This window comes from Limanda limanda, chromosome 17 (assembly GCF_963576545.1).
Source record: "Limanda limanda chromosome 17, fLimLim1.1, whole genome shotgun sequence".
Lineage (NCBI taxonomy): Eukaryota > Metazoa > Chordata > Actinopteri > Pleuronectiformes > Pleuronectidae > Limanda > Limanda limanda.
Window position 1 is genome coordinate 19,736,568 of NC_083652.1, and position 140,000 is coordinate 19,876,567.

Genomic DNA, 140,000 nt, shown 5'->3' on the forward strand with positions numbered 1-140,000 from the left:
GTTTGGGCCAGATCTCCAAATCTATACAGTAAAAATGTTTGATATTCATGTATGTAGGTAGTCAGAGAGCTCCTGAACACAGGCATATCATTCTCTCTCTGGAATTATTGAGCAAAGGGTTTTTATAGAACTTTGAAATATCCAAAAATTAACTGATTTGATTGTGCACATGTTGGAATTTACTTTGAAAAATCTCCAAAACTATACAGTAAAAATTTTTGATATTCAGTAAGTCTGTAGTCAGAGAGGTCCTGAACACAGGCAGACCAGTTTCTCTCTGAACTTATTGAGCAAAGTGTTTTTACAGTACTTTGAAATATCCAGAAATGATATATTCCACAGTTGAAATGTTGGACTTTACTTTGAAAAATCTCCAAATCTATGCAGTAAAAATGTTTGATCTTCAGTATGTAGTCGGAGAGGTCCTGAACACAGGCATATCAGTCTCTCTCTGAACTTATTGAGCAAAGTGTATTAATAGAACTTTGAAATATCCAAATATGAACTGATTTGATTGTACACATGTTGGACTTTACTTTTGAAAATCTCCAAATCTATACAGTAAAAATGTTTGATATTCATGTATGTAGGTAGTCAGAGAGGTCCTGAACTCAGGCATATTAGTCTCTCTCTGAACTTATTGAGCAAAGTGTTTTTACAGTACTTTGAAGTATCCTACAGTGACAAAACTGAAATGATCTATTCCACAGTGAAAATGTTGGACTTTACTTTGAAAAATCTCCAAATCTATACAGTAAAAATGTTTGATCTTCAGTATGCAGGTAGTCAGAGAGGTCCTGAACACAGGCATATCAGTCTCTCTCTGAACTTATTGAGCAAAGTGACTTTATTTAGTAAAACCTCTAAATTGATACAGTCAAAATGCTATTCATAAAAATGACTCGTGAGACGATATATACTTCTTGTGAATATAATCCAATCCATTTCCTTTTCAGTTATACATTTTATATATGCTCCATGTCAACAGTTAAACAAAAAAACGCTTTGGATGCGTTTACCATAAATGTGAACTTATTGAGCAGAGTGGTTTTACAGTAATTTGAAATATCCAGAAATTATATGTTCCACAGTTGAAATGTTGGACTTTACTTTTAAAAATCTCTTAATCTATATAGTAAAAATGTTTGATATTCAGCATGTAGGTTGTCAGAGAGCTCCTGAACACAGGCATATCAGTCTCTCTCTGGAATTATTGAGCAAAGTGTTTTTATAGAACTTTGAAATATCCAAAAATTAACTGATTTGATTGTGCACATGTTGGACTTTACTTTGAAAAATCTTGTAATCGATACAGTACAAATGTTTGATATTCAGCATGTAGGTAGTCAGAGAGATCCTGAACACAGTCATATCAGTCTCTCTCTGAACTTATTGGGCAAAGTGTTTTTATAGAACTTTGAAATATCCAGAAATTAGCTAGTTGAAGCTAAAAATGTGTGACTTTTATTTAGTAAAACCTATAAATTATTACAGTCAAAATGCTATTAATAAAAATGACTCAATGAGACGATATATACTTCTTGTGAATATAATCCAATCAATTTCCTTTCCAGTTATACATTTTGTATATGCTCCATGTCAACAGTTTATTTAAAAAAAAACGCTTTGGATGCGTTTACCATAAAAGTGAACTTATTGAGCAAAGTGGTTTTACAGTAATTTGAAATATCCAGAAATTATATATTCCACAGTTGAAATGTTGGACTTTACTTTGAAAAATCTCTTAATCTATACAGTAAAAATGTTTGATAGTCAGCGTGTAGGTAGTCAGAGAGGTCCTGAACACAGGCATATTAGTCTCTCTCTGAACTTATTGAGCAAAGTGGTTTTATAGAACTTTGAAATATCCAAATATGAACTGATTTGACTGTACACATGTAGGACTTTACTTTACTTTTAATAGAACTTTGAAATGTCCAGAAATTAGCTATTTGAAGCAAAAAATGTGTGACTTTTATTTAGTCAAACCTTTAAATTGATAGAGTCAAAATGCTATTCATAAAAATGACTCGTGAGACGATATATACTTCTTGTGAATATAATCCAATCCATTTCCTTTCCAGTTATACATTTTGTATATGCTCCATGTCGACAGTTTATTTAAAACAAAACGCTTTGGATGCGTTTACCATAAATGTGAACTTATTGAGCAAAGTGGTTTTACAGTAATTTGAAATATCCAGAAATTATATGTTCCACAGTTGAAATGTTGGACTTTACTTTGAAAAATCTCTTAATCTATATAGTAAAAATGTTTGATATTCAGCATGTAGGTAGTCAGAGAGGTCCTGAACACAGGCATATCAGTCTCACTCTGAACTTATGAGCAAAGTGTTTTTACAGTACTTTGAAGTATCCTACAGTGACAAAACTGAAATGATCTATTCCACAGTAAAAATGTTGGAATTTACTTTGAAAAATCTCCAAATCTATACAGTAAAAATGTTTGATCTTCAGTATGTAGGTAGTCAGAGAGGTCCTGCAGGCATATCAGTCTCTCTCTGAACTTATTGAGCAAAGTGACTTTTATTTAGTAAAACCTTTAAATGAATACAGTCAAAATGCTATTCATAAAAATGACTCGTGAGACGATATATACTTCTTGTGAATATAATCCAATCCATTTCCTTTTTCAGTTACTCATTTTGTATATGCTCCATGTCAACAGTTTATTTAAAAAAACGCTTTGGATGCGTTTACCATAAATGTCAGTATATCCGCGCAGTAGACTTTCTGTGTCGGCTCCCGGGGACACTGTCTCTTTAAAGCGCAGGAGGAGGCGTGTAGGGACGTCGAGCGGCGACGCGCATCGACGACGCGCGTCCTCCTCCTGTATCTTATGAATGGTCGCTGCCGTCCCAGGTCGTTTGACATTGTGGAGACACCTCGGCACCAAAGTGACTCTACGGGACGACGCAGTGCACGGAGAGGACGGGTCTTTACGCACCGGCACCGGGTCTTTACGCACGGCGCGCACCGGCACCGGGTCTTTACTCACGGCGCGGTCCTTGTCCCCTGTCCCCTGTCCCCTGTCCCCTGTCCCATGCTCCGTGGTGACTCCGGCTGACCTGCAGAGGAGAGAGAGGGGCTGACACCTCTCACATCCACTCTCCAGCTCCGAGGAATGAGTGGATGAAACCTGAAGTGCCAAACTCTCAAAGCTCCACAGGGGACCGTTCCTGCGCAGGATGTACACGATCACCAGAGGTCCCAGCAAACTGGCCACCCAGCGACGCACAGGTCAGAGGGCTGGACTTCTTAATGCCACATTTATGACATTTTGCAACAATGGATCTGGTTGGGGAAACCTAACGCTCACTTTGTCTCTATTCCCCAGGACCCACGCAGCAGCTGGAGAACAAAATAAACGACTTCAAGCACAAGCAAACCTCGTGGAACCTGCCCGAGTAAGTGAAGTGACTTTAAAAAGAAAGTAGAAGACATGGAATGAAGAATCCTATTCATGCTCCAAGTTGTGTGTCTGTGATGCTTTGTCATGTGGAGATCTCACTGGGTTTTGGGATGTCCACATGTTTTGCCCGGCTTTGCATTAGGTGCGTTTGGAAGGGAGGGGGGTGGAGTGTGTGTTACTGAATAATGACAGTGTCCATGTACGTCATCAGCTGGAGACAGGCAGGGTTACACCTCCACACTGTGGCCTCCCCCAGGGCTCGGCCTGGTTTCATGCCGTTGACCCCGGCCAGGCTCTGGGAGTGCGTGACCTTCAGGGGAGGCCGAGGTGGCACATGGCCGTTCATTCAGCTGTTGCACTCTCTCACTCCTACACAACCAACCTTGCTTGACTTTTAAACCCAGAGGCTGAAACCTCCTGCAGGGAAACTAGTGTGCAACCTCTCCCTCCTCCTCTGGGCGACCTGTAACATTGTCTTCTTTCTTTCTCCTTGCACCCACCAGGCTCCCAGCGCCCAAGATAGTTTTCAACCGCCCGAATGGTAAAAAGTACCACCACCCTGCTCCGGCTCTGCCCGCAGACGACCATCAGGAAGAGACTTCCAGCGCCGCACACGAGGAAAATGTCAAGTTTCTCTATGAGGGTAAGGAAGTAACATGAGATGGTTGGACTGGAAATACGAGAATACGACACCAAACCAGCCTCTTCCTTGTCTCACTGTATCCACCGGCTACTTTGTGAATGACATTGTTTCACTCAGAGTTTACTAGAACTTCTAACCAGCTGCCACCCCCACCCTCCCACTCCCACACCTCACCCACACAGCTGCTCTGATACTGATAGCCATGACAGGCACTGAGCAGAGACATGTTATCACACCAGCGTGTCGAGCTCCAGCGTGATGACCCGCGCTGGCTCACACACAAGTCCTGTGGGAAACTCAGCCTTTTTGTCTGCTTTGAGGAGAGACAACAAAAGCTCCAGACAGGTTTTGTAGTGAGTTACAGGCGACACTACACGCTGACCCAGTTTCTGGAGACTGTGGCCTCCTTTTTTTTTAACGTCCACACGCTCGTTCAGAAGTTCCAGGAGACTTCATTTGGCCTCAGCTCATGTTTTGTGTGTCCCGCGAGTTGTTGGCATTGAGGCTCAGTCACCGTAGCTCTCACACAGCTTTCAGTGACCTTGTCGATGGGCGGACAAGGACACAAAGCAGCCTCCCTCCCCCCACTTCAGCAAGTTTACTATTCAGGGTCGACTCCTTCGCTTCAAACACGTCAGTGTGTGAAATGGAAACGTGTGAGTTTTCTGAAAGTCGTATCCTGAAGGCAGCCAGAAGACAGAAAGTCAATTGTGATCATTAAAGCTCACACATACATGCAACTTCTACTTCTATCAGAGTGAGGACACAATGCATTCCCTGGCCCATGACTGTAAAACCCAATTCTAACTAACATCAAAAAACTGGTTTTAAGTCTCAAAACACACAAACACACACACGTGTCCACATGCTGCACACACACACGTGTCCACATGCTGCATTATTTGAAGCACAAACGTGAGCTCTTTGAACCAGTCGTCCTTGTGCACTTGAAGTGTTTGACTCTGGGTGTGACCCTGTGGTGCAGGAAAAAATAACAAACTTAAACAGATAAGATTGTTTTCTGTTGCCTACTTATTAGGGCAATTACACAATATCAATATATCCAAAGTCCAATATTAATCAGTATAATGTTAATATGTTGTGTGAGCACGGAGAGGAGGCTCAACACATTAATCATCGACTTCAGCTTCGTAAAATGTTTTGCTGTTTATCGAGTGTTTGAAAATAGTTTCAAAATAGTCGTTAAGCTCCTTTTGATTCTCTGACACTTTGTGTATTTGAATGTTGCCATGCAAGATGAACAGATTAACAACAAAATCAAAGTGGTTATTGTCTGAAAGTCTTTTAAGCTAACTGATTGTGTTGTTGTGTTTCCAGCCTGGCAGGAGGTGGAGCAGCAGCAGCAGCAGCACAGGCCCGAGGAAACTCAGGCAGCAGTTCACTTTAAAGAAACCACTGCCAGCCCACACATGGACAGTGAGTACTGCTTCCTTCTCCTCTTCCTCCTCCTCCTCCTCCTCGCTCTGCAGCCTCCTCCACAAGCTGCTCCTGTTCTCAGGTTATAGTTCTGCATCTGTAATAGTTTGATTAATGGTTGAACTACGGCTGCAGAGAGGAGAATTTAAATAAGTATGTGCTCCCCTCAGAATCAAGCATTACTGGTCCGGTGCATAGGAACATGTGGCCCTAAGTTTTTTTGTTCTTGTACCGGTTGTATTCATTTATGACAAACCTGCCAGCCAACTGAGTATTAGTTTGTTGTCTCATTGAGTAAATAACTGTTCCTTCCCCCTTCAGACTTTGTGCCCATCGACCTGGATGAATGGTGGGCCCAGCGCTTCCTAGCCAACATCGACAAGCTGTCCTGACACTGCTCTGGGACCAGCGGATCTTGACCGTCGGTCAGGAGGAGAGACTCCGGCTCCAGGATACGTGGGAGCAGCAGGTGTGAACGGGTCAGTGTCCTGATGGGATTCACATGGACGGACAGCGCTGGGACGCTGCCGTAGAAACCACAGGAACTCGAACTCCAGCCTTTTAACTCCCACCCACCAAACATTCAGTCTGCCACAGACAGATGAAGGAGGAGGTCTTCAGATTTGTCTCACCCTCAACAGAGATGTCATGCTACTTTGAAATGCAGTAAAGTTTTTTCTTTTCCCAAGAATCTCTGACTTGGCATCTTTCCTTCTTTGTCACAAGAATATCTCCATGTTTATTCACTTTCATTTATTATGCAGCCACAGCTTCATAAACACAAACACCGTTTTGTAACTGTTTATATGTATTTTGCAACATTTAGCTTCTTGTAAAACAGCTGAACATAATATTAAATATGAAGATAAAATAGAAAGAAAGACTTCGAAGAGAACAGTTAATCAGCCTGAAGGATGTAACGCATGTATTAATGGCCTGTGGTTTATTAACCCTTCTCTAACTCACACTTTAGGATAAACCCGTCACATTTCAACAGGATTTTGAAATATGATTCAAGAATTCAGAACGTTTTACTTTCACACTTTGGGCTTTTTTAATGCATAACTGTTTTCCTGTTTTTTCTCATTTTGTGGCTGGTTTGCATCCAGAATATTCAGTATGCGCAGGTCACTGACTTAAATCATTTACATAATATGTTCTCACACAAAACGTACACACACTTGGCTCTGGACATTCCCCAGACTTTGCTTTTCACACATTAAGAATGCAGCAGGACACTGTCCAGGTGGGACGAGTTCACAACAGGAAAATGTCTGGACTGTCAGGTGAGGGCTGGCGCCTGGGTAGAGCATGCATGATGCATTAAACATTAATTCTGCTGAGGAGAACACATGTTTTTACGTTTTTAAGCATAACACCGGCGTCTGTGCTTATCACCAAAAACTCTCAGATCGCGTCTTTACAAGTTGGCATCTGCGGCATATTCTTAAATTGTCAGAGTGAATCCTCAGGACAATCTGCTGCTGTATTCTCACATGGACTCACTAGGACATTCTCCGGAGTTTATAGTGGCAGGAAAACTCCGGAGAATGTCCACAACAACCTATTCTCATATACACCCCGTCCGGATAATTTCAGGGAAAAAGTCTGGAGTTCAGTTCCTGTCTAGAAGCATCTTTACTGGAACCTGTCTTGTTTCTACATGGCAGCACATGGGCGGAGTATGAAAGTCACACTGAAAAGACGAGTAGGACAAACTTCATGACCAACTCAGCTCAATCTTTTCAAAGATATTACCAATATTTGAAACGGTGCTGAACAAAGAGCGGAAATGTTTATGGAAAAGCTCTGTAGGACGCTGCTGGCACGTCATCTCTCTCCAGCCTTTATGTGCTCTCCATACGAGGATATGAAGTTCACCAGAGGGGAAAGAGACGTGTCTTCATGGCTCGGTGTGACGCCTGTAGTGCTCTTCAGAAACCGCAGTTCTCCGGCCCTTCAGTGGCTGTAGATGCTTCGGTCACCAAAGCCAAGTCCGTCTGCACCGCTCATGTCTGCATGAGGCGCTCAGTGCTTCTCCAGAGCTTTAGTCAGAAGATCGTTCAGGCGGGAAATCATCGGTCTGGGATCATCGTTCAGGCCTGCTGTGATCATGGCGTTGTCGTAGATCTAAAATAAAATAGAGAGTACAAAGTAAGTAGGAGTTTGACTTTGCATGGGAAGGATGTTTAACTATTAGCAAAGGTTTTTAAAAGATACAAATATCCTCAGAAGGATGATCACAGCTGCCAGAACAGAAACACGGCAGCATCAACCATCAGTGTTTCCCCTAGGTTTACAGCTTTGGGGGGGGGGGGGGGGGGGGACAAACACGGACACAAAAACTTAAAGGAATCATGATGTTAACGTGTTTCTTTTAATGATAATGAACTGTACATTGGACTTCGGCGCTGACAGGGTATTCTGTGATGCTCAGTCGTCATGTGTTTGTCCAGTTTGTCCCTTCTGTAGGACTGGCAGGGAGATTATAAATGGCCGGGTCTGGTTTCCTCTCACAACTGCTTGTTTATGGTGTCTACGTATGCAACATAACATTCTTAAAAACAGTGGTGTATAAAGTACTTAAAAAAGCCATACTTGAGTAAAAGTACAGATATCTTACTTGAAAGTGACTCCGGTTAAAGTAAAAGTCACCCGTCAGAAAATGACTTGAGTTAAAGTCTTAGAGCTGCTCATATTAAATGTACTTAAGTATCAAAAGTACAAACACTATATATATAATGTATAATTTTACAAATTTTGAACCCGAGATGCTGAGGTTAAAAAAGTATTGGACAAGTGCATCTGAACTTCTAGAGACAACAAAGAATCAACACAACAGAATAAACAAGTGCCTCTTGATTCTACCTAAGAACACTAATAGACCAGCCACTAATAGACCAAATTAACCTTTTGTGTCTATTAGCTGTATTTTGCATTTTAACTGCCTGGATGTTTACCTGCCTGTATACCTGTCCGCCAGCTTGTCCACACATCTACATGTAAGCCTGTTTATTTATCATTAGACTATCTTCACTGAATGGGCCCGCGTTTGTGTTTGCATTTGTTTCCAGCAGGGTGACAATACACCTGTAGGGTATCTTGCCTGTAGGGACGACAAAGTGAAGACACAACCCTGCTTGAAGTTGTACACATTAGCCAGTTTGTACAATACATATATAAAGACTCAACAGCTTCTAAGTTGTGTTGAGTCAGCACAAAGGGCGACTAAGGATTGGAATTGGCAATATATAGATAAATAATATCTTTGCAAAAATTATATTGGCATTATAGTGAGTGGAAAACTGGGCCTGATTACCCAGGGTTCCATTTGGCGAGGTCCATTAAAAAAATGAATTGTGTGCGTGAATATGCAGTCGTCCACGAAACAGTGTTAGTTTTTGGTTGTGTTGGCTGAAAGTTGTTTTTGCGTTTGCTTATATAATTGGTTGTGTTGTTTGTAAGTAGACACTGCCAACCAATGATAGTCTATTTGCCAACAGTTTTTGTTTAAACCAACTACTTCCAATATTTTCTTTAAGAAAAGTTAACCACTTGCTGCTTCGAGTTATGTATTTATGTGCAGATGTTGACACGAAGCAGGAAAGGGAAAACAAATGTGAATCCAAAAAGGAATACCTTCAAAAAATTATGTAAAGTCACCTTATAAAAGCCCTCAAAAAGCCAATTCATTTGCCTGAATAATAATCCTTACAATTTCAATAGGGCCTCACGTCTGTCAGTGCTCGGGCCCTAATAATAAAGACTGAACCGAGCTCCTGCAGGAGCGAGAGAGCGAGAGAGAGGTGCGCCGTGCGTAAACTGAGCACGTTCCGCCAACCTCCGCTGCTCAAGTAACGAGCCAGTTTTGAGAATGTAAGATGTAGAAAGTACAGCTATTTGTGCTCAAATGTAGCGAGTAAAAGTAAAAAGTCGTCAGGAAAATAAATACTCAAGTAAAGTACAGATATGTGAAAAATCTACTTATGTACAGTAACAAAGTATTTCTACTTTGTTACTTCCCACCACTGCCTAAAACCAAAAAGAAAACTGAAATAATCCCCTATTCATTCTATATGAACTGTAATTTATCTATCTATCTATCTGGCTATCTATTTATTTATGCATGCATGTATATATGTATGTATGTAATGTATGTATTTACTGACTTCCATAAGTAACCTGGATTGCCGGAATCCGTAAACATTTTTGGATCCGGTACTTATGTTTATCTCGTCTACACGAAGCCCTTTTAGGAAAACACGGAAACGCTGCAGCGGAGTGGTTGAAATCGCTGTAAAGACGTCATGGAGCATGCGCTTAAAGTGAAAGAAGACTAAAGCCGAGATCCTACTAGCAATCTTCCCATCACGACTTCTCTACCACCTGAAATCACTGTTACCATGGCAATCAAACAGGACTAGTTAGAATAGAGCACTTCGCCATAACCCTCGTATGCGTTAAGTTACCGTTTTGAAACTTCCGTCTGTAATACAAATCTTTTCACGTCAGATTTGCCGGTTTTGAACAATGGTCCAATGAAAATAGATTAAACAGTGATAGAAGGAAGTGACGCAGCGGGGTTAATAATGGTTCAGGCTGAGGTTGCGAGGCGAGGTGCGTTCACGGTTAAATACAACAAGCGGAGAAAGCAGAATCGCGGGCTGACCGGCGCTGAGAAATGCGCTTCCCGTGGAAACAGCCAGGCGCCTGTGCGCTGGAGAATTGCGCGGCGCTGCGCTTCGGCGTCCGGTGTAATACTTAAGTTATCAACCAGGGGGAGTATTGCCCCTCTGACAGCCAAGCTGGGTCAGAACCTATCATCCGGTGGTGACTGAACAGATTCTTGTCTGGGGCAGGGCGTGCAACACGTGGGCTCTTCTCTGAACTCGGACCCGGAGCAGGAGAGCTCCTCCGGCTGCTTCTCGCAGGAGAGTGGATGTTACCATCTCCACCTGGGAGCGTTTAAAAAACGTGGATATTTTTAACTGCTTCTCAGGTGGTTGATGCGACATGTTTTCAGATGGATGCTCTCTGTCCGCTGGTGGGAGGTTGCTCACCTGTGTGTGCGCGAACGTGTCAGTGTGTGCGCATCTGGATGGAACTCCGCCGTGCGCGATACAGAGAGCAGAGGAGAACTCTAACCGCGCGAGCATGTCGAGACAGAAATGCAAACTATAGACCTGTTTTATAGGTAATGTAACCTTAAAATGATTTATGTAGAAATCTGGCGCCATATTAAAAAATAAAAAATAAAATAAATAATTAACTTGACCTTCAAGGGGGGGCGGGAGGTGCCGTTGGGGGGGCGCAGCGCCCCCCTAATAGAATGGTAGGGGAAACACTGACCATATCTATGATAAATGTTTCACTTTATTAGTGTTTAATGTGATTAAAAGCAAACATATATTCATGTTTATCCCCATGAAGCAAATGAAAACAGTAGCAGCTCAGACAAGGCAGCTTCTTATTAAAATATGAAAATACATTTTTACCTGCTCCAGTAAGAGTCCGGCCAGGTCTGAGTTTGAGTCTTTCAGGGCGTGCAGCTTCTTGATCAGATCGTGTCTGTAAGACGGTGGAAAATGGAAACGACAGTGAGAGCTGGACAAAAAAACGACTTGATTTAAAGTAATGCCATCGTATTTGTTTATGCCTTAAGTTGACTGAGGTAAAAATCCACCCATGTCTCACCCTGCGTTGATCTCCAGCGTGGGCTGCAGTATCTGAGCTCTTTCCTCGGAGGTGCGGGCCATCTGCTGAGTGCGCAGGAAATGGCGAGCAGCGCCCATCTCCAGCACGGTGATCATCGCTGGGTGGGTGTCCAGACGAGGGGTGAGCTGTGGGACCAGGGAGGAAACGTAGTAAACATGTCTGGGCGAAGTAACAGAGTTAGGATGAAAACAAGCCACATCCTTGCATCACTGTCTACTCGCCTTAACTCTATAAATGAAGCCACAAACTGGCACTTATAAAAGTCCTGAAACAAACTCAGACTGTGTATAAACATGAGGAAGGAATGCACGCAGCTATGAAGAAAGATTTGAATCATCGAAGAAAAGTATCGATCATTATGTGTTGATAATGTAGTGGTGGTTACTAACAGTCAATTGTAGTGGGTCAGAGACGTAAGCTGAGTCAGTGTCAGTGTGTGTGTGTGTGTGTGTGTGTGTGTGTGTGTCTGTGTGTCTGTGTGTCTTAGTGTCAGCACAAGAGAGAGAAGAGAGTGAGCCGAGTCAGGTTGGACTGAATTAATGAATGAATATATTATGGGTTAGGGTTATATATCCCTAACCTATAATATAATGGACATTGTAGTGTCTCTGTAGAGGCAGATCGCAGAGACAATTAAAAACGTTCACGGTCTAATATTGTCATATCGTACACCCTTATTTAAGAGTATGACAACTTGTAAACATACACATACAGCAACCCTGTGAAATTCTGATTCCTGAAAACCCATTCATCTTATATTTACCTTTATGTTGGTGACTCGGGGGCCAAGGGCGTTCTTCATCCAGGCGATCAGGTTGTCCGCCTCCTCCTGTGTCAGACGCTCAGAGGCTGCAGAGGAAAGATGACAGGAAACAAGGATTACAAATTGAGACGAGAGGGGAGGATGAAGGTGTGAACTTGGCGATATGAGAGAGAGAAGCAGACCTGGTTTGCTGTCCTCAAACTTCTCCTCCTTGTAGTGATCCACCACGATGTCCGTCTCGGCAGAGATCAGTTTCTTCTTGTCAAACTCCTTGAGGTGGAGCAGGGTCAGCTCGTCGAACTGCTCGAAGCAGAACAGCACCTGCACAGACACATCACACACGCTTTCACTGGATTTTTCATGGACCGGGTTATTATATTGTATTAATAAGCTTCCAATAAGGTCAATAAACGTTATGGATCCATCCCCATCTGTCACGTCAGCCTCTCACCTCCATATCTTTCTGTTTCATGGCCTCAAAGTAGGGGGAGTGCTCTGCGAGGTGGCGGTTGGGGGCACACAGGTAGTGGATGTTGCGCGTGCCGGCCTTCATTCGAGAGCTGTACTCCATCAGACTGGTCTGCTGACCGGCCGGCAGAGCGGACGACTCAAACCTCAACAGCTTCGCGATGTCCTCCTGTAGGGAGACAGCTGCTGGTGAGACAACATGTTTCTGGACAGTGATGCTTCCTTTTCCAGGCATCTTTATTAACCTTTCCCCTCTAGAAACCACAGAGTGTGTCACCTTGACGTCCTGCTCCTGGGTGGTGATGATGCCCTCCCTCATGAAGAGGCTGTAGTCCTCAAAGAACTTGTTGTACTTCTCCGGCTCCTTCTTGCTTTGGTCCAGCAGGAAGCGGATCACCCGCTGCTGCAGAACGTCACGGAGCTTCCTGAAGTCAGGGGTCAGGGGAAAAGAATTAATCACAGATCAGTTATAAAGAAAATGTATCAATTTGTTCACGGGTCAGCAACCACAGAAAGGGGAGAGATTACATATAAAACAAAGAATACAGTAAGTTGTAAAACTGGTCTTATACCTGATGAGGGCGCTCTCTTGCAAGAGCTCTCTGCTCAGATTCAGAGGGATGTCCTCACTGTCCACCACACCTACACACACACACAAACCCTGTGAGGGACACTCATTGACATAATGCATTGCATTCCTTATCCTCTTAAGGTTCATTTAAAGGTTAGATGCGATTACAGAAACAAACTGAGCCTTCTGTCCACACTCTGTGATAATTTCTTACGTGGAAGAAATGTCAACAATGGCAGAACTTTCAGAGAAGAGGCTTTGTGAGTTGTTAAGAAACTACAGGCGTCTAAATGTCAAAACCTCCTCCACCATTATGTTTGTTGCATTACTTAAACCACTCATGGAAGAATGATTACACAGTTTGTAACTGACAAACCTCTTTTTGTACATAAATGTGTCACAAATTAGCCTAATATTTTTGCCTCTGTACATAGAATCAAGCACATCAAAGCAGGAGGATCCGAACCTTGGAGGAAGCGCAGCCACTTGGGGAGGATGTCACTGGCTTTGGTCTGGATCAAGACCTTCCTGCTGTACAGAGCCACGCTGGAGCCGATCTCCCTGCTCACGTCAAACATGCTGGGCTTCTGTGGGTCAATAAATTATTTTATCAAAACATTGATGAGAATCGAACCTCTAAGAGCATAGAGTATCTCTGTACGCAGATGATTTATTGATGTATGTATCGGACCCTGTTTCAAGCGCCCCCCATGTGATCCATGCTCTGAGGAGATTTGGTGCTTTTTCTGGGTGCAAATTGAACTTTAGTAAAAGTGAATGTTATCCTGTTAATGACTTGGCTCTTCAATAACAGGACAATGCTCTGCCGTTCCGGATGTCTAGAAATGGCTTTAGATATCTGGGCATTAACATTACAAGGGACATGCAGAAGCTTTACCAGGAAAACTTCTGTCTGCTATTTGAGAAAGTCAAATCAGACTTGAAGAAATGGAAAACACTTCACCTATCTTTAGCAGGAAAAGTGAACTGTATAAAAATGAATGTACTCCCCAAATTTGTTTATCTGTTTCAGTGTATTCCACGTTATCTCCCTAAATCTTTCTTCAAATCTATTGATAAGGTCTTCACTTCATTTATATGGGAGGGGAAGAAACCTAGAATACGGCTGGAACTGTTACAGACAATCAAACCTCTAATTTACCCACTGACACTGAAAGAATGTTCTGTGTGGAGAGAGGAGTACTTAATGACTGAATGCATGGGTTTGTTTAACCATGTCCAGGCCTTGAGGTTTTCTGGTTCTATTCCCTAATGTAAGACTCTTATAAATAAAGCAGCAGAGAGAGTAACAAAACGTGTCCCGAGCTCCTCACCGCATCAGGAACGTAGAAGATGCTTCGGATGTTGAGCGGGGCGTCGGCGCGGTAGTGCAGCGTGTAGCGCGGCTTGTCGTAGGCCTGGGCGATGTAGCGGTAGAACTCCTCATGCTGCCAGTCGCTGATCTCCTTCGGCTCCATCATCCACAAAGCCTGCAGGGAGAAGGAGGTCAAACAACAGTTAGCTGAAAAATGACTGAGCATGTTTTTACAATGAAAACTTTCAGCTGAGACGTTGCATAATTTTTGCTGAAGTGAAATCTTCATTGTCAGAGCTTCAACCTTCAATTCTGTCCTCTATAGGGACAATGTGTTCAGTAAAAGAGTCTAATTTTATAATTATTTACTAATATGTTGAGATCAAGTAAACAATACCACAGCCTCAATTCACCCAAAGTCTTGCCTTAACATTAAGCTTTGTCTTTTCCATACATGCTTTGTTCTCTTTATTTTTGAATAGTAAAATGCACAAGATGCACAATCCTGCACAGTTGATTTATTGTATGTAATTTGTAAAAAATAAATGCTGTGGGTTAAGATTGGAAGTTTCCTGTTGTTTGGCTCTAAAGATTAAGATGTCTCAAATGTTTGTGTAGTACTGAATACAGCAGGGATATTTGGGGGATGATGCTGATCTCAATAATAGGGATTAAAAATGTCCAGTATCAATATTTCAACAGTTACATTTATTTATTTCAAAAAAATTGCAATGATCCCTAAAATAACTTTACAAGAATGTTTTTAACAGAACCAGAGCGACTCACCAGCAGAGTGTTGAGCCTCCGTCCATTCAGGAAAATGGGGAAACTGACAAAGTTGCTGTACTTTGTTACGACCTCTGAAAGAGATACAACAGGTTGTCGTCACTGAGAATGATGCATTTAACAAAAGGATCTCTGGAAGTTTTGGTTTCACTGCTGAAGAAGCCTTAGAAGTTTTACCTTTAACTCTGTCCTCAGTGGAAAACTCCTTGCAGTCGTCCTTGAGCTGCAGCACGATCTTTGTTCCCGGAGAAACACCACTGGCTTCAGCAATCTCAAAAACTCCTGAGCTGATGGAGACAATGACAGAGAGCATCTGAGGATCATCAGGACCAGAGCTTTGTTATGCTGTAAAACAGAATCACACCCAGGAACTGAAATAAAACACTTCCTCTTACTGCACTCACCCGTCTGATGACCACTTGTACCCAGGTGCACCGGGCTCAGCAGAGCGCGAGTACACGTCCACCCGGTCAGCCACCATGAAGGAGGAGTAGAACCCGACCCCGAACTGACCAATGATGGAGCTGCTGGCCTCCGCCTGGTTCTGCAGAGCGTCCAAAAAAGCCTGTAATGAATGGAAGAGTTGTTTTGACAGAAAGTGAGAACAGCAAGATACATCATAAACACACGTTTGAACTTCATAATGAATAAATGATGAGTGAAAAAGATGCAAAGAACTACAAACAAGTCACCTTTGAACCGGAGCGAGCGATGGTCCCCAGGTTGGCCACCAGCTCCTCTTGGTTCATCCCCACTCCAGTGTCCTATTGGCACAGAAATTCCTCAGTCATTCAGTCATTGTAAGCTGTAGTACCATTTTTTTCCACCAGGTGGCAAACCTGGTCAAAACCATACTGGGACATAAACTGAAACGTCACAGTTTGTGACTAACACTGGAAACACAAGGGAAATCACGTTGTGCATTGAGTCGTAATAATTCTGATGAGTTTCATTGAAAAGTCCCATGGGAGCTTCTCTGTGGTTTTACTGCACAGTGAAACATTTGTTAAGACGGGGCTGCACCTGGATGGTGAAGGTGCCCTTGGCGGCGTCGGACTGCAGGTGGATCTCCATGGGAGCCGTTTCCCCCCCCGCTGTCATCAGTTTGTGACGCAGTTTTTCTAACGCATCACTACCATTCGAGATCAGCTCCCTGATGAACACCTGGTGGGACGAGAAGACAGCCGTTATATTTAATAAACTCTCATGTTGGTGTAGCTAAGGTTGTTCTCCTATACAACCTATACAACCTCCTATATTCTCCTCTTACTTCTTTTTCGGAGTACAGGGACCTGGCAACAATGTCCAGCAGCTTTTTTGTTTCAGCCTGAAACTCATGTTTGGAGAAGTCGCCTGGAAGAATCAGGGGTGAGACAACATTTTAGATTATCATAAATCTAACAGATGATGGACAAACAATGGATTGGACTCCTGTTGCTCCCGCACCTTGAACAGACTCTGTGTCACTGATGATAGTGTGCAGGCGCTCCTCCTCTGGCTCCTTCTCAGGCTCCTTCTCAGGCTCCTTCTCAGCCTCCTGGGTGCTGTAGTAGGACTGCTGGCAGACTCCGAGACGGGAACGCTGAGCGCTCCACAGTCGGGCCTGACTGCTCCACCTCTGCTGCTGCGGGACCCGCAAGTCTGAGGAAAGGAGGGATAAGACAGTGGGGAGGTTAGATAACATCTCATGGGTGTTCTTTGTCTTTAAGAGGCCGTGCTGAGGGTCTGTTTCTATCAAAGGTCTGATAGTATCTATAAGCTCCTACACCCTGATCACACCTGGTATTATCCTCCGTCCTGTGTGATCCAAACACATAAGGTCGTCGCTAAGTTCAAGTCTGAAAACATCCAAACACGTTCCAAGGTCTGATCACTCGCACCCCATTCGGAGGTGGTGTGGGACACAAGTGGCCACATTCATTTCGTTGTGTGAATGTAAATGCGTCCTGGGGAACATCCTACATATGAGAGTAAGCCACTAAGCTGACGTACTATGACCCACTACAGTTTCACAGTTTGATCTTCTGTACAACACTCCACTCCATATACTGGAACACTTAGTTCACATCATATGTGATATGTGTTAATATAAACCATATTGATATTATATATAATTTTATACAATAATATTGTCTTTTGCACACTCTGTCTACATTTTCTTACACTCATAGTATATTATATTATCTATTGTATAGTCAATACTTATATTTATACCTCTACTATATATCATATATTATATCATACTCTTTGTATATTCTTGTATATACACATATTTATACATGTGTACATATTATTATTATTATTATTATTATTATATTTACTATTATTATTATATATACTGTTGCTGCCATTATTACTATATACTGCTATTATATTGGTATAATTACTATCATATATGAATATATATTAAGTATATATATATACTGAACTATTTTTATATACTGTCTAACAATAACATTACCATCATATCATCAGCACTATAACCATCATCTTGCCACTGCACCTTATCTACCTATTTATCTTGTGTTTCTGTTTTTATTCTTTCTACCTCAATATTTTTTATTTTATTCTATTTTATTTTATTGTTTTCAAATATACCGGCTGCTATGACGACTTAATTTCCCTTCGGGGATGAATAAAGTAATCTCTCTATCAAACACAAATGATGTACATTTGCAAATTTAGAGCTGATCGAATCCCTCCGAGCGGATGTGAATACCAGGTCTGAACAGAGTTTTGGATCTTATTGACACTAGAGAGGAACAAACCATCAGATCCCCACTGACAACAGCAACGAAAACAAAGCAGGGAAAGAAATAAAACAAACTCAGGTCCAATAGTCCGAGACCACTTCCCCATGGACCTCACTGTATGAATATATGAATGATAGCTGATGCAGTTTTATTTTGAGAGGAAAGTGGAATCAGTGAGACGGACCCTGAGGTGACATCACACTTCAGGAACCTTCTTCTGTTATTTAAACACGTGTGTATTTACTCTGGGTGGTAAACTAAATGGGTTCAGTCTGATATGACTAGGTCACTGGATCATGTCGCGAAGAAAGCCCCCACTTTTCCCAAGTCCACAGTATTTGTAAGAGACACAGCGTGCAACACAGAGGCGGTTCTTTTCTTGAGGGCACTCAGCAATTGGCCAGATGTGTACTGTCTCTCAAAGTGCAGTTTTTTGCAAGCACATCATTGTGAGAGAAGGTCCACTCCACCAGGGGTCTCACCGTTGTGCCCTTATCAAACAGGGAGTTTTCCACAGTGGAGAGACCCAGCAGATTAGACTTTAGAGGAGGATTTAATATCTTTTTCTCATAATAATTCATGAAAAAGGTTCTTGCACGTCCTCTCTCCTTCCTGAGAATCCGTGCTCTCATTATCTCAAATCTTAAGATGAATTTACTTCTTACACTTCTCTCCAAGCTGTACTTTGCAGTCAGATTGACACTCAGAATGTTGCACTCTGTGTTTGACCCTGTGCCTGAGTCCAGAAGTTATACATTACTCCAGATGAAAGAAACAGTTGTAATATTGTTAATGCTATAGACTACACAGCTAAAATTGATTCACAGGATATGAATGTAGGTAAAATATATTCATAAGATAGAACACAAAACATAGATATCTCAACATATGACTGTGTAATAACTTTGTATTTTAAGTGTATTTTTGGTTTAAATCCGCCTCCTCATGTCGCCTAGGGTCGGACTGACACACCGGGCTCATAGTGTCGACCTGCCGGCGGGTAAACTCCACATTTCGCCCTGGATCTCTCACCTTGTGGCTCTGCTCAGCTACCGATGCTAACGATGCTAACAAACATTAGCTCACCTGCGGTTCTGCTGCTCAGCCTACGCGTGCACGTCGTGAGGCGCGTGCCCGTGCCCCGGGAGGAACCGAGCACGAACCGAGCCAGCGAGAGACACCGGGACATGAGGCCGGTGGTGGGACAGACGAGAGACACGAAGACACGAAGACAGGTTGACCCGCAGACAGTTTGACCCGGAGAGACACTCACACACACACGCTGAACGAAACGACAGAGTCAGGACCCCGCGCCTCCTGATGACGTCGGTATGGTGCGTCCTCGCGCTGCCTGATGAGAAGTACGCGTCACTCAATCGATTAAAATCCCATTTGGTGGGATAACGAACCTTTTGATTTCAGTAGAATTGATTTTAACCAATGCTTGTTTTGTCTGGGCAAGTTTACTGTTGGTGCTAATCCCATTTATAATTGAATTCGTTCTCATTTGTTTATTCGCCCGTCAAGGTCAAACGGTGATCGTTTTACCTATAGTCCGATTTACAGACGTAAATTATTAAAAATGAGGTGACTAAGTTTGTTATGTTTATGATGAGTGCAGTTTAAAACTTATTGCCGGGCAATCAGTAGAATAGAAACGTCCGCCGGTGGCCCCCTTGTGAAGCCACTTTTAAATTCACTAGATCCAGATTTATCACACAGATGTGTATTCACTAAATGTACCTGAGTTTTTCCATTAAGATCCATAAATAAATCTCAAGTATTAACAAATGTTGAAACACAATCTCACACTGTTTTAGAAGGTGATCTTCCGCTGGATCCAGATCTGCAACTACATTTCCTGGGTTCTTACCGCTTCATTCCATCATGATTTTTGGTAATTCGTCCAGGAATTATTGGATAATCCTGTTTAAAAACAAACTGACAGGGGTGAAATGGCGGAGGTAACAATATGCTACTCTATTGGAAAATCAATCAATAATTTATACCAGTCTTCAAGTTAAATCCAAAGAATTGATGTTCCCATCTTCTCAAAGGGGTAGATTGGGTTTTCTCTCTTTTACTTGATAGTAAACTAAGCTACGCTAATCTAAAGATCTGTTTTATAATGAAAGCAATCAGTAGTTGACTGATAGTGACCCCGACATAGCTTTCTACAAAAGAATAGACTTAGAATTAGTCTGTGGCACACAGGTTTATTTAACAATATGGTATATAAGTACGAAATGAGCCATTTGAACCAGTTTGTACAGTGATTTCATTCTTATTTTCTGCATATTTACAGTACTGTCTAGCTGCATGATTTACATTAGAGAACAGTTCATCAATTCAAGTTTAATGCAAGAGAGACCATGATGCACAAAACTCTCTCTGAATACAAATCAGCAGTCAAACTAATTAATTTCCCACCACAGGCAAAAGAGGTTCAGTATGTAATGAGAATTTCTTTATACTGAAGGAGAGACAAAGCAATTTTTTTTAAACATCTGCAAGACAAATACTGGGCCCGGGCCAGTAAACTGAACATTCTGGCACCTGTGAACATTACAAGCTTCAATGCAAGTTTTTCTTACACCTGCATGTTGTGTTTGGGTGTGTGCAATAGTTCCTAGATCTATACAAATACGTTAATCTCCCATAGACTCTGCAAACAGGAAAGAAATTAAGGCTTTCCCAAAGGCAGTCCTTTTGAAAAATGGCATATTAGAATAAATTAGCCAGGAACAAGAGAAACTGAGCAAGAGGTGAAACCTGGCAAAAAAATTCCCCAGGCAAATAATTTTACAGTCTTCTCAACACAAATACGATATTAATTTGCAAAGGTACAAAATAAAAAAAGAATAATAAATTGAAATATTTTTTGTTTTGAGAAGTTTTGTTAAAAAAGTCAATACCAGAGCATAACAAATGAAAAACAAATTAAAACAACACAAAGACCAGGGCAAATTCTTGCATGGCTGGTCTGGAACCAAAAATATATTCTTTGTGTCTTTGTTGTCTTCTTTTCAACAGCAACTATTAAATCACTCTGTGTAGGAAGAAAAAGCAGTCCCTTGGTGTCAGGAAAGTTCACAGTCCGTAGGCCTCATATGACTCATTAGTTTGTTTTTCTTTTCGCTTTTTACATCAGCAAGTACAAAATTTTCTCAGCTGAAAACAGAACAAGGCCTTCTGTCATGAAATGCTACAATCCTTCAACAAATTTCTCCAACGTGTCTCCCGTCGTGTCACCCACCATACCCATGTCATTACTTAACCCCCCTCGATTTGGTGTGTTAAGCTGCGGCAGCATGGCACTCTGCTCCGGCGTTCCCATGTGTCCCTGGTCCATGGAGCCCGACATGGGGCCTCCGAGGCCGGGGTGAGGAGAGCTGGAGTGGAGGGCGCCGTGCTGGGGCGAAGGCTGCGGCTGTATTCGTGGGGAGGGGCTGGAATGCGGGGGCTGCTGCGAAGGTGGACGGGGCGACTGCACCGGGGCCGGGGAGCGGACTTGGTTTCCTAATGAGTTTGCCATTGCCTGGCCCGGTAGATGAGCTCCTCCCTGGGCCTGGCCTTGGAGCATGTGTGATTGAGGACTCATGGAGTTGCCCTGCACCGGAGAGCCCATCTGCTGCTTCAACATCTGCTGCTGCTGTTGGAGCATGCGCTGCTGGAGGAGATTCTGAGACCCATCCATGCCCATGCCAGGTTGGCCCATTTGGGATGTGGGAGGGAGCTGGCCCATGGGACCCCCACCTCCTTGCATAGCCATTTGCTGCTGCATACGAAGCTGGGAGTAGCTGGCCGGCCCTGGCTGCTGCTGAGGGAACTGACTATGGCTCTGAGGCATTCCTCCCTGCTGCTGCTGTTGCTGCTGCTGCTGCTGCTGCTGCGCCTGCTGCTGCTGCTGCATCTGCTGCATCCGGAGCAGCTGTTGTCTACGGTACAGCTGGGGATTGCCATTTTGAGCAGCGTTCATCATCTGGCCTTGGGGACCCATGGGTGCCATGCCTTGGGGCCCGACTTGCTGAGGAGGCTGCTGCTGGGGTGCCATCCCTGGCCTCTGCACCTGGTTTGCCATGGCTGCCATTGCCTGCATTCCTGCCTGAGACCCCAGCATGGCCTGAGAGTTCGGCTGCATCTGCTGCTGTGGCTGGTTGGCCTGGTACTTCGCTGTCCTCTGTTTAATGAAGGCGGCCATGAGTTGGGGGTTGGACTTGAGGATGTTGAGAACCTGCTGTTGCTGCTGGGGGGAGCTGGGAGATTTGAGGGTTCGCAGCAGGTCCTGTAGGGCACTCGGAGCAATGTTTCCAGGCATCCCGCGGGGCATGTTTTGCTGCTGTGGTGTCATGCCCTGCTGTGAGGGCCCCTGGGGAGGCATGACCCCAGGCATCTGGAGACCCTGTTGCTGAGGCATTATGGGTCTCTGCATGAGCTGGCCCTGTTGGGGCATGGGAGTTCCCTGAGCCTGCTGAGGGGCCATGGGGCCTTGTTGAGGAGGGACCTGTGGCGGATGACCCTGGGGATTCTGCATGGGATTCTGCATTCCTGGACCCCACTGGCCCTGCTGCTGCATAGCCTGCATCACCTGAGGGCCCCGCGGACCCTGCATCATCTGCATCTGGCCCTGCATCTGGCCCTGCATCTGACCCTGCACCATCATTCGTGGGTGGTTCATGGGCATCCCATTCATGGCATAATTCTGCTGCTGCTGCTGCTGATGTTGCTTTGCCTTGGCTTGCATCTCGATCTGTTTGGCCACCTTCAGGGCTGCCAGCAGCGGTTGCTGTTGCTGCTGCTGCTGCTGCTGCTGCTGCTGCTGCTGCGGTGGCAGAGGCTGAGGCTGCTGTTGGTGTTGCATGTTAGGCAGAGGTGACTGCTGCTGATGCAGAGGCGATGACTGAGGTCCTGGTTTGCCCTGTGGGACTGGTGTTGGGGGCTGGCTGATGCGGCCGTTGTTGGGAAATACTTGGGCAATATTGGCAGGGTTTGGTGGCTGATGCTGCTGGGGCTGGTTGGGCATGGGCTGAGGCGTCTGGGGCGTATTAGGCTGCGGAACAGAGTTTGGTGTTTCGGGGGCTGCTGAGGTAGGTGGAGATGGCAGGGGCATACCCCTTCCAGCCATGGTGGCCATTCTGCGGCGCATCATTTGAGCCTGATGGAGCCTATGCTGCAGCTGCTGCTGACGGAGTTTGTGCTTGATGTTGAGACAGAAGGGAACAGGACACTTGTTCTCCTGACAGTGCTTGGCGTGATAACAACATAAAGCGATGAGCTGCTTGCAGACAGGGCAGCCCCCATTCGTCTTGCGCTTGCAGCCCTTGGTGTGTTGAACCACCCTCTTCATCTTCTGGCATGAAGGCAGAGAGCAGTTTGCATTGCGGCACTGACAGGCGTGGACCAGGGACTGGATGCAGCGCTGGATGCTGAGACGCCGGCTCTCCTGCGGGCTCTTGGAGGCCTCTCCACCCTGTGTGTTGCTGTCGTCGTCTAAACCCAAGCCCCACTTCACCATCTGGTGCTCATGGCCCTTAGCGTTGTAGCAGTTAATGCATAGGTCGTAGTCCTGATGAGAAAATAATGAAGAAACATTAAGGTTATGTTAAGATTTAAAATGAATTCAAAACTGATAGATGGTGCAATTTCATTGTTTCCTACCTCGCAGACGGTGCAGTGCCAGCGAGTCTCCACGTGGTGCTTGCATTCATTGCAGGTGTACACAAAGCGGTCCTGGCCCTGGTTATGCAGCTCCACCAACATGCACATTGTACTCCATTTGCATCTCCTCAGAGAGCTGAACTCCCAGTGCTTGTCCCTGGCTAAAGTCAGAAAGGCATCACGGCCATCCATTAGGTCACAGGTCAGCAGAGGGTCGGGGTCCATTATGGGCGGCAGGGTGTTGATGACTGGCCCAGCATGGAGGTGGATGACAAAAAATACCTGGTAGAAGAAAGGAGAGGAAACGAAAGCAGTGAGGACATACAAAGTATCATCAGTATCAGTCAGTCCTTCCTTGGAAATATCAAAAGAGTTTGTAAAATCTGTTTTAGCGGCTTGATTGTTTCCTACCTCCTTGTGTTTCTCCATCGAGGCGTAGAGCTTCTGGGACAGATCATTAGCTACATTCGGCATCCCAGGCTTCTTCTTATTGGCTCGGCTGACGCTGCTCTTGTTTTTGTTGGCTTTCTTGTTGTTCTTCTTTTTGGCATTCTTGCTGTCAGTCGGGGTTCCCTTGAAAAAAGAGCGACAAGAACGTTCAAACAAACAGACGTTGCACAACAGGCAAGATGAGGTTATGCCATTAAGTTGAGTGGTTATACAATGCCTGAGTGGCTACTGAAAGCTTTTATATAATATCAACTTGAGGATAATAAAATCGAGGGTGAGACAGACGGCCTAAGTGCCAGGCTGCTGATTTTGGCATAACAAGAGAATTCCTTTTTGTAAAACCCATTTCTAAACACTCAGAGACAACAATCCAACAAACTCACCTCGGGTGTCTCACAGGAGGCAGTGTTCTCCTCCTTCTTCCTCTCCTCCTCCTCTTGCTCCAGCTCCTTGATGCTCTCCTCAAGAACATTAGGCCAGAAGTCGCCCTCAAAATACGGCAACTCGTAGGCACTGGTCAGTCTGTCGTCTGTTGCCTGTTTGAAAATGTCCTGAACACAGACACACACGACTCACAATCAGGTGACATAGTAACAAGGTTCCTAATGAGGAAGAAGAAAACCAAAAAAACTGCACAAAAAATCAAACTAATTATAAATGTGGCGATAACTATGAATATAAGCCCCAAATATGCATCCATCTATTCTCCAGAATGGTCAGAATAGTAGTTTTTTGGAACCAAATTGTCACTGACTGATACTGAACACAAGGGGGAGCCCCTCTAATTGTGCACACTTAGAAATAACACAGTGGTTCATGATAAATTCACATTTTTCCTGTCAGAAGGGAGACAAAGAGGAAATCTGAGTTTAAAACACAACAAACAGTAAAAATCCCTGTCAATTCAATTTTGTTAAAAAAAAAGGCTTCCTATCTGTTTTCAAGTAAGATCATGTTGAATTTGACTGATTAGGATCCTTGTGAATGCACAGTGAACTAGAATAATAAAGTGAATACAAAGTTAACACCAGTAAATCCTCATTGAGGATAACACCAAATACTTAAAGGTTAAAGTGAAAAGATCCCAAGAACCTACTTTACTGCAATATAACACTTTTTATTTTGAATAGTGGCTTGTACTCACTGCGCAGTAAAACTAGCAGATGACATTTTAAGAGACTGACTCGTCCTGCCATAGTAAAAAGATTTGATTTTGTTGTGAATTTTCTAACCTTGTAATCGTGCAGGATCCTCTCAGCGAACGCCTTGTCCAGCATCTTTCTGTACCACTCTTGAAGCCTCTTGGGTTTAGGGATCTTCTGGTCCAGGGGGTGACAGTGGAAAATGTAGTCATCTCCCTCGCTGGGTGGGCAGGCCCAGATGTGACCCATCACGTACCTGAACGGGACATATATTAAAATCAGCACTTGCAGGAGTGATACATTATTGAATACATTTGTAAGAAATGAAGATGATGTCAAAAATACTGATGTTACTCTTCACCCACCCCAGTCTCTTCACATACTCCAGGTAGCCTATTAAGATCTCATGGTATACTGCAGTCCTTAGCAACCGTGGTTTGAAGAAGTGAATACTGTCAAGGTATGATATGTAAACCCGTCTGGAAGGCAAACAAGAAAAATTGGACTCACGATTAATGCACTCAAAAAACAAAGTCAACTTGGGAGAAATGCACGTGGCGGCATTATCTTCCGCTGTAGTTTTACCTGGTATTTGGGAAGGGGCACTCTGAGCCGTACTCCTGGACGTGCATGCCGAAGAAACAAACGTCCACCCCGTCTATTTCCTCAAATGCAAAAAGTGCTTTGGTTCTGTAAGGGAAAGTCTCCACCATCTCGCCTGAGTCTACAAACCTGGGGAGACAGAGCAGCAGAAGTTAGGTAACAGAGAATTAAGACTTTATCTTTCAACATTTGTAAAGGTTAAATATACACAAGTTTTAAACCTTAGCATAGCACCTTACAGCTATATTCTAGTTGAATGAAAAGAGAAATGGCGTCGTGAGCAGGGAGTTAAGTCACATCTTTTCTGTGTGTGTTGAAATGTGAGCTCCACTGTCCAGTCCGAGCGCACGTTCATCTTTGTACATATGCGTGTGCGTGTGTGTATTTCACTGCATTTGATTCCCTCTCCATGAAACCATTGGTCTTCTGCACGTTAATAAAGCAAATGACTCAGGCTCCTTGGTTCAAACACTGCTCAGCTCGGCTATGCTAATGATGCTAGCCATGCTAACTGGCTACTAGCGGCTGTGCATGCCCGCAGAGAATGGTTTTTAAAATGTCCGACAAACAGGACTGGAGCACAATCCACAGATTATCATTGTAAACTTTACATTTTCACTTTATTTATACAACCGATCTATCTTTGAGGTCATTATTCACCATATTCATATTTCCTGTTTCAGATCTCGCTGGAGACCTGTGTTCCATGTCATCCCTCATCTATACATTAATTTATTCCGAACCATCTTCATTGTGTACATATTCGATTAATTGCACATCACATACACAGTAAATATTAAATTTGAATAATCACAAACTTCTCTTTTTCAGTGAGAAAAGATGTATGTGGTGAAGATTGCAGTTATATGTGGGGAGGGAAAAGCCACATCGACATTTAAAGACAACCCCAATCCAAAGAAGCACACTCTATCAGCTGGTGTGAACCTTACCTAGACTTCATGCCAGGCTTAATCTCCACATTTTTGTCAGAGCTGGCCACCACTCGCACAAACACCTCCCCGGCCTCTGGGTGGTTCTGCCTTTTCAAGTACTTATTAACTCTGTCCTCAATGTAGGTTCCAAGCCTCGTGGACTGCAATCCTTTACCAACACAAACAAATAAAGTGTAAGCATCCAAACTTAGGTGATTAAAACAAATTAGGTTCAATGTCAGTTTAGAGTCGTTTCATTTCGTGTAACTTACTTCTTGCTGCAAACTTGTTTTCCTTTCTTGTTTTATTGGACTTCTTTAGACAGTTGTCACAGATAAAACTAGTGGATGAAAGATTGAAAATCGTGTTTAGTGTCACTGCACATTAACTCCAGCAAATAAAGACATATAGTAGGAAACATGGACTGTGGATGCTCAAATGGCTGAGCAGTCATTCAACAGCAAAACAAAGACTCACCCTGTTGGCCAAATGATGTCATGGTGCAGCACGCAGATCTGATGCATCTTTCGTCCACAGTCTTTACATTCAATGAACCTGCAGCGACAGACAGTTGCTTTATCAGTGTGTTCTTTAAAAAAAAAGTGAAGAAGAAGCATCACTGCCATCAGATTAATAGACAAGGCCAGACGGTACTCACGGCTCAGAGTCCAACATGTCGTTTTTCTTCTTTTCAAACTGATCTTTCAATATCTTGCTGCATGAAAGAGACATAAAGAGAGAACTGAGTTCATGATGGCTCCTTGAAATGAAAGTTCACAGTGAAAACAGACCAATCATCTCACATGATGATCACCATGAGGAGCTCGGCCACCCGGGCCTGGTAACTTACGTCTGTTGCTGTGTCGGGTCGTCTCCAAGGGTCACACTGTTGCCCTGGATCTCATTGAAGCACTTTTCACAGAAGTGATACCTGTCGGCAATAAGGCCAAATTTAGGTGAACTGCAGCCAGCACACACAGTAGTAGCACAGGCAAACAGGTGTACAAGGTGGAAGGATGCAGAGTGAACAGAGCTCATGGAAACAAACAAGGATGGAGCATGGGCAGCGGACAGACAATGGGACACACACACACACACACGCGGGCAGAGGTATGTTAGTCGCAGTTTAAATGGTCATGATCCAATCGCTCTCATTCAAACTGGAAGAGAATGTGGGGAAACATCCTAAAATGTGAAAGACGGTATATGAATGTCAATAACACACAAATAATTGACAACACATTGGAGTAACTGTTTCACTGCATTCATGGATAACATCAACAACATTAGGGCTGTGACGATTCTCAAACCACTCGATTCACGATACGTAAAGATGGAACTCTGACGCAGCCTGTTGCGTGTGTCTAGTGACAATCCTATCCAATCACAACCCCAGGACCACAACCATGTGGAATCTGAACCAACACAGAAGTGACTAGTATCTTCTAGTGTGGAGGTCGTAGAGGATCGTCTCTTGCTGAAGTGTGTTGTAAAGTCTGCGTCTCTGAAGTCAGAGTCAGGAGGAAATCATCTGGTGGATTGCTTATTCCCTATGGAGTTTCCACTGTACTGACAGACTTGACCATCAACGGTACCGTGAGTGCCCTGAACACATTGTATATAGGAACGCTGTTGTTACTGAAGCGACACGGAATCTTCTCCTTCTGTTTAATCATCTGAGTCGTTTGTTTATGACGATCTACGGTAAAACAGATTACTTCTGTTGTATCTGTTTTTCGTTGTTTGAAGTGGATCCAACTGAACTGTGTTGGGCTTGTGGGGGAGAATGAACCAGACTTTGTATATATACGGATTGAACTCTGGACGTTAAGACTGTGTGAGACAGGCACACACATACCCTCTTTCCTATTCTTTGGTTATTTTTGTTTACGTAGATTTATGGGAAGTCAAGTCAAAGTTTAGTGTTCTCGTCTTTACTGATCCAAATGCTGGTGTTTTAATAAAGTCCAGAATTCACTGGAGAAGAGGCTGGACACACAGATACAAATGAGTGAGTTCTTCAGGGAAAGGGACTTGATCCGTTTTATTGAAGAAAATCCTTTTTTTGGTCATACTTTCGACTGTAGGATAACGATTTGAGCAAATGATAAATCCTTGCTAAGAGCTTCCTAGATAAACTGAGGAGCCAATTAAATTATTATTATCACTGATTTCTTTGTGGTTGCTGGTGAACCAAACCACATTTAGTAGCAAGTGTGTGTGATAATTTCACGTTGTTGCATTGGAATTTTTATTGAGGTGCAATGGCAGTTCCTAAACAGCAGGGGGAGCTTTGGTGCTGGTTGTATGGGGACGACACCAAACCCAATCATGCACATTCTGCTCAGCCACAACATACAACTCTCACTGGCGTCTGTGACGGTGTTAAGGAATGATGCTGCTTTTGGGAAAGGTGTATGGGAAGTCAGGTTTTATCTTGACACAACAGCACCCCCTCTCATGATAACCCCTAACCCACATTTGACCTATTTCTCCCCTTTAGCAGACTCAGCATGCACTTTTACCTGTTCTGGTAGCTGAAGTAGGTGCCATCCCTGGAGATGGTACACAACTGTTTGCCATAGCAGCACAGCGTCTGGGGTGAGAACTCGTACTGTGGAGACACATTAGTGAAAACGTGTTATTAGGATTATTAGTGGCTTGGAGAAAAAAACTAAAAACAGCTCTGTTCTTTTTTTCCTGCATTTTTTTTGTGCTCAGTTCGAGCGTTGGCTCACCTTCCTGCCACAGCAGTAGCCCAGGCCCTGCATGACGGGGTCAATCTCGGCCTCAAACACTTCTGCCAGTTTGGTGCAGTACTTGTAAACACGGGATGTCTTACGGTTGTACACCCAGGCATTGTTGAACATGAGCCACACGTCGTCCACATACTGCCAAGGCTCCTGGTACTGACCGGTGTCCAGCTTACGCTTGATAGTGGATAAGTCGATGGGAGTCTTCACAATGTCAAAGTAGTCCTGTAGAGCACGAGGCGGGAATGAGCAAATTATAATTATCAGTGTTTGCTGTCCTTGAAATACAGATATATGTGCATTTGATTATGGACACTCACAGGGATGCCCAGTAGCGTGGGGTCTACAGGTTGTCTGAAGGGCAGCGACTCTGGATCCTGCCTGTAGAGGGCCTCAAGGGTCGGCATTAGGGCTTGTCTCAGCTCCTCTGGCTTGAAAACTGGACAGACAATAATGTTTTTAAAACAACATCAACATTATTCTAGTGTCTGCAAAAAACAAGATTGTAATCTGCATTTAAGGATGCAAATGCAAAGCAACAAGCTCCATCAACCTGTACACTGATTTCAAAAAGTCTGATCACCATTTACTTACTTACAGTCAATCCTCATTGGCACAGGTATTACATTTTACTCCTTTAATGTGATTAAATGGCCACGAATATGTATATTTAGAATTTATTCACTTGATACTATGACCCATTTTTCTATCATTTAATGTATCGTCAATCACTCAATATATACAGAAGAGATCTGCGGCCTTACTTTTTTTGCGGTTCGCAGCGGTGGAGGCGGCTGACGTGCTGTTGGCCCCGCCTTCCTCCTCTTCTTTGGGTTCTGCCTTTATCACCGGCTTCTTCTCCTCAGTCTCCATTGGTTCCTGCTTTGGCTCTGCTGCCTCTGGCTCCTCCTTCTTCACCATTTGGGGTTTGGTTTCATCATCCGGCTACATGAACACAACCGTGGTTAAACAGCTATACGAGGATTCTGCGCCACAAAACTATGCAGGTATTTAATGTGTTAACTTTGTAGCACAACAATTGAGAAGTCACAAGTGCTTTTTGGGAGATGATATGATGCAGCGAAGGTTGTTTTATGGTGAAGAACCTTTGCAACAGTAGCCGGGGGTTCAATAAGAAATGGTTTCTAGTGTCATCTACAGAAGACAAACCTTTGCTTCTTTACATTTCTTGTATCAACAATTATTAGATAACCTTGTACAATCATGTGCATACCTCCATTTTTATACTAGTCTGCTTCTTCCCAGAGGTGTTGTCATCTTCTTCATCTTTTACTTCAGGTTTGGCTTCGGTGCCGCTCTTGTTAGACATGGCCTTCTGGGAGCTCAGCTCAGCCACAGAGCCTGGGGTGGCTACTCGGTTATCTATACTGGCTGATGCCTGTAGAGGGAGAGGACATTCTGATCAGAGCGCTGATCATTTATATATATATAAGGTTGTATTGACTTTACTGAAGATCACTGAAGATCCATAAACAATGAATTGTCAGAGATCCTTTCTGAATGAGGTACAGACACAGATCTCCTGAAAAAGTGAATTCAACAGGAAATGGCCGAGACATAAGTGAAACAAGAGATACAGAGCTTTACTGTTAAACTACTATCTCACCGGTGTACTGGGGCGCTGTGCCTTCACTGAGGTGGGCTGCTGCATTTGGCTTGGGGCTTCAGAATGGGGCTGCAGGGGCGTGAGTGGCTGGGAAGGGTCAGGGGTGCCCATAGCTGAGGGGGGACCAGAGATGCTGGGTATGTGGGTTGGGGTACGGGAGGGCCCACCCGTGGAGGCAGGGGTAGAGGGCTGGGATAGCACCTGGGACTGGTGTTGGTGCAACTGCTGCTGCTGCTTCTGCTGTTGTTGCTGCTGCTGCTGCTGCTGTTGTTGCTGCTGCTGCTGCTGCTGTTGTTGCTGCTGCTGCTGCTGCTGCTGCTGTTGCTGCTGCTGCTGTTGTTGCTGCTGCTGCTGCTGTTGCTGCTGCTGCAGGCCGGCAGAAGGATTATGTGGAGGAGTTGCACCCCTAGTGGGCTGGGCTGCAGGGCCAAGGGAACCCAGTGCATTCAGAGGGAGGTTAGAGTTCTGAGGCTTCTGGAACAAAGAGGGACGCACAGTTAGCACTACAGAACGTACCATTCATACAGCAGCCCACATGCTGAAACTAGCTAGAATATGTTCCGCAGTGCAAAGTCCACTAAACTCGCTAGGAAAATACAAAATGTCAGTGTTTTTCTCAGGACCACAAAGGTCTCCTCACCTGAGTGACAGCAGCCTGTGTTATGGGCTGGCCCAAGCCTGAATTCACATTCATTCCTCCACCTGCAGCTGCAGGAAACTGGCCCTGTGGCAGGAACTGGCTCTGGTTGGCTGGCTGTGCAACCATGTTATTCGCATGACCACCCATCATTCCTTGTGTCTGAGCCATCCTTGATGGGGACATGCCCATCTGGAAAACAGAGAAGAGTTTTAACAGAGGATTCACGGCAACAGGAGGCAACCTCGTATTCAATGCCTGCCGAGTAAAATAAACTAAATGAAGGGAATGTAGAATACATGCATGCTACCACCACAACAGTGTAGCATTTGCCTGTGGTTTCTACAAACAGCGGTATCAATACCTGGCAACAGATCTAAAAACCAGGGAGGAACATTAAATGGCTTTAAGCAAGGCCTTCGTCTCATTTAAGGTTTCCTAGGGCAGCCAGCAGGCTGGTTTGTAAACAGATCACAACCTGTGTCACCTTTGATAGATGTTTTGTGTCAAATAGGTACCAACTGAGTAAGTAATACAAGATGAGGCATATGACAGCGCCAAGAAACGAAAAAAATGAAGGAGAACAAGTTTAAGAAAGAAACCGAAGCGTTGAGCAGAGCTACACATTGACAGAGAGAAAAAAGAAATCGAACCGGGGGGACGGAGCTCATGTTCATCTGCTGAGGATGGTTCATGGGGGAGGGAGCACGTGCTCCCATGGGTGCCTGAGACATCTGCGCATTCTGCATTGCCATTGGGTTAAATTGATTGATTCCTGTGGGAACACACAGACACACAAACAATTATATACCTGTTAACTATCCCTAAGAGTTCTTAATTTAATATTCCTTGCCCTACTGGGCTGGCAGCGGAACTAAAGCAGCTTACTTAAATCAGAGTTCTAAGAAATTGATTTGTTAACTGGTTAAACCATTAGGTGTGTTCACGAAACAGTGTTTAAAATAGAAACTATGAGTTGACTTAAAAATGGGGAATCTCAGCTGGAAAAGGACATATGAATGGTTTCTCACTGAAAACCCTGGCGAGTGAGTGAGAGTGAGCACATACCTTGGGGCACCTGCATTCGATTCATGATCTGATTTGGCATGTTGGGCATAGGCACAGGTCCATCTGCAACAAGACAAGATAGTGCAATGCTCATTTAAAAGTTGCTCTTAGTAGTAGAAAATCCTTTGGAAAGCATCCTATATAAAACATGATTTATTGTAAAAACTGAGAACGTTCAACCAGTGTGAAAGAAGTTAAGCTACTGACTGGGAGGCCGGACCGCCTGTCCTGGTCCCATGGTGTTGGGCTGACCCATCCCGGGCTGCGGAGGCCCACCTGTGCCCGACATGCCGGGCTGCTTCTGGAGCCGCGAGCGCCTCTTCTCCTCCAGCTCCTTCTGGATCTTGTAAATCTTTTCTGCCAGGAAGTGGTAATACTCGTCCTAATGAGAAACAAAAACAAGCAAGATATTTAAAATAGAAATTATTGAAATGTAAAATGTAATAAAAAAGGCCTTGCGCATAATGTTGTGAAGTGTATATTTATATTAGTTACCCTGCTGTTAGCCGACTCATACATGTCCCCCTCAACCTTGCGTGCATACGCCACCAGGTTCTCCATCCGTCGGTCTTTCAGTGCTGCAGGGTCTGGGGTCGGGAATATGGCTTGTACTCTGAAGAGAGACAGCAGGCAAAACACATAACTCAACAACAGCCCTATAGCATCGAGTTCTAGTCTATTTGCATATGCGAGAACTTGAGTATTTATAATACACGGTCTTAGCGGTTGAACTCACAGTTTGTGCACCAGGTGGGTGCGCAGGTCCTGAGTGACATGTTCATGCCAGGCCTTCCTTATCCCAGAAGCAGAGAGAGGGGTGGCAGCGGGCAGGTTTCCCATGCCTCCTACCACTGACCCATCTGGCATCAGCTGACTGCAGGACAGAGAGAAACTATTACTGAAGAACAAAGTAAGCCTTAGGACTCATTATCCTGGCTAATTCCCAGTCTTCAAATGAAAATACAGCAACATTCTATAAGGTCATATCAATATTTGCAAGATGATTGTATATCTATTAGGAAAGGCATTCAAGATAGAGGCTGCATGGGTCTAGCTTTGTGTGTGTGTATATAAGGATGAGACTGCTCACTTGTTGAGTGAAGAGGGCAGAGAGGAGTCGGAGTGCATGCCAGTCTGGTCTGAAGAGGGGACACCCATGCCTCCTGCCATCTGGTTCATCTGATTAGTGCCTGATAAACACACATCGTCAGTTACACGGGTTTACAAGAAAATGGCTTAGCAACAGATTTGGTGCTACTTAAACACAATCTCCTAGAAAAAAAAAAAAAAAGATCCCATCTAGCCCTTACCTAGTGCGTTCATATTTCGCATCTGCTGGTGCTGGGGTCCCTGCGGGTTTTGTTGAGATGGACCCTGTCCCGGGACCTGAGCAGGGGACTGGTTCCCATACGGCAGGCCCAGGGCAGCATAGGCCCTCTGCATGGAGCTGGGGTCAATGTGCGTGGCAGCACTGTTGATGGCTGTGGCGCTGGGCTGGCCAGGTCCAACTGTGCTGATGGCATTCTGCAGGCTAGCTCCAGGTGAATTTAGCATGGCTGAATGAGAGGACAAGATACATAAGGGGGCTTGGAAAATCAAATCGAACATTTAATGATTAATCTATAATAGCAGAGGAGTAACTGCTGCTTCTGGTGTTATAATTTCTTAATATCAAATCATATATAAATAATTAACCCCAAATATGTATCATTAGTAAGTGGTCATGTAAAATAATTCTCTTTAAATAAGTTTTTTAATAGTTGTATAAGTAGCTAAAATAATAAACATGAGTTTATTAAGAAAGAAATGTGTCTTGGAGAGCCACCATCTGAAAACCCTGCGCTGCTCCCTGCTGTGTGCTGTGCACGCTGCCTCTGTGGGGGATTTAAACCCGTCACTGAGCCTTTTAACCAATCAGAGGGCAAGTAGTCCCTAGACCCTGCCCCCACTGATAGCAGAGCCAGAGAGCCCCTCCCCCTGGGTGTCACATTACAAGTCTGGCCTTTTTAGAGGAATCCTCTTGCTGTTCCAGCTCTCACAGCCAGCGAGCCAGCACAGAGCAGGGCCGAGGAAACACAACCTGCAGGTGGCACCACTTCATACATACGCATGCACTGACTGGAGGGCGAGCTGCTCAGTGACAGCTGCCTTGTGTACAGGTTTACAAGGTTTTAATGACTTTTAATTAACAGGACAATGAAGAGGTTTCAAACAGGAATTATAGATAATGGTTTTGTGTTGTCTTTAAAAGGTGCATGTGTGCATTTTTATATGAATTTACAGATGAATAAGAGAAGGGGAGGGAGGCTGCTGGAGTTACTCACGCTGCTGGTTCCTCTTGTCACTTGCGTTTTTCAAAGGAAGGCAGACCGGGCAGTCGTGCTTGGTACAGTTCTTCCAGTGGGAGATGATCTGTCTGGATGATGCACAGTGAGCCACTGGAGGAAAAATAACAGAGAAACAAGACGTTCAGGATGAGAGTGTTAAAAAACAATAAAAACACCATATCACCATTATAAAAATAAATCACCAGGGAACACGTATAAAAAGGATGTTGACACAGAAGAGAAAGATTTGGGCAAGAAAATGGTTTAATAAGTGATTAATCTTTGTTCAAATAAAGGCAATTACTGCCTCATGACTGAAATACTATGGATGTCTAGAAAATACTATATGAATTCTAATGCCCAAAAGCAGCTTATGATAAGTCACGGTGACAATGATGTTTGACTTCCTCTAACCACTTCACCCGTGAGCTCCTGAGACATCATGTTTAAGAGAATGGGACAAACAGACAACACAACATACAAACACAGCTGTTGTTGGCATGAAGCGGAGGCATAAAGAGCCACGGCTGCTGGAGTACAATGTGCAAACAGCAATGTAAAAAAGTAATTAATCTACACTTTGTAAAGCCATAAAGACGGCCGAGGGTTTACTTTTACGAGGAGGTGAGGTTGCAGTCCAGGTGACTTCTGACCTATCAACACCTTTAACTGTGCCATGTAAAGCAATCAGCCCTTTGCCAAAGGCTCTGATTACAGTTACTCCCCACAGGCATGGTGCAGTTATCTAATGAATAAAAATCTTAATGAAGGACAAAATATTTATGTGTGACAACACGGTCACACAGAAGCTCAGATGAGCGTCAATCAAGTTAGCACATTAGTAGATACATTTAACACCTTGTGGACACATATGCACACTGTCACACTGGAGTAAGTGCACACAGAAATGTGGATCCATGCTTGAGTTGACCCAGGACTCGCATTCTCACTCACCCTGGCAGGACTTGCCAGCCTGGCAGTGGGTCATGTGGTTGAGGACGTTCTTCATGGTGCGGCAGTGGGGCAAAGTGCAGGCCCTCACCTCCCCGTTTGCCTGCTCCCGCCGCTGGCACTTGTGTGCGTGGAGCAGCAGGACCAGCTGCTGCTGAATGAGTTTGCGCTTCTCGGGGTCGGCCGTCGGGCCTGCTGACCCTCCGGCCCCGGGGCCCATGCCCACCGACCCTACCTGCTGCATCTGAGACTGCAAGAGAATGCCAATGCACATGTAGGTAAGGCACAGATCAGACAGATCTTCATTGTAAACTTTTAGGTTCAGTGTAAAAACTAACACTGAATAATACAAGGAACATGTTTGTTTTGTTTTGTTCATGGAATTAAAAGAAGATGTGAAACCATACAGAATTACCACAAACAAGGAAATCTATTGTATAATATAAATTGATGAACTTTTTTTCAGATATATGATTTCCTGTTCCTCAAACAGTTTTGCATAGCACTCAGATCTTATTACTTTGTGCCTTGAAAGAATCTCACTCTGTCTTCAACCCTTTGAACAAGATCAGAAAGGACACAAATATGTCACCCTTAATGAAATATTCAGTTTTGGCTTTGACTTTTCAAAGCAAGGAAGCAATGCATATAAATGGCTGCAAGAATATCTTAGACAAGCTGTGTGCTGTTAGTGTGTGCTCGCTGTATAAGAGGTCAGGTTAAGAGGTCAGGTTAAGAGTATATACATATATATATATATATACTCTGAATCACAGTACTTATGCAGTGGGGTTCTTGATTCTAATCAAATTTAGCCAATTAATCAAAATATTGCTCTTATATATTTATAATTGAGCTGAACTGATCTATTAATGCACAATTACTATAATAATAATAATTTCTTAATCTATATAGTACTTCTAAAAATGTATATGCAAAGTGCGACAAATATACAAATAAAAACCTGAAAGTAAAAAAAGAGATTAAAATGACAGAAAAACAAACAAATAAATGATTTTTATGACTTCTACAGTCATAAAAGAATAACAACATTAAATGATTTGACCCCATCAACACCACATGCTTCCACCACAGCTTTCAGTCACCAGTCTCATATCCATCTGTAACAGTTTCTTTTCAAAACAGCTGTCTACTGTACACTGACAACACCCATGCTTTACACACACTCTTCTTTCAAGATAATGTACATTCACTGTATTTATACTTCTGAATACATTTTTTAAAAAGATGTTTCATTAAGTTTTAGCACCCAGACTAAACTGAAAATCTAAACTACAACTTTATTCAAAATGTATTAAAACACGTAAAACCACATCAAAACAAACAATGGGTCCTATCTGACCTCTCTGGGGAAGCAAGTACACATACTTAAATGGCTGCAGACTGTGTCCTCATGTCTGCAGAGTACACGATGTGTGAAGCATAAACTAGCATATCCATTTCAACAAAAAAAAATGCGCAAAAGGAATGCATGTTGTATCGCTGCAGTGTATGAACAGTACCAATGCCCTTGTGCACATTTCTGTTTCTGTCGAACATTTCATCTTGGCTTTACTGCCAGTTGCAACACGCTGATATTGTGTGGATACAGATTCAGAGAATGAGTTTTACCCTGACTGACCTGAAGCAAAAAAGGACTGGGACAAACAGCCACTGTTTTAAGGATGTTTTAAGATGAGTGACACTCACCATGCTTGGCAAACTCCCAACTCCCTTCAGCTCAGCAGGGAATTGAGGCAGGTTGTTTGAAAGGGCCGTCTTGTTCTGGAGTTGTTGGGCGTTGACCCCCGTTGCCCCCATCTGCTGCACTCCAGCCTGACCATACTGCTGGCCAAATGGAGCACCCGACATCCCCATCTATAGTGAGCACACACGACAGAGGGTGGTCAGAGGAATATCAGGGAGCCAAGTGTCAGAACGGACAAATTATGTTCTTTACAGATGTGTCTGATGACAATGTTTATGAATGTGTCGGTGCGAGTGAGAGGCAGGATGGGCTGAGATAATCAATGAGCTGCAGATCTACTATGAACAGAGATTTCACCTTTTTAAGAAGAGTATCAAACCTTATCTGATAGCGTAAGGGTAACAATAAGTTTGATTCTATGTAAAACTGTAGCAGGTCAAAGGACGACAGTTGAGTAGGTCTTTCGTCTATGGCCCAGGAGGAATTTGCGTTTAGACTGCTCAAAGAATGTGGCCTGAACTTGGCGCTCGGCCAACACAAAGTGCAGTGTCCCTGGTTTGAATCCAGCAAGGAACCGTTGTTGCATCTCGATCTCAATGTTTCTCTCTCTTCAGTTCCAGACATATCTCTACTGTCACGGTTTAATACCACTCAGGGTTTACTCCAACACCCCTTAAAACTGAACTAAAACAAACAGACACTGTGTGTGGAAGGGTGGAGTAGATGCAATTTCTTGATGAGGGCTCAGGTGCTAAGTTTGAATGGTTGGGGTGGGGTTGGAGAATGGAGAATGCATTTCCACAATTTCATATAATTTTAGACCGATATCATGACAGTATTTAAAAAAAAAAAAACACAGCACAGATTGTTGTTCTTCACAGTACACTCAGACATTAGCAAGAAAAGACTACGTCCATATAGGACCTTCTCACTCCATCTTACTCCCAAACAGCTTTGTGACCTAATGTGACGACATTTGGCTGCTGATAACATGTTTGTCTGTAGACATCTCACTTTCCCAGTGGCCACAAACAAGTAATTTCCTCTCTCACTTTCATTCCTCTGGCATAATTGTTTTGTCTGACATTTTCTCATTTCAGTCTTTTTGAGCTAATCATCTGTGACAGCTGCAATTCTTGGCTGTTTGTCAGATTTTCTCTCTGGTTTATTCCTGAAGTGAAGACATAAGTAGATGCAATGAACTTGTGTTCACTTAACACAAATTTGTTTTCTTTATGGGAGCAGAACATGTTCCAACACCCGTCTGAAACCCCTGCAGGTTAAACTGAGCTAACCAAACACTTTAAAGGCTGATTAAGTTTGGGAAAAGTCGCCAAAAATGGACTAAAAAACACTTGCAAACCTTGCGAGATGAAGGCTACAAACAAGCTATAATGTAGCAACACGGTCGACCCGTTACATTGGAACACAGGTGATAAAGACAAACACTGAATTGTTTAAGTCTGAAATATAAAACCACTCCTATTTTCTCACATCCAAATATTCCGAGAGGTTTTTCCCGTTCAGTCAGCTTAGCCCACCACATAATTCTTATAATTGTACGAATAAGTCTACAATCTGTTGAAATTTGTTTTTGCCTTCAAAATGAGATTAGGCAACTTCCCCTACTTTACTTTTTGATCCTCCAAAAATCAGTTATTCTCATCTCTCCACCGCCCTCAGCGTGCATCTGTCTGCTGCCTCTCTCCACCGCGGCCGGAGCAGCAGCCGGCTTCGCTTCGCGGAGGTTCCTCTCTGCCAGCAGCGCCCAGACAGAGCAAGCCCAACCCAGCGGAGAGAGAGAGAGAGGGAGCGAGCGAGAGAGAGAGAGCGAAAACGGTAGGAGAGGCACATAGAGAAAGACCAGCTTGCTCAACAGCTGAGCAGAGCACTGCGCTGTCTGCTGCCTGCCCCTCCCCCTCCGCTGCACAGACACACACAGATGCTTGCCTGCAGCCTCACTCCCGTTCACACAGCCTCATCCTACTCTCCCACTTGATGATCGGCACTTATTGCAGAGGAGCGACACCAGGCTCGAGGACAGCGCTGGCTCAGAGGAAGCCTTCGATGGGTCCCCTCCTCTTACATGTCCTCTTTCCTCCTCTTCTGTTTCGACGCTCTATCCTGCCTCTCCCCCCCCCCCGCTCAAAAACAACACACAAACAGGCGCCGCTAAACATGATTTACGGCTCCATTATCAAAGGCCAGAGGCCCGGAGAGAGACGGCATACGCCAGGGAGGGTGAGAGAGAATGAGGCAAGAAGGGAAGAGTGAAAACTAGAAAATGAAGACTTGAATATGGAAAAAGAAAACTATGAGTAAACGACAAGCGTCTAACAAAAAATCCCCCATATATCTAGGTCTAGTTAATAATATCAAGATATCGCATATATCGATTTTTAGCCTGGAAATAGAGGCATATGTATTTTGGAGGCCCGGAGAGAGACGGCATACGCCAGGGAGGGTGAGAGAGAATGAGGCAAGAAGGGAAGAGTGAAAACTAGAAAATGAAGACTTGAATATGGAAAAAGAAAACTATGAGTAAACGACAAGCGTCTAACAAAAAATCCCCCATATATCTAGGTCTAGTTAATAATATCAAGATATCGCATATATCGCTTTTTAGCCTGGAAATAGAGGCATATGTATTTTGGTCCATATCACCCAGCACAACACTTCAGTGATTCATCCCCCATGAGCTTTATCAAAAAATTTTTAAAAAAAGGGTTCAGTTCAATTGATAATATGGCTAAGTAACAGATAATGAAAAGGCCCTCACATCACTCTCCCACATTTTGGCAATGCTTTTCTCAGATGGCAGGTAGCCAAGGTAAATATGAAGTATCTGTCACGTTATCAGCAGCCACAGGTTAACATGAACATAGGACTCATATCCAAGTTCAAATCTGACTCTCTCTCCCCTAACCTCCTCCTCCTCTCAAACTCTGACCTGGCGTTTCCTCGCCATGTGAGTGCAATAATTATCCTATACACACAAATCAAATACATTGTCAAACATACTGCAAGAAAAATTAGGTATTCAGGTATGTGTATTTATGGGAAAGGCAGAGCTTGTTTCATGTGGTTAAACTTTGGTTTCGTGTCGAACCACAAAGACTCTCAGACACCGGCGGAAACATTGTCTCACTCTGAGCACTTCATAGACAGTGGGAATTAAGATATTCACACTAAAATTGAACCAGCAGCACATCATTGAAGTTATTCTTCAATCAAAAACAAAAACAACTGTGATAGCACCATGACACGGCTGCAGCTCTTGTTCCATCTATATTGTCTGTGTTGTTTGATTAGCCAGGTATAAGAATGCCTGTTATAAACACATCAGCATTGATCTGCTATAAAACTCCTTGTTGGGCCAAGTTAGACCCGAGGAGATTGATGCACTTCACTGAAGATTCAAGCCCCTCAAACGATTGTCTGCTTCCTCCAGCAGACCCAGGAAGAACAGTCGATCGATACACGGTGAGCAAGAGATAACTGTCGACGAGACAAGCGCCAACACCAGATGATGGAAATAATCATCACCAGAATAACTAAAAATATGATATATGTGTAACTGAAATGACTGATGTAGACTGATGTTCATTAGGTAGAATTTGATGCGTTTAAAAATATGATCTTTCAAGCTCTTTTTGTATTTCGCTGAGCAAGCAAGTTTTCACTTGTGGCACATATAAAGTTGAGAACCTCACCTTCATGTTTGCTGCTTGCTGAGCATTCAACACGTTGTGTGCTCCCAACTGTGGCCCTCCTTGGGTGAGGGTCTCTGCCAGCACACTGCCTCCAACACCGGGTCCAGCACCCACTTGTGCCCCCTGCAGACCCTGGCCTTGGTACTGCATTCTCCCCCGGCCTGCTGGTCCCAGAGCCCCGTTCATCACCTGTCCAGTCTGGTTCATGACCCCGTGACCCTGCCCACTGTTCAACATGGCCTGATTGAAACCCATGGCTCCATTGCCTTGTCCAGCAACTCCTTTCTGGCCCTGGAGAGACTGGTGATTGGGGGAGCCCTGCCCCAGTGGACCTTTTCCAAGTACAGCGCCAAGCTGACTTCCCACCATGCCTCCCTGTTGGGGGCTGGTTCCCAAGATAGAAGAACTTCCCGGTCGCAGGAGCTCAGACAGCTGCTTGTGTTTTGCGGCTGCATCTGGAACGATGGAGTTGAGACTAGGACCCCCTCCACCTGGGCCCCCGTTGGAGGACATCCCCATCCCCAAGTCTCCATTAGGAATGAGTTCGTCTGGAAGGTTGTTTTCCAGGTCAAACAGAGACACAAGATCTGAAAAAGGAGAGAAAGGGAAAGAAGAATTAACCATGAACACTGACGCAGATCCTTCAATAGCAACTAAAACTGAACTGCAAACCACCAGTATTAGAAAGATTGCAGAATATTCTAATCACGAAATTCTGTGGTTAGTCTTTTTTGCTCACAAACCACACTTTACAGGAAAATGCACCATGGTCTCTTTCAAATTAATCAAAATGATAAGGGTATGAAAGCATCCTGAAAAAACTTCCCAACTTTTTTATAATCATGTTATTATTTGATATTGTTTCTTGCCCTCTCCCTGTTTTGTCAGGTTACAGAAGATCCAATAGCTGGTTTCTTTCTACTAATTTCACAAAGGTCCCTGGCAATTTGTTAACTTTAATGTGCATATGCACAGATGGCAACAATGCATGTGCACAAATAACACTTAAACAGTTCAGTGCCTGTTTTAACTCCAAAGCAGTGTGGACTACAAAAAAGTTCAGAGGAACAGATTTCGCTCTGTAGCTTAGATCACTCTTGTGGCTGGGCAAAGGAAAAGTAAATATGAAGACTCAACACACACAGAGCATTAATGAAGGTTACAGTCCAAATCACACGTCTGTGCCAAGGTCCTTCACATGCAGGTGTGAAATTGCCTCAGTGTATCAGCCAATGAAGATTTTACCAGCACATCAGCCACACCCCCACACACGCCTAGCCCAGTGTTTAGGGCCAGTGGGGTTTTAAGTCTGGAAAAGACATTGTGTTCCTCAATGCAATAAGATGGCAATTCATATTTTGAACAGTGCCTAAAGTTAGAGTAACAAGTGTCAGGGTACAGCAACAGACATGGATGGTGCATAGTTGATAGCAAGCACATGTGCCTCATCTGAGGGCCATTCAGCAACAAGATCGAGAGGACACGTATATGAGAGTAGGAGATTTTGAAGAAAGACTGTTCATATATGACCTCAACAGCAACAAATACACATCACTCCGCCAGAGCTCAAGAACAAGCCCTGCCAAGACTATCGCTGTTTTCAGACATGACCTGCGGGTAAAGTCTGGAAAATTAGCTACAGAGTTTACCCAGAGTTTGCCTTCCATACATGTACAACACAGCCAGAGTTGTCTGCACAGACGTGTTCACAAAAGCAACAAATCCTCCGCATCATTCAGACGAAAGGTGGAGCCGGGTGCAGCCGACCGAGTCAGGAAGTGTCGTATTAACTCTGCTGCGTAGATCATGTGATTTTCTTGACAACAGACAGACATCAGTGTCGGCTCTTATCACCACAAACACTCTTGACATCTTTGTTGGTGTTGTCTATGTGCGTGTCATCGCTTTTTCAACGAGGTATATTTGTTTGTTTTTTTCACAGTTTTTTTTTCTTCATTTTTGCAACTGTCGGGCATTAGAAGAGTCGTCTTGCAGACGTAGCATTTTAGAATATGTATCCATACAATTAACAAATCCCTTTGCATGTTCTACAAACACAATAATATCCAGAGTAATCAAGGGATTCCCATTAATCATTTTATAAAAAGTTTCATGATTAACTGACAAATGTTTTACCGTTGCTTAACTGTAGTTCTCAGTGCAGCTCCCTCTCTCACACCATGTCTCTCTCCCACACAAACACAATTACAACTGAGGCATCGGCCATAGTCAGATTCGCTATCCATGAAGTTTTTAGCATCCCCAGTAGGAGGGCAAAGCTCACTTCTACTGTAGTAGTGTACATTCCCACAACGTGCATGCAGTGCTCATCAGGCAGATCGACCTCAACATAACACCTGCGCTTTCTATTAACCACTTTATTTGATTCCCATTTACAGAGCCAGGGCTGTGCACAAACACCAAGTCTTTATTTAGCACGCACACACAGAATAAACACCTAGCATACAGTGAGGAGATTTTTAATGACACAAAGTGCACTGGATTAAAATCCCTTACTCCACCTTGAAAAGGAAAAAGATGGACTGGAGCCAAAAACCTAGCTGAAGGAGTCAGTGCCTTCAGCATGGTGAGTATCGTCCAAAGACAGAGTATGATTTGAATTCACTCATTATACAACAAGGATATGATGACCATATCCATATGACAAGCAGTGTCAAAAGAAGCAGGCACCAACTAGATAATCCCAACACTTGAGTAACACTATTCTCACCTGAAGAGGACACTACTGCTGCCGGTTGTAATTCGCCCAAAGCCCTTCAGCAGGCATGTGAAAATGTTCAATTACACTCTCCAGTGTAGGAGATAATGACAGGCTATGTAGAGTCCCAGAGTCAGAGAGATGGAATAGAGATGAAAAGCATAAGATTTTGCCCCACTTTCTTTTCTGGGTCGCTAACCAAGGATAGCAGTGTCGAAGGGGCATAAAGATCCAGACATAGAATTATAAAGAACCAAACAAAAAAATATGAATAAGGTAGTGAAGTGTGCTGCTTCTCGTGAGCAATTCAAGCAGAAACACATTAAAAAGTATTCATACCAAGAGACGGCATGTGTGTCAAAGTCTTCAACGACAAAAAAACGCTTGAGACAAAAATTACAATGCTACAACAGGGTGAGAAAACCAATATTTAGTGCATCTATGAAAGACTGAGAATGAAATGATAATCTAATAGATTATCTCCTTCATGCACGGTGCCTGATTGTATAACTGAGGGAAGGCTACCTAATGTTTTGCCATGTGCAACAATTAAAAAAGCTTAATTAACATTGAATGGATGACACAATTTGAATCATACTTTTTACGACATGTCTTAAGACAAATTTACATGAATCCAAACTCGTTTTAAATGGGACATTTGTTTTAAAAAAACTGATTTGTATTTTGCATGCACTCGTCTGGAAGTATTGAAAACCGACATTTCTTCACCATTCGTGTATTTGTTGGCGTTAGTGTCAGAAATCTTTGTGAGTAGAAGCCTTGGATACAATTTGAGACGATTAAGTTTTCTTCAAACTTCAACATGGCCTTTTGTTTAGCACTGTGTCCGAATGCAGCAAGCATACATTTAGAATAAGATATTTTTTATGAGATCAAAATGTTAGAAGTGCACGTTAGAATAAGTAAAACATCAAAGAATACCTGCAATTGATAAAATTATCAGAACTTACTTAAGAAAACCCAATTTTAGTTTTTACCACACATTTGATTCGCAGTACATTAGTTAAACCTTTACTATGGTGCTTTATAAGAAAAGTTATAACTACTTCAAGATGTGCTTAATTAGCAGCACACTGCACTCGTAAAGCTGGGGCAGCAGTCATTTGCTGCACCGTGTTTATGTAAACCACAACCATTCATGGACAATGGCAAGAAAAAGAATTGGGCAAGGCTACTCAATCTTAGAAATCTGAGAAAGGGTTTTTATTCAGTTTGCAGACAGATGTAAAATAATTAGCTCAGTGTCGTTTAAGAGGATTTAATCATGCTTTGGATGTGTTAGATGTGAAGGGTAAGGACAGAGGGAGGAATAGACGTACAGAAGGATAGACGTACAGAAGGCCACCGGGCAGCGTTGGCTTGTTGGCATCTCGTGCCACCCACTCTTCTCAGCATCTCAATCAGTTCCACCTCAGCTGAGACAGTAGCCAGCAGAGCTAGCGCATCTTCTGCCAATGCTTTGCCATGCTGGTGAGAGGCATAACATTTTTAACGGTTGACCGTGCTTGGACATGTGCTGATGCTGATGTAGCTGAATAATGCTCACCCAGGGGTTGGCAATCATACACAGGCCAGACAGAGGACGAGGAACCCCCGCTAGGTAAGCAGTAGCATTAGAGAGCGGCTGGCCCTTTCTCACCTCTTGCGCTGACACGCCACTCAGGCTTACAAATGACAACAAGCTTGACACTTGCCTGTGGCCACGGGGGCAAACACAGACTGACACCAGACCAGAGAACCATAAAAAACGGAGACATATTAACATAAGCATCAAAGACTAGCTGCTAATCTCTGGCTGTAAGCGACAGCGACTGTGCACTGGATTGGACCTGGCAACGGGAGGTGTCTCTGCTATCTGTCAGACAACCAATAACGTAAAGGCTTTGTCAATAACAAACATGAATCAGTCAGCCAAACCCGGAAGGGAATATTGCTATAATACTATTGTGCAACAAATCTGGGAAAGCCAATACTTGCGTTATAGATTTCAATCTAAGTAGAAAATTTACTTTGAAGTTTTATCATCACCGAATCATTAAAGTTGAGATTTTAGATTGAATTTAATACGGTGAAATGTTTTGAGTTGAAAACCATCTTAGACGTTGTGTCATTTCTAAAAACAAAAAAAATTTAAATAAATCTTTTCTTTTAGAATTTCAGAATGGGAAAATCTGATTTAAAAATCAGGGGTACCCAGGATAAGTAACCACATTTGGATTGGAAGTGTCTGGTAGGAATGTAGTGCAATAACTATGTCATCCATGAAAAAATATTACATATTAAATTTGTCTTGAAAATGCACATTTATCCGAAACCAAAAAATTTCCATACGGACCTTTTGGTTTGGTACTTGAGCTACCAAACTGAGTGCAACGAGTCAGCGTGCGGAACTTATTTCTGTGCATGTGGGTCTCAAATTTCGATGGACAACTTTAGCGAAGCACCGGGTGTGCTAAAGGCTCACAGTCATGGCGACCACAGACAAACAGGAGTTTAAAGACCATCCCTCATCACACAAGTCTGCTGTTTGGGGAACATTTCAGTTTCGCAGTCAACTATAATGGTGATGGAAGAGGATTGTACAAAAGCAGTGTGCCGACATTGCGCAGCTGCAAAGTAGGTAGCTGGTAGCACGTCGAACAAGCCGACTCGTTTGAAACAACATCACCAGAGTGATATCCAACTAACATTAAATGGACAAGGAAAAAACGAGTTTGGTGTAAAGCCACCTCCCTGCAGCATTAAAACTGCCGCTTGCAAACAATTCAGACTGTGTCAAAGCAATAACAAGCGTCATATGTGTTTCTAATAGCAGCGGATATGGGTCCGTTCTCTGTTGTTAACATCGCAGGGTTCAAACACATGCTGGAAGTCATCGAGCCACGTAACGAGGTTCCCTCTTGACTGCATTTCGAACAGCAAGTCACACCAACCCTTTATAAACCTCCGTCGCTAGCGTGAGAGTGTTCTCCACAGTGGGAGATATTGCAACCGTGGACAGGTTTATTACAAAAAAAATTAGGGAAAATACATATATTTAATAATAACCATAACTATACAATACCAAAATAGTGAGGTTTAAGCACAGTAGATTTTCTACATGTGGCACATTAATGGACATTTATTTTACCATTTCAATTTTTAATTTTGCTTTGTAAAATTGACTTAGGTAAGAAAGACACAGCAATAGTCTGTTTGTTTGATGTTTTTATGTTCCTCGTTTCTACTGTACCCGAAACGTACCGAATCGTGACCTTTAAACCGAGGTACGTACGGAACTGGGATTTTTGTGTTCCGGTACACCCCTACAGAACACACACCAAATAAACTCAGAATTAGGGCTTTTTCCAACTCAAGAAAAAAACAGCGCTTATCCTCCCATCTGCACCCTGGCACTTAAAATCTTCTCAGTGTACTTAAGACCCTGAGCCGCATCCAGGACTTCAAAGAGAGCAGGAGACACTGGGAGATGTCATACCGAGTGTGTGTGTGCGTGCGTGTACATTGAGATAGAAGGGGCTTGTGGCAGCAGTGGGGGAGGAGGAGGCCCAGTGTCGGGCTGCTTTATTGCCCAGTGAAAGGTCCTGTCAACCTCTGAAAGGATGCACTACCTTGGCTGAAGACCGAGTTCTGTCAAGACGTCTCGATAATGCCGCCATCCGCAGAAAACAAGTCAGACAAAACAAAGAAACTTCTCAGTTGTTTCCGGATAGCAGACAGAGAAGCTTAGAATCTCCACTTCATTTTGAATTAAGTATCTGTACCAGTCATTATGAACTGTCAGATGACAGTAATGAGGTGCCTGCAGTGGTGAAATCCAACATACAGCTTCACTGAAATGAGACGATGATAGCTTGGTGCTAATGGCTGCACCATGAATATCAGCAAAGCTATGTATGTAACTACATAGCAAGTTTACAATATGCAAACTATGCACAGGCATAACTAGAATGGACCCAAAACTGGATGGTTGAAAAGTTCCATAAATTATTTCATTATTAGGAAGAGTGGAACAGGTTTCAATCAGATATACTCCTATAGTACATGTAAAGGGAGTTCAGTGAAAAGTGAGGTCTTAAGAGCTGAAATAAATACTGCCTAAATAATAATGCTAGTTGACATACATTTTTATAAAATATCTAAAAAATCATGTTTTCTATATTTTGTCCGTTTCTCCAATGTCTTGTATTTCTTTAGATTTTCTGTTATGTCATTGTAAATTGTCTTTAGGTCTTGGACTGCTGGTAGCACAAAAAAAAACCACTGAAAATTCTACCTGGGGCTTGGAAAACTCCTATAGACATCCTTAATGGTTTCTTACATTTTACAGATGAAATTGTATACAACTAATAATCGGCTAACTAACATAGATTGAAAATAATGGTTGGTGGCAGCTCTACTATTAATTAGGGCCCGACCACTGACGGTTTCCAAGTTGACATATTTTTTGGCGTCGTCTACATGTCTGGCCCGCCCCAACATTTGCTGTGAATTTTTGGCAAAAATGTCCTGCTTCATTCTCACATGGGCTCACTTTGACATTTAGTGGACATTTTACAAGGGGGGGTGGTAGGAAAACCTCAACAAAATGTCCAGAGTATCTGAACCTGACATTTCAGTTCTCACATACTTCCTCTCTGGAAAATATCAGGGAAATTGTCTGGACTTCAGTGCACGGCTGAAGAGCAATGACATGTAGGCACACAGTGCCATGTTTGTCAAGTTAATTTAACTTACATGCATTTAACTTTGATCTCCAACCAGATGGATGGCAATTCTAAATTCTTGGTGTCTGTCAAACTGGAGACATCTAGGAAAGCATATCATCGTTGTGCTAACCTTTAATCTAGTGATAAGTAATGTGAATGATATGTTGATTCGACTCTCGTTCAACAGAAAAAGACAAATAAGCTCCAAAATAAGTCTGGTAAATTCATGTTGCTAAAAAGGGTCTTCAAGAAGTGCAAAAGGTAGATGCCCTGTAAATGTCCTCTTGGTCTGAAGATCTAAAAGACTCTATCCTGAGGAATAAATCAACATAAACTACACTCAGTGTCGCAGATGCCTCGATCAAGCTCGAACAATCCAACACACGATTGTCTTGTGTTTAGAGTAGAAATATAAAAGAGAAAAGTAGAAGTATATAATCCCCATTAAGCGTAGTGCTAAACAGCAGAAAAACAAATATGGGGGCATCATTCTTGTTAACGGTCAATGAAAAATTTCACAGGTTCTTCCCAGGCCACATACCAGGAATGGTAGATATCAGTTTGGTTAAGTTCTTGTGTAGTCCACATGGGAAACATGTCTTCCTTGGCGGACGTGATGAAACTCATCTCATCAAACAATCCTGCAAATGCCCACACTTCTGTGTCAGCTACCAACCTCGTGCATGAATCAGCGCTCGAACAACACTGGGAAACTTGTGTCTGTGGGGCACGTTCAAGTCGTACAGGTGCATCGATGTTGTGATGAGCTATCAGCTTTTTTTATTAAAGGTTCAGTTTGTAGAATTTAGTGGTGAAGTTGCCATCTGCAGCTGAATACACCCCACCTCACCCTCCCCTCCCAAACATGGATGGGAACCTGTGGGAGCCTTCATTTTTCATAAAAACACAAAAGGCGCTTAGTTTGTCCAGTTTGGGACACCGTAAAAAAAAACATGGCCGCCTCCATAAAGAGGACCAACTCCTGATGAAAACAAAGTATTTAAACATAGGACGCATTCCTCTGGTAAAGAAAAAGATGAAACACACTGGAGAAAACACTACTGGGATTACTTCATATTCAATTTCTGCCAATAATCACATTATTTGTTATCCATTTATTATGTACACTTGGAAATTGGCAGAAATTGAATATGAAGTAATCCCAACCTGTGGGAGCCTTCCGTTGTCATAAAAAAACTCAAAAGGCGTTTAGTTTGTCCTGTTTGGGACACTGTAAAAAAAACAACATGGCCGCCTCCATAAAGAGGACCCACTCCCTATGAAAACATCCTTCCTCTGGTAAAGAAAAAGATGAAACACAATGGAGAAAACACTACTGGGATTACTTCATATTCAATTTCTGCCAATAATCACATTATTTGTTATCCATTTAATACGCACACTTGGAAAAAAGGTCATTTTCGTGTTTAACAGTCCAACTCATCCATGCAATGGAGCAAAGTTGCTCTGCAGGTGGGGCTGGTGAAGAGGCAGACCCTTGGGCTAGCTCCTACTCCTCAGCCTCATCATGGCAGCAGCTGATCCCAGCTCCGCAGTGATGATATGTACATTTACTAACCAATCTTCGGATGTTGGCACAAAACCAATCTTCAACGATAATTCCTCTCACAACTCAACGTGGATCATTGAAGCGTTGAACGAAGGATGGTCTGAATACGACCTGGTGGCGAGGACCGTTATCATTCTATCAGACAACAGGGGTCTGTGTGTTTGTGCTGTCAAGTTTCTGCAGTGTCAGTGAGCAAGGCACTAAAACCAACTCCAGGGATGCCGAATGCAGCATTTCCCCATTGCAAACTACGAGTTTCTCTGAGGGATGTCACGATGCTCACATATTATGGTGCCGTACTAACGGGAGCCTGTCGTAGCAGCTCCTGGTTTCTTGAGTTTTTTATTAAGTTTGCCGTTTGTTTTTTATATTTATTTTTGCACTGCTCTGTGCATCTTCGTACCACACAAGGACGAGGTGCTTTTGCAACTGATCGGACACTTTTACCATCATATCATCAGTACTATTACCATCATCTTGCCACTGTACCTTATCTACCTATTTATCTTGTGTTTCTGTTTTTTATTCTTTCTACCTCAATATTTTTTATTTTATTCTATTGTATTGTATTTTATTGTATTCAAATATACCGGCTGCTATTACGACTTAATTTCCCTTCGGGGATGAATAAAGTAATCTATCTATCTATCTATCTATATTACCAGCTTTATAAATAGGCAGGTGTCTTGGCAAGAAAGAAAATTAAGATAATACTGCCAAACCTTTTAATCACGTTGGGATGGTTTTAACTCTACTTTGAAACCTGCAGAGACAGAAAAGTTGTGAGCAAACTCCCTGTACTGTGATCTGGACTTGAGGAAGAGGCAGCAAAGTTTGCAGGGTATGTATATATATTTTTTTTTTTACACTAGATGCAGTTGCTGGTATTTCTTTTAGTCACATGTGGAATTACTCAAACAATCACACAGGAACTTTATGTACAGTTGCCCAGTGATGTTTGCACAGCCCCAGCGAGGTGGCTGATGAGCAGCTTCTCCTCCAGGTGGATGAGAGCAGCCTGAGGATTAAAGAACACAGAACCATACGTGAGCAGAGGATGTAGAACCCGTTCTTACCTGGGCCGTCCGATCCGGAGAGGGGGGAGTTGAGCTTGGGTCTCTTTGCAGTGGGGGGTCCGACCTCCAGCAGATTGTCAGCCATGCTATCGGAGGCGGATGATGATGATGATGCAGGGAAATAACAGTCCAACTTCGTGGCTCCGGGGAAAATAATCGGAACTTTTCCCCCCAACGTTGCTCGAAACAGAGCAATTTTCCTGTTGTTCTTTTTTGTGTTTTTTTTTCTTTCCTCCTTTCTTTCTTTCTCTCTCTCTTTCTTGAGAGACAAGACTGGAGAATCGCTGCCCGGAGAGGAGAGGCTTCAAAAGGAAGGCAACAGCGCCACGCTCCGCCGCCGAGGATCACCCCATGATAATCCAACACCCAACACCCACATAATTATCCTCAACAATCGCGTCCGAGAAATTATTTCGCTTCGAGGACAATAAATAAACGGTGATCATAAAATATCACACGGGGCGTGAGAAAATCCCTTCGCCCGCAGATCGCCGGTTTCGCGTCGGTGCGAAATCATCTTTTTCGCAGTCGAAGCAAGCGGCCATAAAATCGGACCCGGGCTTAAATAAAAAGAGCAAAATTCGAGGAATATTTTCTATGAGCCGGATTATTTTTCTCGTCGCTGTCTCCCGGTAAATACAGCGACTCGCGGCGGAGGGTACGGCGAGAAGCGGCGCTCTCTAAAAGGGAAATCAAATATACAGCGGGCTGTGGAGACGATAAAAAGCCGAGGAATCCTCACATGTTCGGGTCGAATCTCGTCGGTAGAACCAACACGTCGGTTCCCAGCGCGGAAAAGAGCCGATTCGGGTCCGTGTGAGTGGCTCGGATCGGTTTTTAAAATTAATGCTCCCCCCGAAATCCCGATTCCGAGCCGCGTCAAGATGGCGGCTGTTGATTCCTCCGATACAAAAAAAAAAAAAAAGTTTTTTTTTTCTTCCCAGCTAGACTGGTGGGGGGGAGGGAGGGGAGGGGGAGGGGGGGCTCCGTCGTGTAATGACGTACTGACGTAAGGCCCGTGTGTCCCAGTCGTGCGTCACGTCAACGTACGTCAAGTGGCAAATAATAAAAAAGTAAAAAGAAATATAATAGATAAATGACAAGAACAAAAGTAAATAAATTCCCTGTGTAACATTCTACTAATACATTTTTTTTAAATTTCGATATTATATTGCAATAAGGCCAGCTAATATAGAATATGTTGGTTGAAAGAAGCATGTATTATCACTTTGACGTAGCAGTACTGTTGTAATTAAGTACTTGAATTTGATTTCTTAAATTTATTTATATTTTTACAAGCAAAATACTGTATTTTAACCCCAGCATATCTGACAGCTCAAGTTTTTTTCACCTTCAAAATATACAAACATCTTGTAAAATGTGATTCACAGGTATATCAGACTGTTAGAGCAGTTGAATTGTCTCCACATTAATCACAACATAGTTAGAATGATTCAGTAATGAAAAAATTATCGAAATACTAATGATCTAAAATATAATAACTACTTTTTATAGGTAGAGCAGCTTTTTCCTCTGTATGATCATACGTTTAGAAATATTGTACACACAGGAGTTGAAAGTGAATATGTCAATTTCGATATTATATTGCAATAAGGCCAGCTAATATAGAATATGTTGGTTGAAAGAAGCATTTATTATCACTTTGACGTAGCAATACTGTTGTAATTAAGTACTTGAATTTGATTTCTTAAATTTATTTATATTTTTACAAGCAAATACTGTATTTTAACCCCAGCATATCTGACAGCTCAAGTTTTTTTCACCTTCAAAATATACAAACATCTTGTAAAATGTGATTCACAGGTATATCAGACTGTAAAAGCAGTTGAATTGTCTCCACATTAATCACAACATAGTTAGAATGATTTAGTAATGAAAATAGATCTAAATAATAATGATCTATAATATAATAACTACTTTTGATACGTAGAGCAGCTTTTTCCTCAGTATGATCATACATTTAGAAATATTGTATAGCAAGAGTTGAAAGTGAATATGTCAAGTAAAGGTTTTAAATTATCCTCCAAAACTGCAAATTACAGCCTCCCATCACATTTTATAATGCATTTAAAAAATATACTATAAAAATATTACTGATTCAAACAGGTCACATTTAATCTAGCTGCTTATGGGTGGAGCTAATTTAGACTGTTAAATGATTCCTGTATAAATTTACATATTATCATTTTAATCTGCAAAAATAACAACATAAGCAAACGGAGTTAAATAGAATAAAATACATACAGTTTACAAAAGGTCAAATCAAGTACAAGTACCTCGATGTTCTTTGAGAACAGGTTCAAGTTCACCACTGGAAAACATAACTGAATGTAGTGTACAAGCTATTAATTCAACAAGACAACTTTTCCCAGCAACTGACTTTATTCAATTTTAACCTTCACTTGCATAACTATTAGCGTGCTATATACAAAAAAAAAAACATTTCCAGAGAAAGCAACGATTTATTAAAACTTGTGTGTGGGCTGCTGAGACGCTGCCTACCTGCAGACATCTTGCCTAGTCTTCTTCATTTGGCCAGTTCGATTTTAAAAAGGGAAATCTGTGTTGGAGCCTTACTGTCCTAGCGTGTCAAACTTTTTAAGATGACAAGGTTCACTAAAATTCCAGCTAAGATTCGAGCCTCCCTTTCAAAACACACACAACCACACAGTTTAACACACACTCATACATTTTTACACACATGCAGGCTAACAGCATACACAAATATTATTCCAACATTGTTCAAATAACCCAGTTCTTGAGACTATTTAACACTCTAGTACATGCGGCGATATAAATAATAGAAAATGCTTAGATACTATACAATATAAAGGCATACTGTACATAAAAAATGAATGCCTTGTGCAATTGTGTTTTAACACTGAATATATAAAGGACCTTTCTTGAACGTGCACAACACAACCTGCAAATTACGAAGGAGATGAGACGTAACATACAGAGAAAGTTCATGAGATGGTCATGACACTCTTTGGCATCAAAGTCCCCCCCCCCCGTGTGTCATTGTCCTGGTTCAGAATGTCACTTACATCTCAACAAGCTCTTTTTTGCGATGAGAGTTAAAGTATGATAATAAGCGATCAAGCATGTGAGTTGACATCATTGTCGCAAACAACACCAATCGAGAAAAACATTTTCAAATTTAACAAAAACACATTATTCGAATACAGCAAACGAAATTACCAAGAATAAAAGAAGAAATTTAGCTTATGCGCCTTACCTGACACTCAAGTATGATGACCTCTATTAAGAACTTACACTTTTTTTAAACAAAAGCAATTATTATTAATATCCCTTTATTGTAGTAAGACAAACAGATTTCGGGCTGGTTCAAGAGTTGTGTGCTCAAAAGCGAAAAGCTTATTTCCCTCATAAATTAATGATGTTTAGCTCTTATTATTGCATTTACGTCGACCACTAACCAACATCGGACAAAATAAATACAGTACAAACTGAAACACACAAAGAAATACAACAACTGCAAAAAGGCCAGCTTATGTAAAATACGTTTGGTACATTTACACTGAATTGTATGTATGAAGAAAAGGCACAGCTCAAATTTTACGACCGTTAAGCGCAAAAGTAAACATTCCCGTATAACGTAAGCCTCCAAAGAAATTCAACCAATTCAAGGGTGATAGTTTAAAAAAAAGAAATGGGTTAAAAAGGCACAAGCTTCCCTAATTTCACACATCGACAACTAATCTAACTATTAGGGTATTAATGTGAAAAGCGGCATGATGGAAGCAGACAAATTGTTCTATGTTGTTCTGCAGTATTAACCATATTTGGTTTATTATTTAAAAGTGATCATTATGAAAAAGTCAATTTAAAAAATGAGGTTGTTAATGTGCTGTTCAGGATATTCTTATTGTCAAAAATAAGTCACTGAAGTAGATTTCATGGTAGAAACTTTTTTGCCTCTGAGCACACAATCCTTTCTGCTATAAAACGAATAGAGAGGAGAAGTAACAGCGAGAGATGTGTAGTCTAGTTGTCTAGTCTATTCCGTTTGATTTCCTTAATAATCTAACGCAACAACATGAATTCAGTTAAGTCAAAGAAAAAAAGAGTAATAACACTATAGGAAATACATTTGGTGCCTTTGCCTTTACAGTGCTATTACATTAAGTTTCATGCCATTGCGAGACTGAAGCGGCTAATGCACCCAGCTGACTGGCTGATACAACCTTTCTAATCATAGAAATAACAGAGAGAGAGGGGGTAGCTTCACAATAAGAGTTCAAGTTTCGTGTCACAACAAATACAACGAAAAACACATTTAGTTTTGATTTGCGACATTCCACTTTGATTATCCGCGTCCTAAAAGCGCTATTAGCTAGCACGCAGTGTAAACGGAGGCAAACCTGGAGCAGGCGTTGTCTCGACTCCATCAAAAGTCACAGCTGAGGGTCCATTAAATACTCATCACCACTACAGAGCTCAACCTGGCTGCCCACCACAGCCTGGATCATGGGGGAGGGCACAAATACTGGTAGTAGTGAGTCTCATCTATGGGGCTGTTGTTGCAAGCATGCTGATCAAGAGGAGCTGAGACCACCGAGGCAATACAAAGATCTTTACCTCAGCAAACAAATCGGTTCCTGAAGTGTTTGTCACCCAGCACCTCTCCTCATTAGAGCCTGCATGATCCTGCTACACAAACACCCACTCACACACATTGTCGCCCATATTGATTAGTCTCCGTTGTGCATCGCATGGTGAGTTTTGTGGCTCCGCTGCATTTTAGTGCAGATTTGACCAATACATCTCCTGGAGTGATGTTTGCACTGTAGCATTTTCCATATGCAAGTCCAGCTTTCTGAGCTCTTTGTTGATAAAAGGCAAAATATCATAGCAAAAAACACAGTTGTCAAAGTAAAATCGTAACAAAAGCTGAGCATTTTAATTCCAGAAAAGTTTTCTAATGTACAGTTTTCCCTTTATGCTATTCTTCTCTTACTCAAAAAAATGCTTAGTCTACACATTCTTCTATTCTAGAGGCACTTAAAAAGAAATACGAAAGAAATAATCAAGATTAAAGGTGTAAAGATAATCAAGTATGTTATTGGGAGACGATGGCAGATGTAGCAGGCAGGAGAAGATTCGGGAGTCGGCCGTCACATCCTCCCATTCTCTCTCCGTTCCTGCCCGACACTCTCTTTGTGGTCTACACAGCACCCCCCAGTGATGACATCAGCCAAGCAGATATTACACTAAACGGCATCGGGCCGAACCGGAGAAGAAGCCTGTGGATGTTTTAACAGTCCCAAACATACAGAAAGCCTACAAATGCCAACTGGCAGGAACAAGAGCTTAAAGGGTAGATGATTTACTGCAGCATGTTCTTAAAGTCTGGTCAACTCTCCGGCCTTACACTCGTCCTCGTATTGGTGCTGCTTGACGGCTTTCGGAGACTTGGTCGAAGTTTGTGGTTTATTCTGCTGGACAGAGGATGAGACGTTGAGCTGTGCGTTGTTTGCAGATGGAGAAGGAGGTCCGTCTAGATTTGTAACGGTCAGGCCACTGTGAGACGGAGATCTTCTGGCGTGAGAGATCTCAGCAGAGGGGCGTCGCTCGCGGCTGCCCGCCTCTTTCTCATGAATAAGCCCTGTGGTAGTAGAGGACCCGCTGCTGCCACTGGGTACAATAGTGTTGGTACTGCATGCGGTTGTGGGGACCATGCTGGCAATTTCATCGGTGGGCGAGCGCCCGATGCTACCGTCTACTTGTACCCGGATCTCTGGTGAAACTGAGAGTTGGTACTGGGGCACAGGGCCACTGTCACTGCTCTTCGGGTAAAGGAAGGTCTTCATCTGACCTTTGCCTTTGACATTTACTGTGCCTCGATAATCAAACTCATAATCCATGGCACTGAGCACACAGTAGCTCTCCTCGCTGACCTGGACGCGGCACTCCACACCTGTTGTATCCATGCGACTGGCGATGTTGACCGTGTCGCCCCAGATGTCGTAGAGAAGCTTAGTGGTGCCAATCACCCCCGCTGTAAGAGGGCCATGGTTGAATCCAATGCGGAGCTTGAAGCCAAATCCCAGCATGTTCTTGTTGAAGTCGTCCACTACGTGCATCATCTCCAGGGCAAATTCAAAAAGAGCACGGAGGTGGGCGTGAGGATGCGGCGCATCCGCACACTGCTGCGCATTGAGACCGGCCGCCGCCATGTACGTGGCCCCGATGGTCTTGATCTTCTCGATGTTACTGAAGGCAGGCTTCCGTAACAGCTCGTCAAAGTCACCAATAAGTTCGTTGAGGACACGGTAGCACTCCTTGCCTCCCTCGTAGCTCTCCTCATAAAACTCACTGAAGTTAACAATGCTGGCAAATATAACGCCCACATTGTCGTGGTTCTTGGAGTAGCTCTGGGTGACCTTTAGCTGCTCGGCCACATGGATGGGGATGATGTTGCGAAGCAGCCAGTCGGCCTGGTCCCTCATGTTCTGGATCTTGATGCGGTGCTGATCAGCTTCCACGTTGCCATGGTAATGCAGCCTGTGACTGACCTCAAATTCACGGTTGAGGAACCAGACCAGGAGAAGAAGAAGAAAAAAGGCCACGCAGGCCTCCGGGCCCAGCAGGTCCTGTGGTCTGAGCTGTGGGTCAGGGCCGACTGGGCTGTCAGACATGACAGTTGAGCTGTTACTGGTGTTGTTCTGTCTATCAGACCTAGTGGAGAGAGAGACAGACACACATCATGGGGTAGAACAGAGATGCAGGATTTATGGCTGCATTTAAACCATCACAAGATCAGACCATTTCAGCATAAGTTACCTGCACCTTACCAAAACCAATGCGGCAAGAATTTATCTCAAAAGGAAACTGGGAGCACCCGAGGCTTGGAGCTTCGGACACCAACCATAAATGCCAACATTCCTATATAATCTCTCCCAGTATTTTATTATTTAAAGTTAAGTACTTTATCTTACTTTGTATACTTGCCTTTGGTGTTTCCTTATTTAGAATTCAATAGATTCATGAGCTTTTCCTTAGTCCCTGTTATCATTGTTTTTATGCAGTATTGCTTTTATTCTTAAAAGCAATTTGTGCTATAGAAATACAGTGTGATTATTATCAAAGACACAATGTATTTTATCAAAGCATAATGCAAAAATGTCCTTTGCTTTATTACAGTGAAAACAGTAACAATAATTGTTCACTTACCAGTGAAACAGACTCTTGGCAACACTGGAAGAGATGAAGCACAAAAGACACTAATCAATGCAAGAGGTGCATCCAGACATCCCACACAATCTGGCGTATATTGTGCTCTTGGCTTTAGATTTCAATGAGGGAGCCAGTATCATCCCTTTGTCACAATTATTCAACACATTATTTAATTATTATTCATAATTCTTTGGACAATAAATCGTGTTGTTACATTTTTCATTCATGTCTTTACAATGAACAGGCATGCTGTACCTGCAGGGAGAGCTGAAGAGCAACACAAGCAGACCCAGTCCCACCAGTGTTGCTAGAGTTGATCGCATCCAGTAGCTGAGCTGGCAGAAGTTACAGTACTGAATGATGGCTATGATGACAGAACAGCAGACGAACATGGTGAACTGGGGAAAGCAGAGAGCGAAATTCATGAGTCAAAAAACCCCAGCAGAGTGTGGGATGATCAAATACTAAATTATACTGTCTATGCTAACATACAACATAACATACGGTCCAATTAAAAGACATATAATATGATAACTCGGTGAGGGACATTTTACTGGTAGCCCTGCAGGTAAGATGCTTTACTGGTCAGAAGCAGCCAAACAGAAAAGACAGAGGCTCCACCTGGATGGAGTGATGCATGTCGCAGGTGATGTGGGAGAAGACGGCCACAGCCGGCGCCGACACCAGGACAGCTCCTATAAAGTGACGAGCTATCCAGCCTGAGATCGCACTCATCAGCACCTGAGTGCAGTGCAGCGTACTGTCCAGGTAGAAAGCCATACTGGGGAGGAAAAACAGATAAGTACAGGTAATTGATGGATTAGAAATGGACACAAAAAGTTAGTTTGATCCACGAGTGTCCTGGTTGACCCCAGGCTGATGCTACCTCGAAAATAAGGTGATTCCTCCTCTACAGCTTAGTTTGTGTTCACAAAGCTTCCAAGTATGGGACTCAAAGAAAGGGTGAGAACACTAGACTTATTAATCATAGAGATGAAAGTGGATCAGGGCACCAACTCAGCATAATACACTTTTTTGTTTTTAAATGTGTCCTGACCTTTTTGCTCCAGATGTTATCGTGATATTACTATTGCCAGCCTGAGGTTCCCCCCTGCTAAACAAAGAAGTATTTGTGCAAAACTTTTTCCTCAACTGTTTCTCCTCACATCCATCTTTCTCATTTCAAGCAGTTAACATAATCCAGTTAGTTTACCTACAGATAACAACCATAGAAGATCATCTATCCTGTGTTACAGGGCTCTAAATCTGTTCTCATCTGGCAGAAGAAATACGCTGATAATAAAATATCAAATCTAATAATATACTTATAAATGATCATACATCCTATGTTTTAAAGAGGCTTTCCAACAGACAGTTCCTAAGCATTCATTATTTTATATAAAGTCATATACATTTTATTATCAGGTGTGACACAAGACTGTGTACAGAGTATTTGTTCAGTTTACTAAAAGTCAAATTGAGCTATATTGCGCGTTTGCCTTTAAATTCAATAATTAGTGCTAAAGAAAATACTCAAAGCTTAGAACTGGAAAAAGAAAAATTCCCAGTAACATACAACAACATTTCATCATTCTTACGGGCTGGATCTGGCCCATGGGTCAATACTTTAACGCCTCTGTATTCAGTCTCACCGTATAGAAAACAGCAGAGCCAGAGTCTCCAGCAGGGTGGCAGCAGCAGTCAGAGAGACTGCTGGCGTGGACAGCTTCTGCTGGGTGACAAGCGTCCGGAGGAAACAAGCCAGCGAGAGAGCCAGAAACACCGAGCAGCACAGCAGCATGTCCAGGAAAGAGCTGAAGGTCGGGCTGGCAAAAGTCTGCACGGCTGCTTGAGTCTCGACCTGGGGGAGAGAGAGATGGAGGGATAAAAAAGAGAGGAAGATGGATATTGATGGACATACGAGTAAGCCGCAAATTTGAATAGATAGAAAATACTGCAGCTGCAAAAATGTGTTGCTGGAAAACAACTCTGAAACTTTATAGCAATTTAACTAAAGTCAAATCTATACCTACTCCTACATCAGTGACTGGGACAAGAGACTCAACCGCGTAGCAACAGTTGAAGCCATGAGACTGATACATGCACTCGACCAGCAGAGGGCACCACAACCTAACATTAAACTGGAATGAAAGTCCTGCAGTGATTTCTCTTTGCCGCAGTCTTGACCGCTCTGGTCATGATAAGGCAGTCCTAACAGCTTTCCCAGACAAGAGCCAGACACCCAGTGAACCACAAACAGGCAGAAAGATGTACTCAAACAAATACAGGCATATAAGTTCAAAGGTGGGATCGGAATAGGGCTGGTTTGAAAAATTAGAATTCCCTCATTATCTACTCACCACTATGCCGATGGAGGGGTGGGAGAAGTGTTTGAGTTCACAAAACACTTTTGGAGTTTCAGAGGGAAACAGCGTTGCAGATCCCAAATCCAATACAATTGAAGTAACTGGTGAACAATTCTTCAAACTTATAAAAACCAAGTGTCCATAAACGCCGGCATTCAAATTCAACTCCAGCGATGTCATTTACACCAAGTGTTTAGCCTAAATGTCCGGTATTGGAACTAGCTATGCTACAGTGCACCCTTGGGCGAGAGCTTATGTGCATTGTGAACGTGGCTCCAGAGGAAGATATCAGAGGACATTAAGGCTAAGAACATGGTGTGAATGACATTGTTTCGAGTCAAATTTAAATGTCAGGCCTTATGGACACTTGGATGACACTACAGGAGCTGTATGGAGGCATTTTAAGGTTTTTTGTATAAGCTGCAATGCTGTTTACCCCTGAAACTACAAAAGGGCTTTGTGGATTCATACACTTCATCCACCCCTCCATAAGCGTAGTGATGAGTAGATAATGAGTGAATTATCATTTCGGTGAACTATCCCTTTAAGCTCACATATAGAGGTCAAATAAACAGACAAAAGTATATATCCACACAGATACACACACACACACACCTCCTCCTGGTAGCTGATCCGGTAAGCAGACTCCAGGCTGCTCTCCAGGAAGGTGAGGCTCAGCTTGTTTATCGGCGGTCTGTAGAAATAGTCCTTCATGAGGCTGTCACAGGAAATAAGGAAAGTCAATAGAAATTATGTAGTTAATCAGATCACATTAACCACTGAGATTAAATATTCTGAGTGATTTGGTTATTACATTTATTCTCATGTGACTCTCACCTGTCCTCTTTGATGACGTCCACAAAGTGGGCGTCGCTCCTCTCCCTGAAGTTCTTGGATCGCAGAGGGATGAGTGCCGAGTGGTCCATGCCCAAGGCCCCCCCACTCCACGTCTTCTTCTCCTTCTCCTGCAGCATCTCACACAGCGATGTTTGGCTGTTGTTCAGGGCCTCCAGGCGCGGGCTGAGGAGGCCGTTCAGAGCCTTGGGGTTGCGTCCTGCAGAGACCACCGGGGAACACTTCAGCTGTGGAGCTTCCTGAGGGGAAAAGAGGGGAGAGAGAGAGAAGTTCTCAATTTGCAAACTAGATATGCCGCCCTGTGACCTTTCACCCCTGAACTCTAATAAATTAATGTGACAAGTGACAACCGGTCAAATTTTGAATAGATTCCCTACAGGCAGACTTGACATATGATTTGTGAGGCCACCGTGAGGTTGATCTTTAAACTTCAAGTAGTTCACACTCGAGTCCAACTGAATATTTGTATCACATTGAAGAAATTCCCTCAAGGCGGAGATATCGTGTTATACAGAACAAACCAATTGAAATGCACGTAGCTGTTAATATTTTAGGGGAAAATAATGAAATTAAATATACCAGACAAATAGCAACAGACTCTTTTCAAACTAAAAAGAAAATTTAAATTTGTACATAAATAGCGTAAAGTCTCATCTGTATGGTTCAGGTAACTACATCAGGCTTACCTTGCTGTTGGTCTTGTTGTCGTCGTGGCCGCCATTGATCACCGGCCCTTCCTCCAAATCCTGCTCCTCCCCTGGTATCGGGACCACACTGCAGGACAGACAGGGAGACTGGAGGGTGGGTGGGTGGGTGGGGAGGGGAGGGGGGAGACACAGCATATGGGAAGGAGAAGAATAAAGAGAATTAATAAACAGAGAGATACAGATCAAGGAGAGCGTACGATCAGAGGAGAAACATGAGAAGATGCCAGTGATCAAGATCAAGAGTCTTGGGGGGGGGGGTGACAAATCACATCAGCTGTGCCGCGACGCTGCAGCGAAAACACAAAACTCAACATTTTAACAAAAAAAAGACACAATTTTTTTTTTCAACGAGAAGAAGGCTAACAAGAGCGTCAGTGAGAAAAATGGAGAGTAAGATAGAGAGTAAACAAGCGGTGTAGAGGTGTTCGACAAAAGATCAAGGTCTCGATCTTCATCCCACTCGTCCTCTTCGAACAGAATGGAAAGTGTGTGTGTGTGTTTGTGTGTGTGTGTGTGTGTGACTGGAACGTGGAGCATGCTGTGATGTACACACACACACACACACACACACTACATAATACGCAGAGATGGCACCCACTGTGTACCTATATGCTATATTTAACTTGCAGACACTCATTGCCACACCTGCCCTATTAGTCCAGGCAAAGTAATCAATTTTGGAGCCAAAAATAGAAGTAATTGTAAAAGAATTTTTTTCAGCATAGATTATTTCTATGAGGTGTCCAGAACAACATACTAAAAGTCCTAAGAAATCGTAGTTGAGGAAATATGTTTAATTCTCATCAAAGTGTGCCAATAAGGCCCGGCAACAATACACCCCAAAAACGTTATTTTTTTCATTTACTCCTATCAAAATGAAACTTTACACAATGAAAGTACTCATGAAACGTAACATTTTTTGTATTACAAGTTTCTTTGAAAATTAATTTATGTATGTATTTGTAATACATATGAATGGTGTTTGCCTATGCAAATTAGGACATATTCAATAAGTGTGGAGCTCATGTGCTTGTCAAATTCATTTCAAAAGAAACTTGTAATACAAAAAATGTTACGTTTCATGGTTACTTTCATTGTGTAAAGTTTTATTTTGATTGGAGTAAAGGAAAAAAATAGTCTTTTTGGGGTGTATTGTTGCCGGGCCTTATATGCACACATTGATGAGAATTAAACATATTTCCTCAACTAGGATTTCTTAGGACTTTTAGTATGTTGTTCTGGACACCTCATAGAAATGATCTATGCTGAAAAAAATTCTTTTACAATTAGTCGGTCGTAAAACGCTACTTTGCCTGGACTATACAAGTCCTTTTCACGCAGTCAAATGTCATCGAGATCTTTCTTTTGAGGATGTCTGGATGCGATCGTGCAGTGGGCGGAGCATATCTGCATTCGTGTGAGAGCCGGGGCATCAGATGAAAAGCTGGAGAGGCAGAAGTCATCAGTCGTTGGCAGGAAGGCATCCAGTCTCCCTGCTTGAGTTAGCTCATTACCGTGCCCAGGATCCCCACTGATCCTCCTGCCTCCCACCCTCTTCCTACTCCTTCCTGAACCAGCTATCACCCCCACCCCCCCCCCCCCCACCCCCATCCACCTGCCCTGGCGGAGACATGAAAGATCTTTGCAGGGATCAATGGGTGGATGGGGGGGGCACACGTACACGGAGAAAGGAGGATTAATTGGGGTGATTATCAGGTGCAGAGGCTCCTGGTTTTGAGGATAATTAAAAGCGAATAATTTGTTGCACAGTTTTGAGTTCGTGACCTAGTGGTACAATTTGAAAGCCAATGTGGAAATTTCCCTTGAAGGCAGAGCTAAGGAGGATGTAATGGATGGAGGTGTTCTGAGCTGATGAGCACTCAGGGTCAGTTATGATGGAGACGGCCTGCTGGGGAGAACAGCACTTTTCGCTGCTTAATTGACAAGATCTCTATTTTTATGCATGTAAACGGTCAAAGTTCTTCTCTCCCACAGAGAGCAGCAAGGTACAGTAAGAGACAAATAATGCAAATTGTGAACATTACAGCATGTAAAGCTATTCCGGTAGATCCTCAGATTTAAATTTCTAGAGCAATGCCTGTTGGAATGGGCTGTTTCCTGGGCCTGTGGTAATGCTGGTCGCAGCTTCTCTTTCTGAAACGTAAATTTGACCTGCTGCAAATAAATACCACGATTCCGGATTGCACTAAATTCAACACTTCACTTGCTTGGCCCCTTTACTACACACATGCCTAACATGAAGGCGATAAGATAAACAGTTCCCGAGATATGAGATGAAAATACTGACAACATTCAGTGGAATTGGTATTTACATAATCCTGTAAATGGGCACTTCTGTAAGGATTCATGAGGACTGAGGTATTAAAAAATGACACATGTATGAGCAAAATGAAGAGGCAAATCAACAAAGATAATTATGCATGGTTAAATCATGCAAGTGCGTGGAATAGACATACAAATTCAGATGCATGGTAATATCATGAATGATTAGTTTTCATTTCCTCGACATGACACAAAAAGAAGCTCAAAAATAAAATACTACAGCTCCTGATACACCCACATACACAAAGTGCAAAATGATGAACATCAATAACGCTGCAGCAGAACATGCCGTCCAGCGTTCGTCCTTAGGAAATATAGATGTGCAATGAAAAATGATTCAAGAAATGTACTCCTCAACCCACAAGGCTGAGGTTTCAAATGATTTTCTCAGAGATGGCGTGCACTCACCTTGGCTCTGTCAGGGTCCACGGTGCAGGGCGAAGGGACTCCATCAGGAGTGTGCACTCTGGGCATGGGACACCATGGATCTGCAATCTCTGGTCCAGCCAACCCCAACTGGGAGCAGTTACAGTGAGAGTTCGCCTCAATCTTCCTGGCAGAGACCAGATAGGTCTTCAGGCCTGGAGAGAGAGAGAGCCAGGGAGAGATGGAGAGAGAGAGAGAGGGAAGGAACAGGTTAGTCATCCCTGTGTGGATGAGGGTTTGATGGTTGTGGAGTTGTTTTAGGATCCAGCAGAGGCAGAGGACCCAGCAGGATGAAATCCCTCAGTGAATTATGTAAGCAGCCACAGGCATAAAACCAGAATCAAGAGAGAAAGACAGAAAAGCGTTGAATATCAATCTCTCCCACTTGAAAAACCCAAGGTCATACATAACTCATCCTTGATTCCATATACATATACAGCACATAAACATGATATGTGGTGCATTTTCTCTTATTTAAAAATCACACACATGAGCCAGAGAAATATGGGGGAGGCTTAAAAAGAGGCGTCCACCAAGACATGAAAATAAATTTATTTTTTGAAAGTTTGTACTTCCACACACACACACACACACACACACACACACACACACACACACACACACACACACACACACACACACACACACACACACACACACACACACACACACACACACACACACACACACACACACACACACACACACACACACACCCTCTTCATGTATTAAGATGACTATTTCATGTGTCATACAGGTTGATGTGCAGCTATGTGCTGGGTTCAAACAAGCAATCCAGTGACCATGAGACAGTTGCAGCTTCCAGACAAAACAAGCCAAGGCCAAATATTTGAACACCTGCTTCCTCCCTCGCTTATCAACATGTTATCATTCTGTTGCTTACAAGTGTGTGTGCATCCCGGTTTTTTCCAACACTAGACCAAAAAAAGAACGTTTTTGAATTTACCAATCCGTGGTGACTATTTTTAAAAAGTCTGATGGCTTAACTGATCGTATTTTCCATGCTTCGCTGAGTGTGCATGACTGTGCATTTATCTCTGAAAACACTGCAAGATTTCTTTTTACACAACAGCCGAGAGGAGGACAGGGTCACAGGATGTTCCCACTGAGCAATTTTCTTCACGACTGCACACATGCGGCTTACTTCCTTCCAGACACAGAAAAGGAGAGATTGGCCGATAGAGAGAAGGTGCTGATACACCTCGAGTGTTCAACATTATAAAACCAGGCTTGTCGGCTCAGTTTAAGCGTGGAAGTGAATCCCCACCTTTCCTTGTGTGCAGCGATGCATCGTGACAAGCCCCGGCTGCAGGTATCTGTGTGCATGTGTGTGTTTGTCAGCGGCACAGGTAAGCACCTGTGACTGTGTGCTTAGCCACACAATTCAACTGTCGGTGAAGCCATAGCCTCGGGGCTCTGAGCATTGTCCACCCTAAGTATTTCAGACAGGCCTGCCACTGCCTCCCCTCTGCTGAGCCACTCCTGGGGGGGTGCACTCTCTGACACACACACAAAAACATGCACTTATTTATACCTCTACTATATATCATATCATATTAAATCATGCTCTGTCTCTGTATATTCTTTGTATATAGAAGTCTATATACACATATTTATACATGTGTACATGTTATTATTATTATTATATTTACTATTATTATTATATATACTGTTGCTGCTGCCATTATTACTATATACTGCTATTATATTGGTATAATTACTATCATATATAAATATATATTATGTTATATTATATACTATATATACTGTACTATTTTTATATACTGTCTAACAATAACATTACCATCATATCATCAGTACTATTACCATCATCTTGCCACTGTTCCTTATCTACCTATTTATCTTGTGTTTCTTTTTTTATTCTTTCAACCTCAATATTTTTTATTTTATTCTATTGTATTGTATTTTATTGTATTCAAATATACCGGCTGCTATGACGGCTTAATTTCCCTTCGGGGATGAATAAAGTAATCTATCTATCTATCTATCTATCTATCTATCTATCTATCTATCTATCTATCTATCTATCTATCTATCTATCTATCTATCTATCTATCTATCTATCTATCTATCTATCTATCTATCTATCTATCTATCTATCTATCTATCTATCTATCTATCTATATAAAACAAGGGCACACGCTCTCTTTTGCAATCATACATTTTCACAAATAAATCTTATTGGACAAATACTGAGAAAATCAGCTGGAGGAGAAGATGAAAAGAAGTCAGATGGTGAGATGCATGCAAAGAGACAGATGTAAACACAGCGCTTGCAAAAAGAACAGTTGCGCCAACCACCCACGCACCCAGTTAAACACATCAACACACAGCAAGCGGTGGTGCAGCCTTAGCTGGATCGATAGCCAGGTGGACCATGGGAAACGACGGCGGTAAAACACAGGAACAACGAACTGATTCCCTGCAGCAGTGATGCAGAAGCACAGCGGAGGAGGCAGCAGGAGACTGCAGTGTAGCTCCTGACTGCCTTTCAGGAAAAGGGATTTTGAGAGTGTCACTGAAACTGACTATCAAAGATGGATCCAGAGACACAAACATGCACAATGCACATGCACACACACACACACACACACACACACTGCGTTGACTTGATTTCATTAGTTTGCTAATCAAATCCTTCCCTGCCTCCCACCATGACACACACTGATTTCTGCTCCTGCTCACGGCTGAATCATTGTTTTCTTCTCCCCCTTCCTCTATCTTTCCCTTAAATTCTCTAATGTGAAATTGACAACCTCCATGACACACCATGTTTTCCCAACTTGCAAAAGCGCCACAGGTAGAGATATATTTAAATAATGTATTTCAAGCAGCAGAAAGGTTTCAAATGATGCCTCGTTTTCACCATGACTGTGGGTGGAGATTTGCAAAGGTCTGTTTTCTTATCCGTTTCACAAGCCAGACTGAGAACATTTGAGTCAGGGAAACATTCACGTCCATTTAAGCCAACTACCAAAGTATGTGAGTCACATTGTATAATTTATATATTTACGACCCGAAAATGATAAATGCAAATCCCTGTATTTGCTGTAAAAGCAGAGTGCTGAGTATTATTAAGACTGTAGAGCACAGGGACCAGGCCAATAAACAGAAATCACTGGACCGTTCAGCCTCTATTCCCCAAACTGTAACAGCTTATTAAAGATAATTAAGCGTTTCAAGCTAGATAATAACCGCAGCAACAAATGACTAGAGAGAAAGGATGAAAGGTAGAGAGAGAGTGCAGTGTATTTGATAATGGATTAAAGAATAAAAACACACATTTAAAAAGCATAACTGTAACACACAATTAAAAACAAGATGTCAGACATGAAAACAAACGTCGAGTCGAGGTCAAAACTCATTATTATAGCAAACAACAACAAGCTAGGGGAGGTGACGGGAGGCTGTGCCACTGCAGGGTCATGAAGTCGAGTCTTTTCATATACAAAAGTAGAGCAAGAAGATTAGGTTAGATAGATTGTATAACTGCCGGTATAAACAGGAAGTAATCGGGTCCCGCTCAGGTCCCGCTGGACACATGAATTATCGCAGATTGCTCAAATAATAGCTCATCCCCTTCATGTAAGCAGCTGTATCATTGTAAAATGCAGAATTTAGCTGCACAACAACAGATAGCAAGAAACACTTAATTATTTAATTATCCATGTTGTGCTCTACACTGGTATCCGAGGCTATTGGCGGGTGTTTTCTTCCAGGAGGTTGTCATGTGATAGGAGTAGGGTTGCAAAATTCCGGGAATATTCAAAGTTGGAAACTTTCCATGGGAATTAACGGGAATTAACGGGAATATACGGGAATATACGGGAATTAACGCAAATTAACGGGAATAAACTGGAAATGTTGTGGGTAATTTATACTAACTGTGTTTACCTTGTCATATACAGACATAAATATAAACATTTTGTTGTGTCATAGGCTGATTTGAGCCCTGAGGAAACTTTGGGCACTTGACTATATGCTTCTGCATCGTTGTGTCATTCTTAACATAGGTCTTTGCAAAGTATTTGCAAATGTACACAGCCTTTCCTTCTACATTGGATGGGGTGAAATGCCTCCACACATGAGATAGTGCACGTGGCATTGTTCTGTAGAATAAGATGAGAAAAAAGTTTGTAAAAACACACTAATGCAATGCCAGAGATATAAATAGTTAGCCAAACAATTGGAATCGTCTGTAAACATATTTTACAATTGATGGATAAATGAATGGAAATAGTCTAGATGAACAGATGAACAATCCTCAATCAGCATGCTAATATATTTTCCCCAGTAGTATCATTGAAACTTACCTGACTAGTCCTGCACACTACAGCAGGCCTCAATAGCCCTGCTGTAGAGTGAAGGATGCTGGGAGTTATCTGTGCATGTGATGGAAGAATGCTGCATTCCATACATCTTTAAAATAGAGTTTTGAATGATGTTTTTATTGCTCAGCGTTTAGTTTGCGTAGTTTTTTTTCTTTTTCAAAATTCCCCAAATTCCCGAGCTAAACTTCCCATGGAAAGTTTCCGACCCTTTGCAACCCTAGATAGGAGTTGTGTCATGACCAAAAGGACCCAATCACATCATCGTTTCCGTTTTTGTTTCTACCTGTTGTAGAGTTTTCAAACTAAAATGGGGCCGGCAGCCTTTTCAAACTTCCCTGTTTTTAGCAGCTCTAAAACTCCGGAGTGGTGTGGACGCCAGGCGAATCCGTAATCCGAGTCGATGTTTTTTCAAATGAAAGTCTAGCAGTCTGGATGTAGCCTTAGACAACACATCCTGTTGTCGGACAGCTGGTTTTCGAGGAATCCCATCACGTGACGGAGCCAGAGAGGAGCAGGATAACTCGACTGCACTGGGCCCGAAAAAAGAAGCACAGTGTGTCATCTGTGTGTGTTTTATGTGAGGGGGTTATGTGGGTTCAAGTGTCTGCAGATGTTCTTGTGCCGGTTCCTGGACATTCTGGGGCAATCTCTCGTCTTTACGATCAAACCTCGTGGCAGCTGAAATAACAATAATGTCGGGCGGTAAATTGCAGCTCCGACAAACTGGCCTGACCGGCAGCTGGCTGCACTGTCCACCTCAATAAGGTCCAACATCATCAGTATACAGCTGTGCTCCGAAAGGCCTCACGGCGGGGAAAAAAGGTCAGGAAGCTTCGTGCTGTGTGTTCCAATTGATGTCTCTCGTTTCTTTCCAGCTGCGTGTGTTAGTGTGAGAGTGATTTTCTGTCTGTCTCTCCGTCTGTCTGTCTGTGCTGGTTGATGAGCTGTCGTGCAGGAACAAGCGTGTGTTAGCCTCCCTCCATCTCTGATGACCCTGGGGTTTTTGAAGAGCATCATTAGTGGTGGCAGCATCTGGGTGTTAAGGGACGTGAAGTGTCCTGTCCTATCAGCTGACAGGGCACAGTAGATAACCTTTCCCCATGAGAGCCCAGTCGCATCATCTCCCTCTCCAAGCCACTTTGTTTAGGACAGAGGAGAATGACATGAGGAAAGCTCTTTGCAAACAAATAGAAGCGTCACCTCCCCTGCCTCCTCACAGCACGCCCGTGCTCTCCTGTTATCATGGCCGTCCTTGAAACCGCTCTTGCTGAGAGTGGATCAGCTCCGAGGCCGGCAGTGCCAAACAAACACGCTCAGAAACGGGGAATGAAACTCACACGTCATGACTGCATTGATCAAAAGTAAGAGATAGACCCCAAGGGAAGACCCCCAAATCGTTATTCAAAGAAGAAGATACAGTACATTGTTAAAAAAGGTACATTAGTCAAGGCTTTGTAACTTTGTGGATGTTTATCACAGAGCAACACCTTTCCTTTCACCTTCATTTACAACCCAAGTGGGACTGAGCGGCAAAATCTGCCGTACTATCTTTACAAGGACTCTCATTGACATAATGATTGCAGCAGCAGACCATAACCTTAAGCACCACAACTAAATAATCCAGGGAGCTGTCTGCAGCAACTGATTCAGACATTTGCGTTCCTACGTACAGCCCCTCCGGGTAATTAAGATACATTTATTTGTCCCAAACACATGCACAGACATGCACAAGCACACTCATGCAAGGAGGGAAAATTAACCTCTGCTTTTAACCCATCTGGTGCAGGACACACAGAGCAGTGGGCAGCCATGTACGGCGCCTGGGGAGCAGATGTTGGGGGAGTAAGGTGCCTTGCTCAGGGGCAATAGACAGGGTAGGGAGAATCATTTTTGGACAGATCAATCCAGGTTCGTCTTTTTGTTGTTTCTCCGTGGAGTCGAACCAGAGACGAACCAGAGACCTTTTCTGCCCATAGTCCAAGTTTCTGCCACTAGTCCACCGCCTCTCCTAATTTCAGGGGAATAACTTGAGAAGCCAGGAATCAAACCACCAACCTCCCAGTTAGCGGACAACCCGCTCTACCCCATGGGCCAGTACACAAACACATACAAACAAACACACAGAAATCATGCACCTGCTCCACACATAATGACAGGTTTGCCTTCCAGGGCCAAGTATCGGAGCAGGAGGGCAGTGGAGCAGGTGCTGCGGAGGAACTAGCACCGCTACGCCGGGCAGCTCTCCCCATGCCAGTTGGCACTCCTTCCACTGCACCCCCCCATCCCGGGATAAACTGTACATCCTGTCCCTGTCGTTGGGGGAGGGGGGGAGGGAACCTTCCCAGTACGACAAGTTGTTTAAGGAGGACTTTATCACTGCAGCACGGTTTGCAGACGAGGGTAGGGAGAGATAAGAGGAAAAGATTTTTAGGAACATTGGAGTTGAGAGAAAAATGCCTTGAAAAGAAGTGAAAGCTTTAAGTCTGTGAGAGATCCCATTCAGTCATAGAACATGAAATACTCATTTCAGAGAGAATCACAGAAGGACTGTCATTTTTGGCAGGAAAGGAGAAGCAGAGAGTTTGTGTGTGTTTGTGTGTGTGTGTGTGTGTGTGTGTGTGTGTGTGTGTGTGTGTGTGTGTGTGTGTGTGTGTGTGTGTGTGTGTGTGTGTGTGTGAAGAGGAGGGATGAGCTCTGACCTTCCTCTTCACAGATGAACACTTCTGCTGAGCCCAGGTTTGACAACGTTCTGAAGCATCACCGGGCATGTTAGAGGTCGAGCAGGATTATTCACCCGAGTCAAATTGTCAGAGGATGAAAGGTGGAGTAACAAACTTGTTGTCCAATGTTTTTGACATTAATCCATCCCTCCGTTATCTATACCCCTTCTACTGGGGGTCACGGTGGGCTGGAGCTTATCCCAGCTGACCGTGGGAAAGAGGCGGGACAAAATACTGTTATTCACCTGACCCCTGTGGGCAGAGAAACCCCTTCACAGACGTGCAGTAGAACCTGCAAACTACAGTACCAACCACTGCACCACCGTGCCGCCCCAGGATGTTTTACACTGCATTATTAACTACATGAATAAATGACCTCAATTAGCAAAATGAGGTTTTGTCCTATATATAGATTGTGTGTACACGTGCGCTGGGCTGGTATCCAACAACACACTTCATCAATGGCTTTATTATGTGATGAAGGACCCTGTTTTTGTATTTCTTTCACTTTCACTGGGACAAAAAAATGAATTTCAGGGATGCATGAACAATGTAATGCAACACAGAGATAAGTTTGTTTTCAATACTTACTTCCATCTTGGCTTTTTCATCCCTTAAATCTCTGTCTGTCTGTGGCTTGCATATTTCAAAAACTGCTGATCTATCGTTTTCACACTTGGCAAGTGTCTAGCTAAGGGTTGAAGAATTTTCAGTGTTGAATTTGATTGTCAACAGCGGGTGTGTACCTCTTCATACACAGTCTATTGTGGGTTCACAACAGTGGCAAGGACAACTGATTCTCCGGTTCGTGGTTCTACAGACAGAGACCCGCTTCACTGAGCTGTGAATAAACAGTTTCACTGAGTCCAGCAGCTGGTCTGGTCTTGCCCTGGCTCAATTCCTGCAGGTCACTTTTACAGTTTAATTAATTTGTTCCTAAATCAAATGGGATGAGAAGCGCTGCAGTAGAACACGCCTCCCTGCACATCAATTGAAGGTGCAAACATCTTGTTGAACCATATTATGCTGTTAAAGTGGGTAAGACATTAAAACTGAGCTGTTAGAAGTCCAGTATAAAGCTTTTTTAGGTGGCGCCTAGGGTTGCAAAGGGGTGGACAGTTTCCGGTAAATTTCCGGAAACTTTCCATGGGAAGTTTAGCTCGGGAATTTTGGGAAATTTGGAAAAAAAAAAAAACGCAAATTAAACGCTCGGCAATAAAAACATCATTCAAAACTCTATTTTAAAGATGTAAGGAATGCAGCACACGCTACACGTTGAGCTTCAACCCTCCACTGTGCATTCTTCCATCACATGCACAGATAATTCCCAGCATGCTTCACTTTACAGCAGGGATATTGAGGCCTGCTGTAGAGAGCAGGACTAGTCAGGTAAGTTTCCATGATATTACTGGGGAAAATATATTAGCATGCTGATTGAGGATTGTTCATCTGTTCATCTAGCCTATTTCCATTCATTTATCCATCAATTGTAAAATATGTTTACAGACGATTCCAATTGTTTGGCTAACTATTTATATCTCTGGCATTGCATTAGTGTTTTTTTACAAACTTTTTTCTCATCTTATTCTACAGAACAATGCCACGTGCACTATCTCATGTGTGGAGACATTTCACCCCATCCAATGTAGAAGGAAAGGCTGTGTACATCTGCAAATACTGTGCAAAGACCTATGTTAAGAATGACACAACGATGCAGAAGCATATAGTCAAGTACCCAAAGTTTCCTCAGGGCTCAAATCAGCCTATGACAAAACAAAATGTTTATATTTATGTCTGTATATGACAAGGTAAATACAGTTAGTATAAATTACCCACAACATTTCCAGTTTATTCCCATTAATTCCCGTATATTCCCGTTAATTCCCGTGGAAAGTTTCCAACTTTGAATATTCCCGGAATTTTGCAACCCTAGTGGCGCCAAACACGTGCATTTAACAAACAGGATAATATAACAGGCTGGATCCAGCTTAAGCCATACTAAGGTGAAACCTGTGCAGCTTTCAGCTCCACTCAAACTTTTCAGAATCCCCAGATAACGCACAGTCACCTCTTTGTACAAGTTACGTAAGCTCGAGTTCATAAACAAGAAACACACGGCACCTGGGGCGTTCTCAGGACATGAGCGCTCCAGGTTTGGGACAAAAACACGACCCTGAAATGTGAGTTACGTCAGAGTACTTCTCTGCTTTCACACAAACACACGCTGTCCCAGTTCAACGAGCCACACCGAGGTCTCGGGCCTCATGTTGCAATCAACCAAATCTGTTGGTATCCTCAACCCTCCCCCCTCGCTTTTTTCTGTCCCTCACTGTTGTAAACAGGGGTGGCACGAAAACAAGCCAATCCGTATTTGGCCGGTGGGTTTTCCTGGCTTCAAGCCGGCCCGACAACGCACGGCTCAGGCAAATACGACATTAGAAACACTTGACATCCCTCCAAAGTCTTTAACTCTCGCCTGGCTGTTCCTGCCTCCCGCTCTCTGAGCTCGTTTTGTATTCCGCGCCTCCAATCCCTCCAATCCCTCCATCCTTGACAGACACAGGCTGCCACGGTCTGCGAACAGAACAATTGATACAGTTGACATCCCTCCAAAAATCTTGAAAACCCCTGTCATCCTATGCTTAGTGGCCTCTATTCTCTCCCTTTTTTGACAATCTCGCTGACAATCACCATTTCAAATCCAACTATCCTCCCTGTTCTTTCGTGTCCAAGTCGATATTCGATCCGTCTCATCGTACATGGGCTTATAGGGATTTTTTCTGCGAAGTATTGCCCCTGCTGGCATCATCCCTAAAGCTCAGACTCAATGTCCATCTCATCTTTTTATAAACCCCTGCTCTTCTCCTCAGTCAAACCCGTCTTCCTCCACATACACTCCTCTGAATACTAATGTCCCCACCACCTTTTCAACAGTGACATATTGCTCTTTAAGCCGTTCAGCACATCTGTCGAAACGACAGCAACACACAAGTCTGTCAAACTCTTAAAAGCTTTATTACAAAAGCAAGAAGAGACATTTGTCACTGGGATTTCTCACTTTACTGCAACTCAATATGTTTCAAAGATGTTCCTGATGTAAATTACTTTATACAAGCTTTTTTCTTGACAGAAGGGGAATTATCCTCATTCCGTGTGTAAGAAATATTTAAGTAAAGAGTGGCGTTAAGGCTTAATTCCTGAGGCAGAACGCACCAAACTTCAAGATGCCAACGTCTCCAAAATTAATGATCAACCGCTAGATTTTAATGAGCTTTATGCTAAACATAACACAAACAAATATTTTAGTTTCCCTCGCCAAGGAGGCTGCTTTCCCCCCTGGGTGTTTGTTTGTTTGTGAGCAAGATTACACAAAAACAACTGAATCAATTTCACTGAAACTTGGTGGAACAATGCGCTGTGGGTCAGGGAAGAACTCATTAAAGTTCGATGCGGATTCAGGAAGAGGAAAAATCTCTCTTCTGCATAATCACCAAAACGTCTCTTTCGGCTTCATCTAACAAAAATACAAAATAACAATGCAAAGCAGCCAATAATGGATAATGAATGAAAAAACTATGACAGTCTTCTAACGATAATTCAATTTCATCTCATGCTAAATTATCTCCACCTGAGACACTATTGACCCTCAAATATGAGCAATGATCCTTTATCGATTAAACAGTGACCGAGTTTGAGGCTCTTGGTGAGTGATCAATGAAAGAAGCCAACACAGACACACACATCTCCCTCCCTCCTTCAACTTCACCTCCCTCTCATCTAGTCTTCTGCTCTAATACCCCAGACTTTGCTTACACAACATTTTGACTAATCGCATCTCGGGCTGGATCTTTTGCCGAGCGCTGCCCGACTCCCCGAGGATTCCTGATCTAAAAACAGGCCAATGATACAGCAGGGGCAAATGAGGCTGCTAACTACAAGCTGGGATCCAGCCACAGAAAAAGCCTGAATCTTATTCTGCCTGAGACAGAAAGCTGTACACACTGTATGCCAACGATTTTGTGCACCCTGTTAGAATAGTGGAAATGACAAATCAAGTCAAATCTCATGGTCAAGCACAGAAACAAGGGCCGGAAGACAAATTGAAAAAGCGTTGCTGAAATGTGTGTCGAGGAAAGTGATGTTTATAAAACACAGCAGAGGAGGCGGCGCTCGGACTCGACAGTTACAGAACGAGACAGCAGCGAGATGGAGGAGAGAAAAACACACAGGGAGGCAGAGAGGAGGCGAGAAACCGAGAGGGAAAGATTGAAAGTGATAAAAGGATGTGGAATGACCTCCGCTGGGAATATATCAGGTACTTAGCAAGCACACACACACACACACACACACACACACACACACACACACACACACACACACACACACACACACACACACACACACACACACTGACACATACATGGAAGTCAGAAATAGCCTTTAGGAGTGACAGCATTGGGGGACTCCTGGGGCTATAAAGCATAAGGATGGAGACGCATGTGACAGGGGGACACGGGGGGGGGGTGTGGTGGGCTGTCACACTGAAGCCCTAAAAGAGATCAGAGCTTGACTTTCTATCTGAGACAGGAACCAGATACCAGCTGTAGACTCACTGGAAAAGGCTAAAACCAGCATTTGAGCTGAATTTATTCTGCCCATGAAGCAAAGGCCTGATTCTTTTATTCATTTATTCCTTCATTCCTCTGCGCTACAGACGGCCACAGTTGTGTAATAGTTGCCTATTAATAATACATTAGTGAGCCACACCAATGCACTCGGTGACACGCTCCCTCCTTACTGTGGCTCCTTTTGAGTCGGACACTGAATACTCACTGTCATGTATTCCGGTGCCCGACTACTACATGGAATTAAAAGTAAAACCATATATCTTTGTGCTCTCTTTAAACACTTATGGTCTTCAGTTGTAACCAATTAGCGACAGACAGGTTGAACAATTGAGAAAGCATAACAATTACAGTCATTTTTATAGGATTTACTTAAAATGATTATCTTTTTGATTTATACAGCGAGTCTTGGCAAAGGTATGCACTCATAGGTTTAAACTCCTCTAAACTGCAATAACTCCACCAAACCAGCACCCTGGAATATTTGCATATTTTCTATTTTAAATTTTTGATATTCTATTTCATTGTTATTCTATTTTATTCTATTTTATACTATTTCTATTTCTATTTCTATTTTATTTTTTGGGGTTGAAATTACTGAGCATTGCTTAAAGAGAGTGTGTGACCCAAGCATTTCATTGACAGTGACTACTTCATGTTATCTCTGTTCATTTCACAATAAAAAATCTTGAATCTTGAATCATAGCACCACCAATTTCACACACTGTTCAATATCTTATGTTTGTATTTGTATGTATCTCATTCAATATTAATTATTATCTTTCTCAAAATGTTGAAAAATGGGGGAAAATATTTGTGAATCCGCCCCCAGATCCCATCTCTGTCTCGTTGTAATCTGTTGAACGTGGTTGTGCATTGATGCTAATAACCAAACTAATAAAAATCAAGCATGGACAAACACAAACCTCCTTGGCAGAGATAGTCATGCTTTAAAGCCTCAGCCAACCAGTCAACTCACAGTTTACCTCAATGTCCGTCCAGACTCATAAAATAAAGCTTTGAAGGAATTTAATAAAAGATATTAAGTGTGTTGACTCATGGCCAATGAAAAATATTTTGTGAGGTCCCAATCCTCGAGTTAAATTGAAGAAATTCCCTCAAGGCGTTCCTGAGACGGCCAGACGAACCACTCAAAAGCATAATGGGAGCTGGGAGGAGGCATAAAAAGTGGAGGTCAGCAGGGAGATAAAGAATTTGACTGAAAAGGAGAGCGGAAGAGGAAGCGTGTGAGAGGAGGATTTTGACAAAGACACTTCCTCTCCCTCAGAGCGGAGCGAGTCAATACTGGCCTTTCATAGTGCGCATATAAAATGAATTCCCCCACCTGCACTGCTTATAATAGAAGAACTCATGTTCATCTATTTATGAACAGGCCCAAATGTGCACAAAGGTTTTTAATGGAGGAAAACCCACTTTTGGTTGCATACACACACAGGGTTGACCCGTGCAGGTCGAGTCCGGCTTCATGGTGGACTGGCCCCCCCCCCCCGTCATCTTCCCTCATTCATAATTCACCGAGCCATTTATCACACACACATGCTCCTGCTGTGCACACTAACGAGCCGCTATACAGCGCACAAACATGCACAGGGCGCGGCTGCAGGTGTGGGTGGAAACATTTAGTTTGCTTGAATGCACAGCGCAGGAAGTGAGCGTGCGTCAGCGTGAGCGCACGTGTGGGAGGCTGTATGGGGGGGGGGGGGGGCCGGGGGGGGTCGTTGAGAGCGTCCCCTTAAGAACGAGCTCTATCCGTCAATGTCGGTGAAGGCGAGCGCCTGGCTGTTCAGGGGGAGTGCAGGCATTCTGCTGTGGCCTTGATCACAAAGGAGAAAAGCTTAGGATGCATCAGTGACTCGTGAAAGCAATTTATCAACCGAGCATCTGCACGCCGGCGGGGGGGCGGGAGAGCACGCTTAGCCCCGTGCACGAGTCAAGAGATGTTAACGAAGCACCGAACGTGCAGCGAGAGGGCAACAGCAGAGAAGAGACACACACACACAGAGAGGTCTTCTTAAAAAGTACAAGTGCAATCTGTGTCTGTGTAAAAAAAACCTTTTCCTCTGCTCAAAGAAACCCACCCACATCGGGCTTTTGTCTGCAATGGGATCAGATATAACATACATTCAATTCAACGTCAAATCTGCAAGATAGGCCCAGATCGGATCCATGTTTTTTTAGAACTTGGGAACAACAAGTTGCAATACTGGCAAGACAGCGAGGTTTCCGCTGCGTTGGATCGTCTAACATGACTCACCAAAAACTACTAAAAGCCAAATTCCTCCACTGGCAATGGGAAAGGAGTGGATTGCCTTCTCTAAGCGGGTTTACCTGCGTATACCTTTTAATATCAGTGCAAAAGAGGTCCAACTTTCCTGTAGAGCTGCGCCAGTGGAAAACGACTGCACGGGTTCAGCTCCTTCTCGCTTGACTCACACAGAAGTAGGCCTTCGCTTCGCTGGGTCTTCACTCCAACATGAAAGCCCTCAGCTGAATAAAGTCAATTTGGCTCTTTCCTCTCTCTCGGTCAGAGCACCAGACAGAAGAAAAAGAGCCTCCAGTTTGAAGCTGACCCTCGCCACTTTCATCAGGCTGGAAATTAGCCTTGGCGGGCCCGGAGTGGGGAGTGTGTAGGGAGTGTGTATGTTTGGGGAGTGTGTGTGCCGCAAACAGATGGGAAACCTTTCCCATGCGTTGTGCTGACGCTGATGTTATGACTGTGAGCCATGGCGGAGCCGCACAAAAAAACCCTGAGCAAGACGAACCTTCAGAGGCCACTCTATCCATCTTTCTGGCTCACTCTGTATGAACCTGTTTATTTTTCTCTCATTGTAATCTTTCTTCTCGCAGCATTTTCCTCTACTTTTCTTTTTCGCTTTTCACAGCATTATTCTCCGTCTGCAGGAGGGGAAGTTATGTTGGCAGGAACAGATCCAAACAGATGATCTCAACACATTTACATTTGAGAAAACTAAACTAACCCTAACCCTATCAAAGCTGATATGAGACTTGCTTGTTGAATGCAATCGAGGAAAGAGGCAGAAAGAAAATTTGTATCAGGACGGCTTCATCTCTAATGTATCACTGACACAGTAAATGAAATGTTTTGTCCCCTGCGGTAAAGAGTCAGATTCTACCGTGCTATCTTGTCTCTTCTATTCAGGGGAATTCAACCATGAGAAAACACTCACTGATCATACACTGTCATTTTGAGATGAGAAAATAACAGGTTGTACTTTAGGTTGGGACTGTTAGAATTTTATTTTTTTAGGTGCATATATTATTTTTATTGTATGATGAATTAATCATTTATGGCAAACTCATTAAAATCATTTTAATCCATCCAAGTACCCTTGATGTACATGATAGTTGAGGTTATAGGTTGAAGAAAAGCTCTGAATCAAATTTAATCACATCATGTCAAACCAGGAAGAGCTCAACTGGAATCAATAACAATGATAATGGCTGCATTCTGCTTTGATGACCCTGTTCAAGGTTTTTCCTATTGTGCAGATAGATATAAAAGAGCATTAATTAATAGTCATAATTAGTTACCCCCTGAAACCTCAGACTCTCTTCTGGGACAATAAATGTGACAATACAGCAAGCGGCTGCTTTTATAACTCGACTCAACAGGTCTGAACATGTCATGAATCATTTGCACTTTATAGAGCAATTTATTATACTTGGTTTTAAATCTGAGAGTCGACAGGACGTTCAATAGAATAAATAACCTCATAACTACTTTATTATAATAAAATAACGACATCTGGGCACAATGAGTGATGTTTTTTTGTGAAAATAAGTCTGGAAAAATCATTAAAACCCACAGAAACGCCCGCGTCATTTATTACGTCTCTCCCTCACTTCACTTCACATCCTCCTTCTATCCAAATCATATTCATGACACCTGAATATTACTTATTGTTGGAAATGGTGAGTCATGATTTTACCTTAAACTGGATTCAATTAAAAGTGGCAACAGGCTGACTGAAGGGAACAGTGTGTGCCGGGCGTGTTGAACATGGAATAGCGTGTTCTATTCCATGTCTGCTGCTCACATGTGTGGCTCCTTATCAGACAGACAGCGGTGGCACTGCTATCAGGCTCTCATCCAGCTCGCCCTGGGTCATCTCAGACTAGATAGAGGCCCAACACTTCACCACTGAGCCGATAGGACAGCTGTCCCCTACAGGAGGGTGGAGGGGTCTGCAGGGACCCCGGACACTTGCCAGGATTAAGTGGAGCACAACAGTGTGCATGGATATCCAGAGCAAAATCTCCAAGATTATCAGTTCGATATAAAGTACACCATGGAGATAAAATCATTTGCAGCTCTTGGAATAATAGTCTTTCTGCTTTTCATCCAGAAACTCATTACATCCCCCCCCGAGTACAACCCTTTTATTGCTTGCTGGGTTGAAGCAGCCACTGACACCGCTGCTGCTGCACAGTTCTCCTGAACAAGTGCAGGTGGCTCAGTCCTGCCGAGTATCAGTGTCCACAGCCCAAATGACTGCAGCTAGAAAATCCCCACATCGCACAGTGGACCTTTAATAACCTTGTTGCCACATGGGCCTGGTGTTTACAGAGCACGACCCGGGGATGGTGAAGCTCTGCAGACTTGCTCGGTATCATGAGGCCAAAGATGGCAACTGGTGAGACTGTGTGGCTGCAGGCTGCGGTGCCATGCCGTGCTGAGCCATAATTCATAATACATGCTGATTCTGTACAATGCGTTGTGATGTATTATGCCATTACTCTCTCTCTCTGCAGAGCTGTAATCTACCATGCAGAGCCAAGGAGCTCCAGGCTCCTGGTCACTGCAATGCAATATAGTAGCTTAGAGTCACACACCCCCCCGCCACCCCCCCCCCTGGCAGCCAGTGAGGAGCCCAATCCCAGACTTCTGCAGAAAGGGTCTCTTATGAAAGCTGTATACTGTGTTATAGTAATCCCGGGTTCTATTTAGCACCGTTTTTATTAACCCTCCCAAACTCTTCCACCGTGTAGCTTTGCCACGTCGTCTCACACCCGACACTCACGATAAGCCACTCCACTCAGAGCACTTCACCATCGACCCCTCCTGTCTCTCCGTAGAGTTGAATGGCGTGCGCGCATACTGATTTGGTCTCGAGGGTCTAGACGAAAATTATGCCAGGTATTTGACTGCTGGCAGGGTGAGAAGACAGCTGTGTATATATTAGTGTGAAAAAGCCAAACCGTTTAACTTTCTGTCAAATGCAGCAGTGTGCAGAAAGAACGTGCACACACACACACACGTTCACAGCATTAAGGTGTGGAATCCAGAGCCTTATGTGTGTACAGCTTCCTTTTCTTTGCTTGTGGTTCTCACTCAAGCTCGACACAGCAGCTCCAGTTACGTGGTAGTTTAATGTAGTGGCGTTTAAGCAAAGCTGCTGTGGTTCCACTGTCCACTGGACCAAAAGTCTAAATGGTGGAACTAGACCAGAGCTAAATGCACTTCAGCTGCTTTCAGACATGCACTGAACTCCAGAGATCCTCGAGACATTCTCCATATGGGCTGTGAGAACTCAAACGTCCCAGCTGCCGGACTTTCTTCGGCCTTCCCCCTAGTGAAAGCAGAAAGTCCCGAGGAGCAGATGTGAGAACACAACTGGAGATCCTGGAGCGTGTGGGTGTGTCCATGATGTTTCAGACATGCAAAAGACAGGAAAATTATAAAAACTACAACAAAACAAATATCTCAGGATGAAAAAGCATAGAAGACACGAACGAAGTTGTCAAGAGAGCTTTTGGTGATTGGAGCTTTCGCTGGTGTCCATGATCTCCACAGCAGAATTCATACGTTACTTGCTGCTTCTCCGGACATCCACTGGAGGTCATGTCTGAAAACGGCTTTAGTGGGTCTGTCCACTGGACCAAAAGTCTTAATGGTAGAACTAGACCAGAGCTAAATGCACGTCCTGGACTTTTCTCCTCTAGTTCTCCCTCACCTGCATATCTCTACCCCTGCTTCCTTTAAGCAGAACATCAAAACCAGCCAAATTTATCGTGGTCAAGGTCACGGGGAGCAGCCATTATAAGTAATTCTCTGCTGAGCCTCAGGCGACTACAGTTTGCTGATTGAAGTGCAGCCCTGAGGAAAAGCATTCACAATGCCATGGCAGGGCTGCGTGAAAGGGAAAGTGTGTGTGTCTGTGTGCACATGTCAGTCACCCTAAAAGACAAATGACTCCTCTAATAACGAATACCTTCTGCAGAGCATGAAGTGATAGAACCAGAGTGAAGCGACACAGACCGTTCATCACCGGGACTATTTGCAGCGACGTTCTGCTCAGTGCTCAAATCAATCCTAATGTAGCTAATCAATTATTGTTCTGAAGGCTTAAAAGAGGACAAATTATGGACCAGAATACAAATAAACTTCCATTTTATAGCGAGCTCCCCCCGCGGCCTTGGCTGATTCACTTTGATATCAACATGACATGAAAATCTCTCTTGTTGCCTCATCATAAATAAACACAGCCGTGAAAGCCTCATTATCGGCAATCAATATCATTTGCCGAGATAAAAACGTCTGGCTGGCTAGCGGGCTGATGTATTTTGGGGGTCAGGACAATACCAGGCTAGAGTGGGAAGATATGATGATGGAGAATTACCAACATTAATCACTTTAGCCAAGGAGATTATCCAGTCTTGCTTAATTAGAAATCTCCCACAGGGCAGAGAGAGGAGAGAGCAGGGCAGGAGGGGATACACAGAGCGGAGCTGCACAGCACAGCAGAGCTCAGCAGTTAAGTTAGAAAAGGTCAGACTCTCAATTTCAAACTGAATCAGAGCACACGCCCCAGAGCGAGGCGGCAGGAAACGGTCAACCCTGTACATGAGGACTATCAGTAGTAGACAAGAGCTGAACAGTTTTATACGATAGCGTCGGATGCTGAAATCAGTGAGTTTTCTTTACGTCATCAAAGTGGAGCTACAGTGTTACTTTGGGTTACTTCTTTTATTTGTTATTCATTCAGATTTGGTTGCACCACCAGCCTGGAAAAACAAATCAGCAAAGCTCAAAAGCAAGACAAGGCCCTGGGGTTAGAGAAGCAGTACCAGGGCAGCATCAGCACTAATTTAGAGTCGTGTTTCTGGCCACCTGGAAAACATAAGGTCAATATTCACTCCCTTTTAGCTCCATTTTTGGTCTCTACCAACTCCTAAAGGGGAAAAGTGGCTTTTAAAGGGATAGTTCTTGTTAAATTCACTCATTATCTACTCGCCACTATGCCGATGGAGGGGTGGGTGAAGTGGTTTGAGTCTACGTAAACACTTTAGGAGTAAACAACAGAAAGAAACCACAACATGCCTCCATACTGCTCGTTTTTTGCTGAGCAGGCAGTGGGTTTGCAGTCGTCAGCTGTGATCAGTCAGTAACAGAATTGTAGTGTTTACATATTAAGGCAACAACTGCTTATGACCTTAACACCATTTGTTCCCTTTTACATCGACACACAACCTCAACTCAGTCAACATCAACCAACAAAACAGTTCATTTGGAAGCAATGGGATAGAAAGGAACCAGCTCTGGCTCTCAGCTCTGATTCTGTCACCAGGCAAAAGATAATACAGACCACACTGACACTCACCCCCCGGTGGGATAACCTTCTGCAGGTGCCATCATTCTGTATTAAGCACAAGAGGAAAGACATGGACAGGTACTTCCAGGGAAACTGGGCCAATTATAGCTTCCATTTCCAGTTTGGAGAAAGCACAACACACAGAACGTGTTGTTTTGGCCCCTTATAGACAAACACACACATGAGAGAGCCTTGCAGGGTTTGTGTACAGTTTTGGAAAAATCCTCACACTGCATCCTACCAGTAAGATGTGTTGTGGTTTACAATGAGGCTGTAACTAACCTTTTGTTTTTCAGTATTGATTTTTCTGCCGATTGTTTTCTATATTCTAATTACCTGATTCATCATCTAATGTGTGAAATGTGAGAAAATAGAATTGAGAAGTCAATAAAGCTTGAGTCGTCAAATAACACAATATTAATCTTTCAAACATTTAGAAATTCCATTTATAAATGTCCCGACCTAATTTCCCCCGGGATTAATAAAGTATCCATCTATCTATCTATCTATCTTATTTACATGTATGGTTCCAGCTTCTCCATTTAAATATTTGCTGCTTTTTTCTGTTCAACATTAAGATTATTATTATTGGGCACATTTTAACTGCATTTTCAGAGAGGCGAGACCAATTATAAAAAATTTAATTGTTCATTGATAGATTGCGGAAATGATTAAAGCCAATTAAAAGATAACATTTTCTTTAGAATCCATATTTTCTATGTCCTTGTATCGTGGTTAATAGTACCGTTGTTTTTTCAGTTTCCCGTCATTCTATAAAAGAAAGCAAATCTAGTGGTTAGAAAATGACTGTGAGATAAGGAGGAGATCAGTTGATTAGTTAGAGCCTCAAAGCTAACGGCAATGTCGGCAAACTGTGTTGTCTCACTTCACCTCAAACACCGGCTTCACTGACAGGAATGAAAACTGAGCTGCGACGTCTCCACGTGTTGCTCAAACCACAGACCAGCGGTGGTAACACTCTGCTACAACGAGCCATGAATAGCTTAGATTAACAGTGAGATAGAAACCATAAACCGACATGCACCCACACGATGAGACAAAAACGTGTAGCCTCAGTCTGGAAGTGTTAAAAAAAAGAGGCAACCTCACAAGTCAAAAACTATTTGTGTGAAAATTTTAACATTTTCCTAACTCAAAGAGAACATCCAAAAACGCTCGGAAGTCAGCAGCACACCGATCTGCGTATAGGTCAGGGCAATTCCTGAGCAAAGCAGCAGGGACACGACCCAGCCAGGATCCCTGTCTGGCTGCAGTGCTGCCCAAGTGATTTACACAGACTGAGCTAGACAGTGGAGGATATTTTACAGCACAGGAGAACAACTCTATCCTGACAGCCAGCTCTCTCACTGGCACAGCAAATCTACAGGGGGAGGATAAATCTCGGGAGGGGAACTGAATACATGATGGAGGCCAGAAAGGAGATGACAAGGAGGAGGGGGTGATAACCCTGCGAGAAACCGATTTATCCTGACAAAAAAAAAAAAAAAAAAGGCATAGAGCAAGAGTGGTAGTCACTCATTAATCTAAGAGATGAAGGGAAACTGCAGGCCCATAAATCACTCCTGCTGGCTGGTAAACAAAAAACACTTTTGCTGGATCTTGGCCCTCGACTGGTCACGTGGAAATCTGTGTGAAGTCCAAACATTCTTGATAATTTGTTTGATGAATAATAGAGGGAATGGATTCCCTTCTTCATCTGCTAATTTGTGCATATTACCAGTTCATGCCAACAAAAACCTAGACGGCACTGAATAAAATTCTCCAAGGAGACACGTGGAGCATCTACTGGAATCAAAATAAACCTAGAATGTCAATTCAAAAGGGTAGATGCACACCATCTGCTACTCATTAGTCAGACACTGTCACCTCGCAGCAGGTGTCAATAGATCAGCAAGCTTCAAATTATGGAAAGCGCCATTAAGCCAACATTTAGTCAAATTAAAGTGATTTGTATAAACGCATTGAATAAAAGCTGCAGTCAAGCGGTTGACAGGCGAGGGAAATAGAGGACAAGATAGAGAGGAGCCGATAAAACTGCCAGACGTATCTCTATCGAGAGAAGGTGACACTTATATTAAGTTGTAAAGCAATCCCGGAAGTTCAAGGCGAGGGTATGAGAACAGGACACATTGAGGACGTCTGGAAGGCAGAACGTAATTGAACAAGAGAACAAAGAGGGGGCAGAGAGCGGGTGGAGGAGAGGATGAGAAGGAAGATGGCGTCTGTCTGGCACACAGTCACATGACACCAACACCCCAGCCCATCTGTGCTCGGGGCAAATCATGACGCTACAACCCTGTGTCGTCCTTCACCGATGCAAATAGTCCCCTGACACTTTTTGGGGTCAAGTGCTGATATGATTGCACGAGTGGTCGATTCCTCTGGGGATGGCAGAGAAGCATTACAAGACATAAACTTGAGCACATAAAAAGCCAAAGTTTGTGGGTTCATTGGGGCATAATTGCAGCGATAAGTCTCACTGTTGCAGCCAATTTGTGGCTACTGCTGCTGACCTTGGAGTAATATTAATCTTGTTAGGATCAGAGCCAAGAAAGTCTGGCCAGTACATAACATTGAGACATGAAATCACACTGGAGAGATACAAATGCAAACACCTACCTTTGAGCTGGTCAGCCACCACACTCTGTCCTATCCTCTCAGTGACCCGTGCGTCTTCATGCTGGAAGCGGTCATCCAGGAAGTTGGCAGTGGCCTGTGATAGGTGGACCTTCCCAGCCACTCCCAGCTGCTCCATCAGGTTGGCCAGGTTGACGTCATTCGACCAAACGTCAAACTTGAAGCGCTTCATGCCCAGGATGCCACACAGCACCGTGCCGGTGTGGACCCCCACCCTCATGTTCACCATCTCCCTCTTCTCCTGGCAAAACTGCTCGATAGCTTGGATCATGCCCAGGCCCATCTCCACACAGCAGTAGGCGTGGTCCGGTCTGGGCTCAGGACAACCGGCCACACAGTAGTAACAGTCTCCTAGTGTACTTATCTTCTCACAGCCGGTGAGCTCACACAGTCTATCGAAACGTCCAAACAAGTCATTCAGAAGCCCCACCAGGGCGTGAGCAGATTTGTTGGCAGACATTTTCGTGAAGCCCACAATGTCTGCAAACAGGATGCTGACCGGCTCCATCCGCTTCATGTTGAAGGGTCGGAAGATGATCTGGCCTCGAGGGATGGAGGTTTTCTTGCGTTTGTTGTTTTTGGGACTGGAGATGGCAGCTGCTGCACCGCTGGTGGAGTATCTTTTGACCGAATGATCCCCCATCTCTTCATCACCCTGCTTCATCAGCTCGTCGGCCACAATCCTGGGCATGACAGAGTGGATCATTCGCTCCTTCAGGGCTTTCTCCACCTCCAGATCTTTACCATGCATAATAGCTTGTCCCACCTTAAGGAAGGTGCTGCGCGACCGCACCTCAGACATGATGAACAGGTGGATGCCGATGACGTGGGCGCAGAGGTGGAGCAGGGCTTTGGCTGGGCCTAGCCAACACAGCGTATCCCAGTCGGATTGGGAGGCAATACTCCAGTTGGCCCCGGCCTGAGTCAGGTGCAGCCAGCCCAAAGTCTCAAAAAACACTGAGTAGAATAAGCCGAGCAGGACGGAGGCATAGAGGCGCACGTGGAGAACACTGTAGAGCAACAGAAGAACTTCGATACAGAGGGAGAAGGTGCCTACAGGAGATATACAGGGGGACCAGGTGCCGCCTCCTACAAGCTGGTCCTGGGACAGGTTGTAGGAGGGCCCCATGCCACTGAACTCTTCCAAATCAGGTGTAGGTGTGGGAGTCTCTGGGTCCCTGAAGCCTGAAGTCTGGATCTGGGGGGCCAGGGTGAGGATGAAGGTGACAACGATGAGCAGCAGGGATGCTTGATTGTAGAAGCGCGCGTAGAGCTTGGTGAAAGTCAAGAGGAAGAGGAGGATGCAGAAAATGAGGAAGGAAGCAGTGGGAAGGAGAAAGACAGCCCTGTCACAGCGGGAAGGGTTGGCGGCAAAGTACAATCCCCAGAGGCAGCCGACAGCCATCAGGTACAGGATCACGTAGCGGAAGCGCCGCCGGGTCTGAGGGAAGCAGCGTTCTCTGCACGCCTCCTCCAGGATCGAGGAGTCGAACTTCGGGTCCCAGAAGTGGCCTGCAGATCTCTCGAAGAGCTGAGGCATCTTCTGGTGCGTGCGAAAGCTCCTAACCGTCGGTTTCCTGACTCCGGATTCCCCGGAGCCGCAGCTGGAGGAGATGCTGTACTTGCAGTGCTTGGATCCCCCGATGAAGCCTCCCCCGATGGCACCGAGCGGCCCGCCTGCGTGCTTGTGTCGGACGGTGCTGCCAATCCTCACCGAGACGCCGCCATCGCCACTGGAGTCGCAGCTCACTTCGGTGTTTTGAGGCAGCAGCTGTTGATGTTGGGGCGATGCCATGTTGCTTTTTAACCTATAGAAGAAAATCCAAAAACTCTGCAAGAAGGTGTTTTGCTCGTTCAAAGACAACACAGAATAGAAAAAAAGTAAGGCAAAGTATGGGGCCCACAGTAAAGGGCCGATGACTGATGCATGTAAAAAGTGAAAAGCTGGAGCACAAACAAGAGGCCTTTTGAGAGAGAGATTCCACTCAGTTAGCAGTGAAGTGGCAACAGAGGCAGCATCAGACCTTCCACACGGTTGGAGCAGCGCATTATTGCCTCTTGCCTCTTGACGTCAGTCCCTGCATTCCACTACGTCCCCGTTTGTTTTGACGCACTCGAGTCTGCAAGGTTCACTCAGCTGCCTGCACACCGGCTCACTCATTGGAAAAGAATGTTTGTGCAAAACTCAAGGATTATAAAAAAAATACTCAGAGAGGAAAGAGGAAAAGCGAGAAAAGCCAACGAATGTCTGTCTATTAAAAAGGGGGGTTCTTGAGAAGTGCGAGTTAAAACAAACTGCGTCTTGTTTGCAGGACTCGAATCAAACTTCCAGACGTTCAAAAACAAATCCTCTGCAGTTTGGTTTTCCTCGAAGCTCTGAAAAAAAAAACAGACGAGACTCCAATCTGCTGTTTGCGCGTAAAAAAGTCAACTTTTCACGTTCCAAGGCGCAGGTCGACTCCAGATAACGGGACCATGAGCGTGTGTATTCATTCCCACCTGGCTTTCCACTCCGGGGTCTCCACCGCCCCCCGACGCACATGGGGGTCTCATGCAGGAGGAGGTCTGCAGGAGGAGAGGAGCCGTGCGTAAAAACACTCCAGATCTGTTTGGATTTGGTTGAGCTTCTTCCTCCGAGGTGCGTGGGTTCTGCTTCGGGAACCACGCACGGACGGACAGCAGAGGAGGGAGGGGTGAACCCAGCCTGGAGCAGCCCTTCCTCCCGTCCCCTCTGGAGTAAAGTTTGCCCAGGGCAGCTCGTCGGTCCACCTCTTAATAATAACAGACGAAGGCTAATTGACTGGTCTCCACTTCCGCTGCTGCACGCCCCCCCCACACCACACCACAGTCCCACTACCTGGATCCAGCCACTTTCATTGAATCACACACGAGGGAGGGGGGGAGTGGTGGGGGGGGTCTTCATACCTCCAAACAAACGTGATGGCTTATGGCTGCTGCATTGTCCAAACCTGGGTTTTCTGTTTTTTTTTCTCATTCCCTGCAACGTCCACGGTGACTTGGATTTGGTCTAATTACCGTAATGGCAGTGTTCTCCGTGCGCAGCTCTCCAGGTGCGGGTGGGGGGGAAACACTGTGGCCGCAGCCGCCACCATCTTCTGTGCGCTGACAGGCGTCCAGCCTCGAGTAGCGTGTGTGTGTCTGAGTGTGTGTGTGTGTGAAGTAGGAGAGAATACCGTTCAAATGATTTCCGTTATTATCTTTCAAAATAAAACCTCATACAGGCCCACAATTTGCCCTGTGGCATACAAGTACCTTCCTGGAGCAATTTAACAACACATACACTATCTTAAATGTTGTTACTAAGGTTTAAATTACATCAGAGTAGAAACCTTAAACAGTCCTATAATTGCTGGCCTATGTATCCTCCAACAGCTTTTCATAGAATAGGATTTATATTACTAAAGCTCCAGTAAGCCTTGGCTAAATGTCCTTCCTCCTTATTCAAGATTGCCAATGAGATTAACGTTACCACACTGAGATTGTTGTGAAGAAACCTGTTCTCTTTCTACCTTTCTTCATAGAAATGTTTTGTCCAACTTGAAGAAGAATACTAGGGCTGCACCAGGGTATTATTTTACTTTGGAATAGTATAAAGATATGCATAGAAAGCACATGTGGTAATTATCGGCTCAACGTAAAGCCTTTTTAAGTTTTAAAAGACTGCACGACCATTGTGTGTGTGCTACACCTCCTGCAAAAGTTAGTATGAAGGAAACTATTGTTTATTTTGTAAAGGGTCATAACGGTCCAGAATTAGTTGCAGTGCAGGTATGAAACTGCATTTTCAACTGAGAAACACCATTCACAGGACATTGTATGCAGGTTGACCTTATGTATATAGATGCGGTTGTAGGATGTCATGAAATACAGGTACATGTATTGCATTACAGTACTAAATTTTTCATGTATTTGAACTTTAATTAAGAGGAGAAAACTTCAATTCATCACTTTTTTAACCAGAGTTTATTTTGAAAAATACATTTCCGTGCTTCCGTTCTGGTGGTCGCCGTTGACTTGTCGCTGATGTGATGTGTTTGGCAGACGGAGAGAGAGGAGAAGCAGGGAGGTGGCATGGGGTGGGGGGCGAGTGGGGGGGGTGCATGGAGGTACGTGCGCACACTTGAGAGAACACTCGAGGCAGCGAGCACGTATTTCTTGGAATAGAAGGGTGGGGACGTTTTTCGAAGAAGCTTCTCCACCTCCTTGGAAATGCACTCTTTACATTTGGGATCAGGTTTGTTTGATCTCATAAGGATGTGAAAGATCTGCCTATAGGGATGAGCAGGTGATACATAAATAGTCCTCAACATTGCAAAGACCTCTAAATTGCTCTAGATTATAACAAAAAATGTAATACAAATGTTGGACACAGTTATAAAATTGAATTATTTGGTTAAATCAATACATATGAGCTGACTAAATGCATTCTAGACACAATATTTCAACGCCTCCAAGGTTGTGCAGTGACTTTTCAGAAAGGGTATGTGCTGCATTTATGAATAAAGAACCTCTCGCTTTAGTGTTTTACAGTATTTATTCTCAGCCGCCTTAGAGAAATATTAAACAGCCGCTCTCTGTAGCCAGCACTGTGGCTTCACAGTTTAACAGAACATCGAGAGGACCCCCTGTGCACCCCCTGCTGCAGTGGACCTGCAAAAAGCATGTCCTTTATGAGAGGAGGGAAAATACTTTCTCCACTTTTAGATTGGAATGAGATTTATGTGTGTAAAATGGAGTTTTGGGTACTGCCATTGTAGTAGAAATTGACAGCATGGCGTATTAAACTATATGTTTCAGACAAGACTGACTCTGCAGGTATAGAAGCAGATATTGTATAGTATATGTACATTTTTCTATGTGCTTATCATGTTATTATCTGTGTATTTGTTGATGCAAACATGTGTCTGATTTGTGTGTGTCCTAGATCTCAGAAAGGTTTTCTTGCAATGAAAGATGTAGGAAGGAGGCTGCTGTTCCCAGAGGTGATGTGTGAACAACCCTCCGACCAATCATTGTGGTGTGGTCCACCATCGAAGACCATAAAATAATAATGGTCGAACTCACAGTGCCATTGAGGGAGGTTTGCGAAGAAGCCCATGAGAGAAAGGCCACAGAGTATATCACATTCTCTGGTTGAGGAGTCCTGAGCTGTGGGGGGTGTGGCTGAGTGTTGTTCCCTGAGATGTTGTTCCCTGAGATCCGCTGCTGAGGTTTCCCAGCAAAATCTACATAATAATAACAATAATAATACATGTTATTTGTATAGCATACTTAAAGGCACTTCACATGGTAAAAACAATAATAACGAGGTAACATTATATCAGTTATAAGACAGTTATTTTACATTAAAAACAATTTTATTATGTAAATAAATCACAGATTAAAAGCAGATTTAAAAGGTGAGTTTTGAGTCCAATTTGAAGGAGGTGAGTGATGGAGAATGGTCACTGATTTGGCCGACACCAAGGGGTCAATGATTTTGCGTTCAGTTATCCCATTCCACAATCTTATCTTATCTTATCTTATCTTATCTTATCTTATTTTATCGAACATACACACCCACCCGCACCCCTCTCATCACGACAAACTGTTGGTGCAATGCAGCTAAAGAAAAAAAAAAACCTTCCCTATTTCCTTTCCAGCCCAAAGGTGAGCGATCGGATCATTAGTGAGAGAGACATTAGAGTCTTGGGGTGAAAGAGAGAGAAAAGAAACTGGGGCATGATTGTGGAGATGTGACAGAGAGATAGAAAGGGTAAAAGACACAAATAATTATCTCGGTACAAGTTGGAACTCTCTGTTTTACCCTTCAAGTGTTCCGGGTTTGATGGTTTAATCAGAATAACCACAAAGTTTCACTCCAACAAATGATCAACAAATCTTTATTCTTCATGATCAAGCTTCCAAAAGAATTGGGCAGAGATTAATTAAAGTTTTATAGCAAAACAAAACAAAAGTGAACCAACAACTTCTTTAATGAGACACACATCCAGTCAAGATCTAATTCACAGGAAACTAAGATAACTGATACTGAACTATACCAAAAAGCACCACCACACAATGTCATAAGGCCAAGCTGTCAGTCCACTGAGGACTGTTGCTACCAGAAGTGTTAGTCGATGGTCTGCATGTATAACTTTTTACACTTTTACACAGCACTCTCTAGTGGGCATGTTCTGGATCTGCAGTGTAAACTTAACAAACACATCCTGTGGATCGCACACACACTCAGCGAAACACAGGGAATTAAGCAAATGTAAGTTTCAGTGGGGTTTGTCTGTCAGGTCGTTTTCTTTTCTGCTCTTTAATGCTTCAGATTGGAAAAAGAAAACCACTCTGCACTATGGGGGGTAGTGAGGGAACACGAAGAGAGAACTGAAGGTGTTGTTACCACCTACCTGTCCCTTTACTGACTTGAGAGTTCAAGCAGCGCTTTGTCATTTTGGTAGACTTCAAATTCTTTGAATCTGTGATGGTTCGCTGTCATCCAGGTCACGGTATATGAAGTTTCTCTAAATATGTTGCCTGGAGCGGCTGGTAAGCTTAGCTTAGCATAAAGAATTGAAACAGGGGGAAACAGTTAGCCTGGGTCTGTCAGAAGGTAACTGAAGTCCACCTACCTGCACGTCTAAAGCTGCCAAATTAATACATCATATCTTGTTGCTGACATCGAACAGAAAGTGTAGTTTCAACGCAGCACATTGGTAATTTGGGTAATTGAATATTTCTTGCCAGGCAAAGAAACTTCCTGGAGTCTCTGCAGGTTGCCAACAAACATCAGACTCCAAAAAGTGACTTTGCCAGCTTCAAAACGTGTTAAATTAGTGTGTCTCACAAACTGTAAAACTATTTTAAAGGGATTTGGCCGTGCCATCACCTGGGAAGTTTACTGAGGTAGGCTCACGTAAGAAATTGTAGATATGACGTTTGTCAGTCCAAAAACGTAGGGATCAGTATTTAGAGCATGCATCTTTCCACAGAGGTCAGGGGTCAACTCGTGCCCTTTTGTTTCTTTTTGTTTTTTCTACAAAATACATTATCAAGAGGTCCGCTATCACAATCTTACAGTGACGGTTTGTTCAGCACACAGACGCAGCCTGCTTCAATGCCCATTTGGGAGGTTTACACAGAAAACAAATCAATAAATATCTTTCTAACCTGCAAAAGAAACGGCAAAAACAAATAGATACAGAGAGCTGTAATTCAAACACATTCTCATGTGTCGCTATTATGGTCGTTCAGCTGAAAAAACGCTGGGAAGCTTATCATTGAAGGACAAAAGTTACTCCTTATTGAATTTCTGCCAAAGACTGGCAAATTTATAGACGCACGCAGAAACAGTTAAGAGGAGTTAAGAAGTGAAGCAGAAGGAAACGCTCCATCCCGCTCTGAAGACTCTCTGACCCTTGAACCCTGACCTCTGCTTCCATCGCTGTGCTCATTTCACAGGTTGTCAACAACCAAGACCGATGAGCGAATGAAACTAAGAAATAAAAAGGCCTTATTCGCCGCGTGGCCTTGCTGGTTCAGGGTTGAGTTTGTTAGAGGGAAAATACATGCATCTGATAAGTGAGGAACATGCAACGTTAATGTTAATCTATGTCAAGAGTTTGGAAGAGCACCCAAAGACAAAGGCTTTGTATAGCACCCACAAAAAAGGCTACTTTAAAATCACCTTCTGAAGCAAATGGAATTGACCTCCTGCAATGCAATTCTCAAGATTTTACAACACAAATTTGCAACTCCACTTTTTCCACTTTTCCCATTTTATTCACATACAAGGGAGCTGGTATTTGACTTTTTAAGTCTCAGGATTTTTCAATTTTTATTTGATCGTACTGTTTTTCTTCACATCATTTACTTCCTCAACCCCCGAAATCCCAGGCAGTCCGTTGTGATTGTGCAAGGGAGAGAGGAGGGCGTGTGTTTCAACAAAAGCTCAGTGATCAGTGACCTGTTCTCATTTCTTCAGCACTTGTGTCCTTAAGTTGTCTTATCAACCAATTACTCTTCCCTCCCACTCCTCATTCCCACAGGGTCTAAATGCACATCCCCATATTCTCCTGAGGACAAAAAAAACAAACACTCATCCTCTCTCCTTTGTCTCCTCAACAATACAGGCATTCTGACAAAGGCAGGGTTGGCTTTCCACCAGACCCCTTCTCTTCACCTCCTCTCCCTTTACTTCCCCCACTTAAGTTATTTTGTGGTCTTCCGGTAGCGGTTCTTTGGCTTCTCGCCACAGCCGGTTGTCTCGCAGGTGGACAGGCCGGGCTGTTTGCCAGAGTTAATGCTGCTCAGGAGAGCGGGCAGCTCATTGGTGATGGCCTTCTCAATCTTGTCCAGCAGGCAGCCTCCTATGTACGAGCACTGAGCCGACAAGGGTTTGAAGTTGGCGACTGGGTTGACGCCAAAGAAGTCACGGTAAGCGTCGCGGTTGGGCAGGTCGAACTTGCTGATGTTGGTCTTGGCCAGAATGGATTTGAAGATGTAGAACTTGTCCGGGTCGTCCACAATCTCCTTGAACACGAGTTCGGGGTCGCTGAAGTAGCTCATCTTCTCCTTGAAGGTCTGGACATAGCGGTCCACCAGCAGGGCGTGGATGCGCACACGGATGCCATGCTGGCGGATGAAGGCAATCTTGTTCTCCATGCGGTTTTCAATCACCTGGTTCAAGTCTTCCAGAAGGGAGATTTCCTCTCGCTTGAAGAGCTCGCGACTGGTGTCAGCTGCGTAGTCATACGGCCAAAAGGAGCTGACGTAGACACGGGGGGGCTCGGTCACATTGATGAGGGGAGCCAAGCTCCAAAAGAGTGCTCCGTAGACTCTCATTAAGTCCTGGGTGGCCAGGTTGTCAGCCTTGTTTAGGATGATGCGGATCTGGGACTCGCGACCCTTCAACTGACGGAAGAGCATCTCCAGCTCCAGGCCCACGTCCAGCTTGGTGGGGTCAAACACCACGAAGATCAGGTCAGCGCGGTCAATGAACCACTGGCAAACATCGTTGAAGGGATAGCCTGGGCAGAAGAAAATAAATAAATATCATGCATCTTGCACCCATCTGCTTTGTGTTCGAACTGTGTTACGTCGCTTCCTCACCTCTCTCCTGCTGCTTGCGGTTCTCAATGATTCCCGGCGTGTCCACAAAGGTCACGCGCTCCAGCAGCTTGTGGGGCATCTCAATGCCGATCAGCTTTTCCAGGAAGTTTTGGCCAAATTTCTCCAGGGGCGAGAAAGAGCGAGAGCTGTCGGCTGCCATCACAATACCCTCAACGGAGCGGATCTTCTCCCCGTGCATGATAACAGTGAACTCAGAGGTAGTAGGCTCGGCTCCTGAAAACAAACCAAGGGATAAACAGAGGGATACGTTAATAAGAACAGGGACAGCAAGAGATAAAGGTTGGACAGAAGAACAGAAATCATGTTTAGCCTCCATCTGACGTCAAGAATCTAATTCGCCGAAACCTCTGATAGTGTCCGATCACTTGATAAATTACCTCCTCAGTCAACTCTGTAACATTCAGTTAAGGCTCCTCCCTCTCTAATAGTTCTGTTGGTTTTGTCTTAGCAAAACTATCAAAGGGTTAACCTAACCCTTGTCTGTCATTTAGCAGGACTATAGAAAAACTACAAGGTGGATGACCACAAAACTTGGTGGAAGGAAGAATGTAGTTTCATGAGGGGAAGTGTTGAGCCCTGGTGGAGCTATGAGATCAACTGAGTGATGTCTTTTCTTATTAGATTAAAGCACACAGGTTTACAACGTTTGACACAGTTTCATGCTAAAACTAAAAAAACACTGTGTGCAACATACCTGTGTAGAGCTGATAGGGGCTGTCGTTCAAGCCCAGGAGGTAATTAATCATAGAGGACTTTCCTACGCTCCAGGGTCCCAGGAAGAGCACCAAGGGTTTGGAGGTAATCTCTCCATCTGTTGAACGGGGAGAAAAAACTGTGATTAAAACCTCAACAGGATGGTAAATTCACCAGAAAGAACCTCTCAAATGTATCACATATTTTATGTGAAAAATTACGAATATGCTGCAGATAGGAAGCTTTAACCAAAAAACTATCTTTGGTACAGTCTTCCTTTTGCGTCTAGTCAGAACATTATGATTAATCAAAACAATCTGTTCATCCAGTATATATCCTTGGGTAAACAATAAAATACAAAATTGAGAGACTCTAAGGAACACGTCAGCCCTTTCACTCGTAATCCAGAGCACAGACAAAGTTAATAGCAGGAAAAAGTGTATCAATGAGATGCTGCAGCCATGTTTCAGTGACACACAGCAAAGCAAACAAACTGTGTGTGTGTGTCTCATAGCAAGCTGCCGTGTGTGTTGTGATGGGAACATGGTTTCCAGGTGGGAGGAAACAAGAATGTTCGCTTATCGCCGCATGAATGGATTCAAATGATTACAAGGGAAAGATATGAGAAAGAAAGAACTTAAAACCATTAGCTGTTCTGACAGAAAGTCGAACAGCTAATGGTCCCCTCATCAGACCTTTTTCCTTTGCTCAAGCCAGAACTGCACATGCATCCCCCTCAATGTTTTACATTTTAACACCTTAAACTTGCTCAGTCGCTGTTTAAATACTGTACATACACTGCCTGGACACTACCAAGCTTAAAGTCTCTTATTTTGGCAGCCCATTTTTTGAATTGACATTTCTCCCCTTTTCTTTCTTTAAAATTTAGTTTTTGGAGTTTTAAATGAGTAAATCAAAAAAGAGTCAAATCCCTTTTGATTCACATAAAACTGCTGCTCTCTCTGTAAGCTGTGCAGTATCACATATTGACAAATGTGGCCGAAGGGAAAGGATGGGGGAGGGGGGAGGGGGGAGGAGGAAGGGGCTCAGCACTTTCAGCCAGTGCCATGCACAGGTAAGCCCCCGCCACCCACAACCCACCTGTGGCTGATACACTCAGGGTTCGTCCGGGGTAGGCTGTTAGACAAGGGGATGGGGTTGAGGGGGGTGGCAGGAGAAGGAGGGTGGAGCACAGAGGAGTGAAGGGAACAGGAGGTGGATGAGAGTGAGGAGAGCTCAGTGAGGGAGTGAGGTTTCTACAAGCAACAGGGAAGGGGGGGTGTAACAAGGGGTGAGGGGGTCTTCTCTGAAGGTTTTGTCCCATATCAGACCTAATGTGTCAAACACGTCCATCTGCAAATGGACGGTGTGCATGTGATGAAGCGATGAGGTGAATAAAATAATACCTTTGTGTTCATTTAAAGGCTTCAGTGGTTGTATGTATGTGTGCATGACTGCTGAGCCTGAGAAGCCACAAGAGGGCGAGCTTCATTTCATTGTGGGAAAGAAGAGCTCAGTGTGTGGTTTAAAGAGATGAGCTGTGCTGAGTCTTTTAAAAATCATCTAGGGACTTTACAAAATATCAGAAATAGAAGAAAAGGGGAAGAAATATTTTCAATGGCGTGGCCAAGACATAAAGATAATATGCCTTTTTTTTCCTGGGCAAACAATACCACGGTTTTATTGCTACTTTCACTGTAATTTGTGCTGTACATTTTTCTTTTATTCCCAATATAGTGAGAGAGCAGGTGAAGTCACTACTGTGTTATAATGGTGTGACGATGATGTGTGTGATACCAAAGCAACCCAAACAGAACCGAGCAGACACAGCCCATTCCCCCCCCGTGGTACCTGAGACCTCGTGCTGCCTCAGCTCGTTGTACTTGTAGGCCTGCTCCATCGGCTTGATGGCCGTGTGGTAGATCTTCCGCAACTTCTCCAGAGCCGCTGGAGGTGAAGATGAAAAACAAGTTGAAAGAAGAGGCACAGATTGGTTAATTAATAGTCAAGCTGATGTGTTCCCGGCCTTTTTGCCCTATGAGTCCATCAGATGAAGGAACGTCTCTACATGGGTCCCTCATTACATCTTTCACACATTCATCTTTTATCCTTGTAAAGGGAATTAAAGGGAATCACAGCATTCTGCGGCTTTATCGATTATATATCATTTAATCATTCTGAGCACTAAGCTTCAAATCTATTGAATCACCCTTGATCCTCACCTGCATAGTCTCCTGCCTTGTCCTCAGTTGAAAGCCGCAAAGTCTCGTCGATGTGAGATTTGTCTCTGAGAACAGAGGCAACATCTTCTTCTTCTGTGAAAACATAAAGAGAAAAATACTTCAAGTGTGTGTCTTTAATTCCAGTGTTTAAGGAATAATAGAAGTGGCCAGAACAGGAGCAAACTACAGCTTTGCTACTGAGGCCAGTGATACTGCTATTTCAAATCAATCAAATCAAATCAATCTCGGTATCGGTATTTGAGCCGATATTTCACGATCAGATGTTTACAAACTGAGCCTTGAATTCATTGCATTCCGAGTGCTGCGTCTACCTTGTATACACAGCTAGCTATGCTGCAGATTTCCTTTTGCCTGAAACATGACAGCACAAACTTGATGTGTGTGTGGGTCCAAGAGAACATATCCGCTCACCACTGTGTCATGTCCACAGCTGTTTAGTAGGATCAGCTCTTAATATAGAAAGCGATGGCCAGAAATAATTACACAAAGACATTTGTTGGACATCACCATGGCCTTATAACAACAGCAAAGAGAAGAGACACAGAGAGAGAGGGACTTCCCCGGTGTCATGACCGACTGGGTGGAGATCTCAGCGTTCCCATCGGTATTTCTAATGAGACCCTAATGTGCAGTCCTCTGTCTTTTCTCCTCCATATTTATCCACCTATCACAGACTTATGGCGCTGTGAGGTGTGTCCTTGTGTGCCCTGGCCTGAAAGCAGGCCTCGCTGTAACTCCTCCCACACAGACAATGCCTGCTATGGCTTTGAACTGCACATATGAGCACTTTATTCTGCTTTGGAGTGCTAGTGATGGTGGTGGTGGAGGTAAGGACCTTAGTACTCAAGGTAGCAGTCGCTCCCCCATATAGAGTTGTAATGAAATTTCAATGTTGTTAACAGCATGTTTGGGGAATATTGAATCGGATATTCTTCTTCTGCGAGGTGATTTATTGCCGTCATTCCGTTGTAAGACACATGCCATAATCTGAATACTGGTGTTGTTATATAAAGACTTTCTGTCAACACAGCCCAGTTAGATTCAATTTACTGGCACAGGAAACATATTAGTTCGAATATTTAAAAATAATCCTTGTGTTGGTCGTAAAAAATACAATGATGTCATAAAATAAAGATCTCCTGACCTTCTTCACACAAGTCTGACCAAACAAACAACAACATTGTAACTGTAGTCTAACTAAATAATAGGCCGTGTTCAGATGAAGAGACACGGAAGATCAGAGAGTGAGGGAAAAGCTGGAGCTGTTGCCCAAGGCGCAGCCCTCTGATCTCAGCTGGTGACTGCCAAGGATCCCGCTGAGCCCAGGTTATGTCTGGTCAATACTCATCTCATATCAAAAGCAGACTGGTGTAAAGCAGAAGCACCTGGAGGATGTAAAAAACATTTCCGTTGGGTTTCGACTGCACATTTCACAAGTTAAAGGAAGAAGTAAGTGCTCGCTGTACACCAGATGGGATAATTTACAAATGCACGACCGGTCTGGTGTGGTCCGGCACTACTATGGATGCTTTACTGCAGGGGGGGATTTTGATCGTAAATATTGACAGTCTCTATGAGAAGGTCCAGATGAAAAGCAGTTTCTGGATAGAGAGGGTGGCTTAAATATTCCTCGACACATTCAGTTATAAACTATTGTATTTGAAAGTGTATAAATGCACAGTTGGATTGAAAATACAACAATAAAGGTTTTTTGATGACCCCATAATCAAATACTGGACTGAGAAACAAAACAGTCATGTTGGACGATGACATTGTTTTCTACATATGAAAATAAACTGTAGCTTAGCCTCGATTTAGAGGCTGCATCTTTCGGAGGCTGCATTTCAAGACTGACGGGGCAACACTGACAAATGCGTCCTTCCAACCCCATGAAACGAAGGCTCCAACCAAAGGATCCCTCCCGAGCTATCCCAGGATTCATTGCGCTTCAGTGAAGACCCAGTTTTCAAAGAGGTAATGGCACCTGCAAGCAACGGGATGTTCTACAAGCATTACAACTTTCTCAGCATGTCCAACTTCAGCTCTGTGGCTACGCAACAGCAAGAAGGACGGGACTCGTAAAGCTGATGAGGGAAATCCTCTATAGACCGGTCGGCTCATATCAGTTCGGCCTTTGCGGTCTATGTGGCGCCCACGAAGGAGGCGTTCCTGAATTGAGACCCAGCTTGTATATCAATATGAGAATCCCGCACCGTAACCTTGAGTACACCCACTAGCCATGTGGTCGGTGACTTCTGTCCAAGAGTCAGAATGGTACGTCGCATTGGTCTAACCCAAAGGTGCATCAAATGACAAGCCGGAAGAAAATGTGTTTATATGGATAACCCAGGTGTGTTTTAAACAATCTGTAGGTCCCACTCTTTCACACACACATTAACATATTGTATCGCCAAGGCTTCAACTGAGACACACAACAGTTGGTCCATTGCCGGAGGAACAACGCGTCACCGGTGATTCTCCACAAGTCAACCTGCTAAAAATAAACCTGTGTAATGTCGCTCCCAGCACGGTGCAAGAACCAGAGAAACCAAAAGGTTAGCAGCCAAAATAAAAGAAGGGTATGAGCAATGCTGCAATGCCTAAAAGGTTCTAAATTTATACAGTATCGATGTGCGACACCACGTTTTGGATATATAATAGGCTACGTGTTGTTCATACACACACTTCCCAAATCAGCAAGGACTTAGAATAATGCCAAAATAATGGGAGTTATTCTTTTTTATATGTGCATGTTTCTGTCGTATCTGTCTACTTAGAGAAATTTGCAATGAAGCAGTTCAAATTGGTTAAAATAAACTTAAAACCAATGACGTTTAAAGTTGGAGTCCGGTCAGCTGACTGCAGAGCAGCTGTTGACCTGCAGAGGAAACAGAAAGCCACAACCCCTTGTAACACAATCTGTGCCTTTTTAGCAAATCTGACACTCGGCACAGGTTCGCTGCACATCTCAGTGGGCAGAGATCTGACACAGGATGCAATCAATTACAAGAGGAAGAGGAGGAAAAGAAAGAGAGAGAAGTCTCCGGTCAGATGACTCGACTTGGAGACTAACGTTTTAAGAATATAATCTATATCTTCTCAACGGACTGGTCTTTTCCATGCAGCACACGAAGCTTCATCAAGCTCCTGTAACTTGACTCATCAGTCAGAAGAGTCGTGTCTTTTAACACCGGCCTCTTGAGTGGGCCTTAACTGCTGTGAACTTGTTAACACCTTCCAATCCAGTCAATCCCCGATGGAGGCCCCGGGACAGAACTCCGCAAAGATCAGAGAGGTAGTGTTGCCCGCGGACGGCGAGCCTTGCATCAGTGCTCAAAATTAACCCTGCAGGCGCCACGGGAGTTGAACCCCAGACATCTGCGCCCGGAACCATGTGTCCTAACTGAGCCCGTTGCCACACAACCCTCCCTCAGTTTGGAGAAACATTCTGTCGGCATCGGCACATCCAGCAGGAATGTTGCCGATTTAAGCCTATCACGGCCTCAGCGGTGGGGTAAGTCATGCCTCAACTATAGATTCTAACAAGGAGGCTATTCCAACATGAGCAACAATCAACAGCTGCAAGTGCAAAACTCATGTGGTGGTGTTCAAAGACTATCCTCTGGTTTACTTATACAGATATTTGAATTTCATTACACAGATTAATACATGTACACACATTGTGACTAAAGGGGCGTTTCACCAAAAATCTGTGTAAAACCGGCATGATTTTACAATTAGAGAATAATCGGCACAAACCTCATCCAGTATCGAACTAGTGATGATTCTGAATTAAAAAGATGTAATATTAGAAGTATAGTTTTTGTCACTCAAAGCATACAGCCGAGGAATACCCCAGATATTATGTTGTCATGCAGGTATATGTGTGTGCTGGAATGTATCTGCAGTATATTCGGTATCTGTGTAAAGCCCCAGGATCATGTTCTTCTTGCAGCACAGTGAAGGTAAATTGAATTAAACTGAACATGATGAGGGCAGCAGGCCTGGAACCCCCCCCCCCCCCCCCCCCCCCCCAGTCAGAGGATTTATCCTGAGCACGGGGGGATTGAGGCAACCTTAACTGAAGGCCAAGGGGTTCCACTGGAAAGATCCATGGAGAGGCATCAAATGCACTCAAATTGAAATGGGCTGGACAAGATTCTTAAATAACTGCATTAACACAAGCCAACTTCATCAGGACATCACGTCCTTTTCTACAAAAACTAAACCTGATCAAATCTAAATAAATGATGAATGCATAACCCCCCCAAAAAAGCACATTATTATCCTCCAGAAAGGGTGAGAGGTATGAGAGGAGTCAGCAGAGCATGTGCAGGGCGTGGTGAGAAGAGGCCATGGCAACAGGTGCAACAGTTTGTGGAACTACTACACCCCCATAGTCAGGAATAGCCCCACAATGGGTCAGAAAATGGATGGAGGCGGGGGCAGCATGCTGCCTTCTATTTTAAGGCTTTGACTGTTAGTCAGTCTGGAGACTCATAGACATCCAGAGCTGACTGTGTAATATACAGATGAACTGAGAGACAGCTACTGTACCAGGAGCCCTAATGTAACTTTCACATATAAGAATGATACAAGCCAGGGTGTTAGGGATTCCTCCAGAATTCTACACAAGAAATTCAGCTCAATTAAAAGTATAATTCAGTCTTCTTTTTGTCTGCATCACTTTCAAACTAGGCCCGGTTCTGGTGCATTTAGTTTTACAGTAAATAAATCAACACTGATTCCATTACCGGCCCTTTCAGACCATCTTATCTGAGCCACGTCCAGATTCCACATCCTCCACTGACAGCTAGAGATGAAGTGGAGCGATTCAAAGAAAGGCCCAAGGGCAAAGGTACTTTACGCTGAGGTGTTGATCTGGTGCCTCTATTCCTGCTCTCCTGTGTGAAAGCTAGGAAAAGGACGTCAGGTGCCCTTGGAACTAGGGGGGCTTGTCTTAAGCAGCGGTGCGTAGTATGGCAGTTGAGGATGACTGGCGCGTCCCCACTACTACGACCATCAGAGGGGTGTCCCAGACATGCCACATGCCATCACAGGGGTTCATGTGGTGACAGTGCGCCTTTAACTTTCCATGTCTCCCCTCCTGCAAAGTCAGGAGGCCAAAGATGTTTTTACTGCATTAACGATGGTTAGTATTACCACTCAGTATAAACACACTGGTGTGAAGAGCTAATCAAGGCCCTGTAGGGCTGTGAGATATTTCTATATCCAAAACTAAATATATTGCATATAGCTATGCAAGTGCACAGTTTTCTGTGTGCATTGTAGTAAATTGCCGTAATTACATTTGCACTGAAGATATTTTTATATTGGATTAGTAGTTGTTCTAACCCCCTTTCAATTTCAAACCCCATGTATGACATTAGACACTGAGCACAGCTTGGTCATTCAGAGACATTTACACAACCCCATTTTAGTGTAGGGTTTCTAGCAACCTTATAATAGCCATATAGTTACTATAGTGACCCATGTTTACCATTGCACCCATGTAACACACTGGAAGTGATCCGGATCATGGAGCCCGGCTGCTGGTAAAACACCCATTCATACCAGGCTTCCTCTGGTCCTTGCAGTTGGCATGAAAGTGGAAGCTATTCAACGCCTGCAGGTAGTGAAATGCAGGAAATGCCAGAACCAGGTGAACTATCCAAAACAAGAACTTCTGGCACGTTGCAGGTGCGTTCACTCAGATACACTCAAAGCATTAACAGTGTTGCAGAGTAATGGATACAGAGACTATATTACTATAGGTAACTGTTACACTTTTCAGAATACGGTTGCAAACTATATTGAGGGATTGATTTTTAAGTCTGCATTTTCTGGTCAATTAAAACAATTGGTGAGCTAATTACTTAGCTGAATTGCTACCTGACATTAGCCTGTTAGCATTGTCAGCATAGCTAGCTTGCTAAGCAGGTTGAGCCAACAGGTACGCTTCAGTGCTGGGAAGAGTTGCAGATTTACGTTAAGTCTGCCTCTTCTGATGCCACTTTTATCGTTAAAGGATTAATTGCAAGGCAACAAAATGGTCTTGGTTAAAAAAATTCAAATATCAAGGAATTTGACCATCACCATTGCAAAGTTCAGACTACTTGTGAGTGACATTAATTTTGTGTTGCAATAATAACGTAAGACAATGCTGTATTAAGTAAGTATTTGAAGTACATACTTTGAGTAATTTATCGTAATTGGTTATGAATTGCATTCAAGGGCCGGTATTCTGTAATGTATATTTAAAAAATATTTACTGTAATATAATGAACTGGCTTTAGTCCATATTTTGAAGGAGAGGCACGAGATAGTTGTGAGGGTAAGATTTCACAACATCACAGATTATCATGACACTGCGCTCTTGCTGCTTTCATCTTTTTTTCAAGTATTGAGAGAATCTATTAAACAACAGTGTAATGTCCAGTGTTAACATTCCTGCCGTAGGACGAGAGATCTGCCCTTGATGAAACAATAGCCAATCGATTTCACATTCCTCTAGAAGGAGATTACCCTTTCTGCTCCCTCTGCAGTGCAGACTTCGATCGAAGGAATCAATAACCCAAATAATTACACACTTAGTGGCAAAGAGTTCATGTTTCTCGTTACTTACAGGTGTTAAAACCGACATGCTCTGCAGGGAAATAATCAGATCACATTTTGCACGAAAGATTTAAAGACAGAGGCCACTAAAAGTCACCTGCATGGGCCTGCAGAAGGGGTCTGTAATGGCCATAAATTGCAGCCACAGCCCGGCCCCTCCTGCCTGGAGAATGCATGTCCCTATAAGGGCAACTGCTGGGAATAAATTGCGATTGTGACAGTGCAGAGTGGCAGCAGCTGTGCAGCGTATCCAAAGGGACGCATGGGGCAGAGAGGGGTGAGGAGTCAGGAGGGAAGGGGAGTCAAATGGAGGGAGGTACTGTAGTGGACAGTGTTGGGTTTCAGGAGGCTTTCCAATCTTAGACTCCTGACAGCAGCCTGGAATATGGAGGCTTGGCCTCGGGTTGTGGAGCTGAACACCACCCCCAAGGACAGACAAGGGTGACAGACAAGGGTAATGCTAAACGATACCCAGTCCAGAACCTCAGACCAGGCCACAATTTCAGAATGAACGGTCAGAGAGAAGCTGTGGTCAGTATGCCAAATCAACGTGGGTTCCCTGTATATCATATTTATTGCGGGATCCCTGTACTTGATGATACAATGGATTATCATCACAGGAAATCTAGGAATTACGGACCTGAAGCAACTCTTCCGTAAGAGGATGAAATTCCAAAGGAGACTAAAACAATGAATGGGGAAAAGCTACAATGGAGCTCCAGAGTGGCTTTCCTTGATTGACTGGGACTTTCCATCAGCTGGTGTCATGCATTAGGACAGCTGACAGGCTGTCGCAGAAGAGGCTGAACTCCAGTTTGAATAATCCTCAACTGATCTCGCATCGGAAACTCACCAAATTGAGAATACGCCACTTGTTCAGACATTAAAAATGTTGCCCACTTAAGTGTTGTGTGTGTTTTTTGTGGATGTAAGAGAGAGCAAGTTAAATCCATCATTTTGTATTGGGTGACAACGGTTTAATTATAAACTGGGAAAGATTTTAAATAGTCTCCCTGTCGCTGTCTGTCTATCCTCAGCTGGTGTCCCCATGTCTGTCACTGTCCCTCTGTACTCTGCCTCCAGCAGTCAGCACCATTTCTGACTAAGCCGCCTCCACAGCCGACTTAAGAATCCACCTGTTTTCGCTCATTCCTTATTATTTCAACAGCCTGAATCAAACAGCCTGAACATCACCCTCTGAATCTTAACTGTTGTTTGTATGATCAAGCCAACAGAGCCATCAAGTACCCCAACAGCCCGTTCATTGAACCAATAGACCTACATCATGTCAGTATTTCATTCATTAGCAGCACAAACATATCTCGGGTCCCCAGTGCACCATTTTACAAAAAAAAACCTGCTGGATACTTCACCCAAGTGCCTCTTACCTGCTGTGGCCTGCAAAAGCAGCAGGGAGAGGAGACAGCAGATCGAGACTGTACCCTTCATGATGGCTGCCAGGAGAACTCCGATAGTCACACAGACTATATATACCAAGGCAGGAAGGTTAAAGGGCACGCAGAGAGGAGAGGCGGGGCAAAGAGAGGGCCGGCTGGTACGGCAGGCTCAGAGCTGTGTGTCTGAGGTGTTGGAGAAGTCGTCACATGCAGCAGCGGGGCCCTGTACGTGTGCAAGCAGCTGGCTCTCCTGTTTTAGAGAGGTGGCAGTGTGGGCCCCAGCATCACAGTGCACAGAGATCTTTCAGTGTTGAACCAATCACCTTCTCACTGTCACAAAATGTGTTTTTTTTTTTTTTTTGTGTGTTTTTTTTGTGTTTTTTTTTGTTTCAAATATGTTTATTGGGAAACCAATCACATAACAGAGAAATTAACAGTCGACAGTTATGTTTACAAAATTAGTTTTTAAGATTCAAAATTGGTTTTAGTAGCTAGACTACTTCTTGGATTTATATTTTGCCTGAACTTCAACTTAAGCTTCGATATGAGCTGTATAGTCGGTTAAATGTGTTATAAAGATTCTCAACCAATTACCTCATCAAGGAGGTGATGGTGTCATTTAGTGGACTGATATTTATGAGTGTGTGCAATTTGGTGCAGATCCGACATAAAATCTGAATCTAGTGAATTTAAATATGATTTCATAAGGGAACTGTTGGGCTGTTGGTTTGTTTTTCAGCATGATTTGAACAGATTGTCTTGGAATGATGGGACACGGGTGCAGAAAGAACCGATTAAGGTTTGGGGCAGATCCATTCTTTTTCTCACATTGCAAGATAGTTTTTTTTACATTTTCATCAATTTCCCTGGGGATAATTCATGGATCTGTAAGATTAAGATTAAGATACATTTATTTGTCCCAAACACATGCTCAGACATGCACAGAAATGTAACCTCTGCTTTTAACCCATCTGGTGCAGGACACACAGAGCAGCCATGTACGGCGCCCGGGGAGCAGATGTTGGGGGAGTAAGGTGCCTTGCTCAGGGGCACTAGACAGGGTAGGGTAATCCTCTTGGATTTTTGGACAGATCAATCCAGGTTCGTCATTTGTTGGATCTCCGTAGACTTGAACCAGAGACCTTTTCTGCCCATAGGCCAAGTTTCTGCCACTAGTCCACCGCCTCTCCATAAAAGTATGTCGCGCCCAACGTGGGGCTCGAACCCACGACCCTGAGATTAAGAGTCTCATGCTCTACCGACTGAGCTAGCCGGGCGACGATAGAGATGGTTTATATACGATAGGACTGGCTATATACGGTATAGTGGGCTGATATCTATGAGTTTGTGAAATTTGGTGCAGCTAGATTGAATTTAAGGGGATTGTTGGGCCTTGGCTAATGTTTGCACTAGACTGAGAGCCATTCAAGTTAGGAAATTGAATAAATGCATCCCTAACCCTCACATTGAGTTACGTCGAATTAAAATAAACAATGCCATCCTACAAATTGATGGTGAAAAAGTAAATCAAAAATTACATTATTTATTAGACAAAGGCCTTACAAAGAATGATGGTGTTTTAAATGTATGAAACATGCTTCACAGCCTCCTCACCACAAACTAAATATGATTCAAGCGAAAGAGGGCGTGGGATTTGCGCGAGCTGTCAAACCCTTGCTCCAGAGGGAAAACACAATGCTCACTTCACTGCCATGTTGGCAAAGTCATCATCGGAAGACTGTGTGTGCAAGCGAGTGAGGGATGAGAGCCGAGGAGAGGGTACGTCAGGAACATAAAGACCCCTGAGTCAACCTAGAATCCCTAACACAGCTCAACACGGGCGGATTACTGCTTTATCACACCCGAGCAGACACACTGCGGTGAACGAAATCGCCCAATTCCTCGGGAATCAACATCTCAACTGGAAATTAATCCCCAAAAATGGCAGGAGTTCCTTATTCAAGCATGTCCATCCCGAATGACTCAGGAGGTGCGTCCAAACAATACAGCATGTTCATTTCAAAAGCATGAAACTGCCTCAATCCTGAGGAACTGGTGGTGGGATCTCAGGGCCTGGCAATGTTGGCACCCTAGGCGAGATTTCAAATTGGTGCCCCCCAACATACACATGCAAACTGTCATGCATCCACAATAACTTTTGGACTGTATACAGATGCACACACAGGCAGACAAAATTGTAAGCTATAAAAAACAATAAAAATATATAACAAAAAATATAAAGAGTCTGAAATCAGCTGTACTGATAGCATATCATGTCATGTCGACAAAAATAAACATTAATGATGTCCACAATCGGGGTGATTCTTACCTCTTTATTGATCTTTCTTCTCACACAGGGAGCCCATCCAGGGCTGTAAATTAAATGAATAATAGAAAAGAAAAAAAAAGAAAAACCTGCGCGCGCAATTACTGCGCAATGGGCTTCTGCGCAGGATGTGTGCACGCAGTTTTTTTTGTTTTTTTTAATTTAATTTAATTTAATTTTTTTATTTTATTTAATTTAATCTTTTTTAATTTTTTTTTAATATTTAATTTGAAATGGTTATGGTTCATTTGTGTTTTTAAATGTACATATTATTTGATATTGTGCAATGAATAGGTGGTTGAAGTCCTGCCAAACTTACCCATGAGTTCACCCTAGGCAACCGCCTATGTCGCCTGTACCAGGAGCCGCCCCTGTGGGATCTGCTCCAGAGGCATGGTGATTTGTTTAACAGCAAATCTGTGCATTTGATGAGCGATTATGAATTCTAGTGAACATTGATTCTTTGTTAACTGCAGATGGTCGACAGTGGGATCGAGTTGTGCCTTCAAGTTGTCTGCTGCAGCGTTGATGCAGCTGTCTGTGGAAAATAGCGGCATGTTAAAAAACTGATGAAGCCTGGAGTTAATTAATTCAAGAACGTGATAGTTAATTTCAGTGTTTTTTTAAGCTCCAGCTAAGAAATGCGTCCTTTTCAGCTTTTGCAGCTGTGGTGAGGAAGTATGGAATCACATTTGGATCAATTCAGGACTGAAACTTCAAACACAAACACATATATGAGGTTTTCTCATGTTAACTGTCATATGACAACTAACAATATTTGCCCCAATGTATGTTTCTTCATAAACGTAGCCTTGACTTATCTTGTTAATGCCATATGACTTAGTAAAGTAACACATTTTAAAAAGGAGTTTATGAAAGTTTATAGATCAACCTCTCATGATTTCCTCAAAAAGTGGAGATGGAGTGCAGAAATAATCCGTAATGATGGTCGGAGCACTCTTGTGAAGTTAAACCTATAAAAAATGTAGAAACAAATGAGAGGGAGTGTCAATTACTGCACAGTCTTCTCTGATTCATTCATTTCAACAGTGACAGAGAAAGTTGTTGCACACTTTCTACACCTGATGCACAAACCCAGACCATAAAGATTCACCTGAATCTTGAGCTTCTTAACAGATACACTGTAGCCGCTCCTCAGTCATCGGTGCTATTTAAAGTGAACGGATCATAATAAAAATAATCTCTTGATATAATAACTGGTTTACCAGCCATTTAGGAAGGTGGTCTGTTTTATTTTGTGTTTCCAATGTTAATTTCGCTGCGGCAGTTTTACCCAAAGATTTATCTTTTGCTTCTACTCACCAAATCACAGTAGCATCATTGTCACATTAATATGTAATCATCATAAGTAGTGCTGTTGTTTGTATAAAGGGAAGAAACAGTAATATAGTTATTTAATGAGTGCAGTGTAAACTCTATGAATATGGTGCAGCTATCAATGTATTCTATTGTGGAGCTTTAATGTCCACACTCTCGTCACAACTATTCTTTCTTTGCATGATGTCACTTCTATCCCTAATTGTTACATATCCCATGTGTACGGTCCTAAATTAACTCCACAGTTATCGTATCTGTGGAGTTGGACTCTTTTTACTTATGAAACAGCCCGGCTTACATCGCTGTGATAAATAAAAAATTAGGAATGACCGAGTCATTCACTGGAAACCAAACCATTCAAGGTATTTCTGAAGTGGGAGGGTGTGAACACGTCAGGGGGAGACAGCGGGAGATGCCACACACTGTCCACGGCGAAGGTTTTAACCGTCACAGAGGAGTTGGCCGATCTTAATTTAGCAATGAGCTGCAGAACTGGGGAGGGGGCTTTAAAATCCTGTCCGCCAATCAGGAATAGACACTTGTGCATCAACTGTGCAGCTTCAGTGACAGCCAACCACAACTTCAGCTGGTTATGTCATTATTAGTGATATAATAGCGTACAAGCGAGAATCAACACTTGACCAGAACAGAAAAAAATTCACACATAGAAACCAATGTGTATAAAACAAAGTACAAACTTTATTATTCTGTCTTTACAAAGGCACAAGCCTCTTTATCCCCAAAACATTTTCTCTTAAAAAAAAACAACAAAAGCTTCTTGATGACAATATACATTGACAGGCCTAACAACAAAAAATACAAAAAGGTACAGAGAAGGAGAGGGGGGAGCTGCAAAATGTGAAGGGAGACAAGAGATATCGACAACAGGAAAACAGAGACGGCATAACAGATCGCAAAGGAACAAAGATAAAGAGTTGAGGGGCAAACGGGACGAGATGTCTCAGGACCGGACATGGAGGGGAAGGGGGGGGGGGGATACACAGCTGTGCGGTTTTTTATTCTTTACCTCAAGAGCTTCAGCTGAGGAGATGCCTCTTTTTACAACACAAAGAGGCGGACTCCAGTATAGAACAGTAAGTGCTTTGTAATCATGACGCCATTTAATGATCCCACGGCCCACAACGCTCATCTGACAATCTGATATGTCCACGTAACATTTCCTAAGACACAGAGAAAAGAGTGCAAAAACACAGATGGAGATAAAAACTATTCTGTGATTCGGCAGAAGACGATCAAATGTAGATCACTGTTCAAAAGAAAAAGAGAGAAAAGAAAAAGGGCTCTACAAAATGCAGAGCATGCCAACCATATTTTCAACATCCAGGAATCCCCTGGATACAATAAGTACTGGGGAAATGTCCCATGATTCAATCTGACAGACGCCTCTCTCGTTTCAGAGGAGCTGACATCAACATTTCCTTAAAGGGCAGTTCCATGATATAGGTCACGTTAGAGAGGGCTGTGATCACTTGAACGCATCATCGGTCAAGCGTTTCCACGCTTCCTCTATGCACTGATGCAGGAGATTCAAATAGTGAGTTTGTCACTAAATAGCAGTGATGTGTCAAAAGCCCTCAATGTGACTAATCTCTACATATACCAGGTTTCAACATTTGAAAATTAACCTGTTGGGGGGAAAAAACGAGTTTAGTTTTATGGAATGTCAACATTTCTTTGTGGAAATTCTCATTTTCCACACATCTGACAATGATAGTGCACACAAAGGGGCCAAAACAGCTTCAGATCTACACACGAATACTACCAGCAGTCAGTATTCACATTAAGTATGAATACTTAACCGAAAGAATTATCAGGAGCATTTGACTGTAATTAGTATACCAGCATCCTGTCTATTTTTGAGGCAGAAATAATAAAAAAAACATACATAAGCGAAATAGACAAAATAACTTGGAATATATATATAGAAGCTAACGCACCCTGGGAGTCAAACATGCCCGTTTGAAAAGGCAAAGTGACAACCGGAGGGATTCCAGCGGCCACCGAGCGACGCAGATCAAGTGTTCCCACCCCAGGGTTGTGTTAAGGCTGGATTCACACAGTGCCTCGCTGCACTGTGCACCTGCTGTTAGTAAGGCAAGCTGTTGCCTCTCAGCTACTTCTCAATGTCGACCTTTCTGTTCCAGGCAAAAAAAACCACGTTTAAAAAAAATATAAGAACTAAGCTGAAACATGTGAATAGTGCAGTACACTAGATCAAGCAAAAGAACAAATGATCTGTTAAAAGGAAATGCATAGAGCATGTGTGGTCTACCCAGTCGACTCCACAGCACATTCAAACTGTTCCACTGGGCTTTTTCCTCGTGTTTGTAGCACACTCCGCTTTGATAGATACATCTGGACAAGAAGCTACACTGTTAGGGGCTGGATAAAAGCAGCCCTTATGATTAAGCAAACACGTGATTGTATGTCAGTCGTATGTGTCAGTGTTGTGCACACAAACATGTGTGGCTTCATTTCAAGGCAGAAGTGAGTGGCGCTGCTGCAGACTGCCAGAGTCTGGGGAACCACCAGACGCCTCTGCTGATTCAAAGACGCTTAAAAAAGGGACACACACACACTAACACCAGTGGGAATCACTACAGAGTGTCCACAGATTAGCTTATTTAACAAGCCAGGTGCTCTTCTATTCAACAAGGGAAGGTGTCAAGAAATGTCAAAGCACTTTCTTTCTTTTTTTTTTTATCAGGCCATGTGTAAAAAATAAAAACAAGCCAAATACATACGTGGGATTACTGGGAACCCAGCCCAGTAAAAAAAAAGGGTAACAGACAAACAAAAAGAACGAATAGAGTTGTGAACCGTAAGTGCACTCTCTCCTCCCGAGCTTATTTAATTTCCTGTGAGCACCACATCACCCTCGACGACAGCTTTTTAATTCCTGCCAACGTGGAGCCTTTTTCTTTTTTTTTTTTTGTGTTTTCCAGTACAATTGCTTTAACGTGCTGGTTGTTGGAGCCTCAGAGAAACAGAACATGAAAAAAGAAGACTTCACACGAGTAACGTGACCTAATATTTCGCCTAGAAGCCCCGGGAACGTGTGAAGTTGAGACTGTCTTGTGAGTTCAGTGTCTCTTCGAACAGCTCAGATGGGTCGGGATGAGACAGATAATTAAAAGGATGTCCGTCTTTTCAAAAATGCTCTGGTGTCACGTGGCTTCAGCACCAAATAAAGACGACAGCCCCGGTGGTTAGTGGAGCCGGTTCACAGACATTCGAAATTCTCATATCCCATGTGTCAGAGCATTTATGGATCAGTCGGTGAAATAGTTGCTATCGTAACCTTTCTACAGATTAGTGAACAGATATGAGTGAGATAGCCGGGGCCTAGAGATAAGCAGAGAACAGATGCAGAAGAGGCTGCATGTATGAGTGTCTAAGTGTAAACCTATTTGGGCTGCCTATCACGGTACAACATGTTTAGAGTGCGTAGTAAAAGGAGGAAAGAAAAATTTAAAAAAAAGACGAGTGCTTCAATCTGTCTACCAGCCCTATTAATGTCCACTGAACAGGAGAGCTGCGGGTTTGAAGCCTCCCATAGCCCCGGTCTGCTTGGGCCTTTTCTGTTCTTGCTTGTGCGGCGTGAGAGAAAGCGGGTGATGACCTCAGGGCAGCGAGCAGTCGTCCGGCCCGTCGCTGTTCGAGGCCGTGTCGGAGCCCGCCGCGTCGGAGAGTACGCGACCTGAAGTGACGATGACTGCCCTTCGCTGCTCTTCCTCGCCAACAGCAACCTTCCCCTGGGTGCCCTCGATGTGCTGGATCGCCTGGAGAGAGGGCGGAGGGGGACGAGAGATTTCAGCGACAACAGCACCCTCTAGTGTTCAGAGCTACAAAAACCATTCCACTGAGAAATCCTTCTGACCTCCTTCCATTTTGGTCTTACTTGAACAATGGTGTCCAGGTTCTGTCGAGACGTGGACACTGTGTTGATGACTGATGCAGGGCCCATGGTTACCACGGTGACATGATGGGGCTGGGGAGTTTGGACCGGTGCGGGGACGATGACCGTGGCGTGGTGTGTGGGAGCGGGAGGGGTCGCCGGCGCCAACATCTGGAGGAAAGAATCTATTATTATACCTCCGTCTTCGGAAAATAGGCTTTTTAATTTATCTGCACACATGAGCCGACAGCTGTTACTAGTGATTCACCCAAATGTTGTCTGGACCTAAAACGCCAGATGAGAGAAACTGGGCTTACTTTGATGTATAACGAACAGAAGATGGGAGTCTCTTATTTTTGAAGAATGATACTTTTGCTTCACTTTATCCCTTCATAAAAATTTAGAGCAGATTGCTTAATTCCCATGGACTTGTCATGATAATAGTGCATGAGATATATTTGAATGAAATTGTATCGTATTCCCAGTAATTTGTTGTAAGTGAGGCAACTTCCATCAGGTTTTACCGATATTGATTTGAGGTCATATCACTCAGCTCGGCTTGGGGAGTTACAAAGTGTCACGTGACTAATCCAGTGCGTATCAACCATGAAATCGTCTTTCACTATCAGCGCCCGGCTGCCACCAGCTGTGGAGCGGCAGCCTGTGCATGCAGATTGATGCAGAAAAAAGATCCTGTGGCTGTCGGGGACACGAGACAGGATGAAAGATGTGTGAGCTGCTCATTTCAAACACACTGTAAATGTGTCTGAGCTGTTGACAGCTGGTGTGAGGTTGTCAGTATGAAATCTATGATATGCTTTTATACGTCTATAAAATATTATGGCTACACACACGGGAGAAGGAGGTGACTTCAGCTGCAGCCACTTGATGAATTTAGAATAATGAGCCCTCAACAAAATAAAATAAACCAAATATCGAAAATTGTCTAAATCTGGGAAAATTTTCAAAGGAAAGGGACATCAGAAGACAAAAACATATTCTATATATATGGTGATGAAATGGAAGAACAAATAAAAATCTAATTTATATGAGATATAGCAATCTAATCTAAATCAAAATTTAGATCGGTTCAAATTTCTTAGAACATTTAAGCAGACATGGATCCTTATTATATTATAAATACTCTAAAAGAATCTCTTTAAGCATGGATCAGGTGCACTGGACTCTCGGAGGTCTGCCAATTACAAAAACTGAAATGCATCAGCAGAGGGATAATTCTCAAAAGGTTTCAGCTGTTTAAGTACGAGTCAGAATCATATGAAATGGTTTCCAACCTGTGGGCTGTGGGCTGGAGTGAGGTCTCTCTCCAGCTGCTTGTGCCGATGAACCAGGCTCTGCTGCTCCTGGACCTGCTGGGCGATTGCCTTTAGTGTCTCTGGGTACATCTGTTCATCCAGGGAGCGCATCTGACAAACAGAGCAGGAGATAAAAGGGTCACTTGCATGTCACAAAACAATATCCAGGTTTGTCTGGAGTCACAATAGTTTCAGGCTTTTTTATTTTTCCCTTACCTGATCTTCCAGCAGCATCCGGACGGACCGCTCTTTCTCCAGCTGCTGCCGCAGCTCGATCATCTCCCTCCTCAAGTCCTCGGTCTTCTCCTCCTCCAGGATGTCTGGCGAGCCGATCCCTTCATCCTTCTCCTCTGCACGCCTCCTCTTTGGGGAAGAACCACTTAACTCCTGGGGAAGGAGCGATGAGAGTAATCGTTGTGAGATGAATACAAAAAGCCTGCTGTGCAAGGAGACTGAAAAGCCTGGAAACAGCTTTTCTAAACAATTCAAGGTTTGGCACGGCGATGCTTTACTTGTATGATTCGCTTGAGCTGACTGTTCTGCTGCAATAGCCGCGTCTTCTCCTGCTCCAGAGCGAAAATGTAGTCTGAGGTCTGTTGCAGGATGGCAGCCTGGCAGGAAAGAGAAGAGGACTTATGTCACAGGCCTGTGATGGAAGTGAGGTGAGGTAAACCCTCCACAGCAACATCTAACTCATCATCCAATTCAGGTCTGCCTTTGTGACTCACCTTGCTGAGCTTCTCTCCATCGCTGTGTGGGATGAGTGTTTTCAGTGACTGGAAGCCAGAGTTGATGCTCTGCATACGCCGACGCTCGTTGCTGTTGGCGATCTCTCTGCGGATTCGCCTCTCTTGGTCCCGGGCTGTTTCTGGGGTCAGAGGAATGTTGGCCAGACTGAGGAAGAAGGGAGAAGGACGAGGGGACATTAGACGTAAAGCGCATACATCCGCCCAAGACCCAACAGTCCCCTTAAATTCAATGACGCTGCACTAGACTTCGCACGGTCATAGATATCAGTTCCCAAAATGAGCCGGAATCCTTGAATTACTACCTGAAAAAAGGACGAAAATATCCCTGATCCAAAACCGCACCATTCCACTTAGGTTTGTGGAAATCTGTTCCATTGTTTTTATGTAATATTGCTCACAAACAAACCAACAAACAGACAGACATGGGTGAAAACATAACTTCCATCTCTAATCTTAAGATAAAAACAATTAACCACTTAGTAAAAAGGTTCATTTCGTGATTGCTGTGGTCGATTGTGTATCTTACTATTTTTTTTTTATGAACCAAAATGTCTTCACTTTGTCTCTTTCACTGCTAATACATAGAGTAGTTTCCCTCACTTCTCAGAATCATCACAGTCACAGAAAGTTGTTGCTTTCCAAAGCCGAGCAGACAGAGATAAACACTAGCAGCGAAGTTGGCAAACCAATTCTAAGCACTGGCCTGCATGTCAACCTAATCCTCCCCGACTGAAAAATGCACCGTCTGCAAGGCTGCTGTCATCGGACATCTTAGCGTTTTTTTGCTTCCCAGTTTGATGTACTTTACAGTATACCCAAGAAATAATCCCCCGCCCACAAAAAAACCCAATTGAGGTCACAGTGAGGTAAACATGACAGCCTCTTGTTGGGGAAAAGTGCACATCTCTACAGGCTACATTTGCTGCACTTTTAATCAGTAAGGAATATGTCTCGTTTATGCTTTGAATGATACAGAAAAACATCACAAACATCTGGTATTTGCAGCACGTTTGTCGACCAGTAACTCCTCCTCCTCCTCTTGTGTGTGTGTGTGCATCATCACGCTTGCATCCTGAACAGGTAACCGCAGAAAGGCTTTTCAGAAACTGTTATTTGACCCCTGACACAAGGGCCCATGTTGGTCTCCTTCTACACTTCTGATGAGTCCATGATGATGAAGACTTGGAACTGCATTGATTATGTGGCATGATATTTTGATAGAGGGTGTTAAAATTAGGGTTATAAAGGGGCAGAAAGTTCTCATGTGTGGAGGCATTTCACCCCATCCAATGTAGAAGGAAAGGCTGTGTACATTTGCAAAAACTGTGCAAAGACCTATGTTAAGAATGACACAACGATACAGAAGCATATAGTCAAGTGCCCAAAGTTTCCTCAGGACTCAAATCAGCCTATGACAAAACAAAATGTTTATATTTATGTCTGTTACAAGGTAAATACAGTTAGTATAAATTACCCACAACATTTCCAGTTTATTCCTGTTAATTACCTGTATATTCCCGTTAATTCCCATGGAAAGTTTCCAACTTTGAATATTCCCGGAATTTTGCAACCCTAGTTAAAATGTAAAATTATTGCATATATACTTGGGGGAGTGACCAAATTTGCAAATCAGTACTTTTCACAATATACCTTGTACATGTGTATGTGCCACATGTGCTATAAAAGGCATCAGGTGGCTTTGCTGTGACCGTTAATTAGAACAGCAAGTCGATATTTAATATTACCTTCTTCAAACTGTGAGGAAAAGCCACTATTTACTATCCACCGAGCGGAAATTCAAGACGAGCTTCCTTTGACATCCTTTGTATCGAGCTCAGTATCTCTGGGACCCTCTCCGGCCAGAGCTCTTATCTGTACTGACTCAGCTGCCACAGTACAAACACTGGGAACAATTGTGCAGACACAGATGAGAGGGAAGTGTGTGTGTGTGTGTGTGTGTGTGTGTGTGTGTGTGTGTGGCTGGACACACACAGTCAGACAAATACACACCGACGCTGCCGCGGCACATTCAGCAAACCCATCCACTGCCAAAACATCCAAACATGACCAACTGGGCCCAGACTCACCATATCACACAAACCAGTACAGAGGAACAGCCCGGGTCCCAGTGAGGGGGGGGGCTAAAGCTTTGAACAACGAGCCATCAGAACAGAGCTGAACTTATTGGTGAATTGATTTTTTCAGAAACTTAATCCAAGTAGATTTTCAAGCCAAAATGATAAATATTTAATGGGCGTCCATCATCTCCACTGTGAGAAGCAGCTTCCTCTTGCCTTAAATTATAGTATATTGTATGTTAAATAATAATCTTGGGTAAGTTTCATCATTTTGTGACATTTTATGGTTTAAATTATAAATCAGCATATTAAGCAATAGTAAAGATCATCATTTAGTTATGGAAATGTAAGTATAATGCAATATACCTTATCATATTCTTACAAATGTATTAGTAAATACAATATTAACACAAATGAAAAGTAAAATATTTATGGTGTATATTATAAGAGAAGTCCAGATGAATCATATGGGAAGTGGCACATTCAGGATGTCAGGGAAAGGAAGAATAAGCAATATTTCAATGCTAGTCTGTTCCAATTAACTTTCTTTCAAGTTTAATAAAGATTCAAAGTAATGTTATGTTGTCATTATTTATGGGAATTGAAGTATAATGCAAGCAATTTGGTTACATTGTTACTAATTGATAAAATATTGAAAAATATGAAAATTTAAAAAAATATGAAAATTTACGTTTTAATTATTAAGACACATTCTAATTAATTATGGGATGTGGTGCATTCAGGACATAAGAAGAAAAAAACAGTTAAAGTTTATCAAATATTTGAAGTCATGGCTTATTTTATCATTTCGTTATGAGAAATTAAACTAAAACGGCGAAATGTAAACACAATTTATCTTGAAGTCTATTTTTATGTTATAAAACAAGGATTTAAAAAAAAAAAAAAAAAAAAAAAAAAAATAATGGAGGGGAGGGACTACATTTCCCAGACTGCCAGCGTCACTACCACCAGCAGCAGTAGATCCCTCCGCCTCCCTCTCCAAACAAGGCTGCGGACGTATACACGAGGCCTTCAGCAACACACACACACACCCCCTTATTAATAACACCGCCATTAATTATCCTTCCTCTTCACCAAAGCTAAAATGTCCCTTCACCGGAAACCCGGGAGGGGGGGATTTGTTTTTAAAAGCCCCCAACAAAACGAGCTCCCTCCGCCGGCCACCCCTCCGCCGCCGCACTCCGGAACAGCCACACTCTCCTCCGCCATTACAACAATGCGGCAGCAGCATGGCAGCGGAGGGAGGCTCGACCCAGAACAACAGCAACACACCAGTAGAACCAGTCAAACCACCAGGAGGGTTGAAGGAAAGGGGGGGGCGATGTTTAGATACAATGTGGTTTCCACGTTAGCAGCGAGCGAAAAGAAAGAAGTGCGGTGAACCCACGCCAGCCAGACCCCCCCCCCCCCATCGAGCCCCAAGCATGGCCGCACTACCCACAAACACTCCGGATCACTCCGAGCCAAACCACGCATCCCCCCCCCCCCACCGGGTCCGAAATAGAACCCGTCCGCACCGTGTGACACTCGCTCGGGTTACATGTGTCTTTTACAACCGTGCGGGACACTGAGGGGGGGGTGATGCGCCGTGGAGGAACAGCGTGGTGCGCACGGAACCACGTGGTTTGTGTTTGCTAGCCTCGAAACGCATCGATTTCGCGGCCGATCGTGCGAAATAACCCCGCGGATGGGGGGTGGGGGGTGCGGGGGTCTGAGGTGGATCCCGCAAGTGGTCTCCCCGCAGATCGAGACCCCCGGTGGTCATCAGCCCGCAGCTCCCACCCCCACCACGAGTGGGTCGTGTCCACAACAACAGATCTCGCATCCAGCGTGTTGTTGCCTCAGCAGCAGATAGATAATAATAAACACACAAATACACACACACACACACGCACCTGCACAGACCCCCGATCACTTCTTTCTCCGTTTTCCTGAAGTGCTGCAGGGAGGAAACCTTCTGAGCTGGAACCATGAAATACTCCATGCTCTTCCCTCGCCTCGGTGGTCCCCCCCTCTCCTCAAGAGAAACAGCAAACAGTCTCTGTGTTTAGAATGAACAGATGATGGGGGGGGGGGTAGGGTCGGAACCGGGTCGGACCGGATCCCGGGTTTGATCCCTCCTGGCCTGTGGGATGTAGTAGTTCCGAGGCTGCTGAGAGTTGTAATGTTACTCGACTTCCAGCTGATGGGGTTCCCTCGTTGTGTGTGGTTCGCTACCTCTCTCTCTCTCTCCCTGTCTCTCTCTCTCCCTCCCTCCCCTCTGCTTTCTCCCTCTGCATGGCCCTCTGTGTGTGTGTGTGTGTGTGTGTGTGCAGCTGATCGGATGGCTTTCAAGGCGGGAAACAGCTGGTAGGAGTCACACACACACGCACACACACACACACACACACACACACACACTCACACACTGCACTACCAAAAGCCTCCTTCCGCAGAGACGGGGGACTGCATGTAAACAAAGGACTATTTTGCGCCGACGACAAAGCAGCGCACATGTTCGGCTTTAACGTGAACAACAGCAAAACACAATCAGTGAATTCATCATCACAACACACTAAACTGCTACATTAAATAAACACACTTATTATCACGCTGTAAAATACAATTACAAAAAATATATTTTTGTATTATAAAGCAATGCTGCGTATACTCAGGATAATTGCAATAAGGATGACATCATATAAGGTGTGAAAATCATTCATAAAAAACACACAACTTCCTTCCGCTGTAATTAAAATGTGCATTGCATCTTTCGATGTTGTGTCGAATAAAGGGGCGGGGCCTCCAACAGCTGCGATAAGCGAACAAGAGGGATCAGCTGACGAGTTGGCAGAGCTGCACAGCAACAGCGCACCAGGGAGGGCTTTTAAGGACACACACACACACTCGCACACACACACACACACAGTAACACACACACACACACACACACACACTCAGCTCACCATTTTGAGCCAGCCTACTACAGAATTGCAATTGGTTTCATCTTGAGGTGCTGGTCCTCAGCTGTTCACAGCAAAATCTCCTTCTTCAGTTGAAACCACGTCAGACATGTACTTGAAATGTAACGAACGATATTATTTAACTTGCAAATATAATTCTCAGTACAATATCAGAGGTTCAATCCATTCAGTGTACATATTCTCACACTGTTCATATTTCTCCCCTCTTTATTTAGGGCCCGAGCACTGATCAAAGGTCAGGTGAGGCCCTATTGAAAATGTAAGGATTATTATTATTATTCAGGCAAATGAATTGGCGTTTTGAGGGCTTTAACATGCTCAAATTCTTACCAAAATTTGCAGAAAGTTAGAAAGTGGTGAAAATTTACGTATTCTGAAGGAATTTTCAATGGGCGTCGCAAAATGGCTCAACGATGGCCCCGGGAACGTGTTCACATTGACCGGTCTTCACAAAAATCAATATACAGGTGTATCATGACCAGACAAACAAAAAAGTGTTTAGGTGCAATTGGAAAAACACAACAGGAAGCCTGCTATTTTGCATTTAGTGGCCATTTTGGCCTTATTCCACATTTTTACTTTAATGTACTTGTACCAGGGCTTTTATCGGATCAACTTCAAATTGAGATGAGTGTCATCACAACAAGATGGAGATAAAAACTGACTGAGGGATTGATTTTACATCCCTTACACTTAAGTATTAGATGTTACTCATTACTTACTGATGTTTTTGACTCTTGCTGCTGTAATACAGTTGATCTCCCCATGGTGGGACTAATAAATTACTTATTATCTGATCTTATGTATGATCAAGAACAGAGACACTGACTTAGTCCGTGGAATCACAAAGGAAGATACAATATGATGCTATGTGACATGGAATATAAGAATCTGCTGCATATCTGTTGATATTGCCAGTTTAAATTGCCACTGATATTTGCGTTCAATTCAGATTTGTGTGGTGCCAAATCATAACATGTACGATACTATATGATACAATACATTGTTTATAATCATGGGCCTACAATACCACATGTTGCTTTTACAAAGATGCAACACTGAATCCAAACTCGGTTGACCACTTTAGATGTTCTGAATTGTTGTAGATTAATTTATCTCTCAGGCTGTAAAGTTGTTAAAGCAATAATACTACAACATGAAGGCATCTGTGCATGATAACAGGCTTATAATTAAATATTTGTAGATGTGTTGCTTGTTTTAAAATAAAACGTCTCAAAACTTGTCAGACCTTTCACAGCCTTTAGGAGGGCTACGGGTGCAGTTTAGCTGCTTGTGAATAAATGGACATGTTATAGGAAATAGTGCAAATCAGAATCAGAAATACTTTATTGATCCAAGGCGGAAATTGTGTGAGTGAATTGATTTTATTCAGATTATCTCATTAAAATTCTGACATTTTTTATTTGTTGTTTTGTTGGTTTTGTCTTTACCACGTATAGCGGCAAGTGTCCTTCTAAATGAGTTAATTTATGGACGTGTATATAAACATTGGTATAACAATAAAATCAGTGGTTGGCTTAATGATCTACAACTTGATTATAATAACTTCATCTGAATAGAACCAACAGCTATTACAAAGTTCACAAAGAGGACAACTAAAAACAAGAACACAAAACATCAAAGACAACATGCAAAACATACAATTGAAAAGAAAGACAGCAAATAAAATACTACAACTTATTTTAAAATTAACTACAAAAGGATAAAAGAAACATAGTAATAGCTAAAAACAATGAAGTCAAAAAAATAAATTCTAAGTTCCTCAGGTGAACTCCTCCATGAAGGTTTGAGTCCCTGACACCAGAGGCAGGTGTTGTTTCTCACTGACAACCTGTTGAGGCCGAAGTGTGTGTCCACACAGGAGAGAAGTCTACACAACCCTGGAGGGTCACACAATCTGCAGGAAAAGAAAGTGAAGAGCAAGAGAGAGAGAGAGAGAGAGGGAGAGAGAGAGAGAGAGAGAGAGAGAGAGAGAGAGGGAGAGAGAGAGAGAGAGAGAGACAGGGAGAAGGGAGGGAGGGAGAGGTAGAGAGACAGGGAGAAGGGAGGGAGGGAGAGGTAGAGTTTGGAGAGGAGCTGTGGAGAGGGAGAGAGAAGGAGAGAGAGATGGAGAGAGAGAGAGACAGGAAGAGAGAGAGAGAGAAGGAGAGGGAGGGAGAGAGAGAGGGAGAGAGAGAGAGAGAGAGACAGGGAGAGAGGGAGAGGGAGGGAGAGAGGGAGGGAGAAATATAGGGAGAGAGGGAGAAATAGGGAGGGAGAGAGAGAGAGAGAGGGAGGGAGAGGGAGAGAGAGGGAGAAATAGGGAGAGAGAGAGAGAGAGGGAGAGAGATATGGAGGGGGAGAGGGAGAGTTTGGAGAGAGAGAGAGAGAGAGGGAGAGAGAGAGGGAGAGAGAGAGAGGGAGAGAGGGAGAAATAGGGGGAGAGAGAGAGGGAGAGAGAGAGAGAAAGAGAGAGAGAGAGAGAGAGGGAGAAATAGGGAGAGAGAGGGGGAGAGAGAGAGAGGGAGAAATAGGGAGAGAGAGGGAGAGAGGGAGAGAGAGAGGGAGAGAGGGAGTGAGGGAGAGAGAGGGAGAGGGAGAGGAAGAGAGGGAGAGAGAGAGGGAGAGAGAGAGGGAGAGAGAGGGAGAGGGAGGGAGAGAGGGAGAGTTTGGAGAGAGAGAGAGACAGGGAGAGAGGGAGAGAGAAAGAGAGAGAGAGAGCGAGAGAGAGATGGAGAGAGAGGGAGAGAGAGAGAGAGAGAGAGAGAGAGAGAGAGAGAGAGAGAGAGAGATAGAGAGAGAGAGAGAGAGAGAGAGAGAGAGGGAGGGAGAGAGAAAGAGGGAGAGTTCTGAGGAGCTGGGCCGGCCCATGGCTCCTGGTGGGCGGAGCAGCTCCTGCGCTGAGCTGGCAGACTCTGGTCCTGACGGGCTGCTGGCTGCGCTCCGGACGGCTGTCTGTGCGCCTGGTCGTGGGGGAGACTTCCATCAACTCAGCGCCTCCCGGAGCGCTCAGAGGGGGGGAGAGAGACCGGAGAGACACGGGGGAGACACCGCGAGGAGAAGAAGAAATAACCAAGCACCCGGCTCCACCTCGGCATCTGGAGGAAAAAGGCACCGAGGAGGAAGAAGGAGAAGAAGAAGGAGACGATCCTCCTCCCTTTACCCCAGTCGCCAACCCGCCCTGTCCACCCTGCTCCGGGTGCCCCCCCACCCCCGGGGGTCTGCGCTGCGGGAGACCCACTGGCACCCTGAGGAACCCCCCCCCCCCACTCTGACCAGCGTTGCCATTAAGCGATGCGCATTGAATTCTAGGAGGAGATTTTTCATGCAACCACCAGCGGCTCCTGGTTCTTTCCACACTGGGACCAGTTCCCCAATCCGGATCTGGGTGTTTACACTTTTTCTTTTCTTGACGGCTTCCCAGTGGAATGACAACATGCAGCACAGATCGCACCAGGCTGTCCCTGCATAGATTAGTGTTTATTCTCCCAACCAGCTGTCACATATAAGCTGCGTTCGAGTCCCTTTTTTCTCTCCATGCTTATTAGAAATAACCCTGACGATGGTGTGGGAGCGGACCTCCTCTCCAGACACCTGGTGAGACCCTCTCCAGACACCTGGTGAGACCCTCTCCAGACACCTGGTGAGACCCTCTCCAGACACCTGGTGAGACCCTCTCCAGACACCTGGTGAGACCCTCTCCAGACCAGACACCTGGTGAGACCCTCTCCAGACACCTGGTGAGACCCTCTCCAGACGTGACACACTAAAAACAGAGAAACACTGACGAGGAGTCACTTGACGCCGACGCCTGTTTGGAGCCAGAGAAGTTTGTACCGGGAAGAGGGAGACCGAGCCGGGGACATCTCGGCTGTATCCGCGGCGTTCCTCACCCCACCCAGCAAGGTAAGAGCCCTCCATGCATGTCAGTCCTGTGCGTGTTGTTATGTGTGTGCACGTCGGTGAGAGTGAAAAAAATCATCGCCCGAGTTCAAACTGGGCAGTGACCTATTTCCAGAGCCTCTCCAGCGGTGCACGGAGATCCTGCAGCCTGGAGACCGGGTTTGTGGCGGACGTGCCTCTACCGGCGTTTGTGCCATTTACGCAGACACCTTGTTATTACCCCCCCCTGGATCCACTGCAAACGGGCATCTCCCTCTTCAGCGTTGAAAAGCCCTTTTTTTGTTGAGCTGCAGCACAAACCATGTCCTTTATAGACGTGCCTCAGAGCTCAGCCAGCTGTTGTGCAAGATGCAGGCCTGTCACAACATCTGATAAAGAGTTCAACGTCTACTGGGTGCTGACATCCTCCTCAACCTGGGGTGCATCTGTAAGTAAAGCGATGGGTGAGCTGTGACCTCCACTGAGAATCGTGGTCATTCTCAGATTCATGATGCATTTTCCCCCTTGAAAGAATAAATATGCAGTCAACGTCTTAAGAAACGTCTGGTTGAATCAGACTCATTGCTTGTTGACATCTGCCTCGACAGGTTGGTGGTTTTACTGGACGTTGAAATATTTTTTCAGCCAATATTTTTCTATATTTTTCTATCCCTTACACTTAAGTATTGCATGTTACTCATTACTTACTGATGTCTTTGACTCTTGCTGCTGTAATACAGTTAATCTCCCCATGTTGGGACTAATAAATGACCTGATCTTATGTATGATAACGAACAGAGACACTGATTTAGTCCGTGGAATTACAAAGGAAGATAAAATATGCAGTGTGACATAGAATATAAGAATCTGCTGCATATCTGTTGATATTGCCAGTTTAAATTGCCGCTAATATTTGCGTTCAATTCAGATTTGTGTGGTGCCAACTCATAACATGTACGATATATATATGATACGATACATTGTGAGATGATTCACAAGACATTAAGAGAAAACTGCCCTTAAGAAACGTCTGGTTAAATCAGACTCATTGTTTGTTGACATCTGCCTCGACAGGTTGGTGGTTTTACTGGACGTCGAAATATTTTTCAGCCAATTAAAACGGAAGATTATATTTTAATTTCATGGACATAAATAGTAAGGTCTTAATAGTGTAGCCTAGACAATGAAACAAGTTTCCTGTCAAACCAAAACAGGTCAATATGAATACTGAAGTCCTACATGTAAAACTGGGCCCTGTCACTGCTCATCATAATAAAAGGTGTACGGCTGGGTGAGTTAACTCGTTTAATCGAGTTAACTCAAGTGATGAGTTAACTCGATTAATTATTTTATCTCGCATTAACTCAGGTTTGATTATTTATTGTTTTATTGTGAAAGTCAGGCTTTTATTTTGTGAAAGTCTGTTGCTGACTGCTGCAGAACAGGAAAAAAGAAAATATTTGGCGGATAAACAATCGAGTTAACTCATCACTTGAGTTAACTCGATTAAAACGAGTTAACTTGCCCAGCCCTAAAAAGGTGTTAAGTATATTATATTCATCCATGAACCTACAAATGAGCTGTGACCTCCACTGGAAATCGTGGTCATTCTCAGATTCATGATTCATTTCCCCCCTTGAAAGAATAAATATGCAATCACTTCATGTCACCAAGAGGGTGCACTGAGTTCTGCTCATGTTGCTGGTCACAGCAGCTGGTACTTGAATGCACCACGAGTTAATTGTGCTTAAAGTCCCTTTGTCCGCTCCACACATGGGCGCTGGATGAAACCCGTGACATCTTTGTCGTTTTATCATCTCGCTTTGCACCAATTCCAACCTGGGGGGGGAGGCCGCGGCATGAAGTGCAGGGGGCAAGGATGAACACAGGCAGAGAGGCCTAGATAAAGAGCTATTTTCCTCCAATTAAGCAATTCCACTGTCCCCAAGCCTATTTGTGTGCACACTGGGCCTGGGTTTGGGATGGAGCTTCTCCCGATTGGCTGCCTCCCATGGGTCCATTGTTCCAGAGGATGCCACGGGAAAGAGCTGAGCCCTGCCAAGGCCGACCTAACAAGCCCCGTGCTGGAGTGGAATAAGGCCTGATCATTAAAAAGCATTAGGCCACAATGCAGATGGAGGCACACTCAGGGGGCTGCAGTTGTATTTTTGGAGTAGAAAGGCCGTATTTTTCCAAGGCGGCTGTAAGTGTTAGTATAATACTCTGCTATTGCAGGAAGGAAACTTATACAAGATGGCACATGAGACCTAAGGAGGTCTGGCTATGGGCCCACTGGACCTCAGTGAAAGAGGCCGCAGAGGCACTCTGCAGAGGGAGGACTTCCTCTCCCCCCTTTTTCTCCCTCCCTAGTCCAGGCCTCTGCTGTTTAATCCATAACCCCTCACTGAACTGTGAGCACAGGTGCGCCTCACATCCACGGCCTGCTCAGTGCCTTGTTTATCCAATCAGCTGATGATCAGTTTAGCCACAGCTGTAACATCCTTGTGAAAAAAAAGGACAGGAGACGTTGACAAGCTGGTAATTTAGGCCCCGCCTCTCTCACAGGACACCTGGTCTCCGCTTCGCCATGAAGCCAGATGTGGTCCGGCCGTGCATCCGTGTGGTGGCGTCCCACACTCACAGGATGTGTTTGTGTGGGCAGCTTTATTCGCTGTACATGTTCTCATCCTGACTGCGTGCTTGGCCCAACGTAGATTCTAAGGCAGCTGCATGGGAGCAACAACTTTCACAGTTTCGGTCAGAGCAACTGGTTCGACACAAACTGGCTTCATCTGCTGTAATCAGCGCAGCGGTGGTTACACCATAAAGGCTTTCCACCTTGCCAGTCTCCGAAATCAAATCATGGGTTTGATTTCAGAGAACTGTTCCCCTGGGTTGAGATGTTGCCCCTTACCACAGCTGAGTGACATCATACTGCGAGGGAAAGGCAGCTGCTTTCTGGTGGGAAAGGTGGACCCTAATAGCATATTCCTGCGTCAGAGTGCAACCACGAGGCGTGTGGTAGAGGGATGGTGGGAACCCACACTGCACTTGCACTTAATGCCTTAAACCGGAGCAATAAAAGTGCATCTCGTTTAATATAAAGAGTCGCCAAGAAAGTCATCGGAAATCAAAAGGTGACGGGAGGAAGATTTTGGTTTTCGACCTGGTGTGACCCACTGAAACATGCTAACCACTGGGAAACTCAAAAAGTCTTTGGCCGCTACAAGTGGGTGGAATATATAAGTGGCACAAAATACATTGAGGGAGAGTGTTTGAATTAATATCGCAGCATGGGGTCTCATAGCTGCTGGGGATTACCGTCAAACTGAAATGCAACTCAGCAGCAGGGGAGGGAGGATTACAGCGGTCAGTGAATGAGGCGGCCTGCAGTGAAAACACAGCACCTGATGCACACTTACATTCATTCTCACAGAGCCACAATTTCACCGTGAAAGCTAATGTCCTGTTCTTGTTGCTACATATTGTAGATTAATGAATGCTAATCAGATGAACAGCCTTTTCATCCATGCATTATGGTGCTGCACGGAGGACGCACAGCCACTATTAGGGCATTTCTCTGACATGCTTAATGGAGTTGCACATCGGAGGTCTTGGCCTTTTGGGGGTGGGGGGTGAAAATGTCACAGGAGATGCATGAACCCAGATGAATCCATGTGGCTCTCCAGTGAAATGAGGCAGAGAGAAGAGGATATTTAAAATGTGGCGTCCATCATTAGTAGAAAAAGAAGAAGCTATAATGAGTCACAATATATATTCTCTACAATATGATATATTCTTGTGACACAACAGCAACAGATTTCTATCATTCAGGTTTCCAATCCACCTGTTATTGCTATGATTCACAGCTTAACTCAAGTTATTGACAAACCCTTAATTATTTTTGCAGAATATATTTTGCTGCTCATGATACCAACAGAAATCCTTTGAGGAAGTCAAATGATTTGCTCAGATACCTTGATTCAGAATGTTCAAAACATTATAATCTGGCGCTTTTCATTTCTTTCACAAACTCTCTTTTTACTAATCATGGCCATGTCTGCTGCAGTGGAGGTGTTGAGCCATGTCCGGTGCCTCACAGTGTGATACGTCCATGCTGGGTGATGGCCAGGTTCCTGGACCTGCACATTAAGAACAGACCAAGCAGATGCAGAGCTTGACTCCCACTAACTTGCAAACTGAAGGAGACCAGCACCACATACCGCTTCACTCACTCCCTGGCTGGGCTCACGGACCGTGCATTTTTCTCCAGTTAAACTGTAACCACTAATCACCTCACGGCCTCACTGTTTCCTCCTGGAGCAGACCATTCCTGGATCCCCAGGGTGTTCTAAAATAGCCCCCCCACCCTCCACTGGGGCACATGGTCAACCATTTTTCAAAATCACCTGCGTGGGACATCCCAAATGGACGCAGTGCGCTCTTTCTGAGAGAATCCGCCACGGTGGAGTCGAGGGGTCAGTTCCTCTGCTGCGAGTCTGCAGGCCAGCATTTCCAAAATAAACACAGACAACTCAGTGCCTCACTCCAGCTACCCCACCCTACCTCTTCTCATTCTCTCTCTCTCGTGCTACTTCTGCTCAGTATCGTGAGAGAATCTCAGCTCGCAGACGCAGAGACCATCAGACGAGACGCAGACCATGTCTAGGGCAGGGCGCACTCGATGAGGAAAAGTTAAAGAAGAAATATGGGGAATAAAGCCAAAACATGAAACACTTACAGTAATGTAAAGGAGCTGGCAGAGTGGGAGCGGTGGGAAGGAGTGGTGGAAAACCATTATGAGCTGTTTCCATCAACATACGTAATATTTAACTTATGGCTGATAGTAAACTCGCCTCTAGCCGGAGCTTCTTTAGTTAAGTGGGAGTTCGGTTCAGGAAGCTGTGAGTCGTACGTAACATGACGAGAGACGCAGCTGGTTTGTGTTATTATTTACTCGCTGGGCCGACACCCTGGATTCTCCAGTAGAACCTCAGCAGCACGACGGCTGTTCAGTGTGTACGTGTGTGTTTGCTTGTGTTTGAAGCTCAGACATGCAGGGGAGAGAGGAATTGATGCCGTGTTTTCTTTTTGTATCTGTAGAGAATGGGGATGGGGGGGGGGGGAGAGATGGGTGAGGCCTTTTCTGAGACTCAGAAAAGGAGTCTCATGTCTGGGCCTGGGCCCGTCTCTCTGTCTGGGCACATCCAGTCCTGTCAGCCAGCTTCCAGACTTCACCCCCCCCTTCTCCCTCCCTCCATCCCAAAACTCCCTGGGACTCTCTCTGTCTCCCTCTTCGTCGCCCTCTTTCCACGAGCCCCCCCCCCTCCAAGCGACGCACACATTATATAAGAGATTCTCCATCTCACACATGCGGTACAAGAGGAAAAAAGTTTGGCCTGTGAGTGTTTACCTTCTCTGTGGTGTTGTGGAGATGTTGCCAGCACTGATTTAATTCACATGTAGCCTGGCTGTTTCTCCTATGAGGGAGCCTTATGTCGTGTAGGAAATGTTTTAAGTTTGAGGTTTTGTGATATAAAGACGGACCTCAGATTACCAAACACCCTCTTTGTTTTTAATCGTCTGCTAAAAGTTGTAATGATCGACTTTTTAACACGGCCTGTCGCTCTCTTTTACTACGTCCAATAGCTTTTTAGCGCCGCGGCTCCTTGTTAGCTCGGTACGCTCGATAAATGGCGTTGTCGGTCACAGTGAGCTCGGCCGTCCCTTAATTGAATCTAAATGTCAGCATTGATTCAGGACAGCAGAGTGTAAGAGCATGAATATTGGCCTGACCTTCGACACTAATTGAGATCCTCTCCCCGGCTCATTCATTCATTCCGCGGCAGCTGATACACTGTGTGATTGTCCGCGGCACATTTATTAGCTCTCGCCCGCTCGGCGTCACTCGGCCAAATGAAAAGGAGGAACCGGCGCCAGATCCCCCCCTGACGCTCGCTTCCAACAGATCGCACAAATGGGACGTGCCAACTCATTTAAATCGGGAGTTGGAGTTGCAGCGCTACTCCATTTTACAGCATTGTGCTCGACTCTGATGCCATCCCAGTCTCCCTCCATCTGTCCCCGTGCGTCTGTCGCTCTCCGCAAAAAAAAGATGGAAGCTGTAGGGTGGAGCCTGTCACTTAGTTGAGCTGGAACACAAGAAATACAGAGGGGAAAAGAGGAAGGGAGATAAAGGAGGTAAGGAAAAAGAGCAGAGGGAAAAGACTGTCGTATTGACCTTGTCTTATTGCCAGCCGTGGTGGGAGGGGAGGGGGGGCGGGGCAGAGGGAAAACCGGTGTTCTACTGTGAGGAGAGAAGAGAAGACAGGTTGGCACAGCCTCAGTGAGAATAAGACAACACAAGCTGTGTGTGTGTACGTGATCACCATGGAGGGAGGCAGAGGAAGGGTTAAAATGGAGGTATGGCAGACAGTAAGGGATGGGGGGGGTGGGGGGCACGCCCAAATTTAAAGAAGCAAGACCTGCTTCTGTGTTTGCCCCCAACACACACACACACACACGCACACGCACACGCACACGCACACACACACACACACACACACACACACACACACACACACACACACACGCACACTCACGCACACACACACACAGACACACACATCACGTCACTTCATCTGCTAATTGCCCTCCGCTGTTTTGCACTTCTCCCTCTTCCTGTTTTCGTCTCCTTCCAATATGCGTTGGTTTTGGAAGCTGAGCCACTGCCCTGTTCCGCCTCTCGCTGCATAAATACACACACACACACAGACACACATACAGACTCACATGCTCTCAAACACACAATAACGGAGTAACACTCGTTGTCTCCACACATCTGGCAGTGTGTCCCCCCCCCCCCCCTGGTGCATAGGTGTCACCCAGCCCTCTCCAGGGACAGGGAGCGGCCGTCCAGGAGTTTCGACATGTCCGAAAACGCCACACAGCGATAAAGACAACACCCACCACCCCATTCCACCCCACCCCACGCCTTACCCCCCGGCCTGCAGGGGCCGTGTTGCATAAAGCTGTTGTTGGAATCATATTACCGGCTATTGAATAAGAAGACTTGGTTCCCAGGGAGTTCACTGTGCTCTGCTGGCTTATTGAGTTGCGAGCAAATGAAAGTGGCTGGGGTCAACGTGTAAGGGCGCAAGGGGTTTGTTTCTCATGCGTGTGGCGGCCATAACCTTCCCATCCAGGAAATGACTGGGAGACAGGTACACCCCTCCCATAGCTGGAGTGGTACCACAGCGCTCCCTGAACTGGTCTGAACTCTACAACACACAGCTGTGCACCAGTGTGTGTGCCTGTGTGTTCTCGTACACGTATCCATGTCTGTACAGTCGAACAAATACAGTCTGTGTGTTTCAGTGTGCTTGGACTGTGTGGCCCCATACTTCATACCCTGATCCTTGAAGCTGTTATTGGACGGACAAACCGCATTGGCTCAGCAACTGCTGCTGAAATACAGCCCCGGTCTGCAGCTTATCGTGCAGCAGTTTCCATACGCATGTCACCTCCATTAAAATGAACTCAGTCTGCTGTTAACTTTGTGGGAGAGAAATTAAAGACAAGAAAGACGAGAGAAAGATACCTCTGAATACCTCAGAGCCGTTGTTCTATTCATCAGCTTCTTTGTGTACTCAAAACAAGCTTGAAGATGTTTAATGGTTATTGCTACACACCTTTTTCTTTCGTTTTAAAAGTAATCTCTTAAATTATAAACCTGGATTTTTAGGGAGTGGTCAGCAGTGGACTTCTTGTTTCTTACTGCGTGTTTGTGTGTGTGTGTGTGTGCGTGTGTGTGTGTGTGTGTGTGTGTGTGTGTGTGCGCGCTCACTGAGAGAATCTGGTGTTTTAAAGATTTAGGCAGGTGCCAGTGCTTTGCATTCCTAACCTGACCTTTCTTTCTGCTGGCTTTAGGGGAGGTCTGCCTCAACAAAGATTGTTAAACCTGATCTGGTGTGTGTGTGTGTGTGTGTGAGAGAGTGTGTGTGTGTGTGAGTGTGTTATGTGCACACACACCTGTACATACCCGGCACAAGGTATAAATCTCTGGAGTCAACCTCCCAGCTCAGACCAAGTTCAAACATCAGAAATTTCATACGTAAAGTTGAGCTGTTCGACTGATGCAGATGTCCTTCAGGCCCTTCATCCAAAACAGCATTTTAAACAAATGCCTTCCAAAGTGCTGATTTAAAAAAAAAAACAGTAGCTGCGTGTCTGTGTAAAATGGAGCGTTTGGGAAACGATGACGTCATAGCTTACCTTACTTTGTGTACGTCCACTGTTGCTTTGTGTAATGAGTATACACCCGTTGACGGGAGGATAAGCTCACTGAGCATGCTCTCAATGTTCTTCTCTGGTATTTAATGGATTGTTTATGTAGACTCTATTAGCACCTACTGGCCTGGCATGCTTGTTTTTAGTCATTTTGTGTCCTCGTCTGGACGGAGATGTTTTGTAAATCTGAGGTCGTATGGACAGATGGCAAAATATCCCTTCAAAATATATCTGCAGTCGTACAGACAGTGGAAGTTACGAAGCTCTGTCACTATGACGAACCCTACCCACCAGTACAAGAGGACTAGCAGCTTTACTGTTGTGCTGTTTGATCATCCACAATCAAATCCATGTAAAAGATCCCACAGAACCTCGAAGAAAGCAAACACCGCACCACACAAACACAAAAGAAAAACATGTTCACCCCAAGTTTAATACAACCTATAAAACAGAGCTGTTAACTTTTATCGCCGCACTTTTTCCCCTTTTCGCCCACGACCAACTCTGACAGCCTCAGACTGTTTTTCCTCCGACTCGCATTGGCTCCGTTTCTTCTTTTCTTTCTCCCACCCTCCCTTCTTTCCTGAGTGTGGTGCGGTGACGCCCATGCCTGGCTGGCAAGCCAACTCCAGACCCTGTGATTGCGCGCAGGAGTCGTAGGATTGCATCACTGCCTGTCGGGAGAGGCCACAGAAATGGACTGAAAAGAGGTGGTGGGTTGGAGGGTGGGTGGAGGGGGAAAGCAAAGAGAGAGAAAGAGAGGGAGAGACATGAGACGGGTTCATGAAGGAGGGGAATGACAGAGGATGGGGATGTAGCACCGGGAGGTGAAGAGGAAGAGCAAGCTCTTGTTAAATGGAAGTATGGGAGAGAGTGAGGGTCGGAGGGAATGTGTTCACTCGACTGCAGGAGGTGAAGAGGCCCAGCTGAGCCAGTGGGAGGTCAAAGTGAGTCTGGGGGGGGGGGGGGTGTCAATCAAATCAGAGACAATCAGAGTGCAGAGACAACCTCTCCTCTCCTCTCCTCTCCTCTCCTCTCCTCTCCTCTCCTCTCCTCTTCTCTCCCTCTCCCTCTCTTCTCGGAGGGTGGCAGGCCTCCTGCTGTGTTCATTGGTTCCTTCCTTATGAAACTGCTATGTTGTGAAATACCCCACGTTATTGTAAGATTACTCACCGCTCTTCAAAGCCTACAGTGCTGCTGTGTGAAGTGCCTTGAGCATTAGTATTGGGAAGGTTGGCTGCTTGAACACTGTGAGTCATCGACCCTCCGGGGGGGGGGATTGTGTGTTTATCATTTTGCTGTCCTGATACTACAGTGTAGATTAGAACTATTTAGTTGATTAAAAACTTGTGGTGACTCGAAACATGTGTTGCTACATGTGGGCCCTCAATCGCGTATTGTTCATGTCATGTAGCAGCTACTAGGGAGGCTAATAAATCCACTGCGGCTTGGGGTAAGTTTCCAACCCTCGTGCCAATGTGCAGCTCCTCTCTCGCTTTATACCTGCTTCTCCTCCTATTGAATTTAAGGATGGATTGCATCATTAAAAAGAGCTTTGCATGAAGACTTTCTCTGTGTTAGGAGTTAAAATAAGTTTCTAGATGAAGTCAAACTTGAGGCGTTTTGGTCTGGGTTGGCTGAAGAGACTCAACACTTGCTTTCTCACATTGCTTCGCTGGATGATTTCAGGAGAATGGCCAGAGTTCAGTCCACGTCTGAAAGCATCATTGGAAAAAAATGATTTTTATATCGGTTAATATTGCATTTAACCTACCAATTCGTCCTTCCATCCGCTCGTTCATCCACAACCATCCCAACCCCACCAAGAGGAGTCCGGTCAATGATTCGTACCATAATCCTGGGTTTAGCCGACCATAAGGCTTACTGACACACTATGACATCTCAGTCAAATGGCTTTTTATAGACAAATCAAGCCCTAATCTCACTGTATGGCAGATTAAGTGGAATTGCTAGCTTGGCATTCGCCTCTGAGGAAGTGTCTGGAACCTCTGGATGCAAGAGGATCGACCTGCAACCGATCGTCAACAAAACCTGTGACGATGCGAGTCGATGAATGCTGTAGGCACATTCCCTTAGAAAATAAACTGTTGAGTGTGTTACTGGATTTAACTGAACCTCTCCTCATCTAAGCGACAGTCACCTCCACTGTAAGTCTTCGTATCAATTCTGCCCCATTTTAGATAAACGCTTGTAAATGGGCCGACCCGTCTCAGGGCAGAATGGAAATCTGGGACAGACCCATCTGCGAGAATGAATAAACATGAGCTCACTGATTGGTCGGGTTCGCAGGCTGTGCAGCTGAGGTTTGTCTGATTGCTCATCGAGATGTGGAGTGTGTGTGTGTCTCAAATTAAAGACGCACAACAGCGAGAATCAGCCTCTAATGATTACTTCAGCCTGTGACACCACAATAAATTCCACCTGAAGATTATCATCAGTGACTAAACTGACAATTATCGCCTCACTTTATCCTTTGGTCTATAGAAAAACATTTATATTTATAATGATATAAAACGTAGAAAAATGACAAGTCCTCCATTTCAGAAGCTAAAACGAGAGGATATGTGTGTACGTTCAAATAGGGTTGCAAAGGGGCAAGTTTAAAATGCGCAAATTAAACGCTGAGCAATAAAAACATCATTCAAAACTCTATTTTAAAGATGTATGGAATGCAGCACACACTGTAGGTTGAATTTCAACCCTCCACTGAGCATTCTTCCATCACATGCACAGATAACTCCCAGCATCCTTCACTCTACAGCAGGGCTATTGAGGCCTGCTGTAGTGTGCAGGACTAGTCAGGTAAGTTCAAATGATATTACTGGGGAAAATATATTAGCATGCTGATTGAGGATTGTTCATCTGTTCATCTAGCCTATTTCCATTCATTTATCAATCAATTGTAAAATATTTTTACAGACGATTCCAATTGTTTGGCTAACTATTTATATCTCTGGCATTGCATTAGTGTTTTTTTACAAACTTTTTTCTCATCTTATTCTACAGAACAATGCCACGTGCACTATCTCATGTGTGGAGACATTTCACTCCATCCAATGTAGAAGGAAAGGCTGTGTACATTTGCAAATACTGTGCAAAGACCTATGTTAAGAATGACACAACGATGCAGAAGCATAGAGTCAAGTGCTCAAAGTTTCCTCAGGGCTCAAATCAGCCTATGACAAAACAAAATGTGTATATTTATGTCTGTATATGACAAGGTAAATACAGTTAGTATAAATTACCCACAACATTTCCAGTTTATTCCCGTTAATTCCCGTTAATTCCCATGGAAAGTTTCCAACTTTGAATATTCCCAGAATTTTGCAACCCTACGTACAAATAATGTCCCATAAGGCTTTGCAGCATAAAAAAAAAAAGAATGAACGTTCAACCACAGTGAGATATAGCTTTAAGAGTGTGCCCGTCCTTTCTCATGTAGTCGTCCCTTTTGACAATAAACCACAAGTGCGACCCGCCCTCCTGGTTCTGTGCCTCCCTCCCTCCCTCCCTCCCTCCCTCCCTCCCTCCCTCCTGGCACTTTTCCTCCTCCCTCCCTGCCCTCTGCATGGAATTCCTGTGTCTGAAGACTTTGGCTTGAGGCCATTGGTAGCTCACGGAGTAGCTTCCTGTTGCACTCCTTTTCCTCCTTCGCTGCGTCCATCCCTCCCTCCTTTTTTCTCTCTACGTCTTTCCCTCTCTCGCCCCATTCTCTCCTGCTCCATGTGATATTTCAGATTTCACCCTCCCTGTTCTGTTTTGGGTCTTTGGCTCTTAATTGCACGCTCACAATGTCTTGAATTTAATAGTGATATATTCCTTTAATCTTTTCCAAACTCTAAAAGAACATGCAGCGATCTTTTGCTTGATTCTCCCTCTGTTGGAGCATGTGAACGCATGTGTCACTCTGTATTGCAGCTGCTGTGAACAACTCTTTTTTCTCCCTCAACAGCCCTCCCCCTGTGGCACCATGCTGAATTCTATTACATAATCCTGTGTATGATCCTATGTGCCATTTGCAGCATGGGGAAGAGGAAGGGGGGAGTTCAGATTGAACATAAGAAACAACAGTGTTACTGAAACTTCTCTTTGTCTAAATATTCATTTCTATTCTGTTAATTAATCCCAAAGATATGTGAAATGGTGAAAAGAGGAAATAATTTGGTGATCTATTTTTAAAACCAGGAATGTCTCTTGTAGTAAAGGTGAGAGAAGAATGAGATGAGAGAGGAAGGGTAAAAAAAGAGGAAGCAGAGCAGTGAATGAAAAACAACAGCACAGAACAGAAGGATGATGAGAAAGAGGGAACGAGAGGCCTCGAGGAGGAGGAGGAGTGGAAACTGAGGTTTCCTGTCTGAGGAGGCGATGGACTGAGGAGGACAGAGGCAGGAAAGTCTCTCAGCTGTGTGTGTTGTTTGTGTGTTAAGTGATCCATCAGGGGGTGGAAGGGTGTGTGTTTGTGTGTGAGTGTGTGAGTGTGTGTGTGTGTGTGTGTGGGGGGGGGGTCAGCGGAGGTGGCACATCGCTCTTACCTCGAGCCGCTGTAGCTGAGACGTAAGGATAAATCGTTTCGGGGCATTTTCTTTTGTTTTCAGTGTCAGTTACCAACATGTTAATAACTGGATATTAAAACCTCCCACCTTCGTCTAATTGTCCTCATCAGAGGTCAGAGGTCAGTGCTGATGTGTGAAACTTTATGCATCATATCCTCCTCTGATTCATCCACGTGAATCGGGCTATCAGGGACAAACGGAAAACCGGGAATGACTTCACTTTGAAGCGTGGAATTGCTTTTATCACCGAAATCCGACTTGTGTTGGTTCCTCCTCGGCTTCGGTTGCAGATGTAGAGCCCAAATGTCAGGGGGTCAGGGGTCAGGGGTCACACCACACCCTCACCTCACTCAGTCACCTTTGACCCCCTCTGTCCTTCCCACCTGGAGCATGGAAAAACCAGCAGGTCTAGACATGACATGAGCCGCATCTGTCTTAGCACATCGCTGCTCAAACCACAGAGTTACCAAAGGTGTTTTCCAATATCCAACAGTCGTGTTAAATACAATAAGCTCTGCCTTTTCCCTGCACTGATATTTCTTCGGACTCATATTCATCCTTCCACCGAGTTTCGTGGAAATCCGTCCAGTTGTCGTTGTGTAATCTTGCTTACAAGAAACAAACAAATGGACCGGGGTGGAAACGTAACCTCCTTGGAAGGGCTAACAATCTCCTTTGGCCACTTAAAGCCGCCCACGGTACGTCACTTTTCAAATAAAGCACTTAAACGTTTGACATTTAATAGAATCCATGAAGTCAAAGACCTCTCCCAGACCCGGAATTAACATCTGTTCTCAGAGATCCGGTCACAAGTAAGGCCGTCTTGCCCTTCAGAATCACAGCGATCGATACGCTTACATTTTAGAAGCTGTTGTTCCTTTTTTTGTTTCTCTCTCTCTTCCTCCGAGTTGTGTGTGTGTGTGTGTGTGAGAATGAAAAAAGGAGAGAGAGCAAAGAGCCCCGGGGCGAGATGGCTTGCC

General features: G+C 43.9%; 7 protein-coding genes and 1 non-coding gene across 8 annotated transcripts in view; 2 read left to right on the forward strand and 6 right to left on the reverse strand.

Moving 5' to 3' along the window:
* The first annotated feature begins 2,857 nt into the window (after positions 1-2,857).
* On the forward strand, positions 2,858-6,204 carry LOC133022838 (MAPK regulated corepressor interacting protein 2-like). Its single transcript, XM_061089745.1, has 5 exons — positions 2,858-3,261; positions 3,359-3,428; positions 3,937-4,076; positions 5,415-5,513; positions 5,835-6,204. Exons 1-5 carry the CDS (start codon positions 3,210-3,212, stop codon positions 5,903-5,905), a joined length of 432 nt encoding a protein of 143 aa, XP_060945728.1. The 5' UTR covers positions 2,858-3,209; the 3' UTR covers positions 5,906-6,204.
* Positions 6,205-6,251: 47 nt separating this feature from the next.
* Positions 6,252-19,157, reverse strand: trap1 (TNF receptor-associated protein 1). The gene is made up of 18 exons (XM_061089744.1): positions 18,971-19,157; positions 16,578-16,772; positions 16,402-16,484; positions 16,155-16,295; positions 15,824-15,895; positions 15,536-15,696; positions 15,309-15,418; positions 15,132-15,205; positions 14,365-14,520; positions 13,497-13,617; positions 13,032-13,101; positions 12,737-12,884; positions 12,443-12,628; positions 12,174-12,312; positions 11,992-12,077; positions 11,208-11,353; positions 11,009-11,081; positions 6,252-7,643 (listed from the first exon to the last, which is right to left on the reverse strand). The coding sequence occupies exons 1-18, from the start codon at positions 19,071-19,073 to the stop codon at positions 7,542-7,544; spliced, it is 2,166 nt and encodes a 721-aa protein (XP_060945727.1). The 5' UTR covers positions 19,074-19,157; the 3' UTR covers positions 6,252-7,541.
* A 923-nt stretch (positions 19,158-20,080) lies between these two features.
* Positions 20,081-52,439, reverse strand: crebbpb (CREB binding protein b). Its single transcript, XM_061089357.1, has 32 exons — positions 51,549-52,439; positions 41,454-42,040; positions 37,743-37,910; positions 36,036-36,282; positions 35,079-35,192; positions 34,065-34,310; positions 33,845-33,944; positions 33,491-33,628; positions 33,250-33,367; positions 32,962-33,136; positions 32,755-32,817; positions 32,340-32,461; positions 31,690-31,878; positions 31,356-31,523; positions 31,050-31,259; positions 30,657-30,821; positions 30,187-30,367; positions 29,743-29,861; positions 29,408-29,647; positions 29,195-29,283; positions 27,520-27,600; positions 27,328-27,384; positions 27,147-27,224; positions 26,942-27,009; positions 26,688-26,838; positions 25,720-25,866; positions 25,500-25,613; positions 25,225-25,390; positions 24,376-24,543; positions 23,954-24,115; positions 23,543-23,824; positions 20,081-23,450 (listed from the first exon to the last, which is right to left on the reverse strand). Exons 1-32 carry the CDS (start codon positions 51,631-51,633, stop codon positions 21,090-21,092), a joined length of 7,359 nt encoding a protein of 2,452 aa, XP_060945340.1. The 5' UTR covers positions 51,634-52,439; the 3' UTR covers positions 20,081-21,089.
* A 4,479-nt stretch (positions 52,440-56,918) lies between these two features.
* LOC133023263 (adenylate cyclase type 9-like) lies at positions 56,919-89,271 on the reverse strand. Its single transcript, XM_061090249.1, has 10 exons — positions 87,459-89,271; positions 65,449-65,621; positions 62,677-62,784; positions 61,973-62,229; positions 61,751-61,853; positions 60,422-60,630; positions 59,391-59,550; positions 59,025-59,167; positions 58,767-58,790; positions 56,919-58,271 (listed from the first exon to the last, which is right to left on the reverse strand). The coding sequence occupies exons 1-10, from the start codon at positions 89,269-89,271 to the stop codon at positions 56,936-56,938; spliced, it is 4,326 nt and encodes a 1,441-aa protein (XP_060946232.1). The 3' UTR covers positions 56,919-56,935.
* A 6,425-nt stretch (positions 89,272-95,696) lies between these two features.
* On the reverse strand, positions 95,697-107,617 carry srl (sarcalumenin). Its single transcript, XM_061090779.1, has 7 exons — positions 107,557-107,617; positions 99,533-99,625; positions 99,162-99,257; positions 98,412-98,447; positions 97,312-97,428; positions 96,597-96,830; positions 95,697-96,514 (listed from the first exon to the last, which is right to left on the reverse strand). Exons 1-7 carry the CDS (start codon positions 107,615-107,617, stop codon positions 95,697-95,699), a joined length of 1,455 nt encoding a protein of 484 aa, XP_060946762.1.
* Positions 107,618-108,769: 1,152 nt separating this feature from the next.
* trnak-cuu (transfer RNA lysine (anticodon CUU)) lies at positions 108,770-108,842 on the reverse strand. The gene has a single exon. It is a non-coding gene; the product is annotated as a tRNA-Lys (tRNA).
* Positions 108,843-111,904: 3,062 nt separating this feature from the next.
* On the reverse strand, positions 111,905-121,502 carry tfap4 (transcription factor AP-4 (activating enhancer binding protein 4)). Its single transcript, XM_061089718.1, has 7 exons — positions 121,208-121,502; positions 117,193-117,358; positions 116,977-117,075; positions 116,681-116,851; positions 116,444-116,575; positions 115,152-115,319; positions 111,905-115,032 (listed from the first exon to the last, which is right to left on the reverse strand). The coding sequence occupies exons 1-7, from the start codon at positions 121,294-121,296 to the stop codon at positions 114,874-114,876; spliced, it is 984 nt and encodes a 327-aa protein (XP_060945701.1). The 5' UTR covers positions 121,297-121,502; the 3' UTR covers positions 111,905-114,873.
* Positions 121,503-126,057: 4,555 nt separating this feature from the next.
* Positions 126,058-140,000, forward strand: part of glis2b (GLIS family zinc finger 2b) — a 25,568-nt gene continuing 11,625 nt past the window's right edge. Inside the window, exon 1 of the mRNA XM_061090052.1 lies at positions 126,058-126,181. The gene's annotated coding sequence lies outside the window, so the exon portion shown is untranslated. The remainder of the gene's footprint in view (positions 126,182-140,000) is intronic.

Bases quoted from the DNA above. Each gene is read 5' to 3' on its own strand.
- LOC133022838 (XM_061089745.1), top strand. From the start codon at position 3,210: ATGTACACGATCACCAGAGGTCCCAGCAAACTGGCCACCCAGCGACGC. The intron at 3,262-3,358 runs GTCAGAGGGCTG...TCTATTCCCCAG, and splicing joins GGCCACCCAGCGACGCACAG to GACCCACGCAGCAGCTGGAG. The intron at 4,077-5,414 runs GTAAGGAAGTAA...TTGTGTTTCCAG, and splicing joins TGTCAAGTTTCTCTATGAGG to CCTGGCAGGAGGTGGAGCAG.
- trap1 (XM_061089744.1), bottom strand. From the start codon at position 19,073: ATGTCCCGGTGTCTCTCGCTGGCTCGGTTCGTGCTCGGTTCCTCCCGG. The intron at 13,102-13,496 runs GTTCGGATCCTC...GTGTGTGTGTAG, and splicing joins GTGGCTGCGCTTCCTCCAAG to GTGTGGTGGACAGTGAGGAC. The intron at 12,078-12,173 runs GTCTGCTTCTCT...TTTCCTCTGCAG, and splicing joins GTTTGAGGACAGCAAACCAG to CCTCTGAGCGTCTGACACAG.
- crebbpb (XM_061089357.1), bottom strand. From the start codon at position 51,633: ATGGCTGACAATCTGCTGGAGGTCGGACCCCCCACTGCAAAGAGACCC. The intron at 42,041-51,548 runs GTAAGAACGGGT...CTCCTTTTTCAG, and splicing joins CTCCGGATCGGACGGCCCAG to ATCTTGTGTCTCTGTTTGAC. The intron at 33,629-33,844 runs GTGAGCAGTCTC...TCTGTCCTGCAG, and splicing joins CTGCCCTCTTCACTCAACAA to TCAGCTGATGCCAGATGGGT.
- LOC133023263 (XM_061090249.1), bottom strand. From the start codon at position 89,271: ATGGCATCGCCCCAACATCAACAGCTGCTGCCTCAAAACACCGAAGTG. The intron at 61,854-61,972 runs GTGAGAGTCACA...TTCCTGTGACAG, and splicing joins GACGTCATCAAAGAGGACAG to CCTCATGAAGGACTATTTCT. The intron at 59,168-59,390 runs GTGGAGCCTCTG...TGCTTTCCCCAG, and splicing joins ACATGCATCACTCCATCCAG to TTCACCATGTTCGTCTGCTG.
- srl (XM_061090779.1), bottom strand. From the start codon at position 107,617: ATGAAGGGTACAGTCTCGATCTGCTGTCTCCTCTCCCTGCTGCTTTTG. The intron at 99,626-107,556 runs GTAAGAGGCACT...ATGTTTTCACAG, and splicing joins GCTTTTGCAGGCCACAGCAG to AAGAAGAAGATGTTGCCTCT. The intron at 96,831-97,311 runs GTATGTTGCACA...GTTTGTTTTCAG, and splicing joins CCCCTATCAGCTCTACACAG to GAGCCGAGCCTACTACCTCT.
- tfap4 (XM_061089718.1), bottom strand. From the start codon at position 121,296: ATGGAGTATTTCATGGTTCCAGCTCAGAAGGTTTCCTCCCTGCAGCAC. The intron at 116,576-116,680 runs GTAAGGGAAAAA...TCTGTTTGTCAG, and splicing joins GGATGCTGCTGGAAGATCAG to ATGCGCTCCCTGGATGAACA. The intron at 115,320-116,443 runs GTTGGAAACCAT...TCTTTCCTCCAG, and splicing joins CTCCAGCCCACAGCCCACAG to ATGTTGGCGCCGGCGACCCC.